The sequence below is a fragment of the Python bivittatus genome, unplaced genomic scaffold (assembly GCF_059951505.1).
Source record: "Python bivittatus isolate LINGU-HERP-01145 unplaced genomic scaffold, Pbiv_v1 ctg000390_np1212, whole genome shotgun sequence".
Lineage (NCBI taxonomy): Eukaryota > Metazoa > Chordata > Lepidosauria > Squamata > Pythonidae > Python > Python bivittatus.
The window spans coordinates 48,713-192,044 of record NW_028277070.1 but is presented as its reverse complement, the minus strand read 5'-3'; the positions used below and the strand labels follow the sequence as shown (position 1 = coordinate 192,044).

At 45.3% G+C, this 143,332-nt stretch overlaps 4 protein-coding genes across 9 annotated transcripts in view; all 4 read right to left on the bottom strand.

Moving 5' to 3' along the window:
* Nucleotides 1-2,746, bottom strand: part of LOC112542403 (solute carrier family 2, facilitated glucose transporter member 5-like) — a 22,753-nt gene extending 20,007 nt beyond the window's left edge. Inside the window, exons 1-4 of the mRNA XM_025175163.2 lie at nt 2,592-2,746; nt 1,776-1,900; nt 1,235-1,364; nt 999-1,147 (exon numbers count right to left, since the gene is read on the bottom strand). Coding sequence (XP_025030931.2) covers nt 999-1,147; nt 1,235-1,364; nt 1,776-1,848 — 352 coding nt within the window. The 5' untranslated portion in view covers nt 1,849-1,900; nt 2,592-2,746. The remainder of the gene's footprint in view (nt 1-998; nt 1,148-1,234; nt 1,365-1,775; nt 1,901-2,591) is intronic.
* A 16,547-nt stretch (nt 2,747-19,293) lies between these two features.
* On the bottom strand, nt 19,294-59,748 carry LOC112542404 (solute carrier family 2, facilitated glucose transporter member 11-like). Its single transcript, XM_088143705.1, has 11 exons — nt 59,669-59,748; nt 45,086-45,246; nt 44,725-44,849; nt 44,460-44,589; nt 43,940-44,088; nt 41,407-41,591; nt 34,407-34,517; nt 34,043-34,144; nt 31,065-31,140; nt 25,254-25,381; nt 19,294-20,744 (listed from the first exon to the last, which is right to left on the bottom strand). Exons 1-11 carry the CDS (start codon nt 59,741-59,743, stop codon nt 20,535-20,537), a joined length of 1,452 nt encoding a protein of 483 aa, XP_087999831.1. The 5' UTR covers nt 59,744-59,748; the 3' UTR covers nt 19,294-20,534.
* Nucleotides 59,749-78,374: 18,626 nt separating this feature from the next.
* On the bottom strand, nt 78,375-98,586 carry LOC103066716 (solute carrier family 2, facilitated glucose transporter member 11). 3 transcript variants are annotated; one of them, XM_025174692.2, is made up of 12 exons: nt 98,511-98,586; nt 89,306-89,404; nt 88,563-88,723; nt 87,446-87,570; nt 84,719-84,848; nt 84,211-84,359; nt 83,513-83,700; nt 82,966-83,076; nt 81,361-81,462; nt 81,164-81,239; nt 80,525-80,652; nt 78,375-79,114 (listed from the first exon to the last, which is right to left on the bottom strand). In XM_025174692.2, exons 1-12 carry the CDS (start codon nt 98,529-98,531, stop codon nt 78,914-78,916), a joined length of 1,491 nt encoding a protein of 496 aa, XP_025030460.2. In that variant the 5' UTR covers nt 98,532-98,586; the 3' UTR covers nt 78,375-78,913. The 3 variants fall into 3 exon arrangements, with proteins under 3 accessions (XP_025030460.2, XP_087999829.1, XP_087999830.1); XM_088143703.1 differs by lacking the exon at nt 98,511-98,586 and having other exon boundaries at nt 89,306-89,966; XM_088143704.1 differs by lacking the exons at nt 78,375-79,114; nt 98,511-98,586 and having other exon boundaries at nt 80,468-80,652; nt 89,306-89,966.
* A 4,049-nt stretch (nt 98,587-102,635) lies between these two features.
* On the bottom strand, nt 102,636-126,228 carry SMARCB1 (SWI/SNF related BAF chromatin remodeling complex subunit B1). Of its 4 annotated transcripts, XM_088143699.1 has the most exons (11): nt 126,073-126,228; nt 125,792-125,903; nt 125,675-125,704; nt 113,010-113,139; nt 112,649-112,786; nt 107,887-108,014; nt 107,088-107,254; nt 104,467-104,657; nt 104,162-104,197; nt 103,930-104,061; nt 102,636-102,901 (listed from the first exon to the last, which is right to left on the bottom strand). In XM_088143699.1, the coding sequence occupies exons 1-11, from the start codon at nt 126,163-126,165 to the stop codon at nt 102,862-102,864; spliced, it is 1,197 nt and encodes a 398-aa protein (XP_087999825.1). In that variant the 5' UTR covers nt 126,166-126,228; the 3' UTR covers nt 102,636-102,861. The 4 variants fall into 4 exon arrangements, 3 of the variants coding, with proteins under 3 accessions (XP_087999825.1, XP_087999826.1, XP_087999828.1); XM_088143700.1 differs by lacking the exon at nt 104,162-104,197; XR_015796661.1 differs by having other exon boundaries at nt 102,885-102,901; nt 103,930-104,363.
* Between the last annotated feature and the right edge of the window lie 17,104 nt (nt 126,229-143,332).

The window sequence follows — 143,332 nt, the reverse complement described above, 5'->3', positions numbered from 1 at the left end:
GGAACAGAGAGAGTACTGAACCCTGCAGCACCTCACAAAGGGGCCATGGGCTGGACCTCTCTCTCCCTATCAACACCGATTGGGACCGTTCTTGAAGGAAAGAGGTGAATCAGTGCAAAACTGTGCTGCCATCCCGAACTCCCCAAGCTGACCCAAAAGGATACCATAGTTGATGGTATCGAAAGCCACTGAGAGGTCAAGAAGAGCAAGGATGGATGTACTACCTGCATCCTGCTCCCACCAGAGATCATCCAAGATTGCAACCAATGCTGTTTCCATCCCCTATCCGGGCCTGAAACCCCACTGAAAAGGGTCCAGATAATCCGTTTCCTCCAGGATCTTCTGGAGCTGCATCGCCACCACCTTCTCAACCACCTTCCCTAAAAAGGGGAGGTGTGAGACTGGATGAAAATTGTCCAATATGGTGGGATCCAGTGATGGCTTCTTGAGGACAGGATGCACCAGCGCCTCTTTAAAGGCAGCTGGGAACACTCCCTCCCTTAAGGATGAATTCACCATCGCCTGGACCCATCCACATGTCACCTCCTGAGTAGCCTTAACCAGCCAGGAGGGACATGGATCTACTTGGCAAGTGGTGGCATTGACCATTTGGAGGGTCCACTTCCTCGGGTTCAACAGGATCAAACTGTTCCCAGATAACAGGGTAAGTCCGTACCCTGGGCATCTCTATATACCATGCCCCACGCTTGGTATCCAACTGGGACTGGATGTGAGCGTTTTTATCCTCCAGATGCCCAGAAAACTCCTCTGTGCAGCTCTGCAAATGGGCCACTGGACCCCCCTTTCCAAAAGGAATCAGGTGATCTTAAACAGGGCTTGAAGATGATGATGAAGAGATTGGCAGGGGAGCTGAAGTCCCTGCCATCTCCAGCTCCTCCTTAGTCCTGGGCAGTCTAAACTTTGGACTACACATTTGCCAAGATCAGGTCCACCTTTGCCAGTCCAAGGTGAGACCAATTTTTTCAAGGACAACTTACCTTTCAAGCAGCCTTCCTCATTTCCCTCCTGGATTAAGAGATAAGAAGGAGACTCAGGGAAGAATGGCAAGAGGAGCAGCTGGAGGAACGCCACCATGCCAGGGAAGGCCAGCAGCAGAGGCCAGGATGAATCCGTTCCCAGCAGTTCCCTGGAAAGCAGGAGGGTAGAGGTTGGGGATGGGCAAGCAGCTTTCCAGACATGGCCCCCTCCCTCTTTCCTTGTCCTCCTCGTGTACCTGAGTCCTAAGATTTGGCCCAAGCATTTCCCCAGAGACCAAAAGAATCCCGAGGTAGCATTTGCAAATCCTCTCCATTTCTTGGGAGAAATTTCTCCAGCATACTGAGAATGGATGGCCAGGCAGAAGCCTGGAAGGAAGGGAAGGAGAAAGGAAGGAGAGACAAGAAACAATAGAAAATTGAAAGAGCAACACACAGCCACTGGAGCAGAGTTGTTCGCTGGCTCAGGCAGGCAGCATGAGCTGCATTGAATCATCGGGATGCTGACCCCTCACCCTCTGCCCTGAGGCCTTTCAACTAAGAGTCCAGTGGGTCCCCATGCTCATGTCACAAGCCAGCCTGCTTTTGAAGGGCAGGAGAGCCCTGGTGGATCATGGCCCTCTTCTTCCAAAGGCCAACCAGTTGTCCCCAGTGAGGACTTGGGTGCAGCCATGGTCGCTTTCTGTCTTGGGGTTCCCTGGCAGCCTGGCATCTGGCCTTTGGTCCTGCTGGCTTTCCCCAGAGAATATTTAAAAGCCACATCAAAGCCCACCTTCTTACCAGCACTTATCCCGTAAGCGAATCGTCCAACCAGAACCATTTCAAAGGACTTGGCTCTCTTACTGCAGCCCATGACTATGGCAGTCAGGATGACCAGGAGGTCTGTGCTCAACTGGCTTTTCTTTCTGCATCCATGGGCCAAGAGGGAATCGGGATGGGAAAGAAAATAGCCATATTAGCTGCTTGACTTCCTTGGGCACCTCTGCATGTGCTGCCTTGCCTAGAAGCCTGTTTCCCTGGTGTGGAGACTGGCTGCAATCCACTGCTCCCTTGGAGCCCTGGGGCCTCCAGACACCACCCTCCATGCCCGCAGCTGCATCTGGGAAGTGCTACTGGCAGCATGTCAGGAAAGATGCATGTCCTGCCCATCTAAAAGCTATAGGTAGTAAAATCACAAGTGTGGCAGAACAACATTTCAGTGCATAGAGCGAATGAGTGTGACTTTCTAAAACAGAGGCAGCCATCCTGGTCCCTCCCAGAAGCCAGCAGGGCCAATGGTCCTAGAGAAACAAATACTTCAGCTTAAGCGAATCCAGAACGGAAACATCCCATTTTTGTTTTGTTTTGTTTTGGATTTTGCTTTTGCCTTTTGAATAAACCTATTCATTTCCTATATTTATTAGGCCAAAAGAAAGTTTATAAAATGACTGCAAGCTTCTGAGTTTGCAGCTGTTTTGCGACCTTCCTGGTGGATTTTGGCTCTCCTTTTTTCTCTTGACCATCAGCACCCTGATTTCTTTTGCAACTGGGAGATGCGTTTGTTTCTCAGGCACACTCAAGGGCTGCAAGATTTCTTGAGTTCACGAGGCCACATACTTCCCATATCTCACGGTCAGGTATCCACTGCAGAGACATCCCAGCAGACCTCCTATGCCATAGATTGACACAACAAATGACCACAGGAAGAGGAGCGTCTTCTCCTTGACAGGGACTCCAAAGCGCTCCAACCAGGTTTCGTTCACAAAGCTCTTAATGTACTGGGAACAGAGGGCACAGGAGACTTCAGCCAAAAGCATCACTATTATTCTCCAGACTAAATTACTGTTTAACTCTTCGACAACGGTATGTGCAATGCCTCCCAAAAGCTGTGGCTGGCTGCATTTCCCACTGAGCCCGCAAGTGGGTCATGAGAGGCGACAGAGTGATGAAGCCGTGTGGCTTTGTCTGAGCAAGCCTTTGTTTTACCACTTGAAAATAAAGTGAACCTAATTCCAACAATGGCAGGAGGGGCTATGTAGAAATGGCACATGTAGTACTTTTAAACAACACACATCCATGTTAACAGATACTATTCTTTATTTTAAAAAATAATGAAAGAAACCACCATCTGCCATAATAAACGATCCCTTTGAAAAAGAATTTGTAGCATTTCAGTCTGAGCCCAAAAACCCAATAAAATGTCAGCTTAATTTGCCTTCCAAACTTGAGGCTGGAGAGTTGGCCTGACTACTGAGCTATTATGAAGCCCTGGACCAGCCTGCCTCCTGGAGCTGTGGGTGGTTTTCAGATGAAGGTCGGACAGCCATTTGTCTGGGAAGGGGGTTGGACTAGAAGATCTCCAGGGTCCCTTCCCACCTATGATTCTATGACTTTGTTCCAGGATCAGCTGTCCCTTACAGCAGGGTGGTTTCCCTGTGAGGTGCTTATGAATCTTTCCTCATAATTTGCTTCAGTTCCAACTGCTGCTAGTCCTGAGGCTCCAGGTTGGTGCTTTGGGTTAAGGTCTTGGCCAAGTCTCTCTAGCTACATCTAGCATCTCTCTGTGCCAAGCCTCCCTGGCACTGGGCATCTTCTGATAAGAGAGGGACTCCAGGGTCCCTGTTCCTCTGCCAAAGAAGGTGCTGGGGGTGTTTCCAGAGGAACCTATGAATGCTTCCAAGCAAGTTTTTTCTTTGCAGCTGTGTTGTTTCAGATTGTGGGTCAGGTGTGGTCACCTTTTATTTACTCTCTTCCTATGTTTTCTCCTGCTTCTCTTTTACTTACCACCAACAAAATACCATAGAACAGAAAGGAAAGGTGGAATGGGTGCACCATTATGACTGGCAACAGGTAAAGGCCTCATTCTTACATCCAGCTTTCTGTGGCACAAAGATACCATCTAACTACTACCATGAGGGACACATTCTCATGATATGGCCTCTGTCTCATCCAGGTAGAGAGAAGTCACCTTTGGTTCTTCTACTAAAACAGTCTTCTCCTGACACAAGTCTTGCCGTATGATGAACAAACTACAAGGCATCAGTGACAAGGCTGGTGATGGTGTGGGTGATGAAGTCTAGCTGCTTAAGTCTGTCTAGTTGCTGGACAATGCTTTCTAAGGCTATTTTGACTTGCTTGGGAGAGAGATGGGACACTTAGCTTGTGAAGCCTATATTGCTGTTGTTGTTGCCTTTAACCAGGAATATCTCAACTCTCAGGTTGTTGGTTAGGAAGTGCACTGAGTGAAGTGGGAGCATGTCTGTGAGCTCCACCCTCATGGACAGGTGGGCCTTTCAGTCTCCTTCCTTTTGATGGGCACTGATCCCTGTGTCCATTATGGCTTGGGTTGCAAGAGAGACAGGGCATTTGGCTTGCACAGAGCAGGCTTATTAGCCCAGAATGTATACATTTATTTAGCAAGAGGACTATTGCTATTTGATTACCCTTTATTCATACAGCAAATAAATGAATAAAATTCTGGCTGACCAGCTGAAGGGAGTGGGATGAAGCACGATCCATTTCCATGCAAGTTCTGACACATATCACTTGCAAAAGAAAAGTTGCAAAGAAAAAATTCTGGCTGACTAGTCAGTGGAACTTATCGGAGGAGCTGAATGAAGTGGGAGGGAGCTATTGATCTGCATTGTATTGGCAGAGGAGATTTTGTTCATTTGTTTCAGCAAAACAGTCTCATGGCAAAAAACAAAAATTAAAAAACATCTGACTGACTTAGATATGGGATGAAGCTAAGAGGGGGTTCCCAGAGTTTCCTAACCCAGGCCCACCGCACATTCTGGGGAGCAGGGAAGCTCAAATGGGTGGGGGCAGTATAGCCTGTGTCTGCATGTCTTCCTGCCAAATCAAGGCCTAGAAGAATGTACGTTACCCAGCCATGAAGAAGAGCCCCAAGAAACTCTGCTTGAAGCACCTGGGGCATCTTTGCATCTGGCTGAGGACCAGTTCCATCCAAGAGTTAAGGAAATGGAAGAGGCAGGCTGTGGAAGCAAACTCAAAAGAAAGGATCCTGCCCCATTATATAATGACCATTTACTTGTCTGTGCACTCTTCTGACTGGGGGTGGCACAGCACTTTAGCTATGACTTATCAGGATAAGCTGCTAATTCAAAGTTATCCTGGCCTTAGAATTCAGTTTGTCCTAACAGCCAAATATGTTGATCAATATGGACAGGAACAGAGACGGGCCTGCAATCCACTTTCACCTGCTTTCGGTCTTCATCTGAATCAGTTTCAGAATTATACCATTCAACACACAGAAAGGGAGCTGTCTTCGTTCACTGCAGGGGGGTTGGGGGCATGCATATGGCAGTCTTCTGGGTCCAGAAAAGACAGGAGGCAGCCTCGGAGTAGCCTTGGAGTAGCCCTAACCCTAACCCTGATGGGTGCTACCTGGCAGAGGAGTCTCTGTCTCCCAACCTACCAACCTAAGGTGCTTCTTACCACAGAGGGGTAGTTGATCACAGAAATCTGGTAGCCAACGAGAAGGTTCCCACCGATCCCTAGGACAAGGATCATTTGAAAGAATTTCTGGTAATGACTCTGTAGGCAAAGCACAAATGAGAACCAAAACAAAAGTTGCCTCCAGTCAGGCTCTTTCAGAAGGTCCTTTGACTTTGGGAAACATGGAGTAGAGGGATGGGGAGAGAACATGGGTGCTCTGTGCTAGAAAATCCCAAGTCCTGCAATTAGAATGAATCATGCTCGAAGGTAAAGTTGCTTAAAATTGTTTTCCATGGCAGGAAGCATGTTGGGTTTTGATGGTTATGATTATGGCTTATAATTAGAATTATGAAGGCCTTGGTGTTGTCTGAGCTTGGTTGTTTTCTTGCAGAGGTCTCCTCTCAAACCTAACCCTAACCCTAACCAAGGAGAAAATAACATCCCCACCAACAGTGACAAGGCAAGCTACTGTATATAAGCAGGGAGCAAACCCCACTCCCTTCAAGCACTGAAGATGTTATCTAGTTGGGTAAGAAAACTTCTGCAAGAAAACAACCAAGCTCGGAGACCACCAAGGACTCCACAGTTCACCCCTGAGCTACATATGTTCTCTTCTATTGGTAATTACAATTATTTTTGAGGTAAATGATTGAGCAGCAGGAAGGGCCTGTAAGAGAAAAGCTGAGTGACAACTGTGCCAAACTATAGTTGGGACCACAGGATAAGAAAACCAAATAAGATGGGAAGATGGCCAGCCAGGCTTTCTTAGAGCAACCAAAAGTCAAATGGATGAGGCTGCCCATGAGGCAGTCCACAGCATGCTGGGCAGAGTTTTACAGGAACTTGCCATCTTGGCCCTGGGGCTAGCAGATGACACCGTGGGGCTACGCAGAGGGGGCAGAGGGAGCTCTCTGCAGCCAAGCAGGTAAGACCTGGGGCAACAAGCGCACGCCCCCCGTGAGTTCTTGTGCTCCAAGGGGAGGCATTTGTCACATTTATTGCGCACCTACTCACCAGGTTGGAGTAGATCCCCTGCATCATCCTGTGACTTCTCTTCACCAAGGAGCTTCGAGTGGTGAGGAAGGCCAGTTAGCTTTTGTTCTGCTGAGGCACAGAAACCAGGGCACCGGAGTGAACATTAACCCTGCTTGCTTCTGTCCTTCCTGTCCATTGGGCAAGACAGATTGTTGGATAACTCATCCATTAATATGTGCAGAGTAAAAGAGTGGAACGCTTGATGATGAAAAGCTGAAACTCATTTAGACATGAAACCCAAACATACCAGCCAACTCTCATGCTTGTAGGGCTAGTACTCCTGCTGTGCTTTTTGGTTCTAGTCTGTTGGAGGTCCAAATCCAGTGGCACTGATTCTTTAGCGCCTCATGCCCTACTAACCACTAGGGGGCAGATGAAGAGAGGATTTCCACTGTGCCCCCTCTGTGTCTTTCAAGGTCACATTCTTCTGCCTTCCTTCCCAAGCACATGCATGGACATGTACTCTTGGACTCTCCTCCTGGGAGGATGGGGCTGGTTGGTGCTCAGTTTTACCAATTCCCATAAACCTCCTTTCTGTTCCAGCTATAAAACTTGCTCACTAATCCTTGCTCAGGCTGGATCCCCACCCTCAGGGAGGCTCACAGCCTCCAACTTATTCTCCTGCCTGAACATAGTATATTAATTCCAGTTCACGAGAACACAGAGAATGCCAGTCCTGTCCTGAATAATAGTCACAGAAATGTTGAGTTGAAACTTATCACAAGGATCACCTAGTCCAACCCTCTGCAATGTGCAGGAAAACCATTTAAGCCATCCATGAGAGGTGGCTGTCCAGCTTCTTCTTAAATATTTCCAGAGATGGAAAACTCATAACCTCCCAAGGAAGACTGTTTCACTGTTGTATACCTATCTGTTGTATATTATCAGGATTTTTTCTCTTATATTTAAATTAAATTTAAGTAACTGCAACTGGCCAGGGAAAATACTTTTTTGGCCATCTTCCCTGTAGTTTCTCTTTATCTACCTGAACACGGCTATTGTGTCTCCCCTTGGCCTTGTTTCTCCAGACTGAACAGACCAAGTGCCTTCAACTTGTCCTTGCTCTGTATATAAAAACACCCAGTGCTCCCTGCATGTCTGAAAGTTCCCTACCATTCTTTGTCTAGAGATGCAGCCTAATACCAAATGGTTCCCACCTCAGCCACAATTTCCTTTCCTTTCTTTTTTTCCAACAGTAACTTGGATGAAGAGTTCTTGACACTTGAAAGCTTGGAGTAATTTTGTCAGTTTAGTTGACCTAATAAAAGTATCACCCCTCCATATTTTGGATGGTTCTCTCAGGATGTTAGCCCTTCAGGACAGGTCAGATTAGGAAACAGATTCCATAAGGACTACTAGAACTCTATGTTAAAAGTATAATACAGAGTCTTGAAAGTCTGACAGAGATTCTTTATCCCCCCCCTCCCCCCAATATCAAAGAACATCAAGGCAGGGCAATCTTGAGGTCCCCCCCCCTTCCCTTCCAGGGCTAACCTGGGGTTAGTTGAATTCCTTCTTCAAGGCCATCTCCATACTCCTCTACACCTGGTTGGCATGACTTGCTGCTTTTAAAGCAAGTTTCTAGACACTTGGTTGCATCAGCTATACTGTACATGGAAGAAAACTAGAATTGGCCCACCAGCATAACCAGCCGAAAGACAGATATTGTGCAGTTAATCCTGCTTCATGCATTTTTTATGTTAGCAAGAAGACGAACAAGAGAAAAGCTGTGGGGGAACATAAAATTCTGTGCAAGCCATTTCACGTTAAAAGCTTAATCTGCTGTCTTCTTTGTTGGTAGCAAAGAAAAGGGCCCAATTCATGATGTCCAGGGCTTCTTCAGCTCTGCAGAACCTATGTCAGTAATGCGCAAAAATAATAAATACATGTTGAGGAAGAGATTGGAGATCTGTTTGTGGGGAAGCCTCAAGCACCAGTTCACCACCTTTCCTACCTTTCTTTGGGATTAGTTTGCAAGGCTGCTAACTGCATTGAAGTGGCTTCTCTGTAAGATGTAGGTAAGATAATTCATATGAAAGTGTTCTCTAGTGGATTTTGCTATAAAATGTATGCATTTGCTGCTTACCATCATATGTTGTCTATTTTATATTTATTTCTTAGAGTTTATTCCCTTTGGGCTCTTTTATTTTCATATGTTGCCTTAAGTATACTTCAACAGAAACAAGAATCCTGGTAACAATCAGGAGTAAATTAAATTTTCTTCTGTGGCAAAAGATCAATTTCAAGTCAAAACTCATCATTTTGTCCAAGTCCTGGTGGGTTGTAGTGGTGAAAGTGCTGGTTGGACGTCCAGTGAGGCATGGCAAACTGAAGATGTCCCTGAAAAATGGGAACATTGTGGCTGAAACTCACGGCTGGCAGTAGGGTCCAGGCCAGCAAAATCTCTCTGGAGAAAGGAGAGATCTTGAGATTGCCCACATGCACTCCAGACATCTATTCCTCATGAGTAAACCACAGGAACTGATGTTTTTGCGGTTGGCTGGTGAGTGGAGCAGCTGGGAGTTGAGAGAAAATTCCATCTAAACTCATAGTTATAATGTAGCCTTTTTGGACTCAGTTTTGCTGATTCTCATTTTTTAATCACCTTGGAATTGATTTTTTTTTTATTGCTTTTTAAATATTGAGAACCTCCAGAATGGCAAATTTTATGGCTTTCACTGGGTGCGTTTCCTTCAATCCTTTACAAAATAAGTTTTCAGTACAAGTTTAAGGATTTATAAAAATTTGCTTTTTGTTTTTGTTTTGGAATTAACAGCAAAAGTGTGATTGGAGTGTTGTTTTTAGAAAGTTATAAATGGACTAAGGATCCAGATGGATTTAATAAAAATAGATTTAAATTAAATATAAGAATCCTTCCCATAGGGAACTAGATGTTTTTGCATTTGGAATAAAAATAACAAGATCAGATGGGACTTTGAAGGTTGGACACTAGACGGCACCAGATGCAAGTAAAACAATGGATGTATTGAGAGATATGTATTAACAAATAACTCAGAAGTTACTTTCAAAGATTTCTGCCATTATTGATGAAATAGATGATGCTATGGAAGAGGAACAAGTTTTACTGGATAAAAAGGAAATTGATTCAAATCTAGACTTTAAAATGACAGATTACAAGAAGGATATGGAACAAGATGAAACATTGAATTTACAGATGAAATCAGCTGATTTTAATAACTAAAAAGGACATATACATAAGACATGTTTTTCTATATTTTCTATTTTTACATTTTATAGCTTGTATTAGTTTTATCTGTATAATGTAATCTCTAATAAAATTATTTTTTTTAAAAAAATAAGAACCACAGTACTCAGTTCCCAATGAAAGCAACTCTCACTGAAACCAATATAGGTTCAAAGGAAAGTTCATTTATTGGAAAGTAGTGAACAGCTCTAGAAACATAGCTGGAACTGAGTCCCACGCATACCAAAACTTAGTTTTACGTCACCCCCATTTCACCCCTCCCTTCTGTCTATGAATCTCTCTTGTGCATGTTGAAGATGTTCTCAGGTTCCCACATTGGTATGACCTTGGGCATTCCTAAGAGCCAGATAATGGCCCATTTGTGCCTAATGATTAACATTCCAACCTTCCCTCCCTCCCTTCCTCTCTACTGTAATGGCAGAAACAAAGCAAGTGAACTAGCAGTGCAAGTGATTGATTGTGAGGATTCTGACATGCCACCCCTCTGGAAAAAAGAAAAAAAAGATCAGTTGTGGTCTTCATGGAAGGAGACCTCTAGAGGGACTAGAGAGAGAGAAGTAAAACATATGCACATTTTTGCAACATGAATGAATTCATTATTTTGGCTTGTCAGGGTATTTCTTGTAGAAGTCCTTAATCAACTATGGTGCTTGCACATGTTTCTTTGCTACCCACTCACATTGCAACTTGGGAAAATGCTTCCATTGAATAAGGAATTGTACTTCTCCTCTGTGTTTTCTGGCATCTAAAATCTCTTTTACTTCAAAGTGCTGTTTGCCTTCAATCATTATAGGGTCAGGTGGTGGTTGTGCCATGTGCCACTCTGGTGATTCTTTGTAAGGTTTTAAGAGGCTACAATGGAATACTGGGTGAACTCGCTTAAGATTCTTAGGCAACTGTAGTTGAACTCTAATAGGGTTAATGACTCTATTGTAAAAGGCCCCACGCACTTGCGTCCCAATTTCTTTGATGGTTGTAGTTGTCAGGATCTGCACAAGCTACCAATTAAAGGCTATTAGAAAGTATGCTTAAAATGTAGAATTGTGATGAATAACTAATAGGTTAGAATGTTAGTTAAGACAAGAACTGTGATTGGTATACCTGCTTGCTGGTTCCTGCCATAAAAGTCGGAGGGAGGGAGAATAATAAAACAAGTGCCAGGTGCAACCGTTATCTTGACTAGAGGCTCCAGCAAGGTCGAACGGCTGTGAAACCTGGGAAGAGGTGCAAAGAATTCAAGCGGGAAAAGTAGAATAGAGGGGGGTTAAAAAGAGAGCTCTGGCTGGGGAAGGTCAGTCTCAGCAATTTTTCTATGGATGCTGTATGCTGCTTCTCAATAAAGAAATCTTTGCTGGAAACAAATAGAATCCAGAGGATTTACTGGTCTTGGCAATTGAGCGTGCAGACTCTGACAGCAGTGTTCTGAGGTACTTAGTTAATAAATACACTTTGTCTCCCACTTTCCATTCCTTTTCAGGGGACTGCCTGTGATCTGCATGTTTTGTAATCCTCCCTGGCATCTTGCAATGATGCTTTAATTATTGGCCAAGTATCTGTCATTTGTTTGATCCATTTGTCTACTGAGGCCATTTGAGTGGATTCCTGGGGAAGTTCTGGGATAGCCACAAAATCCTGCCCAATAGCCACTTTGAATTGGGTAAACCCAGTGCTCTGATGCACAGTGTTGTTATAAGCCACTTCAGCAAATGGCAGGAGTTCTTCCCAATTGTCCTGCTGATAATTTACAAGACATCTTAAATACTGCTCTAATACAGAGTTCAAACGTTCAGAAGCACTGTCTGTCTGGAGGTGGTTACTCAAACTCAGGGCTTGACCTGACCCAATTAGCTTCATGAATGCCTTCCAGAACCTTGAAGTGAATTGGACTCCACGATCGCTAATGATCCGGTCAGGGGACCCATGCAGTCTATAGATATGCTGTATAAACATCTTAGCCAACTTCCCTGGAGGTGGAATAGTTGCACATGCCACAAAATGGGCTTGTTTTGAAAACAGGTCAGTTACTACCCAAAACGCTGTTTTTTTCTCATTTCAAGTAGCTCAACAATAAAATCCATAGCAATTTGTTTCCAAGGTTTCTCAGGGCTCACTACTGGTTGTAAAAGGCCTATTGGTTTCTCTCCTTGTCTTTTTGCCAGAGTGCATGTTGGGCAACTGGCTATGTATTCTGCTATGTCTTTCCTCATAGATGGCCACCAGAATTGCCTTCATAGGAGGTGTAAAGTCTTCACAAACCCAAAATGGCCTGCTGTTTTATTGTCATGACCTCGTTCTAGGACCATTTTCCTGGACTCAGTTGGGACATACAGCTTTCAACCTACCCACCACACTCTATCTTTATTTGTCAAAGACTCTTTATTATTCTGAAAGCACTCATCCATTTGTAACTTGCAGTTTAACTCATTCAGCAAATCTCCCTCTGGTTTGCACTCTCATTGTTTACCTTGAGCTCTAGTACCAGCTACCATTCCCATATGGGGACATGGAACAACTGCAGCGACTACCTCTTCTCTCTGGCTGTTGTGCTGCAGTAACCTGGAAAGTGTGTCAGCCAGGAAGTTCTGGTATACATTTCAAAGTAAAATTGAACCGACTGAAAAACTGAGCCCATCTGACTTGCTTTGGTGATAATTTCCTTGGAGACTTTAAAGCCTCTAAGATTTTATGATCAGTCCAGCTTCAAAAGGATGAGATGATCCTTCTAACAAATGTCTACAAGTCATTAATGCCCACTGCACTGCAAAAGCTTCCTTTTCTCACACTAACCATCATCTCTCAGTCTCAGTAAACTTTCGAGAAATGTAGGCACAAGGATGCAACACCCCATTTTCGGGCTTTTGTAGTAAAACAGCCCCTATAGCCATATCTGATGCATCCGCTTGGATTATAAAAGGTTTCTCAGGATCAGGGTGTTTTAAGATTGGTTCTGTAGTAAACAGTCTCTTTAATTGATCAAATGCTGACTGGCACTCTTCTGTCCAATTTAAAGGTGCCCCTGGTCTTTGGGATTTCACTTTCACTTTCACTTTCATTTCATTATTTTTCCCTTTTGTTTTTAACAGGTAGTTAAATAAGTGCTGGGTAAGGGGTAGAAGGACCCAGGTTCAGGTCTCTCCTCAACCACAGAAGCTCCCTGAGGGACTTTGGGCCAGTCCTTTGAGTGGGGAGGCCCAGGTTTTGGTCCACTTTCACCCTCCCTCAGCCAAAGAAGTATCCTTGGTGACTTTGGGCCAGTCAATCTCTGTCTGCCTAGTCAGTTGGATTTGGAGTAGGACACCCAGCTGTAGTCTACCCTCAGCCATGGAAACTCCCTGAGGGACTTGGGGCCAGTCATTGTCTCATGGCTCAACCTTGCAGAGTTGTTGTAGTACTGTGCTTAGATATAATTTTGTCTAAAATGTAGATTAGACGGAGGTCCTTGCCTCTTCCTCCTCCAGGGCAAGTTCAGAGTAGTACTTGGCAATTGTATTTATAGCTCTGTCAAGAAAAGAGATGGTGGCAGCCCTGGAGCTGTGACAACTGTTTTCAGGGATTTACTGGCTTGGAGGAAGAGACTCCATTTGGCCTGCAAGATATTGGAGGGCACCTCTGGCTCTTTTTAGAAGTGATCAGGTAGTTATTTTGTTCAAATAAGAAATATACAAAGAGATCCACATTTGGAAGAAGTGCCAAGTTCTTTATTGCAGATTGTTAGTACAGATCACAGATGTCTTTGACTTTTTACCTAGCGTGTTGATCATACCTGTGTGAGACTAGGCTGAAGCTGCCAAAACCTAAAGGTAAAGCAGGCACATAAGCAGAGAGGACAAAAGCCAGGAATCTTGTCTATGCGATTATCTACCTTTGGGGAGGTAGATAAGGAGGAAGCAAATCATTAAGGAAACAAAGGACCTGAACCAGGCAAAAGAAGTTGGGCCTGAGGGTTGGGAAACCCTCACCCCAATCCCATCAACTTGTCAATCAACCAAGCAAGGACTTTTGGGGATAAAAGGGGTCCCAAAGCCTGCCCACTCTGAGTTATCTGAGTCATCTGATCTGAGTCATCTTTGGATCCAGACTTGGCGGCTTCCATCCCTTTAGCTAGTGCCTGGCAGCCTAGTTGGGAAGGACACAGGTAAGTGTGGATGAGCGTGTGTGGATGAGAAAGAGCAAATGTACCTTGCAACCAGTAAAGTTTTGCTGTTACTTTAAGTTCACCGGGTCTCCATATATTACAAAGAACCTCTTGTGCCTCAATGTTCGGTTGGAAGTGATTTGTGTGTGTGTCCCTAATTATTTCCCAGCTGTTGACCAGGGCTGTGTGTCTTGTCTGCTCCAGCTGCACTGATCTGCAAAACCCAGGTAGAAAGCAAGGGGGGCTTGCAAGATCCACATGCCTCAACAGGCTGTGAGTGTGTGAGTGAGTGAGTGAGTGGTTCCTATTTCCAGGCTCTGGATTTATTTGTCCAGCATACTAGCTATTATCTGGATTTATTACAGTTGAAGAGCAAATAGTGGAAAACCTGGGAGCAGCATGTGTAACACCTGACTGTTCAGACCCATTCAGTCTCGAAGACCTGTGGTGGCTGAGAGAACTTCATCCTGAGCAGCATTTATGGAGAGGCTGAAGCAGTGTCTGAAAGCTGGGGGTTCAAGAACCTTGCAATGGCACTCTGCCTATCTTTTCAAGATGGGAAGAGACTGGAGAGGTCTATGCTAGTCTTCCCCAGGCATTGTGACAGTGCTGAGCACAGACACATTTTTTTCTTCCTTTCATTCAAAGAACATGACTCCTAAAAACCAGGATGGAAGATCTTCAAAAGAGAAGAGGGATCCTTCCCTGGTTCCTATTTCCAGGCTCTGGATTTATTTGTCCAGCATACTAGCTATTATCTGGATTTATTACAGTTGAAGAGCAAATAGTGGAAAACTTTGGAACATGAGCAGGAACATGGCAGCCAAACATTCACATCTGATGCTTCATCTCCATGCCACCTAGGCATATTTGTCTTTGGTGGCCCTCAGTGCAGGACTAATCTGGATGCTTAGAGTATTCTTTGGACCTATATTCTTAAGTTTATTGAAACTATTGATTTGTTGTCTGACCATATTAAAAAAATATAAAATACAGAGAAAACAGTAGGACATATTCATAACAAATCGTCACCCTACTGTTCACCCCAATCTGTTCTAGGTAGTTGGTCCTCTTCAAAATGACCTTTGATATAAAAATTGCAGTCTTACTAGCGATATGAAGGTTTGTTCCCGGTAAGAAGCAGGTCAGTTTCTCCTGGGTGTCCCAATATTTTTTAATTTTTAAATAAGGATCTAAGTAAATGGTCCTTTCTGCAGAATGTAGTTTGCAATCAAACAGAATATGTGCAATGTCTTCAACAGTTGGTGCACCACAGATACACAGTCTTTCTTCAAATGGAACTCAGTGGAACCTCCCATATCTTACCATAGAATCTAATTGTTCAAAACATGCTCTAGAGAAAGCTCTTCTAAGATGTTGGGGTAAGTAAGTTGGTAAATACTTTTCTATCTGGGAGGCTGATTTGTGTTGAGCCAACCACTTCAAGGGCTTAGCACATTTAAGGGATGTGATATCACCTTGGGCAGCCACACCCAAGACCCTTTGTTTCAAGCTTTTCTTGGCCTTCAGATCTGATTAGACTGGGAATTGGATGGAGAATTCATATTGTTAGATGGCAGCCCAAGTGCAAGGAGGCATATTAAGCATCTGCTGTTCGAACACAGCTTGGGTAATCTATCTGGGTCCATAAATAAGATTGTCAGCCAATAGCTGAATACTTTAATAACTAGATGACTTTGTATAGGGAGTATACCCAACTCTGCCCTTATAGCTGGAGCTGGTGGAGAATTGTCCACTCTCAAGATGCATTTCAAAAAAGTGGACTGTATCTGTTCCAGTAAGGGAGCATTTATATATCCCCACAGTTCTGCACCGTATGTAATCATTGGAAGTATTTTGCTATTGTATATCTTTATGATTAGAATTAGGGAACCTGGGTAGCTATGATGGGTGAACTGCCTTATGGCATTGGCACAAGCTGTAGCCTTTAAAGAACTCCTGTTGAAATGTGGGAGCCAGGAGCCTGTTTCTGTAAAATGATTCCTAAGTATAGATAGGACTTAGCATGATCTATATGTTCCCTGTCCAGGCTCCAGTTATACCGATCCTCTTCCTGAAAACAACTACAGTGGTACCTCGGGATACGAATGCCTCTACTAACGAACTTTTCGGGTTACGACCAGCTCCGGCCGCAAAAATTTACCTCGATGTGCAAACTCCGCCTCGGGGTACGGTCATTTTTCCGCCCTGACATGTGGTCCGCGGCCATTTTTCTGCCTCTGACACGTGGTCCGTGGCCATTTTTCTGCCGTGCCGCGCGGCACCTGGCCGTTTTTGCGCCGCACCCCGCCGCGCCCGGCCGTTTTTGCGCCACGCCACGCCCGGCCATTGCTGCGCTGTGCCATGCCGTGCCTGGCCGTTTTTGCGCTGCGCCGCACCCGGCCATTTTCGCGCCATACCACGCTGTGCCCGGCCATTTTCCTGCCCCTGATGCATGGTCCGCGGACGCCAGAACGGATTAACGGTAATTACATTGAACCTTATGGGAAAATTTGCTTTGGGGTGCGACCAAATTCGGAGGGCGGAACGGATTAACCAGATTTACATTGAACCCTATGGGGAAATTTCCTTCAGGTTACGACCAACTCGGGATACGCCCAGAGTCACAGAACAGATTAAGTTCGTATCCCGAGGTACCACTGTACCTTGGTCTTGGACTTATTAATGTTCAGACAGTTGAGTACACAGTATGAACTGAACCTGTGCAGCAATCTTCTCATCCTTACCTGGGTGTACGACATCAATGCCATGTCATCTGCATAAAGCAGAATGTTTACAAGTTTATTTTTAACTTTAGGTATATGCATGTCAATTGATTGAAGGAACTTTGGGATATCATTAATGTACAGACTGAACAAAATGGGATCCAGTATATATTGTCTGACCCCTTTATTGTGTTAATTATCCCTGTTAGGGAATCATGCGCTCCTGTATGTACCCTTAAGTATGAGTTTGAATAAAATGTCTTAGTTAAAGAGAGGAGTCTGGGTTCTATGTTTATAAGTTTCTTCTGAAGAAATGTCTTCAGCTGAATGCTGCACTGAGGTCTATTAAAGTTGTGAACAATTTGCTCCCTTTAGCTGTATATTTTTCTACTACGTGACATAAAATGAAACAGTTATCTATAGTAGAGAGGCCAGGTCTAAATCCAGATTGCTCTTTGGTTAACAAGCCCTTTTCTTTTTTTTTAATATATAATTTTTACTGAAGATTTTAATTACAATAATAAAAACTAATACAAATTAAACTCAGAGAAAGAAAGGAAAGTAAAAAAAAGAGAAAAGTGCAAAGAAAGAAAAAGGAAACAAAAGGAAAAAGGGAAAAAAGGAAAAAAAGGAAAAAAAGGAAAAAAAGGAAATGTGAGATAAAGACAAAGAAAAGAAATATATAAAGAAGTTACTTCCAATCTTCATCACAAGTATAAACAAGTTGGTAGTTCTTCACCCCCTATACAAATACATACAGTACACCCCCTATTTACAAATAGATACAGTATATCTTCTTCCCATAACCCATCCCTTATCTGTAATCAAATCCATAAGACTTCAGCTTTTCAATCTTGGGGTCAGCAAAAAGTCTGTAAAGGGTTGCCAGAACTTTATAAAAAGATGTCTTATTTTAACGTTGATCAAATAAACCTATTTTATATTCCTTCCTTTTACTTCTGACAACCTTGATCTTTATTTCATTCAGATGTTTTCATAGGATTTGGTCTCTCTTTTTCCCATCCCAAAGGCTTCTTCGAGGCTTTAGCAAACCTCTTTTGTAAATCCAGTAAAAAGTCATTATCCAGGTCATTCTCTTGGCCCATCACTTGTATTTCCACTTTAAATACCTTCTCTGTCTTGTAATCCACACTTTTTGAAAACCCAATATTTCTGATTCTACTATTTCTGCATCAAGCAAGATTTGTTCCACATCTGTCATTCCTTCATTAATATCTTTTGAACATAGCCCATCCATAGAACCAGACATCATTACTGATATTGCTGATATTGTAGCTACTAATTTCTGGCCCCATTCTTTGAAGATCTCCTTTAATATTTCAAATGGCATAGTATTTTGTGTCATTTTATAAATCCTAATACTGATCAAATCCAAAAGCAGGTTTACACTTTTTTGCCCCTTTTTGCCTGGAATCTTCAGTCCCCTGTAGTGTCCAATTTAAATCATAAAGTTTCTAATCTCTGTTATGATTTACAACAGACAGAATAATTTTGCTTCCCACAGAAAGCTGTTTATTTTATATAGTCAGTTCCAAAATCTTACAGTAAAAGTTTCAGTGTTCCAAATTTATCTGGACCCTTAATTCCAATATAATTAACCCTTAATTATAACTTTCTTAGTTCAAAATCTTAGTTAGCTTTTTGCCATTTATTTCAAATTATTTTTCTTAAACTAACAATTAATTTTTCTTTTGTTCAGAAATGAAGATAGACTCCCAGGTGGCTTTTCTGAAGAACGCTAATAGCTTTAAGATGGTTAGATAAGCAATTTCCTACAGTGATTAGAAAGCAAGGTTAGTGAACCTAGTTGTGATGGAGTGGCATGGGACTGGAAGGGGGGTAAAGAACGTGATCTTGTCTCCAGAGCAACGCACTGGAGATAAGAGGCGAAAGCTGACGCACCCCTAACATTCCAGGAGATAGTGAATTCCTGGTCCTGGGAACTAGCCGGCAGTCTGAGAAGATTCTGTAAACAAACACTAGCTAATAAACCTTGCTGATTGAACCTGCACGGTCTCCAGGAGTTCCTTGGGCTAGGCCTGACATTAGTGGCCTTTAAACAATTCCACTGCAGCCACCTTTAAAAGATTCAAACCCACAGGAGATTGCTGTCCTGTGGTCTCCTCCTGAGCAGCAGCCATCTGCAGCACACATAGGTGATCTCCTGTCCTCTCCTGGTCCAGAGAAGTTTTGAAGAACCAATCTCCTCACTGGTTCTTTGCATCTCCTCTCTCCTGGAGACATGTTTAACTCACCATGCCTCCCCCAGAAGTCTCAGCTAACAAGCCCTTTTCAATAACCCAATCCTCAATCTTGTATAAAGGATATTTGGCATACAATTTTGCTACAATGTCAATTGCACTAATCGGTATATAATTTGAAGGATCACCCTTATCATTTTTTTTGTAAATGGGGACCATAATAGAAGCTCTCAACTAGCTGGATTTTGACAGGAATTATTTACATGAGTAAATAAACCTGCAAGTAAAAGAGCCCACCAGCTGATGTGACATTTGAAAAATTCAGCGGGTAGAAGATCTTCCCCAGGAGCCTTATTGGACTTCAGAGTTCAGACTCATTCTGTTTGCTAATCTCCAACTCAGGAGGCAGGGGTGGTGAGGGACTACAGGCCTTTTGTAGATCATTTTGTGAGTCCTCAGGTACAGGGAGGCAGTGAATAACTGGCTGAAATATTCCTCCCACATGAAGGCAGGGCTAGGGATGTCCAGGGAGAGCCTACATTCCTGCAAAACTGCTGCAACTGAATGCCAAAAAAAAAAAAAAAAGTCTGGGTTTGGGTTTTTTGCCTGCTAACTCTAAATTTAACCAGAGAGAAGAAAAATGATGAGATGCTTGATGACTCTTATACTCTTGAATGGTAGCATGGTTATTGCCTGATGGGTGGTTTCGTGCTAGATGCGTAGCTAGCCTTAATTGTTTTCTTGGGGAATGACATTCTGAATCAGTCAGTGAGGGTCTATTACCTGATACCTTCTGGGGAGGGCCTTTTCAGTTAAAAATTTTCTTGTCCTAAGACTCTGAAATACCCAGAATGCAGGAATGGCTGGTGAAGATGACAGAATGAGCAGAGATGGCAAAATTGACTTGTTTGATTAAAGAAAGGACAATAACTACATTTATTGGAAACTCCTTATGGAGTTTTGCTGAAACAAGAAAAAAATGAACTTGTGATTTATGGGTCTGATGATTGGAAAGAAGGAAATTATGTTGTAACCTTAGAGAGAGAGGGTAAAATATAAACGTACTTGTAACTGCTGCTAAGAAGATCAGAAGCCACTTCTTTATAACTTTTTCTTTTCTTTTCTTTCTTTCTCTTCTCTATTTTTCTTTGCACTTTTTTTCACTTATTACTTTTATTTACTTTCCTTACTTTTTTCTTTCAAAATTAGTATTGTTTTTATTCTCTTAAAAAATTATTTAATAAAAATTATATATCTAATTTTTTTTTCTTATTCTTATTACCTGTATTCAGGTTTTTGTAGGCTATAAGGACAGAATTGACATCTGTGCAAGGTGAAGTAACTATGCCTACAGGGTCTGGGCTTGATCAGAATTCATAGATTCAGTTGGAGTCATCACATCCATTCTGGCCCATTGCAGCAGTTATAAATATAATCAAATGGTAATAACATCTTAAATATATTTGATTTTAGGATACACAAATGTTGATGTTACAGGCTTTTTTTAGCTTAAAGCTTTTTTGTAGATGCCAGAAGTTTCATAGGCCCCAGGGACTGTGCCTGTGGTGGCTGAGGGGTAATATAGGCTTTCTAGCTTCAGCAGAAGGAGGAAAGAGTCAGATGCCTTCTCCACGGCTGCCTTGATCCCATCATGAGTACCTTCTCTGCCCCTCTCCTCCCTCGCCTGGTGATTTTCATAGTAAAATCCCTGCATTTGGTTTAGTCCTCAAAGCCTGCATTTTCCCAGCAGGGCTGTTGTCATAACTTGGTACAGATGCTGTGGCTTCCAGGAGAATTATTTTCCAGAGCAGTTAATGTGACCTTCTTCCCTAGAGGAATCCTGTTGAGGTCTTCTGTTATGTCTAGGATTGACCTCCCCTTTGTCTCTGGAAGGAAGAGGTAGATGAAAATTCCCATTCCAACAAGCACACCGAAGAAGATGAGGAAGCAGTAGTAACTAAGGGCCTCCTAAGGAAAGAAAATTAGAGGAAAGAATGAGTTTCTTGGCCAAGGCTTAAAGAAGAAACTGAACCACCCATGAGGCCCTGCTGGACTCTGGGAAGGGTTGCAACTGGCTGTGAGAGGGTTTCCCATGGGTAGAAGTAGGAGATTCACTGTGTTTTTCTTCCTGTTCTAGACCAGCTCACTCTGGACTTTCTGAATGCAGGCAAGTTCCCCATAAAGGTTCCCTTTCCAGAACTGTTGTCTCCCCTGCATAGATGTTTGGGACTGGAGCTGGAAAGCACTGGCGAGTTTAAAACTTGGTGAAATCCAAGCCACCAAGTGAACCTGATGGGCAACGGGTGCAGTTGGACAATAAGAAAGTCCTTTTTACCCATCACATGGTCTCCAAGAAGGAATGGACAAAGCGCTCAGTGGCTCAAACTTAAAAGAGGTCAGACAAAACTCAAAAAGGCCTGTACATGAGTGGATGTGCAGCTGAAGGTTAGGTGTTTGGGATTAGCACATGCCCTTTTTGGAGACAGGAGCCTAAAGAGCTGGCAGAAAACAATGGTGACTTAAGGAAGTGTTGACATTTCAACCTTCCCTCAGCAACAGAGCAGAACAGGACTTCTGTGTATACCTGAGAAGCAGGTAGAGGTAGGGTGGGAAAGTGAAGTTCTTCTGGAGCTCTTCTGCTGTCACTTCTTCAATCCAGAAAAGTGATTACTCCTGGGGTGTTAGTATCCCCCCTGCTTTCACTTCCTCGTCTCTTAGGGAAGTAGGTTTTTTAGTACCAGTTCTTCCACCACCAAAAAGACTTGCTTCTCCCCACAGAGTGGTGGTTGAAGAGCCACTTGCAGTAGTTGAAGTGGGGTGGAAGAGGCCCTCCCTGTGGCAAAGCTGCCCATGGGTCCAGCAGATGATGAAGGTGATAATTAGATTTTTATCCTGCCTTTTTTATATGTAACTCAAGGTGTGAACATACCTAATACTCCTTCCTCCTCCTATTTTCTCGACAACAACAACCCTGTGAGCTGGGTTGGGCTGAGTACAAGGGACTGGCCCCAAGTCACCCAGCTGACTTTCATGCTTTAGGTGGGACCAGGACTTACCGTCTCCTGGTTGCTAGGCTGGTACCTTCACCACTACATGAAACTGGCTCTCTTGAACAGCTTCACTAGGGCAGTTTCACTGCAGGGATGCTGGTAGCTCTTCTACTGTTAGCTCTGTGGGTGAAATTGTCTGTGGCTTTCTCACAGGGCTGCTGCGGGACTACAGGACCTATGGTATCTTGTTCACATCAGCTGTATATTAATGTACCTCTAACACACGTCAGAATAATTCCCTCTTGACATGGGTGAGTGATCTCCTGGCACACCACTGCATACACTAATGTGATATGTGTTCATCAGTCTATCACTTGACCACTGGACAATGCATGAAAAGCCCTCTGACCATGAAAGAATCTGTGGAGACTATGAGGCCTTGGGCAGGGAGGAAGAGGAACTGGGAGCATGGATGTGCTTTTCTCAGCTGGGTCATGGCACAAAAGAAGAAAGAGGATTCTGGAGGTCAAGAAGCAGCTATGGCAATGGTGTCACCAAAAGGGTTTGGATTCCGCAATAGTATCCTATGTTCCATCTTATAAAATGTGGAAAGTAAGGATCTGGAAGGTGTCTTGCCAGTCTCATCAGAAGTGGGAAAAAAAGAGAGGGGTGGCAAAGACTAGAGCTGCATGTGCCAGCAAGGACTGGAGCCAAGAAAGCAGAATTTCTCAGGACACCAGACAAAGAGACCAGGAGGTGGTACCACTCAGATGTTTCTCCATCAATGCCAGAGGAGGAACTAAAGACCCTAACTCAGAAAACAAATATGATGTGATTTTATTACTGAAAATGTGTGGGCTGATGCTCATAATGGGCACATAACCTTGGAAGACTGCAACGTATTCAGATGGAGCAGACCTAACTGCAATGGTAGAAGTGGCGCATTGTAGAGCATCTCTCTCTGTCTCTCCCGTATTGCACAGAAACTCAGGAATGGGAGCATGGAAATCCTGTTCAAAGTATTTGGGTAAGAATAAAAGGAGAAAGAAACAAAGAGATATCACTGTGGGAATTTTTTATAGACCTTCCGAGCTGGCAGAAGATGTGTATATGGCCTGTCTGAGTCAGGTAAACAGTTTTTCACAGAGACCTGTAATAATGATAATGGGGGAATTTCCTCACATCCACTGGGAATCTAACTCTGCCAAGAGTCAGAGATCCAATGAATTCTTGTCAGAAGGTGGAAAAAAGAACACGGTGGCCTGCTGTCCTAGATCTAATCCTCACCAACAGGGAGGAATTGCTTGAACGAAGTTGAGTAGGATCTTTGGGGCAAGTGATAATGTTATCTATGAATCTGTAATATCCAGAGGAGGAGGCATTGAGAAGAGACAGACCTGCATCCTGGACTTCAGGAGAGAGGATTTTGGTGAATTCAGATGTGAAGTTGGTTGGATTCAACAGCTGGCACTTGAAGGAAGAAACATTTCCAGGAAGAATAGAAAATTCTACAAAATAAGATACTGAAGGCACAATTGCAAACTGTCCTCAAAAGAAGGAAAAATCTAAAGAGGCCAGCATGAATACATGCAGGCCTCTAAAATAGTGAAGAGAAAAAGGGCTAGGAACAAGAAATGGAAAAATAGAGGAACATAACTGAAGAAGAATACAAGGCAGTTGCCTGAAGTTGTAGAAGTTGTGTCAGACTGAGCTGAAGCTTGTGAAAGATACCCAAAAGGGCAGGGGTAGCGGGGAAGGCTGTTTGGGTAATGGGTGATTGAAGGAAGGCAGAACCATGTGGGGTCTCTCTTCCCTCAGAACAGAAACAGAGCTGTAGCTGGTCATTGCAAGGCCACTGGGGGAATAAGGGAACTGCAGCTTCAGACAGACAAAAGAGGAAAAGCAAGAACTTCACTGATTTGAATGACAACAAAACTCCAGGGCTGGATGGATTACAAAAGGCAAAGCTATCTTGGGTCATTAGCAGGATCATAGAATTCAGATCATGGGAAGCAATTCTTCCAGTCTGTCCTGGCCTGGTCAGACGTCACTTACATGCTGGGTCCAGTTCTGGGCACCACAGTTCAAAAAAGACAGTGACACATAAGAATGGCTTTCAGAGTAGGGCTACTAAGTCTCTGGAAAGCAAGCCCTATGAAGAATGGTTCAATATTTTAGTCTGTTTGATGACTGAGGGGCAATATGATAGCAGTCTTCAAACATCTGAAGGAGAGCTTATTATCTATTGTCCCCCTGGGCAGGGCTAGAACCAAAGGACTACAATTACAAAGAAGGAGGTTCTGGTTAGACATCAGGAGGAAACTTCTGACCATGGGAGTTGTCAGCCAGAGGAACAGGTTGTCACATGAACTAGTGAGTTCTTCACTGGCGGTCCAAATAGAGGCTGTCTGGTCATCTATTAGAGATGCTTTAGTGGATCCTGAATTGAGTAAAAAGGCTTCTGTTACCATGCACAGATGGGCAAGAGAAGTCAGGAGATGGTTTTTGGACACAGTGAGGGAGCCCTGACTTGCTCACTGCCAAAAGGCCAATGATCCTGAAACCAGTGGCCAGGGACTGGGGGCCAGACCCTCGCCCCTTGGAATGATTCGCCAGCAGATGTAGAATAATCCCACTTTTGCAGTGGAGCAAAAATGATGGGAAGAGGACAAGCTGTGTGTTCCTGTCCTCAACAAATAGGGGATATCTTTGTGCCAGAGCAAGAGGATGGTGGTTGAGTCAGAGTTTTAAAACTGGGAGTTTAATTTTATTTTTAAACTTTGCATGCTATCTTCAGATCCAAGATTTGTGATTTAAAATCACACCACAGCTTGATAAAAATGCATGTGCAGAGTTCAGAGCTCACAACTCTGACTTTCCAACATCAAGCTACTTTGGGTCTCAGAATCTTATGTTCCCCTTATTGATTAATTGATTTTAACAGATTTATATCTTGCCCTTTCTCTAGGAGCCCCAAGCAGCTTCCATAGGGATTGCCCTTCCCTTTATTTCCACAGCGACACCCTGTGAAGAAAGTTGGGCTGAGGGAGTTCAGCCGGCTCAAATGCTGGTCAGTGAGCTCCCTTTTGAATCCTCTCAGCATTCTTTTCCTAGAGCCCCTTGAAGCTTGTGATTGACAAAGGAAAAAACCAAAGGAAGACCAGAGTCTTTGTCGGGACAAATACGAGTTGTGGGTAGGGAATCCTCTTTGGAAATGATTGGGGGGGAAAAAAACAGTAAAAAATGCCATGTTGAAAGTCTCATTTTAAGATAGTTGAAGAACAGCAGAAGAAAGCCCAAATGTACTCTTTGAAACAAACATCTTTCTCTGAAATTAAACACGGTAAGAATGTTTTGAAACTGTTAATTGGCAATCAGCTCTAAAATCAGTTCAAAGTACCAGGATTGTTGTAACATACATGATTTATGTTATTATTTTAATTTATTTCTCCTTCCATGTGGAATCATGAACTTCAGTCCAACTTACCACCACAAAGGGGAAACCTAAGCCAATGATAAAGAGGCCCACCCAGCTGACCGAGCCAGCAAGGGCAAGGGCAGACGGTCTTGCAGCAGGACTGAAAATCTCCACCATGACAGAGAAGATGGCACCAGCTGAAAGAAAGACACCCACAGAAAGTCAAGGCTGTCCCTCCCTTGCAGAATTCATGTTCCATGCTCATGAGGAGCCCTGTGTCCCTTGTGCCCCTCCCTGTCAGAGCTCACCATGGCAAGAACCCTTTTGGCAAGATGCAGCAAGTGCCAGGCCTTCAATCATGAATATAGCTGGCAGAGCATGCTCCTGGTGTCCTCTAATCATTGAATGGTTCACTTAATTTAAAACATGTCATAGTTCATAGTCAGGGATTCTGGTCCCCACACCGCTGTGTGTACATGTTCAAGTGCATCCTATTTCACAGGACTTCTTCCCCCTCCCCAAGATGAGCTGGGAAAGGGGGAAGTCCCCCTATCCCTTGAGAAAATAATCATCCACTGTACACTCCCTGGGATGGATGGGAGCAAAGCTGGTTTTCCAAGATTGGTGACAGGGGCATGAATAGCAGTGGAAGCCAGGAAAAGGCATGTGTGGTAAAAGTTGCAGCTGGATCCCATTGTCATCTACACCAGTATCTAACATCAAGCAGAATGATGTGTTACAGAAAAAGATTGAAAAAGAACCAAATCATATTTACCAGAACAAAGAGCAAAGTTTTTGTTGTTGTTGCTGTTTAGGAAACAGAAATGTACAGGTATTTACAATTACTTGGCAACTGTACATATGAAAAGAATCTTGGAAATTGAAGATGAGGCAAATTCAGCTTTAGGCTGCTGCATAATTTCCAAATCATGGACATGAATGGTTCCATTCAGTTTCACTCTGGAATGCAGTTTTGTGTTCTGTTCTTGCTCATAAATTTTAAGGTTTCAGACAAACTGGAACAGGTTCAGAGAAGGACAGCAACAATGATTAGGGAACTAGAAACTCAGCCCCAGTAAAGAGAGATGGGTGGAAATAGCCATCTGAGAAGAAAAGATTGAAGGGAGATATGACCATGCTCTTCAAATATTGGAAAGGCTATCACACAGAAGACCGAGATCTCGGAATAAAAGTATAAGTTACAGGAAAGTAGGTTCTGGCTGGATGTTAGGAAAAAAACCTTTTGAGGTGAGGCAGGAGAACCCATTACCAAGGAAGATGGAATCTTCCCTTTATTCACGTACTGAAGAGTCATGGGTTCTCTCATTTGGAAGTTGCGGCCTCGTGGTCTCAGTGTCCCCCCCTCAGTGCCAGCATTCTGTCATTTTACTGGTCCAGAAGGACCTAGCCAGAAACTGTTCCCCTCATTTCCATCTGGTCTCTCCTTGCCCCCGAGGGAAGTTTTTCCCTATGTAAATTATTGGAGAAACGATTTTACTTGATTAGAGAAGAAAAAGGTTGTAGTGGTTAAGGCATGAGAATAGAAACTGGGAGACCATGAGTTCCAGTCCCACCTTAGGCACAAAACCAGATGGGTGACTTTGTGCCAATTGCTCTCTCTCAGCTGTAGGAAAAAGAAGGCGAGAGCAAACCCCTTCTAAAGATCTTGCAAAGAAAACTGCAGACAATCTAAGCAGTTGCCAGGAGAAGAGTGACTCAAAGGTACACACACACACACACACACACACACACACAAAGAAGAATAAGCTGTCTTGGTAAAAATTAAGTGGAAGAGAGAGAGACACCCTGCAAAGAGAGGTGTTTTCCAAAAGTTCAAATGCAAAACAGAACTCTTTCTGGAGAGCATGGAGCATCTAGGTCTGTGGATTTTTGCTTCATTTAACTGGCCACTCTGGAGTAAACAAAGAGGGAGAACAGATGACCATTTGCTTGTAGAATTCAACAGGAAAATGGCCATCTGCTCTCCTTCTTTGTTTACTCCAGAAGCAGCCAGATTCAACAGGAAGTAAACATAAGCAAGGAAGAGAGTGACTAGAAAAGCTGACCTTCCAGGGGATTGTGTGCTTAACTATGAAGGGTGAAAATGGGGTGTGTCCTGCAAGCTGATCATTGCCTATTGTAGGTGGCTGGGTGACTGAACAAACAGGGAGAGTTAATGCGAGTTTCCCTGGGGAGTTTCAAGAAGGCATCTAAGAGGGAATTCCTAGCAAATATTCTCTCCTAAATCAAGAGTTTGTGGTTGATCAGCATGAGAGCCTGAGAAAGGAATGAGAAGAAATAGTAATGATCTGAGTAGAATGAATAAAGGTAAATAGATAGAAATCTGCAGTTGCGACTCACAGTATTTATGATATGCTTGTCTTCCTATCTGAAAACAACCTGGGATATACGTATTTGCAGCAAATGCACCCTTGTATTATCCTTAAAGAAAATGTCAAAAGATTGAAAAAATTGATGAAAAAGGACAAGGATTGATCAATACAAGGAAAATAGAAGCAACCCTCCATAAGGAAGATAAGAGCAAGCATAGTGGGTGAGTGTAACAATCAGAAGCAAAATATGTAGAAGATATTCTGCACCACTAGAAATCAAACCAGTTTTCAGGCCTTCACAGATGAAACATCTCTGAGTGTGTCAGGAAAGAGGCACTGCAGAATGGGAGATAGACAACAAATCCCTAAAAGACAAAAAGGATACAACTGTGCCCTATAAGAAGATAAAGAGTCATAGTAGTTGGTGATTCACTGCAATGAGCTGCTCATTGATCACTGTTGGTAATTGAGTGACTGCTTTATTGAGCAAGCAGAGGCTGTAGGAGGAATATAAGGTAGCCAGATTTCAGACAGCATGATCATAGAGTAACAGGGTGAGCAAACAGGAGAGCCTAACAAATTTTCTCTCTAAGTCAAAAGTCAATAAAAGTTTTCTACATAGGTGCTTTAAGAAGCAAACATATATAAGAAAGGACTAGACTCTGAAATTGTGATCTGCAATGATTCTGGCATTCTAAAGCAATCTAGCATATACCTAGTATATACCTATATATATATAGGTATATACCTATATACCTATATATATAGGTATAGGTATAGGTATATATATATATATATAGGTATAGGTATACCTATATATAGGTATATATATACCTATATACCTATACCTATATATATAGTATATACCTAGGAACTAGTATAGACTTGTACCAATGCTTGAAGAGCATTGAAAAGATGTACTCAAGAGAATTGGAGTAATGAGTGGCCATATTTCAGTTATTGAGAGAAGATACTGTATTATCAGATAAATAATGGAGGTATTACAACAGGCCTAACAAAGCAGACAACTTTTCCTTTTTTTTAGTAATGTTTTTAAAATTTTGATGTTTTATGTATTTATATGTATTTATGGTTTTAATGTTTTGTGTGAGTCGCCCATTGGGGGGAGATGGGCAGGGGAGAAATTTAATAAATAAATAAATATAAATAAATAAATAAACTTTCAATTAGAAATACAGTCAAAGAAAGGATCATACTCAGCTGATAAGATTGATTCCAAAAGCAAAAGAAACAGGAAATAATTGACATTGCAGTAATTTAAGCACTGTACCATTTCTATTTTATATTTTTGTACCTCTCTTTGTACCTTTCTTTGTTTTTTCTTTCTCTTCATTGAAGTGTGATGATATTATTTGTTTTAAATCATACTGTGGATATTTTAATTGTTATATTCTGTAAGCTGCTAGGAGTTGCTAGGTTGCAGCATGGTACAAGTTAATAAATAAATAACAAATGAACTCAGAAAAAGAACTGAGGTCCTCCCAGAAGAAACATTCAAGCCTTCAGTGGGAAAAAAAAAGACAGGGTGATAGATCCCTGAAGAACACATGACATGTAGTTGTACCTTGCAAGAAAACAAAAAGAACTGGAGGATTTTTTTAGTAATTAGAAACTGACAAGAAGCCAAGAAACATGATTTAAATGGACCTACTGAATTCTGAAGCATGCTGTTTGTTGGGAGCTAATTGTGAGGCAAAGATGGCCACTAGATAAACTTACAGCTGCTTGGCTTAAAGACTGCACCATGATGCTGCTGCTGCTGCTGCTGCTGATGTTATGGTCGCCCACTCTAGGAAATTTTGGGCAGCTTACAAAATTCAAAAACAAACAATTAAAACAGCTAAAGACATAAAAGAACACAGATGGCCTGGACTAAAACAACAATGACCATAACAAGAAACCATAACAGGGGTCTCACAAACACATTAACACTAGGCCTGGGACCAGGTCTTAAGGGCTTTCTGGAACAGGAAAGAGGGTGCTTTCTGTATTTCTGGGGGGGATGCTGTTCCAGAGGGTGGGGGAGAGGGCGATAGATAGGGCATCTTCCTCAGTCCTGCAAGATGACAACATTTAGTACATACCAGGTGGGAAGAAACAATTAGAGACAGGTGGTCCCTCAGATATCCAGGCCCTATGCCATGAAGGGCTTTATAGGTGACAACCAGCATCCTGAGTTGGACCCAGAAGCCAACAGGCAACCAATGCAGCTCACATAGCAGTGATGACATATGGCATAATGAAAAGCACTTGTTACTGCTCCCACCACTGCATTTTGAATCATCTGTAGCTTCTGGATGGTCTTCAAGGGCAGCCCCATGTAGACTGTATTGCAATAATCCAGTTGTGAAGTGGCCAGGACATGATAACTGTCTGAAGGGCCTCCCCATCAATGAAAGGGTACAACTGGAGCACAAGATGAACCTGTGCAAAAGCCCTCCTGACCACAGCTGCCCCTACTCTTGGGCAGTAGTTGTGAGTCTAGGAGGACTCCCAAGTTGCACACTGGTCTCGAATGGGGAAGTGCTACCCTATCCAAGACCAATGATGAAAATGTCCCTGACTCAGGGGGGCCAAACAGTTACAGCCACTCAGTGTTGTCAGGAATGAACTGAAGTCTGTTCTGCCCCATCGAACCTGAACCACCACCAGATGCTTGGTGATTCTAATCAGAAAATCAGGAAGATGAAACCTGAAGTTTAAATCCCTCAGAGTCCAAAAGTTTTTTATACTGATTATTATGCTGCATATTATGCAATGGGCAATATATGTTTTGAATAATCCATCCTTGTGTGCAGTGAAGATTCTATTCTATCTGAGCTACATCTGAGAATATTCAGCTAAGTCGCACTAAGGAGCTCAGCTAAGCCATGAAGAGTCAGAAGATCTGTGAATTTACTCCCAAGCCCAGGTTGAAAAACCTGTCACAAGGGACATGACTACTGACAATTATTGATTCCTGCCAATTCTTATGGGGACAAGAAGAACAGGTGCAACTACCTCACCAGGAACTTTGAAAAATCTAGAAAAGAAGCACAAAATCTTGAGGCCTTGTCCAAGGAGGAAGACTGTAAATGGAAAGAGAAATACAACTGGAAGAAAGAAGAATGATTGGCTCCATGAATGCTCCTGATAGAACAGTTTTGGTTTTGAGGACCAAGGATGATGGACTCTGGTAGAGGATGATTGCACATCAAGGACTGGTCAATATGTCTTTGGTCAAAGCATGGTGAACTTGACTGAAAGATTTAACTGAATTCTGTGGAGGTTAGAGACAGAACCCTGAATGACCCCAGATAAAGACTGGAGAAAAGAGAAAAGAGCAAGGGTGTTGCTGTAATGGATGCTTGTTAAACCACTCAATAAAACATGAGAAGGAGCAATGCTGATGAAGTTCATGGCATTTGTTGTTGATATATTAATGCTCAGCACATGGGAAATAAGCAAGATGAAATTGAATTTTTAGTACAGAATGACAAGCATGTACAGATTATGAAGGACACAGACTTTATTTCAGTTTACTCACATGGACCAATTCCATAGAAAATTATGAAGAGGAAGATGAGGGCAATGCTGCTGTAAGAAATCCAGGGAGACTGATCCTAAAAGGGAAGTACAAGAGAAGATGGAATTAAAATAATAGTCCACTGGAAGTTTAGATAATACATCGTTCCCTCATTGTACTATATTTTTTGCAGCCTATGTGTATGGATGTGTCCATGGGCTATTGAAATAGATAACCTGAAATTATTCAGCTTACAATGGATTTGGCTGCTGCTGTGATAATGGCACTTCCAGCAGGTGCAAGTTATGATGACCATAGAAAATCTTAATAACTCCTATGGAGTAATAGCAGTGGACATTTCTGTGAGTTAGCAGACGTACATGCATCCCCATCATCTGATTCTCTTTCAGTGTAAGCAACTTTATGTGACCCACAGAAAAGAAATTAGAAATATTAAGCCAGAGAAATTGAAGACAAGATAAGAAGGCAGCATAGTTGAAACTATTTTATAGTAACACTACAGTGTTCAATATATGTTCCCATGCCTTTCTAATCTTGCTTCCACCCTGTCCAGACACCTCTTCATTCATTGTCTTGTCTAACCTTCTTTCTTCTCTCTTTCTCAGAATCTCATCAACTCCATCCTGTCAGGTTCAGCTGGGCTCAGCGCACGCCAGACAAGCCAGCCGCCATTCCGCCCAGCTAGGTTCAAGCACGCCTGGTCAGCTTCCTTGCCTCAGGTGCAGGCGAGGGAAAGAGGAAGCGCTCACCGCAGGTTAACTGCTGGCAGGTGGCGGTAATTAGCCCGCAGGAAGGATCCAATTACCTTGTAACAAGTGGGATTTCCCCAGCCGCTGCAGGCAGGCCGCCGACAACAGCAACAAAGAGCCCCACAGTTCAAGCCGCGATCAGCCGCCCATCAAGCACAATCATGAGTCAGCCGCACGGGACCTGCCTCACAAGCAAGAAACAAAGCACCCTGGCTGAACCTGCCATTGAACTGAGGGGGGGAGAGCTGGGGGCGAGAGGTGGTCAGGGGCAGTCTCAGGCGGGACTTGCAAAGCACGGGAATGGGTTGCCTATAAAATGCTATGCAATCTGTGCCAAGCCAACCCTGGCTTTGTTTGTAACCACTTGCATTACACCCGAGTAAACTTCTTTGACTGAACCTGTGTTTCGCGAGAGTTTCATTCGGCACTGAATGTGGCAACTCTTACACATCCAAACAATGATTTTTTTCAATCTTCCTTTTGATCCATTCACTTTTCCTTCATATCTTAGTGTTGCAATCCATCCTGTGTAACCAAACTATCTTAACACACATTCTTTTGTATTCAATTGGCATTCATTCTGTACCCATTCATGCTTGGCTGTATTTCTTCTTGCATTTCCATACATTCTATTATCACTGCATTGAACTTTTTTAGAAGTTTCTCCTAATATACCCAATTCTTTCCTCCTTTTAATAATATGGTCAGAAGCATGCTCTTATCACATTCATCAACCAACTCTGTATTTGTGGAAAACATACCAAAATATAAGCCTAAGTCACTTTATCATACACTTTCTCTAAGGTACAATAACCTTTCTTTCTCACTGTAGAAGAACAGCTGTATTAGTCTATGGTAGCCAAATATCACATTTTCAGACTGGCAAATTTGATTGAAAGGCATAAGTTTTTGTGAGCTTTCTTTCTCACAGTCATACATTTTTCAGTGACCTGCTGAATAGCAAAAATGGGGTCTGTGTACCCCACTCTCTAGTATTAAGCTGCACCCATTCCCCAGATTTGTTTCCGGTTACCTCTGGTACTCTCCTGATCAGAAATCTGACAGAGATCTTTCCAAGGACACTTAACAGTGTAATCCCCTTGTAGTGTCTACATTCACTCTTCTATTTTTCTCTTTGTGCCAGAGAAAGAGAGCAGCCTTCTTCAGACACAGATGCAGTCTTCCTGTGTACAAGTTGCACAAGCTATTCTATAAGTAAACCATAACCATATTTTATCTTTTCTCCAATTACAGCCTATGTCTGCAGCCTTACCATTTTTTCAGCATTCTCATTACATTGATGACTTCTTCATCTATTTTTCCTTGAACATTAATCTTTACAGCATTTATTTCAATTCCACCCTTCAATATATCTCCAACATTCCCAGACAGATCTTTAAAATATGCCTTCCATGTTTCTTTGATTTCAGTTTCATCCCAAATCAGTTTTTTGACTTTATTTACTCAATTCACTCTGCTGGAGGCTCCTTGTTTAGCAATGAAGAGATGTATCTTATTAATTAATTAAGAAATGATACTTATTAATTCACTGATATACCAAAACAGAGGGAAATTGCAAGTTAAGGTAGCCTCTAAACATTATACTTGAAGTTTATGCTACTAAGCCCCTAGGCACAAAAGCACATCATGCAGGCCTGTGAAAGCATGTTTGTGGTCTGTATCTATGAATATGAATCTGGAGCCATATGAATATGAAACATGTCTTTGGTCACAGAGAGCCATCAAAATGAAAGTCAGGGAGGAGGGCTTCATACATCTGAAAAGCATATTTATTTCCACAGAAAAAATAACCCTTTCCTGTTATAGATTCCAGTGATGGCCTGAAAAGACATGACAGTTTTAGGTCATTGTGTGAATTTCAGTGCAACCTTAACCTCTGGCACAAGTCTTTTACCTCACCTTTTAAATTATTAATGGACGTTTACCTTTTTAGCTATCTATTTGATAATCAAGACAGCTGACAAGACTAAAAAAAAAGACAGATACAAAATGTATATTGTGACAGTATTAGTACAATTAAAATTTAGATAACAATCAAATATTAAAATGAAGAAATTAATATCTGTAAGTAAGAACCTTTGTGGCTGTTTGTGGCAAGTGGGACAACAAACAGAAACCTTCTAATATAAAAATACTGTGGTCAGAGAAATGTGAATAAAAAAGAATTGTCCAAAATGTGTTGATCCATAGAGCCATGAACTTGCTTACCTGGAGAGACAGAGTGAGGATGAGGAGGGCCAAAGTGAGGGCCATCATCCCAAAACCACCCCACAGCAGAATTCTCCGGCCCAGGTGGTCAATGATGAAGCTCTGAGGGCAAAAGAGATGGTCAGTCCAAACAGAAGCCCTCCCCAGAGGACCCTGACATGCCACATTGCTCAGGACAAGTGAAGCAGGTTGCCACCCTGACTTGAGTTCTGACGAACGGGACTTCCCTGTGGAGGAGAGGATGCCCACCAACCAGGGGATCAATCAATCCAACCTGACATGTGGCCACTGCTTGTTCTGACCTTTTTCTTTGCAGCTGGTCATACAGAATGAGTGAGGCTGCCTGCAGCTCAACTGTACTTACACACAGGATCACAGAGACAAATTCACAGAGGCCAATGCCCAGTGTGACATAAGGGATGATCGCCTCTTCAAGCCTGGCAGTGCGGAAAACTTCAAAAGCATAGAAGTAGATCTGAAAGGCAGAGCAAGGGAATACAAAATGAAGGTATTTTGTGCTTGCTTTTAGCTTATTTTTTAAAAAATCGTGTTATTTATAAATTGGCTTTGTAAACAGGAGGCTATCCATTGTCATCATCATCGTCATCACCATCAAGACTTGTCTTTATAGTTGCAGTTGCCTCATGCTGCTGAGTGGCAAAGCATTTCCTCTGGACTGGTTTTCTTTTTCTGTCAACTGTTCATTGCAATATATAAGTTGAGCATTCATGAACCCAGAACTTAGACAGTAGTGGCCTTGTAGCTTCCCGTCAGTGCTGTAGAGAACCAACTAGCACCCTAAGAAGCCCAAATTAAGTCCTCTCTTCCCCCCGCCTCCCCCCCTCAAGTAGCTACCTATTTTTATCTCCTTCATCACTGAAGTGTGTGCGGGTTTTTTTTGCCAAATTGGTTGTTCTCCCCAGAGCTATTTTTCCTGGTTCCCTAGCCTCTTGGGGCCTTTTGCTCTGAGGCTGCTTGGTAAGAGACACTTGGCAGAATTGCCAAGGAGGTGACACAGTGCTCTGGGACCATTTGCCAAATTTCCAATCTTAAAACAACCCTCCAAAGGTTATAAGCACCTATTGGGTGGATGGCAAAGTCCTGGTCATGACTACCCATAATAACAGATGAAGGAGCTCTGAACATCCCATTAGTCAGTGAAGGAAGAGTCACGGAGATCACAGCTAGTGGGCCAGCAATGTTCTTGGCGCCTTTGGCCTTGGTTTTTGCCTGGTTAGAGAACATTTGTGTGTGTGTGTGTGTGTGTGTGTGTAATGCTGTTGAGCTCCTGCTGGATAGCATTTTGTAAAGTGATGCTATGGTCTTTCTATGTATGAGTGTATTTTATGTGGCTTTTATATTGTCTTGTTACTTAATACCTTTTGTAAGTTGCCTCCTGAATCCTCCAGATCAAAAAGAAGCATCTCGTGAAGCACTGGAGTGAGTGGAAGAGTGGAAATTGCAAGTCCTTTCATCTGAACTTTCTTATGGGGACATGATCCAGGCAAATCAGTAAGGAAGGGCATGCCATTTTAAAATAAAAACACAAATCTTTTAAAACCATTTTTACATTTCTGCTAAAGCGGTTTTCTAAATTAAATTGCAATTATGAAATTGAAGTGGCACAGGAGCAATAAAATATTTTAAGCTGTTCAGTGTTTTAGTATAATTCTAAAGAACAGACACAGGACTTCCGGGGTGGAAATATGGTGGGCTAGCACGTCTCCGCGCACTGGGGACAATGCAGAGGCAAAGGCTGGCAGGCGGGTGGTGCGCTTGAGCTAACAGAGCTTCTCTGGACAAGAAGAAAGTCGCGAGATCACCTACTCAGGCTCTGGAGGACAGCTCCCTGTGAGGAAACCAGCAGGTGCCAGAGGGGCTGTGCGGGTGACTTGTGAATAAAGAGCACCAGGAGCCATGGGAGAAAACAGCATGCTCACAGCCTCAAGCAAAGCCTGTTTAAAGGACACTGGGTTCACCCAATCCACTTTCTAAAGCACTTTTGGATGGAGAAAATTTAAAGTGTAAAGAAACCTTCAGAGCAGCAGAATATCAAAGCCACCTTTGACCTGCAGGAAGATGAGGAAGACGCCACAATGCTGGGCACCATTGATATAGACTTTTCCAAGCTTATAAAATAACATGGATTTTAGATGCCTAATGTGGAATATAAATGGGGCAAATGCCCCTCAAAAAAGAAAGAACGTATCTCATTATTTGACAAAATTAAAACAAGATGTAATTTGATTATACTGTAGGAAACTCATATAAGAAAAAAAAGATAAAAAACATTTGATTTATAAAAATTTGGGACAAGAATTTATATTGGCAGGGACTGCCAAGAAAAATAGAGCTGTTTCATATATTAACACAGTTACAGTCAAAACTGATAATGAATGATGACCATGACAGAAATGTAGAGGTTAAAATCAACTGGAATGAAACTAAAATTATGATATTGGGAATATATGTGCCAAATGACAATAAAGCCATATTTTTAAGGGATTTATGAAAAAACGAACAGAATTATCCTATGAAAAGTGGTGTTTTTTAGGAGATTGGAATGGAGTGGTTTGCCCGCAAAAAGATAGAACCTCTATGAAAGGAATTAAATCAACACAAGGTAAATTGCTGAAAATAGTTTTTGAAATGATGGACAACTTTGAGCTTATAGATATATGGAGACACAAAAATGGCAATTCCAAAGAATATACATACTTTTCTGAAAGACACAGATCTTTCTCAAGAGTAGATATGTTTTGGATTTCTAAGAAACTCACTACATGTACCAATAAAGTGGAGATATTACCAAAATCTTTTTCAGATCATATTCCAGTGACTTTAATATATAAGAGGAAAGGTAGAACTTACAGATGGAGGCTAAATGAAACTTTGCTACAAAAATAATTAATAATTGAGAACTGTAAAACGAAGCTAAAAGAATTCTTTTAGATTAAATAAAGGCATGGACAGTATGAGATGCAAGTAAAGCCTTTATGAGAGGACAATTTATACAGCAAAATGGTAAATTGAAAAGACAAAGAGAAGAGAAGATGCAAAAGATTTTAATGGTGATAAAAATGAAAGAGGAGGAATTAAAGAGGTCTCCAGGAAGAAAAAAATTCTCACAAATTAAACTTCTACAAACTTTCTATGTTAACAATTAAAGAAATGGAAATAAACATGAATTTTGCAAAACAGAAGAATTTTGAGTTGGCAAATAAGCCAGGGAAATGGCTAGCTTATAAACTGAGAAAAGAAAGTGAGAAGAAAATGACATTAAAATTACAAAATGGGAATGCTATGGTAACAGATAATGTAAATATGCAAAGAATATTCCATCAGTATTATACAAAACTTTATAAAGGAGAAGAAATTTCCCAGACAAAAGTGGTTAAATATTTTTTTTTAATTATTTATTTTTTTACCAAAGATAATGGATAAAGAAAAGCAGATGATGAATGAACCTATAACAATAAGGGGAATCTGTGAGGCTATAGAAAAAACTAAAATAGGGAAAACTCCTGGCCCAGATGGATTGCCAGCTTCCTATTATAAATGTTTTGAAGACAAACTATTACAACCTCTTTAAAAAATGATGAATTCCATTCTGGATAGTGGGAGGATATCAGAAAGTTGGACAGGTACAAATATAGTACTAATTCCTAAAAGAGGCCAAGATCTGACTTCATCAGAAAATTACTGACCAATATCTTTATTGAACTATTATAAAATATTTACTATAATGCTAGCTGAAAGGTTGTAAAATGTCTTGCAAGATTTTACACATGAAGATCAATGTGGCTTCTTGCCTAAAAGACAATTAAGAGACAATATTAGAAATATTCTTAATATATTAGAATATTTGGAACACCATAATGAAAAACAAGCCATGCTGATATTTCTTGACATGGAGAAAGCATTTGACAACGTGAACTGGATTCTCCTATAAAAAACAATTGGAAAATATAAAATGAATTAATGTTTTTTTGGTCAATGACCAGCAAAATTTGAAAAAATGTAACACCAAAGTAAAATTAGATAAATAAGATAAAATACTAGCATAACAAAGATAAAATAACAGATAAAAATGTGACATACCCTACTGTAATGGTATGTCAGTTACATATTTTGGAAAATAGGAAATTTGGAAAAAAAAATTCTTAAATGAGTGAAATCAATATATACTTTACAAACAGCACAAATTATAGTTAATGGTGATTTGGCAAAACCCCGTGAAATAATGAAGGGACAAGACAAGGATGCCCACTTTCACCATTGCTCTTCATTCTGGCTCTTGAAGTTTTGAATAGGTGTAAGACAAGATGAGAGAACAGCTGGGGTAAAGGTAAAAAAAGAAGTATATAAATTAAGAGCATTTGTGGGCAATTTGGTTTTAATTTTGGAAAATCCTATGGAAGGAATAGATATATTAATGAAAAAAATTAAAGGAATTTGGTGCATTAGTTGGATTTAAAATTAATAAGGAGAAGACAGAGTTGTTAACAAAAAACATGAGAATGGAAGATCAAAAAGAATTGATTGCAAAAACTAGTTTTCAGATTGAGAAAAAAGTAAAATTCTTTGGCATTATGACTAATATGAGTTGTATGTTATTTCAAAATAATTATGTCGAGGTATGGAGTGAAATTAAGAAAGATTTATAAAGATTAGAAAAGTTACAATTATCATTATATGGAAGAATTTCTGTAGTAAAAATGAATGTGTTATGTAGAATGATGTTTTTAATTCAAACAATATCTGTTTTGAAAAATGATGTGTCTTTTAAGCAATGGCAAAAAGACATATCCAGATTTATATGGCAGGGTAAGAAACCAAGGGTTAAATATAAAATTCTTCACGTTGCAAAAGAAAGAGGAAGACTAGGATTGCCTGGTTTTAAATTGTATTTTGCAGCCTGCTATTTGGTTTGGATGAAAGAGTGGGTGTTGCTGAGAAATAAAAGAATGTTAGAATTAGAAGCACATAACCTGAGGTTTGGTTGGCATGGGCTTTTATGGTATGATAAAGTTAAAGTTAATGTAGATTTCAAAAATCATTATGTGAGAAGTGCCATATTAAAGATATGGAATAAATATAAACCCAGGTTGTGCCTGAAAATATCTTTACTGGTCTCAGCACAGAAAGCATTTTATAGAAATGAAACAGCAGGCAAAAAGAAATGGTTAACATATCAAGACTTATTAATACAGGAAGATGGACAACTGAAGATGAAGTCAAGAGAACAATTAACTGCAGAGGGATTTCATTTTAAATGGTTTTGATACGCACAATTAAGAGAAAGATTTAATATGAATAAAAAGGTAATGGGGATTGAACAACATAAGACAGAATGTGAAAATGAATTGTATATAAATGATGAACATGTGATTGCAAAAATGTATAAACTTGTCTTGTGATTTGAAACAGAAGAGGAACAAGTTAAAGACTGCATGATAAAATGGGCTAAGAAGTTTGGTTACAATATATAGATGGATCAATGGGAGAGAATGTGGATAAAAGGACTGAAATTCACACTGTGTTATAATTTAAGAGATAATTTTTATAAAATGATGTACTGTTGGTATATGTCAGGTTCAGCCCAAGAACCACAGTGAGACAGTCCAGGAACAGCTCAGTTACTTTATTAGCTTACACTTAATAGACAGAATCTCACCAGACTAACTCTAACCCCCAATGACAGCAACTATAACCCTGAATCCCTTAGGGAGGGGCCAGTCTCCTCTTCACTTTCACAGGCTCCGGCTGGGGGCTGAGGAGATGTTTGGAAGGTCTCTCCCCCTCCCTGTAACGTTAAAGCTCCATTCCAGGATCCTACACGCTGATGCTTTCCATCACAGTATATGACACCAGAGAAATTATCTAATACGTATAAAAACATGAAGGGACCATGCATGAAACAAATACATATGATAATACAAAAAAATTTGAAGATAAATATTGAGATGAAATCAGAACTTTTTTTATTGGGACCTATGGATAGTCAGAGAAGATTTATGGAAGACTGGTATATGGTATATATACCAGTCTTATATATGGTAACTGCAGCAAGATTACTATATGCACAAAGATGGAAAAATATTGAAATACCACAACAGAGGAATGGATTGTAAAGATGGCAGAATTAGCAGAAATGGCAAAACTGACCTGTTTGGTCAGGGATAAACAATAACCACTTTTATAAAAGACTGGAAACCTTTTATGAACTTTTTGCTGGAAATGGAAAAAATTGAAATGGTGATTTCTGGATCTGATGATTGAAAAAGACTGAATAAAGGGCTAAAGAGCCTATTGCAATGTTAAAGAGTGAGGAGGGATAATGAGTTTGTAACTACTGTAAAGAAGGGTGGAAGTAGCTTCTTTAATTATCTTTTTTTCCCTTTAACTGTATTGTTCTCTGAACTTTTTCTTTTTTCTTTTTCTTTTTTTCTGTCTTTTCTTTATTTCTGTACTTGTCTTTTATCTATGTTAAAAACTCTAAAAAAAAAAAAAAGCACTGAAACAGAAGAAATAATAGCAATTAATATGTGAGGGAGAGGCAGTTTGGTATAGTGGTTAAGACACCAGGCAAGAAACTGGGAGACAGTGAATTCCAGTCCTGCCTTAGGCACAAAGCCAGCTGGGAGGCCTTGGGCCAGTCACTCTCCCTCAGCCCTAGGAAGGAGGCAATGGCAAACCACTTCTGAAGTCTTGCCAAGCAAGGGGCTAGTCCAGGCAGCCGCCAGGAGTCAAAAACTGATTGGAAGGCAAAGAAAGAAAGAAAGAAAGAAAGAAAGAAAGAGAGAGAGAGAGAGAGAGAGAGAGAGAGAGAGAAAGAAAGAAAGAAAGAAAGAAAGAAAGAAAGAAAGAAAGAAAGAAAGAAAGAAAAAGAAAGAAAATTAAAGGGAAAAAAGGGCTTTTAAAGTAATACTTCTTTACATGATGCTACTACTTTTTCAACTAAACAATGTTGTACAAATACTTTATTAAATATGGCTATAAAATAAGTTAGGTACAAAAACTAAATTGAAAAAGAGGTGTGAAAATGTGTTGATCTGAAATAAGCCTTGGGTCCCTCGGGTAGAAATGGAAATATAAGAAAATTAATGACTGTCACTCATCCTGTTGAATGCTTTGGGGCAAAGAAAGAAAGAAAGAAAGAAACGAAGACCAGAAGTTCTGGTGCAAACCACACAATTATTCTCCTCCTTTCCAGCCCCTCTGCCTCTATGTGGAGTGCAAAGAGGAAGACATGATCTTGCGCCAGATTGCAGTGAGGGCAACGGGATTGGCCTGGTCTACAAATAACAAAGGGGAGGAAAGGTCACTTTCTTAGCTGTTTCTAAAGTTTTGTTCCACTCAACTGCACTCAGGCCAGAGAGCTGCAAACCCATGATCAGCAGAATGACAATAAGCAACGGCCATCGCAAGCTGGGCTGCTTCACCACTTCCCAGATACTCAGGTTCTTGGAGCCTGGTAGGGCCATCTCTTTCAACATGTCCTCTATTTCAGTTTGCTGATGTCCTTCACCCCAGAGGTCTTTCATGGCTTTGGAGGAGAATGAAGAGAATGACAATTCAAGTGTTTGTCCAAAAGAATTACTGACATTTAGCTGAGCAAACAAAGGGAATTTCTGTACTCATTTATCACCCAACTGGGCACTGATGCCCCTCCCCTCCTCAGGGGAATTTAGAGACAGATTAGAAATTGATTGGTGGAACAGCATCATATGCATTATATATATGCATTATATATGCATGTCTTTTTTTTTTTTTTTAACCACAGTTTATATGCTGTTACATTTCTGGAGGCTCTGAACAGCCTACAGTATTAATGTAATCAGATTTTTTAAAAAAATCAATACAAGTATAAACAACCAATCTGCTGTGAACCATGATAACATTTTAAAATTTGATACTGTGCCAACATGGGCTTCAGATGTACCATGTTATTCATGATAGACTTATTGTTTCCAGCAGATTCACTTGCTTATGTTAAGCAATTTTGGCAAACCCTGGACTGGCAAGGTCCCAAAAGACTAGAAGAGAGCAAATGTCACTTCAATTTTAAAAATGGGACGAAGGAAGATCCAGGAAACTACAGACCTGTCAGCTTGAAGACTATGCTGGCTAATATCTTTGGACAAATTATCAAGCTGTACGTTTGTAAGCCCTTGGATGGTCATGCTACATACATACAATAGGAACCAACATGGGTTTGTGACAAACATAACGTGCTACACTAAGTTTATCTCTATCTTTGATGGGGTGACCAGCTTCATTGATCAGGGGAAAGCCACATATGATACCAGATATGCTGGTAAGCCAGGTGACTCTAAGAGAGAAAAATCATCTCTCACCACAAACGGAGCATCAGTTTCAAAGACTTTTAACACCTAGGTAAACAAGTTTTAAGAGCCAGTTCGGTGTAGTGATTAAGGCACCAGGCTAGAAACTGAGACCGTGAGTTCTAGTCCTGACATATGCATGAAGCCATTTGGGTGGCCTTGGGCTAGTCCTGGGAAGCAGGCAATGGCAAACCACTTCTGAAATCTTACCAAGAAAACTGCAGAGACCTGTCCAGGCAATCGCCAGGAGTCAACACTGACTTGAAGGCACCAAAAAACAAACAAACAAACAAACAAACAAAAAACCCCACCAAGTTTTAGTAAGGCCACTGTATCCCAATTGCAAACGTCTCTGTGACCATTGGATGGCAGCAAAGAGTTGGGGTTTTGCTCTCTGCTGCCATTTAGTAGTCATCTGGATTTTTGTAACCCCAAAACGGTAGGTCTAGTTCTAGCTGAAAGGAAGCCTTTGGGATACCAGTTACCAGGTCTTGACTTTCTTCTGCATGGCATTCATTCCAAGACCTGAAGAATGCTGTTATCACCCCTTTCAAGGTGATGTTGAACTAGGACTTGGGAGATCCAGGTTCAAATCTACCCTCAGCCATGTAAGCTCACAAGATGTCTTTAAGCCAGTCTCACAGATAACTTTCGAAGCTGTTAGAAAGAAATTAAGGTAGATCCTCCACATAAGCTGCATGCAGCCCCTGGAGGAAAAGTAGGTTAGCGAACTGACTAATCATCATAATTCTCAACATCATCAACATCCCAGTTCCTTCCATCTCTCCTCAAAGCACTTAGTTTTAGGCCCCTGATCATCCTTGTCGCCCTTCTTTAAACCTCTTCCAGTTTCTCTGAATTCTTCTTAAAATATGTGCCCAGAACCGAACACAGAAGATGGGCTCTCAGTAGTGCAGAATAAAGTGGAACAGTTACTTCTCTTCTTCAAAACAATTACTTTTTTGATACAACCTACAATTTTATTTGCCTTTTTCACAGCATCATCACAGTGCTGATTCTTCATAATTTGTAACCAACAACTATTGATTGTAGTCCTCAGTATTTTTCATCAACATTATTACCAACCCAGACAACCCCCAAGTCTGTATATGTGATTTCTGTTTCCTAAGTAAAACATATTTGTCTGCACTCAGTTTCACTGATATTTTGTTGATTTCTATGATTAGGAAAAAGTTCAAGATAATGTATTGAAAGTACATCAATAAGCACTTCAAGTGAGAAGAAAACAAATATAAAGAAAGTAGGGTTGCATAAGAGTCTTTCCAGCCAGCTCACATGTGACTGCTGAAGGGGTTTTTCAGGGCCTCCAACATTCATGGTCTGCACTGAAAGATTTATAACTGGCCTGCCTGTATATGGTTCATCAATGAACATTGTAAAGGTTGTTTTTTAAATATCTGTTTTCTGGCCTTATTTAATTCCTACTTAGCCACTTCCATGTAATGATTAAATGGCCACAATTAGCTAAGCAAAAATATATTGTTTCCCACAATGGAAGAAATGAAGAAGGTCATCTTGCTGATGTTACCTTTTAGGCAGGCCTGGGTGTCCTTCTTTTGCCTCAAGAGGTATGGAGGGGATTCTGGGAAGAACGGCAACAGGAGCAGCTGCAGCAGTGCTGGGAAGCCACACAGAGCAAGCAGGAGGGGCCACAGAACCTCCGTGCCTAAAAGATCTCTGATGAGAACAGGGTAGAAAGAGACACCATTTTTCTTCCTGGAGTAGTTGTGTGACCGGAGGGAGAGAGAGGAGCAGGAGCAAAAGAGAAGAAGCCACCTCTTTAATCAGAGAAAAGCCAAATGGCTGGAACCGAGTTTCTCACAATTACAGCCTGAACTGATGACAGCCCCAAAAGGAAAGGAAGAGCAGATTATTCCCCAAAGGATCACGGTGGGTAGAGAAGGAAAGCAGGCGACTGGCAGAGCAGGGGGAAGAATCTCAGCGACAGGACAACTAAACCCATTCAATCCATTTGCCTTCCATGGGAATGGAAAGGTGGAAGGCGAGAGTTTGTCCAGCCTGGAAGCGCTTATGCTCGGTGAGCTTACCTTAAGCCCATGATTTGCCCCAAGGCTTTTCCTAGGGAAAAAAACACTGCAGCACTGGTAGTAGCCACGCCTCGGAACTTCTTTGGGGAAATTTCACCAAGATACGGCCCATGGACATTCAGGCACAGTCCTTCAAGGGAAGAATTATAGTTGCAAAAAGACCTCTCTCCACGCCTCCCCCTGACTGCCACACGAGCATTAGGATGCTTCAGGTGCCTCAGCCTCCCCTGAGAGGGAAAAGTCACGTCCTCCTCCTTGATCCTACCTGCGCTGATGCCATAAAGGAAGCGGCCCACCAGAATCATTTCAAAAGACTTGGCCATCTTACTCGAACCAATAAGCAGGGCACCCGTGATTATGATAAAATTGCTGCATATTAAACTTTTCTTTCTGAAATAAACCACAATCTGATGTTAATTAGAGACTCCAGTCACACATGTATTTCCCCCTATTGATTGATTTCTCGGTGACTTAAATTAATTTCAAGGTTTTCAATTCTATTTTAGGATGAAGAGGGAGGGGAAAATGTGAATTCTTAAAATTATATAGTCGCTGAAATGACATCAATGTATGTGATAAAATCTCACAACTGTAAGAAAAGGGGCCATCATGAGAAAAAGCCATACTTTCCATATCTCATGGCCAGAGGTCCACTCCATAAGCAGCCCAGAAGACCACCCAGGCAGTAGATTGAGACGATGAAGGACCACATCAAAGCCAGTGTTTCTTGAGGGAGACCAGCACCGTGTCGCTTTAGCCACGTCTCATTGATGAATCTCTTGACATCCTGGGCAAAACAGTTGAGACTGTGTTCAATACCAGGCCGGTTACAAACCTCAGAGTACAACATGTTTAGCCTTGGTTAGTTTTTTAATGTCTTGGTTTATTATATGAATCCAGATCATCTGGTTAGTTTATGAGTAAGCATATTGTGTGAATACAAAAAATGGCTTAATTCAGTAAATAGGGTTTTTTTTATTTTATTTTTTTATTGGTGATGTACAACAGCTCCAACAATTGTGTCAGGTTCGGTCAGCACGAGGTTTCAGGGAAGCACGGGGCTGCAGGGAAGCTCGCAACCAGACCACGCGGAATCCACCGGCGGTAGCTAGCGGGGAAAAGAGGAACCGAAAGCGCCGCTAATTAACGAGCCACCTGCGGCCAGCTAAACAGGAAAACCGCAGCGGAAGCTTTTAATTACGAACTGATAACGGCGCGAGCAAGCAAGGAACGGGGCCGCAGGGCAGCGAAACAAGATCGCAACGCAGCACAGAACCCGCGGTCTGCACGTAGCAGGGAGGGGCCAACCCAGCCGGAGGGGGACTGGCAATCAAGGACAATGGACTCTGACCGACCCTGCCATCATGAACGATCAGGGGGGACATTGGGGGGCCTAATAGCCCACAGCCGCAACGCGATCACGAGGCGGGACACCGCGCGGGAAGGGGGGAATATAACAAGTGATGCAATTGTACCAAGCCAGTCCTGGCTCTGCTTGTGACTACTACGTTACGCATGAGTAAACCTTCTTTGTGAACCACACGTGTCACGAGAGTTTCTCTGTCGAACGGGGCAAATCTCACATAAAGCCAGGACTCACCGTCAGCGCTACCCGGTACCACCGAGGAGCGTTTTCTTTCTCAATACAGGCATGACCAGCGACGAGGAATCCGTGGGTCAGCTGGAGCGCGAGGGATCCAGGCTCGCGGAAGGGCGGTCGGAGCCGCCCGGGAGCGACGGGGCAGCGGCCAGGGCCGGGCGCACTCCATCCGAGCGGTGGTCGATGGGCGTGAATCAAGGACCAGACGATTCGGGCGTTACGATGACCCGGGGTTCGGGGTTCCGGGACCGTGAGTGGAGCGAGAAATTCGCCCGACTAGAGGAGAGAGTCGAGCGACGCCTAGACGCCGTGGAGGCGATGCTCCAGACCCTACTGCAGAGAGTGGGGCCACCGGCGGTGAACGAGGAGGCGAGCGACAGGGGGCGGTCCGACACCCCCGCCGGCACCACCCACGGCGCCCCGGTCGGAGGACCAACGGGCGGCAGACGCCCTGAGACTTCGAGGTATCACTGGGAAGTTCTCAGGGGACCCCGAACAGCTGCCGCACTTTCTGACGCACGTCAGGGGGTTCATGCAGAGGGGTGGTCACCTATTCGCTAGAGACGAGGACAGGGTATCCTACGTGGCCGAGCTGCTAGATGGCCAAGCCGCCAGCTGGGTGATCGGGCTGTACGATGCCAACGCGGCGGAACTACGGAGTTTCCCGGACTTCATGCAGGCGCTCCGGGACAGATTCGAGGACACATTGAGCGCCAAGCGGGCGGAGGACGACATCCTACAATTCAGGCAGCGGGGCAAATCGGTATCGGAATATGCCCTGGAGTTCCGGAGGTTGGCCGAGAAGCTCGCGGACTGGCCGGAGTCCCTGAAGGTGAAGTATTTTAAGAGGGGACTCAACCCAGAGATCCTGGAACGGGCACTGGGGCGGGACGACCCGGCCACAGTGAAGGATTGGATCTGGCTGGCCGGAACGGCGGAATCGGCGTGGCGGCAGATCCAACAGAGCACAAGACGACGGGACCAGACGAGGGACCGGCCGAGGGAGAGGACCCCCGAGGAGAGACGGAGCGGTCGACGGCAGTCCACCGGGAGGCGAGAGGCGACCAGAGCCCCGAATCTGTGTTTCCGATGCGGAGGCAGAGGCCACCGAGCGGCGCAGTGCCCGACGGAGCGGGAAGGCGCCCCACCACGGCCCGAAGTCAAAACCCCGCGTGCGAACGGGAAAAGGACCGGTGACCGACCGCGGAAGGGGGCAGTGGCGGCGGTGACCGAGAAAGGACGCGGGGGGTGGTCGACCCCGGAGACAGCATCCTCCGGAGAGGACTCGGAGCCGGCGGGAAACGAGGCGCGCTCGCACTGAACGGCGTCCCAGTGCGAGCAGGGGAGTCGAGGCGCGCGGACCCAATAGGAGACGAGGACTGCCCACCGTTCCGGGTGAGGATACACGTCCGGGGGTGAGATCCGGAGGGAGGCGCAGCTACGGGCGCTACTGGACTCGGGCTGCACCCACTGCTTGATGCACCCAGCGGTGGTCTCGGGGCTCGGGCTACAGCTGAGGCGCCTCCGGGAGCCCATTTCATTCAGCCAGTTAGATGGCACGCTGGCAGGTGCGGGGCCAGCTCAGTATTACACCGAGCCGGTCCAGATGACGATCGGGAGTCACCGGGAAGAACTGAGGTTCGTGGTGGTCCCGGTGGCCGACTACGCGGTGGTACTCGGCTTGGCGTGGCTGCGGCGGCGGAACCCACGAGTCGACTGGACGGCGGAGGCAGTGCGGTTCGGGGTCGACAGACCGGCGAGGGGCGAGAGCAGAGGGGACCGAGCCGTGGAGACGGAGGCAGCCGCAACCACCGGCGGACAAGCGGAGGGTCCGGGACACCGGGAGACGGGGCGAGAGCAGATGGGGCCCGAGACCCGGGCGGCAACAGCAACAGCAGCAGCAGCAGCAGCAGCGCCGGGACCCCGGAGACCCGCCACGATCCCGAGGCGCGGGGAGGCAGCGGCGACTGGCGAGGCAACCGCAAAGCGAGGGGCCGGACCCGGGGAACCCCCGACGGGCGGCGGAATCCCGAGGCAGTATCGAGACCTGGCGGCAGCGTTCGGGGAGAAGGAGTCTGACCAGCTCCCACCACACCGGCCCAGTGATTGCGCCATCGAGCTAGAGCCAGGAGCGACCCTGCCTAAGCCAAAAATGTACTCCCTGTCGAGGAGGGAGATGGGAGCCCTGCGTGAGTTCATAGACAAGAACCTAGCACGGGGATTCATCCAACCCGCGAAGTCACCATTAGCGGCCCCGGTGTTATTCCGGGAGAAGAAGGACGGCTCGCTCCGTATGTGCGTAGACTACCGGGGGCTGAACGCAATCAGCACGGAGTACAAATACCCCCTCCCCCTGATGAAGGACTTGATGTCGCATCTGTCGAAGGGGAGGGTGTTCACAAAACTGGACTTGCGCGAAGCCTACTTCAGAGTTAGGATCCGCGCAAAAGATGAGTGGAAGACGGCGTTCAACACCCCGCTCGGAAGCTACCAGTTTTCCGTGATGCCGTTCGGATTAAAAGGGGCCCCAGGGGTATTTATGCAGCTAATTAATGAGGTGCTGCACGACCTACTCTACCGGGGCGTCCTGGTCTACCTGGACGACATCCTCATCTACACCGAGAACCTGGCGGAGCACGTGAGCCTGGTGCGCACGGTGCTCCAGAGACTGCTGAAGGCACAGCTGTACGCAAAGCTCTCGAAATGCGAGTTCCATCGAGAGCAACTAGACTACCTCGGCTACCGAATATCCAGCCGGGGAATTGAGATGGACCCGGCGAAAGTAAGGGATGTCCTGGGCTGGGAAGCGCCGCGAACCCGGAGGCAACTCCAAAGCTTCCTAGGGTTTGCGAACTTCTATCGTCAGTTCATCCCGAACTTCGCCCAAATCGCCCTTCCCCTAACCGACCTGCTAAAAACCAAGGGCACTGGGAAACCCCCAAGCCCAGCATGGCACTCGCGTGGACTGCAGAATGCCAGGGGGCGTTTGAGGAACTAAAACAGCGGTTCACCGCGGAGCCGATCCTGCGCCATCCCGACCCAGACCGGCGGTTTATAATCCAAGTGGATGCATCAGACGTGGCAACGGGAGCAGTCCTGCTCCAACCCAGCCCGGAGGGGACCATCCACCCGTGCGCCTACGCCTCCCGCAAATTCACCGAGACGGAGAGGAGGTGGATGGTGTGGGAGAAAGAGGCGTACGCGGTCAAGTGGGCGCTGGCCACGTGGAGGCATCTACTGGAGGGGGCAACTGAACCGTTCGAGGTGTGGACGGACCATAAGAACCTCGAGGCCCTGAAGACCCCGCGTAAGCTATCCCCCAAACAGGCACGGTGGTCCCAATACTTCGGGAGGTTCAGGTTCACACTGAAACACATCCCCGGGAAGCGCAACTTCTTAGCGGATGGACTGTCTCGCATGCCCCAACACGCCAGCCTACGGGAGGAGATCGTGGACTCCGTCATCCCCGCCAGCAGGCTGGCTGCAAAGGCGGTGACCCGAAGCCAGACCAAGGGGGAGCGACGGGACGCGGCGTCTGAAGTAAGGCAAGGGTTCGCGGAGGCAGCGGAGCGGGACGGTTGGCTCAAGCAGAACCGAGAGGCGCTAACCGGCCAAGAGGGGTTGTGGTGGCACGAAGGAAAGCTGTACGTGCCCGAGGGTTGCCGACGGGAGGTCATGGAGAGAGCCCACGACAGCCGGAGCGCGGGGCATTACGGCTTCGTAAAGACACTCCACTTAATCCGGCGGCAGTTTTGGTGGCCCACGCTCCGGAAGGACGTGGAGGCGTACTCGGGGGTTGCCCGGTGTGCGCAACGGCGAAAGGAGCCAAAGGCAAACCTAGAGGCCTACTCCAGCCGGTAGCGGAACCCGACGGCCCTTGGCAAGAGGTCGCCATGGACTTCATAGTGGAGCTCCCGGAGAGTAAGGGGAAGACCGCCATTTGGGTGGTCACGGACTTATTCTCCAAACAAGCGCACTTTGTAGCGTGCCGGCGAGTCCCCACGGCCGAGGGGCTGGCGAAACTGTTCGTGCAACATGTCTACCGACTCCACGGCGCACCTCGACGTATCGTCAGCGATCGGGGCGGCAACTTCATCGCGCGGTTCTGGCGGGAGTTCCTGAAGCGGGTGGGGACGAAACAAGCCCTATCCTCCGCGGCGCACCCGCAGACGGACGGAGCCACGGAACGCCTGAACGGTGGGCTCGAACAGTACCTGCGCTGCTACGTGGGGCACCAACAGGACGATTGGGCGGAGCTACTACCATTCGCGGAGGTGGCATACAACAACGCCGTCCACAAGAGCACCGGGTTCTCTCCGTTCAAAGTAGCCACCGGGAGAGAATTCGTCCCCATGCCGGAGCTGCCTCAGCCGGAATCCCAGATCAACTCCCTGGACGCCTGGTTCGCCCAAATCGACGAGACCCGGCGAGCGGCGCACGCGGCATTGCAAAGAGCCAAAGCCGACTACAAGAAGCACGCGGACCGCAAGAGGCTCCCCGAGGAAAAGTGGAAAGTGGGGGACCAGGTGTATCTGTCAACCAAAAACCTAAAGACGCACCAGGCATCGAAAAAACTCAGCCCGAGGTTTGTGGGGCCGTTCCCCATTTCGGAGATCATCAATCCGGTGACCGTCAGGCTGACGCTCCCGAAAAGCCTCGGGAAGATCCACCCGGTGTTCCATTGCAGCCTGCTAAAGTTGCACCAGCCGGGGAACGCCTGGCACAAGGCGGAGGGAGTACCACCACCCATCATGGTCGCGGGGGAGCAGCATTTCGAAATCAACCGGATACTGGACGCCCGGAGGCACAAGGGGCAGACCCAGCTCCTAGTGCAATGGAAACATTTCCCCAAGTCCCACAGCGAATGGGTGAGTAAAACCCACATAAGGGCGCCGGACCTAGTGCGGGACTTTTACAGTAAATACCCCGGGAAGCCGAAATAGGACCGAGGGGGAGTTGTCGTCAGGGGGGCGGCATGTCAGGTTCGGTCAGCACGAGGTTTCAGGGAAGCACGGGGCTGCAGGGAAGCTCGCAACCAGACCACGCGGAATCCACCGGCGGTAGCTAGCGGGGAAAAGAGGAACCGAAAGCGCCGCTAATTAACGAGCCACCTGCGGCCAGCTAAACAGGAAAACCGCAGCGGAAGCTTTTAATTACGAACTGATAACGGCGCGAGCAAGCAAGGAACGGGGCCGCAGGGCAGCGAAACAAGATCGCAACGCAGCACAGAACCCGCGGTCTGCACGTAGCAGGGAGGGGCCAACCCAGCCGGAGGGGGACTGGCAATCAAGGACAATGGACTCTGACCGACCCTGCCATCATGAACGATCAGGGGGGACATTGGGGGGCCTAATAGCCCACAGCCGCAACGCGATCACGAGGCGGGAAAAAGCGCGGGAAGGGGGGAATATAACAAGTGATGCAATTGTACCAAGCCAGTCCTGGCTCTGCTTGTGACTACTACGTTACGCATGAGTAAACCTTCTTTGTGAACCACACGTGTCACGAGAGTTTCTCTGTCGAACGGGGCAAATCTCACAAATTGTAGGATAGACTTGAGATCATACAATGTAAAAAACTTACATAGATTATTGTCAGAGTCTGCAAGGCTCAATTCCCAATCACAGTAAATCCTCTGGAGACCGGTTCATTCCAGTAAAGATTTCTTTATTGAGAAGAAGTATATAGCAATACATCGATTGCTGAAACTGAAAACCCTGCGCTCGGAGGCTTCCTTTTTAACCCCCCTCTCTGCTTTCAAATTTCAGTCCTTTTCGTGCCTTCCTTCGGATCTCTTCTTGGTCTCACGCTTGCTTGACCTTGCAAATTCCTGAGAGCTTGATAACATGCCATCTGTCTCCACTGTCTACTTAACTCTCCCCACCCCCCACCCCCCGCTTTGTTTTATGGCAGGAACAAGCAAGCAGTTTGTATAAACCAACAATTCTAATAAAATAACACTTCTACTTTATGGCTGGAATAAGTAAACATTCTACCTAGGTTAACAGCTCTAATAACTGTGCTAGTTAGATCCATTTGACAATTGATTGATTGCAAGGATCCTGACATGCCGCCCTCCAAAAAGAAAATTATCTTCGCATTGAGAATATGATCTGCAAAACTAAAGAAAAATAGAAGTATATACAGCAACAACCCTATTTGTAAATTGTACACATTCATTGAGGCTTATGAGGATACTTTGTATAAAAATCTTCTACAAGTTTAGGTGCTTTAACATGTTTTTCATCTACCCACTCATAATATGACTTAGGAAAATATTTCCATTGTACTAAGAATTGGAGTTTGCCCCTGTGTTTTCTAGCGTCCAATATCTCTTTTACTTCAAAATGGCTTTCCCCTTCAATCATAATTGGGTTGGGAGGTGGGGGGGAAGAATGCCACCTTATTGATTCTTTGAAAGGTTTTAGTAAACTACAGTCGAATACTAGATGAACCTGTTGGTAATTTTTGGTAAAGTCAGTTTGAATGAAAGTGGGCCACCAATTTTTTTGATGGGGAAAGGACCCACATATTTAGCCCCAAGTTTTTTCATGGCTGGGTAGTTTTTAGATATTTGGTTGATAACCATACTTTGTCTCCTACTTTCCAAGGTGGTTGTGTAGCACATTTGCGATCAGCATATTTTTTGTCTGCCTTCCTGCAAAGCTTGGTCGATTAGTGGCCATAAGTTTGTCATTTGTTTAATCCATTCATCTGCAGATAGCTCTGGGGAATTTTTTTAGAGGCAATTCAGGGATTGGTACAAAGTCTTGTCCTGTAGCAATTTTAAAAGGGGTGAATCCAGTACTTTGGTGTACTGAGTTGTTGTAAGCTACCTCAGCAAAAGGTAGGAGCTCTGCCCAGTTGTCTTGTTGGTAGTTAGTGAAGCACCTCAAGTATTGTTCCAGTACAGAATTCAATCGTTCCAAAGATCCATCTATCTGGGGATGAAAACTGGAACTCAGGGCTTGGGTGGAGCCAATCATTTTATAAATTCACACCAAAATTTTGAGGTGAACTGTGTTCCACGATCTGAGATCACCCTTGGGGGGGGGGGGGGCGCCGTGGAGGCGGTATATATCTTTGCCAACTTTTTTGCTGTTGGGATTGAGACACATGGTATAAAGTGTGCTTGTTTGGAGAATAGGTCTATAACCACCCAAATCACCATGTGGTGGTTGCTTTCGGGTAAGTCTACAATAAAGCCCATGGTTATTTGTTTCCAGGGTTGGTGGGGGGTGGCTACCAGTTGTAGTAACCCTAAGGGTTTCCCTCCCCGTTTTTTGGCCATGGCACATGTGGGGCAGGTGTTTACATATTCTGCCATGTCTTTCCTCATAAAAGGCCACCAGAATCATCTGCGCAACAAGTGCAAGGTTTTTACAAACCCAAAATGTCCTGAGGTTTTATTATTGTGGCTTCTTCCCAATATTTCTTTGTGCAGCTGGATGGGAATGTATAACTTGTCTCCCATCCATGATGCCTTGTGTTCCTCTATTAAGGAATTTTTATTTTCCTTAAACCGTTCATCTTTCTCCAGTGCTTTGTTTAGTTTTAGTAGCAGCTCATTTTCAGGAGTGCTTTTTGTTTTCTTAGTTTGGGCTCTGGTAAGCGCCACCAATGCTTCCTGAGGTTTGGGGATTACTGACGCCACAACTTGCTCCTGTTCGCTGTTATGTTGGGGCAATCTAGATAAGGCATCAGCCAGGAAGTTTTTCCCTCCTGGGATGTATTTTAGAATGAATTTGAAGTGGCTAAAAAATTGAGCCCAGCGAACCTGTTTAGGAGACAATTTCCTGGGAGCTGTGAGTGCTTCTAGGTTCTTGTGGTCAGTCCACACTTCAAAGGGGTGCAGCAATCCTTCTAACAGGTGCCACCAAGTTAGGAGTGGCCAACGAACTACAAAAGCTTCCTTTTCCCAAACCAACCAGCGCCTCCCTGTTTCTGTGAACTTCTGAGAGATGTAAGCGCAAGGCTTTAGCAGTCCTTCTTCCGAGTTCTGAAGCAGTACCACCCCTATTGTTACGTCTGAGGCATCTGCTTGGATTACAAAGGGTTGGTCCAGATCTGGGTGCTTAAGCACCGGCTCGGCCATGAAAAGGGCTTTTAATGCCTCGAATGCAGTTTAACATTCGGCAGTCCATTTCAATGGTGCTCCCAGCTTTTGGGCTTTAGTCTTGTCCTTGCCCTTGGTTTTTAATAAGTGTATTAGGGGTAGGGCTACTTGTGTAAAGTTGGGGATAAATTGGTGATAAAAGTTAGTGAAGCCCAAGAAACTTTATAATTGTCACCTGGTTTTGGGAGCTTCCCAGCCAATTACGTCCCATACCTTGGCTGGGTCCATTTCAATTCCCTGATGTGAGATTCAATACCCTAAATAGTCTACTTGGGTTTTGTTAAATTCACATTTTGACAGCTTGGCATATACTGTAACTGGGCATTGAGTAGTTTCTTTAAGACTTTCCTCACCAATTCTATGTGCTCTTTTAGGTTTGTAGAATAATTCAAAATGTCATCCAGGTAGACCAGTACCCCCTGGCACAGAAATTCAGAGCACCTCATTTATTAATTGTATAAACACCCTGGGGACCCAGACAACCCAAATGGCATGACCCAGTATTGAAAACACCCTAGAGGACAGCTGAAAGCTGTTTTCCATTCATCCCCCTCTTTGATGCGCACATGAAAGTAAGCATCTCTTAGATCCAGTTTTATAAATATTTTCCCTTCTGATAACTGCGCCAACAAGTCTTTCATGGGAGGCAGTGGGTATTTCTTCTCCTTGCAAATAGCATTGAGACCCCGATAGTCAGTCTTAGGCTGCCATCCTTCTTTTCTCGGAAAAGCACAGGCACAGCCATTTGAGGCTTTGCCAGTTGGATGAAGCCTCTGGCTAAGTTTTTGTCAATGAACTCTCTTGGGGCAGTTAGCTCCTTTTGGGTCATGGAATATGTTTTTCTTTTAGGGAATTTCACCCCCAGTTCAATTTCTATTGTGCAGTCTGTGTCTTTATGGAGGGGTGGTAGTTGGTCTGATTCTGTTTGGCTAAATACAGCTTCCAAATCTTGGTAGGGTTCCAGGATCGAGCTGGCTAGGGGGTTTGGGGGTGGATGCTGGCCGCTGCCACCAAGTTTCCCCTCCCTTTGGGTTTCTCCATCCCAGATAAGTCCCATCCTTAAATTCCACTTTCCCTCTTTCCCAATACACCATGGGTGCCCATCGTTTTATCCATGCTGTCCCCAAAATCAGCGGGTGGGTGGCAAGAAAAGCCACTAAGCATTTAAGTCTCTCCCGGTGCGTCCCTATTTCCAGTTCGAATTCCTCCATGCAGTATTGCACGGCTCCCCCTCCCGCCGGGGACCCATCCAGCTGGTTGAACACCATGGGGGTTTTAAGTCTTTTCAGTCCTAGCCCATTCACCAACACCAGGCTGATTAAGCAGCGTGAACAGCCGGTGTCCATTAGGGCAGTCAACTAGGCGTTGCGCCCCGTCCCAAGAGCCCTTATCTTCACTTCCACAGTTATAACACTCACCCTGTCCTCCTCGTCCTCTGTCACATCTTCATCAACACGGCAGGTTTTCCCCACCTGCCCGGCTGTGCGCTTTGGATTCCAGGTGTGAGAGGTTTTCCCCAGTGGTGCCTCTTTTCCCAAGGATCCTTCCTTGAAGATCACTGGATCCGTGAACTGTGTTTCAGCCCCCGCAGTGGTGGTGCCTCTTTTCCCTTGACTTGGTGGTTTGGCAGTTTTTTCCGGGGGGGTTCTTCACCAGGGCTGGGTGCGAGGGGCTGGGCTTAGGGCAGCTGGCTGCAAAATGCCCCATCTATCCACAGCGGAAACAGGCACGTTGTCTTGGGTGGGCTGGGTAGGCATCCTCTCCGGGTTTTGTGATCGGTCTGCAGGGCGCTGGCGCTGGGGTGCCCAGATGTCTTTTGAAGGAGGGGTCTATCGACATCCAGTCAGCTTCCACCTGCGCGGCATGAGCTACCCACTCTTTGATGGTCCACGGGTTACCTCGTGAGTAGGCTAGTTGCCAAAGGTCCTGCCTCAGCCCCTTTTGGAAACAGGAGGCTTTAAACTGCTTGGGCCAGTCGCGGAGTTTTCCCACGAGGCTCTGGAATTCCAGGGCGTATTCAGCCATGTGCAACTTCCTGGCTTCAGGCTTTGCAGGGTGGACCGGGCCTTCGTCACTGCCCCAGAGTCCTCAAATCTCCTTCTCAGCACCCACATGAACCAGGCGAGGTTGGTGAGTTTGGGTGCTTGGGCCTCACACATCTCAATTAGCCACTCTGCAGCTTGCCCCACCAGTGCCCGTGACACATAAGTGACTCGTTGGGTGTCACTGTTGAACAGGTGGCCACATTCCTCCATGCAGATGGTTACGTGGGCCAAGAAGCTTGCCAGCTCCTTTGGGTTTCCTCTGTATTTCACCATCAAACCCCATCGCTTCAGGAGGTCCTCTTGATGTAGCACCAGCTGTGTGGGTTGAGGCTGAGCTGCCGGCATAGCTGGGGCTGGTGGGGCTGGTTGGCCAGGTGGAGTGGGTTGGGCTACGGCTCCTGCTGGGGTAGGGGGGATGCCCACCCCCATGCCTCCCGGCATCTTGTCACCATCGGGTGCCGCTGCTACCCCCGGCTCCTGGTCTCGGGGCCCCACTGATCTGTGGAGCAGGTCGCTTATCCACTGCAACTCTCCCCTTATGGTGGTGACATCTGCTTGCAGCAAATTCATGGATCCTTCCCCCATCTCACCCAGAAGAAGGAATCAAGATACTCACACACACACTCACACAACGTAGCATTCCCAGGACCCCTCCCTTGCTGTTCCCACCAGCTGAAAGAGGGTTCCCTTCATATTCACCCAACCAATTTCTCCTCTGGCTCTCACCCAGAGGAAGAAGGCAGTCCAAAGTGGGAAACCCACAGTCCAGCACTCAGGCACAGTCGTCAGATGGAAGCTGAGCCTTTCTTCTAGCTAAGGCTACCAGGAGGGAAGGCAAAAGGCCCCTCTGAGGGAGGGGGTTGACAACAGCCTGCTACTCCCCCCCTGCCCAGCCACCATCCACACCTCCAAACCCTGACATCCAGCACAGAACAGATGATGCAGAAAGGGAGAAAATGCCACTGAGTCTCAAACATGGTGACAGAAGAATAGGAGTATCCTCAGGAATGGCCATCCTCCGGCCCATCCTCCAGCCTGCTCCTCAGCCCATTGAACAAGAAACTCAAGTGGTCCTCTGAAGCAGCCTGAACAGTCCTCCAAAAGCAACCTGAGCTGCAGCCAAATTAAAAAAAAAAAAAAGACTCCAAGTCCATAGATGCAACAAGCATGCTCAGTGGGTGTGGCCAGCAAGCGCAACCATCCTTCTGCACAGCTCGTCCTCCAGTTCGCTCCTGTTCGCTCCTCCAGCCCGAACAGCCTGAACAGTCCAAACGTAGCCTGGGCAGTTCGCTCTGTGCATGGACATTTTCTCTCCTCTCTCTCTCCAATAAAAATTGACTAAAAATGTCAGACTGGCAGCATGTCCCACAGCAATTGAGGAGGTGGTGTCCCCCAAGGGCTGTAGTCCCCAACACCTACATTCCAGGCTGGGCCAATGGGACTGTTGTGTCACAATCTTGCCACCACAGCCCTGGCTAGCAGCCAGGCCAGTCAGAACTTGTGACAGCACAGCTGCCTTTCAAGGCCAAAACTGAGCTTCTTCTCTCCTTCTCCACACTCCAATGGCTGGCACACACTAGCAGAACAGCAGCCAGGCCAAGCCACTAAAATCCATATGCCACACCCTGATAGCCGAAATGCAAAGGATATCCAAGCCTTAGTAACAAAAGTCAAGGAGCATAGTGAAAAAATGTGACTAAAATTAAATATAAAGAAGACCAAACTAATGACAGCAGGCAGAAGAACCAGCCTTAGAATTCACAGTGAAGATATTGAAGTGGTGGAGAGCTTCTGCCTTTTAGGATCAACAGTAGTAGTAAAGGAATTAAGCAGTCAAGAAATATGCCACAGACTAGTACTTGGTAAAGCAGACATGAAGATCTTGGAAAAGATATTCAAATGCCGTGATGTGTCTGTATCTACAAAAATCAGAATCACACAAGCCATGGTATTCCCTGTATGGAAGTGAAAGTTGGACTTGAAGAAGCAAGATAAGAAGAGTATTGACACTTTTGAACTTCAGTGTTGGAGAAGACTCCTGGGAATACCATGGACAGACAGCAAAGCAAACAAATGGAGCATCAAACAAATCAACCCAGAGTTCTCATTTGAGGCACAAATGACCAGCTCAAATTATCTTACTTCGCATTATGTAAAGGCCTAGTTCTCTGGAAAGCCTCCAATTCTGGGAAAGGTGGAAGGAAGGAGGACAACCAACAGCAAGGTGGATGGGCAGACTCAGTTACAGTGGTGAGGAGTGCACTGTTGGAAGAGCTGGACCAGGTTAGAGACAGATCATCGTGGGGAAAATCTATCATGTAGTTGCTAACAGTTGATAAAGACTTGATGGCATGTAAGCAATCAATTAACTTTCATTAATTTTAACTGTTGTTAGTGAGTGCAGAGGGGCTGGGGGAGGGTGCACAGGTGGGGGAGGAGACTCGCCCCAGTGACCTGCAACCTTCCCTGCTGGCTGCCCCATTCACTTTCTGGGGAAGGCAGCAGGGAAGGTTGCAAATGACGATCACATGATCTTGGGGTGCTTGGCAATCAGTTGTAAGTGTGAACGGGTTGCCAAGCACCCAGATCATTATTGCGTGACTGCAGGGGTGCTGGGATGGCTGGAACTCTGAGGACCAGTCATAACTACCATACATTTAGCACTGTCGTAACTTGGAATGGTTGCTGATGGAACGGTCATAGGTTGAGGACCTGTGGATACCAGGGGCAAAGATAGGAAAATAAATGTTAGCTCCTTCATCTCAGAATCTGTTGTTTTATTGATCTGTGACCAAATGTATTGTCTTGAAGATGCTATCTATATAATCCAAACTGAGCCTATGGTGCTTCCTGTCACCAACCCCTCACCATTTCTGAACTCACCTGGTGCCCATGAAGGGGGAAGACGCCAGCAACATTTCAGGCACATTGACCACCAGAAAGGCATCCTGTGACCAGTTGCACCCTTATTGGGACTCCTCAGCAGTGGGTAGCCACGTGTTATTCTATGGGTTCAAAATCTCTACCACACAGGATATTCACTGTATGAAAAACAGAATTTCTCCCCCATCCAAGGTGAGTGGGTAGAAGTCACGTTAAACCTTGTGCATCGGGGCATGACATAATGTAACCTCTGTGCCTCTCTGCACTGATTGCTGAAGGGAAGGTGGACGGCATATATCATTCTGACAAAGCCAGCCACAAGAGCTGATCTTTGGTCCCAGCAGAGGCAACAGTTGAATGAGTCTGGCAACAGAGTTCAGCTGGAGTAAGATACAAAGAGGAGAGAAGAGAGGCCAGAAAACTGTGTGTTCTGGGGTTTGTGTGTTCAGCTGTGTAGGTTGAAAACCTTATCTCCTAATAGAGGCCTTCCAAGCTCTCTCAAAGCCATTTCCATATTGTGCTTTGTGACTGCAGGCATTGAGCTGCAAAAACTTCTGTGGCTTACCTGGGATGGATAGGTGATCACAGAGACCTGGAAGCCAATAAGAAGGGTTCCGCCCATTCCTAACACAATCACCATTTGGATCAGCCGCTGGTACTGCACCTGGAAAGACAAAACCCTGCTTAGGTCACCTAGAAGTCTCCCTTTCTCACTTAGTTGTTGAAGCAGCAGGCGAACAACCTCTGCAGGTACAAAGTTGCAATGCAGGTGCAGGCTGGATCACGTGAAAGCAAGAGAGCCGAGCACAAGTCTTCAGATCACCACCTGCTATCTTGTGAAGAAAACAGGGTGGTCTGCCAATTATTCCAGGCTCACCAAAGAGGGGAGCCAGGATGTCCTCCAACTAAAATGTCTGTTCATGGCCTAGGCAGAGTCATTTGCAGAGAACTCAGGATCTGTGTTACAAACTCAATAGCCACGCACACATGGAGTGCAGCAGGAAATCCACACCAATCTGCAAGGCCTCTCCTTCTGATCTCCACCCTCCCACACTATCTGTTGCAAGTAGGGGTGATTGTAGGATATGGTCAAAAAAGGCAAGATGGTGGCCACAATGTTACAATCAAGGCTCTGGCCATTTCTGAATGTGTGCCACATGTGTGGAGCTTCAATTGCATCATCATAGCCACCATCTTGACTTTTTTGACCATGCCCTGTAGTCACCCAAAACATATACAATACAATGTCAGAGCATAAGCAGCAAAGGACAATCAATAGTTTTCTATTCTATAAGCACACCCACCCACAACCATTGACATGCACCCAAGATACTTTCCAGAAAGGCAGGAAGGAAGAGAGAATGAAAGGGCACCACTCTACCTGAGTGTCAGAGTGTCTGGATGGGACCATTCCTCCAGGCAGGTAGCTTTGCTGCCACAACTGCTTCTTGAATGGGGAGGAAATGCCTCCCACAACTGGAATATGAACAGGACAATTCCCAAGAATATGTTTTTAAATAAATAGCTCCAATTTTCTCCTTTTAAGCAGGGTTATTTGGCCCAGGTGACTTTGCAGTATGTGTTGCTAGCTTACAAACCCTGGAGCAATTAAGCAAAAGAGGCCAGTGTGGACAGACATGGAGCTTACTAAAATGCTAAAGGGAAAAAGGAACATGCGTAGGAAGTAGATGGAGGGAAACAAATCCCAAGAAGAATACAAGGTCATCTGCAGAAGCCCTGGGCATTTGGTTAGAAAGGCTCAGAAAGAGAGGTACCAGAGAAACAGCAAAAAAGGATTGGTTGTGTAGATTAGAAACCAAAGAAAAATCAAAGCAGGTGCGGGTCCACCATCACGAGAAAGTGGGGAAGAAGTAGTGGGTGAGGATCTCCTGTTCTGCATCAGTCATCTCTCAGAAGGGGATGGGGCCCTAGCTGGTCATGGTTATGCCCCTGGGAGAAGGAGGGAACTGCTATGTTGGATAGGCAAGGAGGGGGTAAGAGAGAACTTAGAGAATTAAAATGAATGCAGGCCCTGGGGGCCAGATGAATTATACCCCAGGGCACCAAAGAAACTACAGAGCCACTCTCTGGAATCTCTCAGAACTCCTGGAAAGTCCCAGACAGCAAATCTCCATCTTTCACAAAGGGAGGGAAAAGGAGCCAGGAAACTACAGACCTGTCAGCTTGACGTCTATGCTGGGTAATGTCCTGGGACAAATTATTATGCAGTATGTTTATGAGCACTTGAACAGGAGCATGGGTTTGTGGCCAACATATTGTGCTACACTAAGCTTATCTCCATCTTTGATGGAGTGACTAGCTTGGTTGATCAGGGGAATGCCACATAGATTGTCTCCTGAGACCCCAGCAAAGAGATCCCAACACAGTGCCTCATGGTATTCTCCTTCAAAAAATGGTAAAACATGGGCTAGTTGATGTTAGATGGACTCACAGTGGGCTGAACAACCACGTCCAAAGAGTGCTCCTTCATGGCTCATCTTCATCTTGGAGGGGAGTACTGAGTGGAGGGCCTGTCCTGGGCCCTGTGCAGTTCAACATTTTTATCAAGGATTTGGATGAGGAAGTTGAGGGGACACGTAGAAAGAGTTAACGTAAAGCTGACACTTGAGAAAAGAAAGAAAATTCAGAAAAATGTAGACAGGCTTGAATAGGATGAAATTTAACAAACAGAAGGATAGTCTTGCACCTGAGAAAAAAAGGACAGAAATATATAATGTGGGAGTAGCATATGAGAAAAGGATCTGGGAGTTCTAATATACTCCAAATTAAAGATGAGCCATCAGTGTGAGGCAGCTACTAAAAAAGCAAACTGTGAGCAAGACGTTCATAGGAGCGCAGAGTTCAGATTATATGAAATTACTATCCTACTCTTCTGTCCTAGTCAGATCCCATCTGGTGTTGCGTGTCCAGTTCTGGATGCCACATTCCAAAAGGACAATGAGTTCAGAGGAAGGATACTGCAATGGTGAAGTATCTGGGAACCAAGCCCTAGGAGGAATGGTTCGTGGCACTTGGGCTGCTTAGCCTATAGAAAAGACAACTGTGGGGTGATAGGATGGCCTTCTTCAAATGGCTGAAAGTTCGTTGGATAGAGGAGGGAATGGATTTCGTCTCTATTGCCCCAGAGGCAGGATCAGTTACAAAGAAGCAGGTCCAAGGCAAACATCAGTAGGAGTTTCCTGACTGAACAAGTGAAGTGCCCTTGAAGTGGTGGGTTCTCCCCTGCTGGAAATCTTCAAACAGAAACTGGAGAGCCATCCATTGGATACACTTTAGTAAATTCTGCACCGAGCAGGGGTTGGGCTAAATGATTTTTAAGATCCCTTCCAACTCTATGATTGTCAGTCCCATTACACAGACCAGACCATGAAATCAGCTCCAATTACCTTGGTTGAGCCTGGCTATTATAACAGCATCTTGCTACTCTGATCGTGTTCTACCTCTCCTCCCCAGGGAGTCAGGGAGGTGTCTGCCTGAGCCACTTCTGAATAGTATCTTGTTTTTCAGGACTTAAAAAATGTTTCAGCCCAATTGCCTAGTTCTTGCATATTTCCATCAAGGGTAAGGGTTAGGGTCAGCTTTCAAAGATGGCCAGACGGAGTGGGGAGCCGAGGGATAGCCCCCAACATGCAGGATACTCACAAAGTCCGAGAGGAAACTGGCTGTCATTTTCTGGAGGGGATCCTGCTGATCTCTAGCTGGCAGTTGTCAGGGTGATCAAAGGTTTCATTAACTGAATCCTGATATTTAGGAGCACGATGACCCTGAGTTCAATGATTTTTACTCTCATTGGCTATTGGAGGAGGGCATGTTCTCTTGAGTTAACAATTTCAAGAAGCAGCTGACACTGCTTGAGGTCACCATTTCCCCTCCTCCTCTTCCACCTCCTCAGCATACCACCAGCAGCTGATCTGAAGTCAGGAGATAGATGAATTCCTCCTTTGAACTTTAGCCAGTCCCTTGGACTGATGAGTAACAGGGACCTGCTGATTCTGCTCAGGGGAGAAAGGTAGAAAAGGGCAGGAATCCAGCACTCAGATTGTGTCCTTCTATAGTGTGAGGGAATTCTCTGGAAGACCTGAAAATCAGGTAGTGATCATGGTTGCACCATTTCGGATTGAATGTTCACCTAGAAGCCACTAAATCCCACTAATGGGAAGGGGAAATGGCTGATTCTGAGTGATTGGGAACAAGCTGTGCGCATCCCCTCAGAGATACACATGGCACCCACTCTCCTGGGGTTCTGGAAGGCCTTTAAGACCTGGCCTGGGTTCTAGGCCTGGGGGTCATGTGCCTGTAGAGTCTCTGTCATGTTTTTATTGGTATGGTTATTTTTAGTCTGGGCTGCCATGTCTTGTTTCATGTTTTTTAAACTGTTTTTAATTATATGTTTGGATATGGTAAGCCACACAGAGTCTTCTGGAGTGGGAGGCCATAATATATTTAATAAAATAAGTAAATCTCTGGTATGAACAATGGATGGCCATCACAAAATTTGCATTGACAGGTAATCATGTCTGGTAAATAGTGACTGTGAGCAAGACATGTAATTTTGGGTCACATTCATTTAGCATGATTGACTATGAAATCTTACCCACATGTATGAGATGCTGCTACACTAGATCCAAGCAGCTCCCTTCACATGATAACCCAGGGTCCTCCCTTGGAAAACGAGGGGTAAGATGTCATCAATAAAAGCTCCTTTATTCTCTTTTAAGTGTGACTGTAGCCAGAATCTCTCAAACTGAGTGGGAATCTTCTTTCAAAGTACAATGCATGCCAAACACTCTTTTGTTTGTGAAGTGACAGCCGAGAGTGCATTTCGTGTGATTGTGTTGACTGTGTCCTTCCCCTGACCTGATCCTTCTTATCTGTGTCCTTTACAACTCTAGAGCTAGAAGGGGCCATCAAGTCTCTTATTAGGGCAGGAAGCTACATTACAGCATCCAAGACCGATGGCTGCTCAGCTTCTGTTGAAACACACCCAGTGAAGGAGAGGCACAACGTCTCGGGGCTGTTGCTTCACCACCCAACCGTTCTTATGGTTCTTGTGGTGAGGAATGTTTATGGCAGAAACTGCCTTCCTCTAACAAATCTGTTATTCTATGTGCTTTTCTCTGGAATGAGAGGCCTGGATCTTCTTCTGGTGCACTGCTGACAGCCAAGTAGACTAAGCACAGTGACTGGCCTTTCCTTGGAGAAAGCCGCTCATCTTGCATTGCTTTGGCCTTGTCCGTGTTGTCAATGCTGTTTCCAAGGGCTGCGTGGCCTTGACTCCAATTCCAGTTCCAAATCCTTGATAGCTAGATTGGGGATGATAATGCCTGAACCAATTTCCCCAGTTGTACCTGTAACTGGTTGCTGGTTCCTTCCTTTAAATCTTTAAAGGTCCCCCCCCCACACACACACTGACTCATCTTCTAAAACTTATGTAACCCACTGGGGCCAGCAGCAAAAATGGATAGAAGGCTGGAGAAGTAAAAAGGAATACTGTTATAGGATATCCCTTTCCTGTTGGATCGGTCTTTGGTGGCTGGGAATGGTAGCTGGAGATTCTAGCCCCCTGTCCACCTTTTTTCCCTGAAACTGTTCCAATTTGCCTGAAAATTCTTTAAACTATCATATCCAGAACTGGACATGGTACTTGAGATGGGGACTTTCCAAAGCAGATTTAAATAGAGCAATAATTTCCTGTGATTTAGAAATCAGTTTTAATTTAGAAATTAAAAGTCATATTACCAACCCAGGAATCTCTTATGCTATAGGTGCACATTTGATTGTTTTTCCTTGTTTTAGCTGAACTCACTGACCTTTTTAATGCCTCTAGAATAATGGAGAAAGAATTGGAAAAACAATATGGAACTCTGCTCCTGTATATGATCACAGGTGCAAGATTACTATATGCTCAAAGATGGAAAGATCCACAAATACCTACAGTGGAGGAATGGATTGTTAAATTGATGGATTTTGCTCAAATGGAGAAGTTAACAGCTTTAATAAGAGATAACACCATTTCTAAATTTGTCTCCTTATGGCACCCTTTTTTAGATTATGTGCAGGGAAAAAAAATGAGGTTTTGATTGTGGGTTTTAATGATTAGATGGATTGTGTTGATAGAAATAATGTGAACTTGGATTAATTAGCGGTAAGAAATTTTTTTTTCCCAATCTGTATTTGTATCTGTATTGGAGATAGTCAGAAGTCGCTTTCTGTTTCAATTTTCTATCTACTTTCACTATTACAGTTTTTGTCTTTTTTCTTTTAGTTCTATTTTCTATCTTTGCTGTACTCTTTGTTTTGCATTTTAACTGTACTTTGAAATATAAGAAAGTTCTTACTAAAAAAAAAAAAGACTTTAATGCCTCTAGAATGAAAAAATCATACACTGATCATAAGTACTAGGATAGGCCCTCAGTTATTTGAAACTATAACATGCTCGTTACTAATATTCAGAATCATGCCACCAAGCAGATGGAAAAGCTTCAATTAAGAAAAAAGCACAGATTGAAATAATGGTTTGACCAGGCATGTGTGGCTGCTAAAAGAGCTCCAACCACTGCCTATAAATTCTATCAACAAGCCCCTGCCCAAGTATCATTTTCTCAACTACTGGAACTAAAAAAGCAATATAAATCACTTCCAAAAACTAAAACTCAAAAAGGGAGGCTGTAAGGAAACAGCAGCCACAGTGATCGTTGTAGCCCAAGGCAAAACCCCCTCCCTCTTCTGGCATAGGGTAGCAGGCTGGGTGAATGACTCCTTAAACCATATATCTAGTCAGATCTCTCTAGCAGCCCAGGAAGCCCATTTCAGAACATTGCATGGTTCTCAGCCAGAGGAATTCCCCATCTCACAATCAAGTAATGACAAGCTTCCAGGCTGGCCACCTGTCTCCAAATCTGATGTGAAAAAACTTATTAATACTCTGAAGCCAGGAAAGGCTTCTGGCTATGAACATATCCCACCCAAACTTCTGAGATCTCAAGCTGACTGGTGGCTCCTGTTTTCATCTCACTTTCCACATATATCAATTAATCTGGAAATATACCACCTGACTGGGGAGAGGCCATAAGTGTTCCAATCTTTACAAAGGTGACAGGAGTGCTCCTGCCGTTTATTGCCCCATAAACCTGATGAGTATTATCAGCAAGCTTTATGCATGCCACTTGGCTTGGAAACTCCAAGTATGGTGGTGAATTAACTATTTTAGGCCATGAACAGGCAGGATTTAATGACCTGGCCACTCAGCACTAGATCATATCCTTGTACTACGACATCTAATTGAGAAATACAGTAGAAGATCTTGATTTTCTCTGTAGCTTCTGCTGATTCAAGTCAGCTTTTGACTTGATCTCAAGACTCCTTCTATGGGAAAAATTAAAGGGATTGGACATTGACCTAAGGCTATTGTTTCTAATCCAAAAATTATATCAGGACTCTAGGATCAGAGTAAGATTTGATCCACATGGTCTAATTCCAGACCCAATCTCTGTACACAGAGGCGTCAGGCAGAGATGCCTTCTAGCTCCCGCTCTGTTCAATTTATATATCAACTAATTACAAAAAACTCTTGGACTTCAACATCCATCTGCCTAGAATAGCAGATATGGATATTCCACCATAAAGCAGATGGTGCAGCCATTCTCTCAAGGATCCCAATGGTCTTCAACATGCATTCAAAAGCCTAGTGTGCTACTGCAGTGAAAATCACCGTATCCTAACCTTCCAGAAGACCAAAATAATGATCTTCACTAAAAAATTCAGGGAACTTTGTTGGGTAATAGAAGGGCAAGAAATTGAGCAGGTGAGGGTCTTCAAATGTTTAGGTGTGTCTTTCAAAACTCAGGGTCATGGAACACACACATCAATGTGGTGGTTGCACAAGTTCAAAAAGCTCATTGGTCATCCTAAGAGTCTTTTGTGCAAAAGGTGGAGAATGTATACCTGCAGCTCTCAAGTTGTTCAAAGCAAAATCCCTGACTGTGGGATTTTGGGATCCAGGGCACCCAGCTAGGCCCCTATCTAAATTACACACAGATGAAAATTGTACAAACCAAGTTTATAAAAACAGCGTTCCAAATGTGTATCTAATGCAATTCTGGGACTAGAATCTGGTTAGATGAGAATTGAAGTTAGAGCATTGTTATTAATCTTTAATTAATATCTGAAGGACCACCTCTCCCCGATCAGGTCTGGCAGAGAAGGTGTGCTGTGGGTCCCGTCTGCCAGGGAATTACATTTGGCAGGTCCCAGGAGGCGGGCCTTCTCTGCTGTGATGCCCGCTTTGTGGAATCTTCTCCCCCCAGAAGTGAGATTAGCTCCATCCCCTTTAACATTAAGAGTTAAAGAGTTAAAGAATGTTAAAGAGGGGGACACGGTGGCACAGTGGCTTAATGATGCTGAAAGTTGCCAGCCAGAAATAGCTGACGCTTCGGCGGTTCAAGTCCAGCCTTCACGTTAAACAGGGTGAGCTCCTGTTTCCTTCCCAGTTCCTGTCAACCCAACAGGTTGAAAATTCACGTGAGTAGATAAATGGGTACTCTCACTCCAGTGGGAGGAAAAATGCTGGCGGCGCTTGCTTTCATGGGAGTTGGGAGCAGTTGCCGGTAAGCGCGAAACCACGCTCGCCCGAAAAGGGCACGAAGCAACAGAAACCCCGCCTCCTGAGCTCGCCAGCTGGGCTCTGCTCTAGGAAGGAGGCTCTGGCAAACCACTTCCGAAACAATTGCCTTGAAAACTGCAAGGACTCATCCAAGCAGTCACTGCAGGGTCGGTAATGACTGAGCGCAGACAAAAAAAAAAGTTCCTCAAGACCTGGCTATGTGATCAGGCCTGGGGCTCCCGGTGGACCAGGGAGATTTTATGATAGCTCCCTTATTAATTTTGTCCCATCCTGTTTTGTGTGCTTTTATAGTTATTTTTACATGTGATTGTTTTTTATGTATTTATTCTTTTTAATTGTTGTATGATGTCCAGAGTCACTTTTATGTGAGATGGCCAGCTATATAACTATGATAGATAGATAGATAGATAGATAGATAGATAGATAGATAGATAGATAGATAGATAGATAGATAGATAGATAGATGTAGATATCTATAGGTTAAATGACATTATTTCCCAGCTGGACTGATTTGATCCCTTCTTTTAGATGAATTTAAGTCTTCTTGGACTCAACAATACATAAAAAACATTCTATCATGTGGCCTCTGTCAGATTCAGCTGGCATGGCACAGCTAGGGACTTGCCCAGCCGCACTTAGTGCCAGCAGAGAAAAAGGGGAAGTGAGAAACTGCAAACTGATTAATGGGCTAGCTGGCACCGCTTAACTAAACCACAAGCGGATATTTTATGTCAACGCCAATTTGCCTCAGGCGCTGCAGACAAAGGGGAGAGCAGCAGCTCAGATGGAAAGCAATCAGCGCGTGATTGAGAACTCCCGGCTTTGCGCACAACAGAAAGACCCAACAAAGACAACAACCACGCCATTGATAAAAAGCAATCAAGAATACAAAAGAACTGGACTGAATCTGCAATGTGAGTGGGGGGGGGATTACTGCGGGTAATCTATAACCAAGCAACAGGGGCTAAGCACGGGAACGGGGGGGCTATAAATTGTGCTGTAAGATGTGCCAAGGCAATCCTGGCTTTGTCTATACTTACTTACATTACACTTGAGTAAACTTCTTTGCTGAACACACGTATCATGAGAGTTTTCTCTGAGACGAATGGGGTAAACCTTACATAAAGACAGGATTCACCTTTGAACGCTACACACCAAGGAGTGCTCACCTTTTTCCCTGCAGCCGGAACTGGAGAGGAACCGATTGACGGCACCAGGAGATGACCAGCAATGGGGAAGGTGCTAGCCAGCGGGGCAACAAGGAGCCCAGACCCGAAGGCGCGATGGCGGGACCAGCCCAGAGCAAGGGGCACAGGGATACAGCCGAGAGGGTGCCAGAGGACACCAGGTGGTTGTTTGGCATGGGCCCCAACGGGTCAGCAGGATGGGGGGTCACAACAAGTCGTGGCTTGGGATCCAAGAACCGGGAGCTGGAGGAACGTCTAACCCGGCTGGAGGCCAAATTCGAGCAGCGAATGGACGCCATCCAGATGATGCTGTAGGCCATACTTCGGGGGGCAAGGCCCCTACAGCAGAGACGCAGGTGGAGGAGGAATCAGGTGATGCCACCGGTGGTCCGGTGGCCCAGCCAACTCCGGGGACGCACCTCAGAGCAGGAGATCGACGGGCGGCAGACGCACTGAGGCTCTGGGGTCTAACCGGCAAATTCTCAGGGGTCCCCGAACAACTACCCTGCTTCCTGATGCAAGTGCAGAATTTCATGAAGTGGAGTGGCCACCTGTTCGCCGATGACGAGGGGCAAGTCGCCTATATGGCGGAATTGTTGGAAGGTCAAGCCACTGGTTGGGTCGTCCCCCTGTACGATACCGACGTGGCAGAGCTAAAGAGTTTCCCAGAGTTCATGCAGGCACTCGGGGATAGGTTTGAGGACACGCTGAGCACCAGGTGGGCCAGAGACGACATCCAACACCTGAGGCAGAGGGAGAAGTTGGTGGCCGAGTACGCCTTAGAGTTCCGGCGCCTCGCTGAAAAACTTACCGATTGGCCGGAGTCTCTGAGAGTGGACTACTTCAAAAACTGCCTCAATTCTGAGGTTCTCGAGACGGCGCTCAGTTGGGATGACCCGACCACACTAAAAGAGTGGATCTGGCTGGCCGGGATGGCAGAGGTGGCATGGCAGCAGATCAAGTGGAGGATGAGGAACCTGAAGCCGAGTAAAGATGAGTCAGGTGAGGCGGCTGTGGAAGAGAAGCGGAGCAGCCGACGGCAACCAGTGGGAGGATGGGAGGCTCCAAAGAAATCTACCCTCTGCTTCCAGTGCAGGGGGTGAGGCCATCAGGCAGCGCAATGCCCGATGGAGCGGGACGAGATCCCACCCCAGGCAGACGCCGGGGCCCCGAAGGCCCCGGGATGGCGTGCCCCTGACCAACCACAGAAAGGGGTCAGGGCAGCGGCAGCAGAGCACAGCGGGACCTGGTGGTCCACTCCTGAGATGGCGTCATCAGGGGAAGAGGCAGTGCCAGCGGGAAACAAGTGGCATCCCAGTGCGGGCAAAGGAGCTGAGATGTGCAGATCCAATAGCGGACGAGGACTGCCCTCCCATGCAGGTGAGAGTACATATCCTTGGGGTGAGTTTGAGGGCTGACACACGATTGCAGGTGCTACTAGACTCCAGGTGCACCCACTGCCTGATACACCCAGCACTAGTATCGGGGCTAGGTCTCCAGGTGTGGAGACTCAGGGAGCCCATTGTTTTCAGTCAGCTTGATGGCTCACTTGCGGGGGGGGCCGGCTCAGTACTATACCAAGCCAGTCCGAATGATGATCGGGGACCATCAAGAAGAGCTGCCGTTCGTGGTGGTCCCGATAGCCGACTACGCGGTGGTGCTCGGCCTGGCGTGGCTGAGACAACGGAACCCCCTCGTTGACTGGGCATCGGAGGCACTGCAATTCGGAGACGCAGAGGAGCAGGAGCAAGAGTGCTGGAAGCGACGATGGGTGATGACGAGGGGAGTAGTCACAGAGGAGGAGTCGGCGGAGCCAGAGCATCCAGCACAGGGAGGCGAGCAAACCACAGCAGGAGCCACAGCAGCAGCAGCAGCGATTCCAGGGCCCCATGAGGCGGCAGCGACATCGGACCCGAGGGGCCCTAACACAGTGGCAACCCACAAGGCGGCTGCAGCAGTCAATTCCATGACGGGGAAGACGGCAGAGCCGGAGGGCGTCAAGAGCATCCCTCACCAGTACCGGGACTTGACAGCAGCGTTCAGCGAGGAGGAGTCAGATCAACTCCCGCCCCACAGACCCAGTGACTGTACCATCGAGCTAGAGCCGGGGGCCAAGTTAACCAAGCTGAAGATGTACTCAGGGAGTACAGGGAAGGAGATGGGCGCCCTTTGGGAGTTTGTGGACAAGAATTTAGCGCGGGGTTTCATCCAGCCCGCAAAGTCCCCACTGGCGGCTCTGGTGTTGTTCCGGGAAAAGAAGGACGGCTCGCTCCGAATGTGCATAGATTATCGGGGGCTGAATGCCATAAGTACAGAATACAATTACCCTGTCCCCTTGATGAAAGACTTGTTATCCCACCTATCCAAGGGGAAGGTATTCACGAAACTGGACTTGCGTGAGGTGTACTTCAGGGTCAGGATCCGCGCAGGAGATTGCCCGCTTGGAAGTTTCCAATTCCGCGTAATGCCATTCAGGTTAAAAGGGGCCCCAGGGATGTTCATGCAATTAATAAACGAGGTGCTGCATGACCTACTTTACCGGGGCATCCTGGTCTACCTGGATGACATCCTGATATATTCTGAGACCCTGACCGAGCATGTGAAATTAGTACACATGGTGCTCCAGAGACTACTAAAATCACAGCTGTACTCCAAGCTCTTGAAGTGCGAGTTCCATCGAGAGCAATTGGACTATCTTGGCTATCGAATATCCAGCCGAGGCATCGAGATGGACCCAGAGAAAGTGAAGGATGTACTGGGGTTGGGAAGCACTGCGGACTCGGAGGCAACTCCAAAGCTTCTTGGGGTTCGCGAATTTCTACAGGCAGTTCATCTTGAACTTCGCCCAGGTCGCCCTCCCGCTAATAGACCTGCTCAAGACTCAGGGCAATGGGAAGCCCCCCAAACCTAGCATGCCTCTTGTGTGGACCCTGGAGTGCCAAGAGGCATTTGGGGATCTGAAGCGCAGGTTCACAGTTGAGCCCATCCTACGCCACCCTGACCCGGACTGGCAGTTCGTGATTTAGGTGGATGCTTCCGACGTGGCGGCGGGAGCAGTCCTGCTGCAATCCGGACATGAGGGGCCCCTCCACCTGTGCGCCTATGCCTCCTGCAAGTTCACCGAAATGGAGAGGAGGTGGATGGTGTGGGAGAAGGAGGCGTTTGTGGTCAAGTGGGCCCTATCCACCTGGAGAAATCTGTTGGAGGGAGCAGCCCAGCCGTTTGAGGTGTGGACTGACCACAAGAACCTTGAAGCACTGAAAGCCCCGCGGAAGCTTTTGCCCAAGCAGGCATGCTGGTCCCAGTACTTCGGGAGGTTTGATTTCACCCTCAAACACATCCCAGGGAAGAGGAATTTCTTGGCGGATGGGCTGTCCCGTATGCCCCAGCATGCCAGCCAGTGGGAGGAGATTATGGATTCAATCATCCCCGTGAACCGACTGGTCGCAAAAGCAGTCACCCGGAGCCAAACAAAGAAGAGGGTAAGGGACACAGAACCGGGGCTCAAATGGACTTTCCTAGACACCGGGGAGCAGGACACTTGGCTCGCGATGAACCAAGACTCATTGACGGGCCAGGGGGGCTTGTGGTGGCACAAGGACAAACTGTATGTGCCTGAAAGGTGCTGGAGGGAGGTGATGGAGAGAGCTCATGATAACAAGAACGCGGGACATTATGGATTTGTAAAAACTCTCCATCTGATCCGGAGGCAGTTTTGGTGGCCGATGTTCCGAAAAGACATGAAGGCATACATGGGAGGCTGCCCAACCTGCGCAACGGCAAAAGGGAGCAAAGGCAAGCCCCAGGGACTACTCCAGCCGGTTGCGACACCCGACGGTCCGTGGCAAGAAATCGCCATGGATTTCATTGTGGAGCTGCCCGAAAGCAAGGGGAAAATAGCTATTTGGGTCATGACAGACTTGTTCTCCAAACAAGCACATTTCGTAGCTTGTCGGCAAGTCCCCTCGGTGGAGAGGATGGCACGGCTGTTTGTGCAGCACATCTACTGTTTGCACGGCGCACCCCAACGAGTCGTCAGTGATCGGGGCGGGAACTTCATAGCCCGCTTCTGGCGAGAGTTCTTAAAAAGGGTGGGAACTCAGCAAGCCGTCTCTTCAGCGGCGTATCCACAAACATATGGGGCCACAGAACGCCTTAACGGGGGCGTGGAGCAGTACTTGCGGTGCTATGTGGGATACCAGCAAGACGACTGGGCAGAGCTGCTACCGTTTGCGGAGGTAGCATATAACAACACAGTCCATAAAAGCACCGGCTTCACCCCGTTTAAGGTGGCTACTGGATGAGACTTTGTCCACATGCCGGAGCTACCCCAACCGGCATCCCGGATAGACTCGTTGGATGCTTGGTTTGCCCGGATAGATGCCACAAGGCAGGCAGTATGGACGGCGCTGCAAGGGGCCAGAGCAGACTACAAGAAATATGCCAATCGCAAGTGGCTCCCCGAGTGGCAGTGGAAGGTAGGAGACCAAGTGTACCTCTCAAAGAAAAACCTAAAGACCCACCAAGCCTCAAAGAAACTCAGCCCATGGTTCGTGGGGCTGTTCCCCATTGCAGAGATAATCAATCTGGTGACTGTCAGGTTGATGCTCCCCAAGGCACTAAGGAAGATCCATCCAGTCTTCCATTGCAGCTTGTTGAAGCTGCATCAACCGGACAACAATTGGCACAGGGAAGAGCCGGTCTCGGCCCCAGTTATGGTCGACAGGGAGCGGCACTTTGAAGTGAAACAAATACTGGACGCTAGAAAACACAAGGGACAAGTCCAATTGTTGGTGCAATGGAAGCATTTTCCAAAATCACACAGCAAATGGGTGGACAGAGCCTACGTTATGGCGCCCAAACTGGTCCAGGACTTTTACAGAGAGCACCCTGGAAAGCCAAGGTAAAAGGAGGGGAATTTGTTTTCAGGGGGGCGGTATGTCAGATTCAGCCGGTGTGGCACGGCTAGGGACTTGCCCAGCCATGCTTAATCAGTTTCACCGCCCGAGAGCCAGCAGAGAAAAAGGGGAAGTGAGAAACCGTGAACTAATTAATGGGCCAGCTGGTGCCGCTTAACTAAACCACAAGTGGATATTTTGTGTCAACGCCAATTTGCCTCGGGCATTGCAGACAAAGGGGAGAGCAGCGGCTCGGATGGAAAGCAATCAGCGCGTGATTGAGAACTCCCGGCTTTGCGCACAACAGAAAGACCCAGTGAAGACAACAACCACGACATCGATAAAAAGCAATCAAGAATACAAAAGAACTGAACTGAATCTGCCATGTGAGGGGGGGGATTACTGTGGGTAATCTGTAACCAAGCAACAGGGGCTAAGCACAGGAATGGGGGCGCTATAAATTGTGCTGTAAGATGTGCCAAGGCAATCCTGGCTTTGTCTGTACTTACTTATGTTATGCTTGAGTAAACTTCTTTGCTGAACACACGTGTCACGAGAGTTTCTCTGAGACGAATGGGGTAAACCTTACAGCCTCTTCCTTGACTTCCTATATTCTTAATTTCATTCAGGCTAGGAGATTTATTAAAGAAATGCTTTTAGACATTGAAGCCCAGAATTAAAGAGGACTCATCCCAAATTCTTCCAAACTCAGTTTAACCATGTTAGGTGGAAACTAGCCAACTACGTCAACTCACTCATCTCTACAGTCCAACAAAGGCTCTTCTTCAGAACCAGATATAATAGTCTACCCTCAACATTTTTATATGGGAGCTCAGTGAAAACCCCATGATTAACCGAACCTGCCCCTGTGGTGATGGTGGTTCAGATGAATCTACTCTCCACATGCTGCTGCACCCTTACCCTAAGCCTAAGCCTAACCCTTTTACAATGATATCCGAAGCAGACTCATCTTCCCTCTCTTGCTACATTGCACCAAATTATCCTGAGGAACTTTATATCAACTTCCTCTTATCGGAGAAGAAAAGTGCTATCACCCATAATATAGCAAAATTCTGTATAGCTGCTGTGATGCTGTGATTAAAACAAAAGACTATTGAATACAACTGACATCCTTATACCTGGTTCACTTATCTTATGGTATGTGAATGGCTTGTTTGTTTTCTCCTCTCCCTTTGCTGCATTTAGTTTATATATGTTTATTTGATCACTGGCCAAAATAATTATTACCTATAACTGCTGGGCAAGATCATTTGCTGGCACAAGATGAAACATCCTCAGAATGTGGTGATACTCAGCTATACATTTCCACCACTGGCCGTACAAGAAACATCAATGAGGTTCTTACCCAGTACCTGGAGGAGGTGAGGGTGTCAATAGGAAAGAACAGACTGCAACTGAATCTTACCAAGAATGAGCGGCTCTGGGTTTTGGGGCCTCCTGGATCTGATGATTTTTCACCTTTAATTCTTAATGGGGTGCACCAAGGTTCACCTGTGCGACACTTGTTACATGAGCTCCCAGCATGCTTGCAATGTAGTTCAAGTTGCTAGTTATCAACTTTAAATCCCTGCACAGCACAGGGCTAGGCTACACCTGGGACCACCTGTGTCCAACTGGCTCTGCCGTCCCACCAGATCCAACAGGATGGGCAATCTCCAGGTCCCATCTGTTAGGATTTTCTCATGGGAAGAAATTCAGCTCGTTATCTTCACAGCAATGTTGTGTCTAGAGAAATCGTGTGACTTGTGTGTTAGCACGTATACTGCTATTTACTGCTACCTATTGGCGTGGTATGTTAGTTATTCAAGGAGTGGCAATATAATGGGAGGACTATATGCCCAGCCTCTCAGTATAGTTTTAGCCACCATGTAGTTGTTTTTATGGGTTATGTAGTTGTAACTAATAACCAAGTAGTGTACCTCTTCTCTGAGAGTTTTTGGCTAGAGACCTTGTTAAGCTTGTGTTGTTGATAAGTCTTGGATGCTAAAATACATGAGAAGACGTGTTTTTTCCTATATTTTGTATGATATTTGCATTTTATGGAGTTTTGCATTTTTTATCAATAAACACCAGTTAGTATATATTTTCTGGCTGAATTTCTTTGGGGAACAAGATATGGACATTGCATTTTATAAATCTTTCATGATGATGTGTATTTTTCCTGGGCACACTTTCCTGGAAGTATTGCTGCACTCTCCACAACAGGAGTATTGCTGCACTCTGCTCAACACCATTCCTGAAGGCACATCACCTAGTCCAACCCATGAGATATAACTTCTCTGTTGTGGCCCTATGGAAGAAACTTCCCCCTGAGATTCCAAGGACCCTGATCCTTTTGGCTTTCCAGAAGGTGGTGAAGACCTGGCTTTTCTTCCAGTCATTAGAGCCAGGTGCTGGAGGAGCTGTATATGTATATGTATATATATATATGCATGTGTGTGTGTGTGCATGCGTGTATGTTTTTGTATTGTGAATTTGTGTCTTGGTTATTGTATTGTAATTATTTTATTGTTTTTTCTTTATGGTTTTTTTCCTTGTGAATTGGTTGTTAGCAGCCCAGAATTATTTATTTAAGATGGGCTGCATTTATATTTCTGAACAAAAGAAATCCAGATACCCACAGAGATGAACCCAGCTAATCTGCATCATCTAGGATACTGACTCCCTACCATTTTCTCCAAAATCTTCTCTAAAAAGGGAAATTTGGAGATTGTCTGCATTTAGAGATACCCTCTTTAGGAGCACTCTCTCTTCCTCAAGAATCATTAACCCCCTTTCACCCTGATGGCAGCCTGAAGAAACAAGTTTGAGTGATTTTCCACAAATCACAATGTCCTGTAGGGAAATCCTCCCACCTGTTCTTCTCCACAAGGTGCCTGAGCTGGGCCGCTGGACCCCTTTCCTCCCATGCATTCAGAGCAGAGAAGCACTGACACCCCGCTGCTCTCGCTGCCATGGCGTAGGCCCAGACATGACTTCATTCCTGTGTTTGGTCTTACTCAGTCCTTGTCTTCTGTCACCAATGCTCTTGGTGTCCTCAGTGAAGCAAGGGGTTCCCCAGAATCAGCACACAGAGAGAAGCTGCTTGGGCATTCACATCCAGTGCACTCGTTTCTGTATTTCAGTGCTTCTTCAGGAGCATAATATAACTGTCTGTCAGATCACCAGGAAAATCCCTGATAAAATCAGCGGGTGAAATCATCTGTTGGCATGCTGATGATACTTTCAGGCAACCCCCTGTTAAGGCCTAGCTTTTCTCCCCAGTGTTAGGAAGCTAGGGGAGTCCGCTACATACGTCTGCTGTGTGCATTTGCGATATAGGTCGTGCTCGGGTTCAGTGGCCATTGGGATCAGAATTTCCATTGCTAAGTGATGTGGTCATAAAACAGGAAGCAACAGCAATGGCAGTCCTGGTTGCTGTTGTAACCCCAGGGCTGCACCAGCCATTACCCAAGGACCTCACACGATCATGACAGGGGAAGAGGCAATCCCAGGCAATCAGGCCGGTGGGAGAGAGCTGCAGGTAAGAGCTACATACGGGTGGGTGGCTGTGCAGGTGCCATGGATAGGTGGGTGCTGCAGACAAGTGCTACAGAGTGCAGGCAGGTGGGCGGGTGCTATAGGCAGGCTGGTGAAAAAGTGGTGGGAGCAGGAACAACTTGTGACCTCCTGCTGGCTTTCCCATTGACTTTGCTTGTGGGAAGCTGGCAGGGAAGGATACAAATGGCAATCATGTGACTGTGGGATGCTGCAACTGTCATAATTGCATGCTGGTTGTCAAGCACCTGAATCCTGATCATGTGACTGCGGGGACGCTGCAACAGCTGCAACTTTGCAGAACAGCCACAAATCCCCCTTGTTCAGCACTGAATGAGTAGGTAAATGAGTGGTCATAACCTGAGGACTACCTGTATGGTGCCTTAGTTTTCTTTTGTATTGGATTATTTTAACCTTTTTTTGGTTTGGTTTGGGGGTTCTTTTATATTGTTTTTCTTATAAATTCATTAACTGCCCAGAATTATCTATTTAAGGTGGGCAGTATATACATTTTCTAAATAAATATATAATGCTAAAACATTTCCTCATCTTGCAGAGATCAGAGGTGCCAGCAAGCTGCATATTGACCAGAGAGTAATCTGACCATGTGTGTGCCTTTGAGTCAGTGTTGACTCCTGGTGACTGCCTGGCCCAGTCCTTGCAGTTTTCTTGACAAGATTTTGGAAGTTGGTTTGCTGTTGCCTGTTTCCTACGGCTGAGAGTGACTTGCCCTAAGTCACCCAACTGGCTTTGTACCTAAGGCAGGACTAGAACTCATGGTCTCCCAGTTTCTTGTCTGATGTCTTAACCACTACACCAAACTGGCTCATCCCTAAATCTGACTATGGCAAAAAAACTAATCACAATTTTCTCCACTTACAGATCACAAGCCATCTGCTCTGAGGTAAGACTAGATCCAGCATGGATCACTGGAAAAAAAAAGTGCATAAGCTGCCCAGGGTGGACAAACCTAATGGGTCTTTCCTCCCTATGGAAGTTGGTGGCACCATAAAGCTCCATAGGTTGTCTTCTGCCCTTGACCCAAGGGCTGTGATCATTTAATTTACTGTGACTTTCTCTTGCTGAGTTTCAGTTCTTTGGAATAGATTTCCACCAAGATTACTCATTATGCAGCTTATTTTTTATAGGTCCCTGTGAAATTGCTTTAGAGTAAGTAAATAAATTATTATCTGTTAGTTTGACTATTTAGAGGGTACATGTTTATAATTATCAACTGATCTCCAACCTTTCTTTTCTTGGGATGGTTGTTGAAAAGGTGGTGGGACTGTAGCTGCATAGTGCCTCAGGATGGCACTGACATTGGTCACACTTGTGGATGACCTCTGGCACTTCAGCTGAGCCTTGGGAGGCCACTTTTCATACCTATGTTTGATAAAGGAATGAGGAAGCAAGGATTTTTACACACAGCATAGTGAAGAAGAAGAGGAATCCCATGTTATCTGCATGAGAAAAGGAATGCCATCGTTATGTCTTCCTTGTGAGCCGTTCTCTCTCTTCTGAGGCTACAGCATGGTGGATTTAATTTCTTCTGAATTCACCCAAGCATTTTCACATCCCTGGGCTCTGAAGTTACGCTTAATGAACTCTTCTGAGATTTCTAGGAAGCTCTTTCCTTTTGTCTCAGGGAGGAAAAAACAGGCATAGAGAGCAGTACAAACACAGACTGTGAAGAATGGGAGATAGCAGTAATGCCCAAGGCTTTCCTGAGAGGAGGAGAGAGAAGAAAACAACATCAGCAGATAAAGCACACACAGATGGGTGCACATGAGCAGGCCAAAGTTTTGCTGCCAAGTGGCCCTCTGGGTCACCTGCTTTTTCTCCCAGTTGCCAGATAGAGCAGCTCCTCCCCAAGCAGTGTGTGGGCTTTTTATGGGAAGATCTAGCACTTTCCATGATGACTTACTGGTCCATAAAGGCAAGAGATGGAGGTTCTTGTACCATAGGATAGTCATTCCCTTCTTTGACTCCTTCACCTGCTGTCTTTGACATGACCCAGTGTGCCTCTAATAGCTTAGGCTGATAGAACTGCTTTCACTTCCAGTTCCTGCTCCTTGTCCCCACAATCCTGCTGCCCCACTTGGCCTTTATTCTGATCGGGTAGACTCAGCCCATAGATGAAGATGGCTGACCAATACAGCTGTCTTCTGCAGTTCAGGGGTTGATTGCACTGGGCAGCTGCCCCAGATCCCTATTCTTAGGTCAAAATTATATCTGCAAAAGTCTGGGTGATCACTTGATTTTTTGCAGTCAGGTACTGATGATAGTCAAGATTTGACCTAGTCAAAATGGTGTCTCTGGACAAAATATTTTTGTGGAAAGTGGGATGAGGAATGAAGGGGTCATTATCCAGGCAAATATGAGACTAAATTATCTTGCAAGTGAAGGTAGGGGACAAATTGAGAAATCAGCTTGGGCAAAGGAAAAGCCAATGAGAAGCCTAGGCAGCCAATATAGGACCATTTGGCCTCCCTCCCCTCCCTGTTCCAAGGTGGCACAGTCACTGCAGGTAGAAGACATGCTGTCCTGCAGAGGTCTGAACATTAGAATTTGCAAAGAATCTTCCAAAGATCTATGCCAAGTCTGAGGACTGGCATGCTGAAGTTGTTCACTTCAGTTGATTTATGCATCCAGGAGCTTTCCTGCTGACCAGAAATAAAAAAGATGACAAGCAGTGGAGGGAAACCTTTGGCACAGCAATGGTCATAGTCCAAAAAGTGGGATTCTAACACTGGACCCTGCCAGATCTGTTCCATTTTCCCACCCAACTGGAGAGAATGGCCCAATATAGGACTCCAGAGATTCATGAACTAGGCCTCTGTAGCCTGTCCACATGGAGGAGAAAGCAGGGCCAACTTGCTGGGAGGGGAGAACCTTAGTCACATGACTGCCTAGCAATCAGGAGGAGTTACAACTGGATCTAAAACAGGAGGAAAATGTATGCTTGGGAGCAAACCCATTGGGTGCTCACTCTGCTTGACACCCACACATGAGACAATGAACTTCATTGTTGGACAGAAAGGAGACGTGCCTAAAAACCACTCCCTCCCACTTCCCCCATTGCCCCACACGAACTATTTGATGCTTTCAGAGATATAAATATAGAGACAGCCTACCACAACAAAAGGAAATGCCAGGCCCACCAGAAATAAGTTGATCCAGAGTAGAGAACCGTTGATCGTGTAAGCAGCTGGACGGGTGACCTGATCAAAAATCTCCGTGGGTATAATTCCTGTCACACCAGCTAGAGAAATCATGCAAATTAAATACTGTTTTCTAAGAAGAAAGATAAAATATGGGGCAAGTATCAACCCAATTTCTGGCCATTCCTAGGTTGGGGGTGTACAGTGTGTTTTGCCCAGGCATGCCAGAATGGCAAGTAACCTCAAGGTTTGCTAGTCAGTCATGGGGAGCAGCTAAGCCACTTGTGTCTGGAAGCAGCCTCAGAGCCCGAAGCTTGGCTGTGGATAAATTTACACATTTATTCTGCTGAGCAGCCAGAGTTAGGATGTTCTGCTCACAGACTTTTTCTCTGCTTGCTGCCGCTTCACTGCATATTATCCTTGGCATCTTGAAATAATGTAGAAGGACTGGAAAGGTTCAAAGAAGCAGACACTAAAATGCTGGCATGCCCATCCTATGCCATGCAAGCCCCCAAAGATCACCAATCCCTAAGTCACCTGGAAATGAATGAATGTGTGGTGGCACCTTTTTCATGCAACTGTTCAGAGACCCTCAGTTCTGTTGTAACTAACCTGGTCCGATGCCAAAGCTCAGGATGTAGGCAAAGATGCTGGCCATGCTGAGATAAGGCATCCAGCTGAGTTGATCCTGCAAGGCCAAAAGACCAGTGGGGCAGGGGGAGGGAAACGGGTAACTCAGGAAGTGTCTAGCATTTGAAATTTGAAGTCATGGGGTCATTCAACAAAAAGGAACAAAGAGAGACTCTTACCTGTAGAGATAATGCTACCATGAAAAGGATGGCCCACACAGCCATCAGGCTGTAGCCCCCTATCAGCAGCACCCGTCGTCCAACGTACTCAATGAGGAGGTTCTGGAAGACAGCATCCCAGGGAAGACACTTCATAGTTGCACACCGTGAAACACTTAGGCAGTCCACAGAGGCATATCCTGAAACACTTAGGTAGTCCCATGCTCCCTCTGCCCCCCCCAAACTGGATAGATGCAAAAGAAATTTGGGAAAGTCGATATGCTAGCACTTTCTAGAGGCTGGCTAATTGATCATCTCCTCTTGATTTCTGTCTATACTTTTTAGAATTATAACAGCTTCAAGAAGTGTCATTTATTGAGAGCAATTCATTTTTTTGTGTCATATGGATGATGTGATACTTTGCTAAGGTAAAAAAAGACTAACACACTCTGCCAACTTTTGCAATGCTTTAAGAGGACAATATTACAGTCATGTGAATTTATTTTCTAAAGAGTACAGTTTGGGGGACATGACATCACACATGCTGATCCAGAGACATTTCAGACAGATGAGAAGCTTCTTATCTCTTGGATTGTACTATTGGGCACACTGTAAAGAAATTGCCATACTGGAAGGTACTATTTTCTTATACTGAAAAATGTAAAAAACTTTACAGCAGCTTCCACTCATTCAGTACTTTGAGGATCCTGGAACCCAGCTGTTCAGAATTTTCCACAAATGATTGGGAGTCTGAAGTCCTAATAGAAATTGTTGCCCACTGAATCTTCTATACAACAGTGACAGTAGGGTTAGGGGTCACTTCACCAATTTAGGGGTCACTTCACCAATTTAGTTGGAAATCTCCTCCACTCTCTGAACAGAAGGATACAAAGGCGCTTGTAGCTAGAAACTTCAGGGCATAGATGTAGAGGCCTCATTCCCTACCAGCCCAGAAGCTGGACAGCTGTTGTTGGGAATGCAGTTTGCCCTACCTTGCCACCCCATCCTGATCAGACACATCTACCCTAATCACTCATGACAAGTATGCTTGGTCAAGGGCCTCATCATGAGACAGATTACATGGATCCCCCACTAACCAGGAGACTTGCCTATGTGGTGAAATGTATGCAGAGAAAGTTGGGATGACAGAAGGTCTCTAAATACTGAGAGGAACTAAGGTTGCCATAGCTGATGTCAGTGACAAGCAAAGGATATGACCAATGCGGTAGAGGCCATGGGATTATAAACTGTTGGGCCTTATCCACTAACTGGCAAAAACAGAGCTAGAATGTTCCAGTCCACTGGTGTGAAAGACTCCCCAGATCTAGCATCAAGACAACAACTATGCACATAACCCTCGGGGCAGACATGATGGATCTCCTTACTTCAGGAAACAGCAGCTGAATGAGAGAATCACTGGAAGGAGGTGGGAAATTATAGCTCACACAACAGAAAGGAGGAAAACGTGACCTGCTGCCCAAAGCAGACCCGTGACCTCCTTGCTGTGACAGAGGTATGCTGGCTATGACTTAGAAATGGGGTGCAGCTATGCCAAGGTGCAAGGGCTCCTTGTAATTGTCTAGAGGACTGCAGTGGGATACAAGCGGAGGGAGATCAAATTCTCACACAAGTCATGGACATGATTAGCTCACAACTCCCGGTGCCAATAACACTGTACTGGATCTTGTCATATGGAATCCCTGCCTCTTGGAAAACATAAGAAGCGTAAAAGTACATCTGCAGGAATAAAGAAAGAGCCAATATTAATGTATCATTTCTATATTAATCCCCTATTTTTCATTACCTCTGTTCTAAATCGGAGGGGGGGAGGTTAATCTGCTAATCTGAGAAATGAAACTCATGAAGATGGTAATGTAAGGCATAAAAAAGACATACTGCAATTTAAGCAACAAAGAAAAATCTCCCAATTCCCTCCAAAACTCCAAAAAGGGATTAAAGATTAAAGATGATTTAATAATCCCTGACCCTAACCCTAACCCCCCACCCCCACATTTTAGTATTGCACTTGGATTGTGCCAGGACAGTCTCCTGCTTCTTCTAAGGAGAAAAAGCTTTTTCTGATGACAATCCTTACCCACTTCCCAGAACTTGGACTTCCCAGGGCTTGCATGGTATCAGCAGCCAGTCCCCCTGGCCAGGCTGCTGGACTTACTGAATCATTGCCACAGAGCTGCATGGCGCTGCTGAGCACCACAATGGTGATAAGCTGCCACCTCACTGCAGGGTTCCCAAAGAGCTCCCAGGGTGCCTTGGCCACCTGTCCCTGGAGGGCTGCCTGCTCCGCCAGTATTTCTTTCATCTCGCTGCTCAGGTCCCTGTTGCCCCTCAGTTGCTGCAAGGCTACAAGAACCAAAAGAAGAGCTTGATGGCCCAGAGGGTAACACCCTTCTATGAAGATGTGGAGGCATCCAATTCAAGGGTGTCCGATGTTGGGTTAGAACTTCCCAACATATTCCAAACACTTTGTCTCCTTCAAGAAAAGCAGAAGAGGCACAACAATGGTGCAGCGTCTCATGGCAGAAGTATCAGCAGTTAGGTAGGGTGACTGGGCCACAGAGTCCATTGTTAACCCGAGATGGGAAACAAAGAAAAGATTCTTACACCACTTTGCTTCAGGGAGGAAACATTACTCCTGCAGGGTACAAGGATTGCTTTAATCCCCATAGGTCATAAAAAAGTTAACGGCCCCATTACACAAGCCTGATTTTCTCCCTAGGTGTGCTCCCATGTGCCTGTAACACACAGTGACTTGCTCTCTGGGCTGGTAGCTGCCACTCTGGAGAAATCTGAGTTGCACAAAAGTATCTCAGGACTGCTCACCAGGATGCTGGTCTGAAAGCACGCACTTACCACAGATGCATAACTCTTTATCTCCTTGGTCAATCAATAGATAGCGGGGGCTTTCTGGAGCCCACGGCAGAAGCACCAACTGGACCAGCCCAGGCACTATGTTGCTGGCTAGAAGAACAGGCCAGCTCTCTTCTGCTCCCAATATTTCCCTGCATTAAAATCCAGAATCACTTACGCAAACAGAATCCAGGAAACTTTAGAAATGGGTCTTAGGGACTTATTTAACAGATTGCATTTGTTTAACTTACTTGCAAATTGTCACCACAGCAATGCCTCTTTATAAATGCATACAAAATAGACATGACAGGCCCTTTCAGCGTATGCTACCTCGAACTCTTAGGGTAGGATTTCTGTCCACACAATGGCTTTCAGTTTCTAGAGTTTAGCTTCAACTACAACGCAGACCATATCCCAGCCTCGTTTGCCCTACAGCAGGCCTCTATCGAAGGGAATGGGGGAGTTGGAACTGTGCCTTTTAGATCACATACCCTCCCAACTTGTACCTCACCTGAGTCCAGCCACCTGGCCGAGCACCAGGCCAAGTGCTGTGAAGGATGCAGAAGTCAAGGCCACAGCTCCCCGGAGCTCCTTGGGCGCGCTTTCCCCCAAGTACATAGGCTGGATGTTCATGGCCACTCCTGTGCAGAAGAGGCAGGCAAATCCTCAGCCTCAAAATGAAATGTGTTTGTTTGTTTTATTACATTTATTATGGCCGCCCACTCAAAGAGAAACATGGCTTCTGGCCAGAGCTGCCTCTTCTCTCTCAAGTTCCAGAACAGTTCTGAGTGGTCAGCCACAGTTTTTCACAATGATATGCTAAATAAATGAACTTTCCAACTGATGTTTTATTCTGTGCATACTCTCACATTTCCTTTCTCTGTCCCTGAACTATGCATTCCGTTTGATCTTCAGCTCAGGGGTAGCTATAGCAACACTTCCCTTAGCCTCTATAAAATGGAAGAGGCCCCCTGGGGCCCTCACTTCCTCCTGCTTCGGTGAATGCCCTCCTCCAGACACAGCCTTCCTTGGGCCTTGGGCTGGCCTTATTTTCAGGATGCCAACGTGCAGGCTTGCCATGCTGCTTCGCTGAGCCACAACAGGCTTTCCAACACTCCTACCCTCTGCTCTCCCCCTAAGCGCATCATGTTTCTTGGCAGGTGAGAGCAACACCATAAGGAAATCCAGGCCCCGGGGAGGCTCCTCTATAGGGTCACAGGCTGTCCCAAGAAAAAGGAAATTAATTCAATACTTCATTGCATTAAAAAAATTAAACCAACAATCCTATATAACTGTCACTGCCGGCCTTTTCATCCTGGCTTCTGTTGTTTCCTCCATTGCTCCTCTCATATCTGAGCCAAGAATCTAGGCTCTTCCTTGCGGAGGAGGGGACCTGTTGTGGGCAACGTATGCAGATGCCCAGTTTCCAATGAAGGGTAGCAACCTGCCTCTTCTCTTCTCTGGCCTTGGCTCCCTTCAGGCAGGAAAGTCCACAGAAGCTGCCTTGTGGGCAAAGTTATTTATTTATTTAGCTTGGTGCTGTCAGACTCAGCCTGGAAAGCACACACTGCAGTGCAGAGCCATTGGTCAGTGTCACCGAGCCGTTAGTCAGCTACACGCCTCAGGCAATAGGGCAAGGGAGCAATGTAACCGCAAGTTGACTACCAACACGGGGTGGGCAGTTAACTCGCAGCAGGGACCCGATTAGAAGTGGCAACACTGTACCACAGCTGGTGCCCCAGGTGCCCTGGGCAACTCTGGCTTACCATACACCGGGAGCGCAGCAATCCAGAGGCAATCGGCAGGTAACTCAGAACCAGATTAAAACAGCCACACCAACTCAACATGAGAAAGGCTCAAGGAATGCAAGGGCAAGACAGACAAAGGACAAAGATCATAACACAATCGAAACTGGCTGAATCTGCCATCAAGGCGAGGGGAAGGAAGATCGCAATGGACAGATGGGTAGTCCAGGGCAAGGGCAAGGGCAAGGGGCGGAACCGAGGGGTAACTACAGATCAAGGGGAGAACCCTATAGAACTGCTGTAAGAAAATGCACCAAGCCAATCCTGGCTTTGTCTGTAACCGCTACGCATTATGCCTGAATAAACTAGCTTTCATCCGAGCCTGTGCCTCGTGAGGTTTCTGGTCAGCGCTGAATGCAGTGAACCTTACAGATGCTGCCTGACTCCAAATGACTCTGGGTGGCTGACAATACACCGGAGGATATAAAACCAATATAAAAGGAAACAACCAACAACAAAACCAAACTAAAGCAAAAGCAGGAAGAACAAGATGGCGAACCCAGCAAACAAGCCAAAACAGCCCACCAACATCTAATAACCAGTGAGGGGGCTCCAGCTATTCTAGCCCAAGGCCTGGAAGAACAGCTAGAATGGCCCTTCAGAACATCAACAGGGTGGGAGCCGTCCAGATCTTAGGTGGAACCTCATTCCAGAAGGTAGGCACTGCAAGAGAGAAGGTGTGCTTCAGGGTCCTGACAGATGGCATAGTTTAATCAAAGGAACCCAGAACACCTCAATCCTGTCAGCTTGAATCAGCCAGGGAGGTATCACAGGAAATAGGCAGTCCCTTAAATAACCAGATCCTATGCCATGTAGGGCTTCCTAGCACCTTGAATTGCATCTGGAAGCAAATGGCAACCAGCACAGCTCATGGATCAGAGGAGTCACATGGGCATACCAAGGCATGCCCATCACTGCCCATGCCATTGCACTCTTGGCATCATCAGCATATTGATGATACTGAACCCCAAACTGGCAGATGACTTCATCCAGCAGTTTCATGTAGTTGTTGAATAGGAGAGGGGAGAGAATTGAACCCCGTGGCACCCCACAGAGGAGGAAATGGTCTCTCTCCCCAGCCAACACTGCCTGAAACCAGCCCCAAAGGAAGAGAACCACCAAAAAATGGTGGCTTCCCATTCCCAACCCCCAGAGCCAGTCCAGAAGGATATCATGGCCAATAGCATTGAAAGCAACTGAGAGATCAAGGAAAACCAGGATGGATGCACCACCTCCATCCCAGCTCTGCCAAGCAGCTGGAAGGCAGACAGAGGAAGAAAAGCAGATTTTGACAGATACTTGGCTCCAGGTTGCAGCCCATATTGTGGTTAGGGTGGCTGATCTATCTTCAAGGAACAAACCCTGGGTCAGATAGTCTACACACTTTCCCAAATGCTGCAGCTGCCATGTATCAGCTCATGTCTTTGACCTACCGGAATTGATTCCAGCAAAAAATCTGCTCAGCAGGATCATTTCAAAGGATTTTGCCACCCGGCTGAATCCCGCCAGCAATGCAGCAAGGGCAACAAACATGTTGTTCAGCAGTAAAGATTTCTTCCTTCAGGGAACAAAGGGAGAAAAGCTTCAAAGGCCATGTTTCGCTCTGGGCATCTGCCTTTCCTGGACCTCACTTGGCCATTGCCAAGCCTCTGCTTCATTCACGGCTAGTCCTGCTGGCTCCTGGCATGGGCAGAGCGGCAGACAGCCTGGGTTCCAATGCCAGACCTTCGGCAGAAGGAGTGGCATGATGGTGGCCCTTTTCCCCAAAAGGTGAGAGGCCAAACCCTGAGAGAACAGCTGAACAAGGGAATCTGGGCATGGGAGTGGGGGATGCAGACTGGAAAGCCTAAATGCACGCATGAGTACAAACGAACAGCTCCAGCAGTCTCTGCCTGCAGGAGCTGCCTGCTGAGGCCCTGGCTTGCCCCCACGATCCCTGCATTCCTTGGGCTGCTTGGCTGAGCAGGAGGAAAAGCAGCCTCCAAGCCGTGTGTGACCCATGCTGTTTCTAAAGGAGGAGGGAAGAGCCAGTTGTTCCCACGCAGCAGCAGTGTGCAAACTGCAGCGCTCAGGCGGCCCCAGTACCCCCTTAGTTTGCAGCCCTCTGAAAAAAGCTTCAAGAGGTATTCAAGAGTGGAACATCTGTTGCTGGACTACAGCTCCCAGCTTCCATCTCCATTAACCATCTGGCAGGAACTGCTGAGGGCAATAATTCAGTGTCTGGAGGGCCCCAGGTTTCCTGCCCTCCATTCAAGTCCTAGTGACCAGGATCATCCATCTGGAGCCTGTCAACATGGAGAAAATAGCAGGTTACCAGGAATTAATCAGGTAGATTTAAGCTGAAAAAAGTAGCCTTAATTGCATTCCATTTGGTTTCATTACATACAGCTGATAAAGAGAGGTTCTGTGGTACACAGGCCAATATCCAAATCCCCCTGGTTGAATCTAGTTCAAGAAGGCACCTATATATTCCTACAAAGAGGCTCCTCCTTCAATGGTTTTATTGCAGATACCTGGCCCAGTCCAACAGCAAACCGCCAAACCCCTCACCTGCCCATCTTTACAGCCATGGGACCAGCAATTATTGCTCCAATCAGGCCCCCCAAAGGATACACGGAGACAATGAAGGACCAGACCAGGGTGATCATCTTTCTCTCCAGGGCAGTTCCAGTGCGATCCAGCCAGGTTTTATTGATAAATGTCTGGATGAACTAAAGGGTGGAGAAAGAAATATTGCTTGGGAGAAATCAGAGCTGGATCTTTCTTTAGGCGTAGCTCATGTGGAGCCCTCACCCACTGCAAACCTACTGCTCTGGGGATCTCCCAGTGTGGCAGCAGGAAGGAGCCATGACACCCACTAGAGAAGATCTGAGGTCAGTTACTCCATAGGCTAGGTCTCCTCACTAGATCTGGAAACCATACAGAGAGCATGCTCCTTACAAAATAGGGCAAACATCCCCACTGCCATTTTCAAAAAGGGGGCTTCTGAACCCTGCAACAGCAAAGGTTTCTCCACCCAAGAGGACAACTGCTACAAGTCTGAGGAGTTTGGGGATATTGATGTGCCCCATTTATGTTAAGTTTGTCCTGATGGAGACCTGAGGCTGACCTGTCCTGTCCCTCACCCTGAGAGTTAAATTCACCACCGGGAGCTGGAGAGGGTGGCACCTGCCAAGGCACTCATGTGATAAGCTGAGCCCAAAACATGGGGAAGCAAGTGGCTGTCTCTCCCTTGGGGGCACCCTTCCAATGAGAGTGGGGCAAGGAGCATGGTAAGAAAAGGATGGCCTTACTGTGGTGGGGGCGTTGATGATGGTGAGGTTGTAGCCATACTGGAAAGTGCCTCCGATCCCAGCTGCACAGACTGTCAGGATGAGGATCTTGCCTTGAAGCTGAGGAAGAATCACAGGCAGATGCTGTGGCACCTGCAGACTCCCAGGGTGGAAAGCTGCTGGGTGGTGGTGGGCAGTGACTGGAGCAGCTGTGAAGACCCAGGAAGTGCCCCCGTCCCCCGCTGGGCTGGGCTGGGCTAGGCTGGGCTGCGCTCCTCCAAGGCAGGAGAGGAAAGCAGCTGTCCCTGCCCTGCTCGCTTCCACACAGCTTTGTGGACACACCCTGGCCTGCACCTGCCCAGCGTCCGCATTTGGGGCTTTGCCACAGATGCCTCTGTCAGGACCTGCCCAGCAAAGCAAGACTGGGCCTCTTCTAGACGGATCTTTTTCAGGGTTCTGGGGCAAGTCAGGAGAATTTAATTGAGCATCAAAGTTCATCCATTAGGCACCTGTCCATCTTAATCCTTCTAGGCAGAAAGACCCAGGAAAGCAATGCCAATTTCTCAGCCCTTCACTCTCACAAATTCTGGGGCAGGTATTGTCCCTGTGTGCCTGAATTGTTCTCAGGTTTTGGTGCATCCTCGCATACCACTTTTGTTTGTTCAAAGAATGTCAAACTAGTTTTTTCATCTTTTACTTTCTGAGTAACAACTTATCTCAGTATGTCCAGAAAAAATAACAGCTTCTTTCACTATTATAAAGTGCAGGGAAATTGCAAAATTGTTGAAGTTCAGGAATTCCAGTGTAAAAAAATAAACACAGAATAACAGTTCCATTCAGGAGTGTGAAGAGAGGCTGGCATGAGAGGGCTTAATTCATCCTTTCGAGTTCTGCCCCCTCCCTCCATCCCGTGTATACATGGGTGGTGGGCTGGTGGGAGGGTCTTGCAGGCTTCCTTGCAAGAAAACCCTTAACACAAGTAATCTGTATACATGCTGTTGCAATTGCAGAAGCTTCAAAAAATGGGAAACCCACACCATCATACAACTGACAACTCAAGTCTGGACTCAGTCCCAGCCCTGTCCCCCCCCCCCCAGTTCCAGTCCCCCAGCTACAAGTCTGTGCAAAGAAAAGGGAGCAATGATGGAGGGTCCAACTGCAGCCAAGCTTCATCCCCTCCCTTGACACACCACAGGCTGGTCTGGATAGTGGGTCTTCCAGTTGCAGCCATATCCAAGGAAACTGCTTTAGAGCCTTTGAGAGATTCGGCCCCAAGAAGAGGCAAGCCAAGGACCTTTAAATATATGAAAAGTTTGTGTTGAAATGTTCATATTAATCCCTACCTATGCAAACATAGTTTTTCCTGACTGAGTTTGTTTTCCTGTGCCTTCGAGTCTGTTTCTGACTCCTAGTGACTTCCTGGACAAGTCCCTGCAGTTTTCTTGGTAAGTTTTTCTTGGAAGTGGTTTGCTCTTGTCTTCTTCTTCTAGAGCTGAGAGAGAGAGACTGGCCCAAGGTCACCCAGCTGGCTTTGATCCCTCAGTTTCTAGCCTGGTGCCTTAATCATGACACCAAACTGGTGCTTCACTGAAACTTATGTCTTTGTAACCTTTTATCCACTTCTTTTGGTCCACCAAAATAATTGTTGCCCAGGAGCTGTGAGGTTACCCCCTTGTAATGCTACTGTGAAAAGTCTTGGCCCCATCTGCTCCCTTCATATACTGAAGAGTATTCTGAATGGGGCCCTTCCATATGTGGGATGCGGGCAACTGCCCCATCCTCAACCAAAGGCCCTGACTGCAGTCCTCAGAAGGTGGCTTAGGAGAAACCTGGCATCATGAAAGAGACACCAGTGCACCAGCCCGAAAAAGAGGAGGAAAGCAGCTCTGAAGGTGGCCAGAGAGAAAGGGCCCGGTGGGCTTCTGTGCACTGGCAGCATCATCCCCCAGACCAAGCACACCCAGGTTGGTGATGGCAGTCACAGCACCAGCCCCTCTTGCAGGATTGCCTGCCAGGCTGCTGACTCCCAAGCATGGCAAGTGACAACTGCTGTCTCAGTTGTGCCTTGTGCGCAGCAAGGCTCCTGTGGGCAAAGCCAGTCCTGGGCCCAAGATGGGTACCCCATGATCTGCAGGGCTGCCAGAGAACAAACTCTATTCTGAGTGCGGCAGGCCAGCCAGGCCGAACTCACGCAACCACAAGGGTTGTTGCTTGGCACGCCAAATGTACTCTTTCCTTGGGGACGAATGGTGGTGCAGTGAAACAGACTTCTTAGCCACGACAGGCATTTTCTGGGGATCTAGCCTGGAAGGCTAGGCTTTGCTGAAAAAGACCATAAGGGTCTTTCCCCATGACTAAGTTAAACTGCACCCACCCATCCTTGAGCTGTCATAAAACGATGCTGTTGCAGTAGGGAAACGTCTCTCAATGCAGAGGGTCAGGAGGATGACTTTGACAGAGATACAGTGGGGCAAAAAAGTATTTAGTCAGCCACCAATTGTGCAAGTTCTCCCACTTAAAAAGATGAGAGAGGCCTGTAATTTTCATCATAGGTATACCTCAACTATGAGAGACAAAATGGGGGAAAAAATCCAGAAAATCACATTGTCTGATTTTTAAAGAATGTATTTGCAAATCATGGTGGAAAATAAGTATTTGGTCAATATCAAAAGTTCATCTCAATACTTTGTTATATATCCTTTGTTGGCAATGACAGAGGTCAAACGTTTTCTGTAAGTCTTCACAAGGTTTTCACGCACTGTTGCTGGTATTTTGGCCCATTCCTCCATGCAGATCTCCTCTAGAGCAGTGATGTTTTGGGGCTGTCGCTGGGCAACACGGACTCTCAACTCCCTCCAAAGGTTTTCCATGGGTTTGAGATCTGGAGACTGGCTAGGCCACTCCAGGACCTTGAAATGCTTCTTACGAAGCCACTCCTTCGTTGCCCGGGCGGTGCGTTTGGGATCATGTCATGCTGAAAGACCCAGCCACGTTTCATCTTCAATGCCCTTGCTGATGGAAGGAGGTGTTCACTCAAAATCTCACAATACATGGCCCCATTCATTCTTTCCTTTACACGGATCAGTCGTCCTGGTCCCTTTGCAGAAAAACAGCCCCAAAGCATGATGTTTCCACCCCCATGCTTCACAGTAGGTATGGTGTTCTTGGATGCAACTCAGCATTCTCTCTCCTCCAAACACGACGAGTTTTGTTTAGACCAAAACATTCTACTTTGGTTTCATCTGACCATATGACATTCTCCCAATCCTCTTCTGGATCATCCAAATGCTCTCTAGCAAACTTCAGACAGGCCCAGACATGTACTGGCTTAAGCAGGGGGACATGTCTGGCACTGCAGGATTTGAGTCCCTGGCGGCGTAGTGTGTTACTGATGGTAGCCTTTGTTACTTTGGTCCCAGCTCTCTGCAGGTCATTCACTAGGTCCCCCCATGTGATTCTGGGATTTTTGCTCACCGTTCTTGTGATCATTTTGATCCCACAGGGTGAGATCTTGCGTGGAGCCCCAGATCAAGGGAGATTATCAGTGGTCTTGTATGTCTTCCATTTTCTAATTATTGCTCCCACAGTTGATTTCTTCACACCAAGCTGCTTGCCTATTGCAGATTCAGTCTTCCCAGCTTGGTGCAGGTCTACAATTTTGTTTCTGGTGTCCTTCGACAGCTCTTTGGTCTTGGCCATAGTGGAGTTTGGAGTGTGACTGTTTGAGGTTGTGGACAGGTGTCTTTTATACTGATAACAAGGTCAAACAGGTGCCATTACTACAGGTAACAAGTGGAGGACAGAGGAGCCTCTTAAAGAAGTAGTTACAGGTCTGTGAGAGCCAGACATCTTGCTTGTTTGTAGGTGACCAAATACTTATTTTCCATCATGATTTGCAAATAAATTCTTTAAAAATCAGACAATGTGATTTTCTGGATTTTTTTTCTCATTTTGTCTCTCATAGTTGAAGTATACCTATGATGAAAATTACAGGCCTCTCTCATCTTTTTAAGTGGGAGAACTTGCACAATTGGTGGCTGACTAAATACTTTTTTGCCCCACTGTATGTAGGAACCGTTGCTTTGCAGAAGGGGATGAAGCATTTCTTAAGTTCAGAACAACGAGATAACATTATGGAAGTAGCCCAGGCAGATGCCTCCCTAATTAATTGAACTGTAAGGAGGAGGAGGAGGTACAGCGCAGCCTGACTTGCAAAATTCTGCTGTTATAGCAAATCACAATAAAAGTAGTTTTAGCTTCCTGTGGAGTTGATTTCCTGATCTGATCTACCTAGTGGGGCTGACAATCAGGGCACTGCAGAATTCATGGGGAAAGTCTGGCTTTGGGACTTGGGCTGAGTTTCTGTAGGGTGGGTTGTCTGCCACTTCTCCCATGCCCCATTTTGGCATCTCCCAAGTTTAAATAATGTGAAGGAAAGAAATCAGGGAAGACATAGTTCCAAAGAGGAAAGAGGCAGACCCTGCCATGGGTCTTACACAGCAGGACAACAGAAATCGAGTAGCATCTGGACAGCTAGGTTGGTTAAGTATGTGAAAGAAACGAATACAGGGAAACTGGCAAATATGCAAACACAGCCCTCCCTCAATTCTCTAGACACTGCAACAAGGAAAAGCAAGTCTGCTGAAACTGAAGCCAAAGTTACGTTTCAGAACATTGTAGAAAGGAATTCACAAAAACATGGCCCCTCTTCTGTATTTGGCTTGTTATTTTGTGCCATTTTTCTGCACTCTGCATAAAATTGCTTACCCTGAAAGGGATTAGGATGGTGGGGGTACATTTATGTATGTGTGGTTAACATACATACAAAGCTCTCTCAGGCTGAAAACTAGTCAAGTTCTTGGGACCAAAGGGGAAATTGTCTGGTCAGGCCATGATTGTAGTATGGTCAAACACAAGAGGAGAGAGACTAAGAGACATTGGCAGGACTGGAAGCTTCACCCACAGCTCAGCTACCCTTGATCAGTCTGAGTTCTCCTTGAAGGAAAGGTCCTGGCCATCAGCCTACCCAGTTCCTCTTGACTTCTCTTCCTTTGAGGAAGCAAAAAGATGGGAAAGGGAAGTAGGAAAATACTGCAGGGGTTGCAGATAGAAAATAACAGTCCAGTGTGATACTGTATAGCTAAAGTTTTTCAGAGATTGAAAGATTCCCTTTCTTTTGGAATATAATTTAAATCTTTAACCCGTAACTGTCAATGAAATACCTGGTTCGACATACCACTAATGTCTAACCAATAAGTAAATTACAAGTAGCCCACAGTAAATAAGATATTGGGACCATGTTATCTGAGGACTGTCTCTCCCTGGTTTTTTCTACCTGTCCAATCTTGGTCCAGCAGGAGGGGCACACTTTAGGTCCCGTCAGCTAAGGAATGTAGGTTGGGGGGGCCCAGAAGGCATGCCTTTTCTGCTGCTGCGTCCACCCTATGGAATATTCTCCCTTCAGAGATCAGGATGGCCCCAACCTTGCTGGCCTTTTGTAAGGCCCTAAAGACCTGGCTCTGTGCCCAGACCTGGGGCCCCGAGTGCGTGAAGTGATCCGTCTCCTGGCTGTATTGGCATTTGTTGACTGTGATATTTTCCTTGGCCATGTATTTTAATGTTCTTATGGTTGGAATTGTTTTTATTTTTATTTAATATTGTTCTCTGGCCAGAGTCACTTGTTGAGATGGGCAGCTATACAAATTGATTGAATGAATGAATGAATGAATATTAAATTTATATGCTGCCTGACTCCCAGAGACTCTGGGTGTGGCAGGTTGAAGTGCCTGGCTGAAGGAAAGTGGTTGGTCTGTGCCAAGGTTGTGGGCTTTTTAGGGAAGGCAGGTGACTCAGCACAAGAGCACAAGCACACAGGCAAAAAGGGGAGAAATGCTGGACGTACCTGTACAGTGGCATAAACTGACCTGGATATGAGATATAAAAAGAGGCAGGAAAAGCAGGGAAGGGGGGGTTGTATTGCAGATGCTGCAGGACGTGCTGCTGGGGCGGACGTCACCTGGGAAGTGTGGAGTGAAGCAGAGGCTGCAAGTCCAGAGATTCCGGCCCTGAGAAGAGGAAGACCGCGAAGAGAATCCTGGAGCGGCTTGTGAAGAGACCAGAACGGGCTGTGTTGTGTTCAGGGAGTTTCAGGTACTTCAAGTTTAAGGCTTTGTCTGGCAACAAGAGAGCCAGGGCCGCTCGCAGGCGTTCCATTATTAGCCATTGAGACGAGGAGGGAGAAAAGAAGCCGAAATTCAGCACAAGCAAAAGTGAGGGAAAGGGAGTTGAGAGGCTGGAATTAAGGAATACATACCTACATACGCACACATATATAGTTATGTACCTACTAGGTTTTGTAAATTGTGTTTCACTTGTATACAGTAGCTCACACTATTATATTTGTATAAGTATCTTAGTGTTTAGAATAAACCCCCTCATTTGTTTAAGTGCTGTCCATGTGCGTATTTGTATCATCTCCTATCTTGACCCACCCTCTGACATTGGATGGCTTACAAATTGTTTAAAACATTAAACACAAACAAAAAGAATTCAACAAAAGACAAAAATAAAGAGGAAAGATGGCAAGGATGACAAAATCGCATGGGAACAAAGGGAAACAACCCACATGGTCTAAAGGGGTGTTGGAAAGTACATAGTTATGAGAAAGCTGAACTAATGCCATTTTAAAAGGGAAGTTAATGTTTCATCATTATAGAGGAGCGAGTGGGTCATGTAGATAGATAAGAAAGGAATGAGAAGAAACTTTTACGCTTCCAGTGACAGAGATAAGGTGTGCCAACTAGAGAGTGAGAAATCAGGCCATTCCTTTTTTTGGAAAGTCAAACTTGAGAATTTTAGAATTAGGCATGCGCAAACTAGTTGCTTGTACCTGACTTTAAAAGGATGTTGCACCCCTGGCTGGGGGCCTACTGCACTCAATGCTCAGTGCTCTTGCCTTGTGCGCTAAATAATTCTTTTTGAACTCTGAACCATGGCGTCTGGTGTTTGACCTGAGCAAGGAACAAACCACAGGGAAAAAACAATGGGTTTCACTCCCCCTCTCCAAAGGCCTGGATGAAGAGCCAGGTCTTCACGGCTCTTCAAAATACCAGTAGGGTGGGAGTTGTTTGGATATCGGGGGAACCACATTTCAGAGGGCAGGCGCTGCCACAGAGAAGGGACACTTCTTGGGTCCCGATGGCACTGTTTAATCAAAGGAAGCTGGAGCACATCAACTCTGCCAGATCAGGTCTGTTGGGCATATTCTATGGGAGACAGGCAATCCCTCAAGTACCAGGCCCTATGCCATGTACAGCTTTATAGGTAGTGGCCAGCGCCTTGAGTTGAAGCAAACTGGCAACCGGTGCAGCTCATGAGGGAGAGGTGCTACATGGGCATGCCTGTGCTGCTGCATTCTGGACCAGCTGAAGATTTTGGGTGATCTTCAAAGGCAGCCCCGTGTAAAGCGCGTTGTAGTAGTTAAGCCATGAAGTGACCAGGGCATGGCTGTCCGTCTGAAGGGCCTCCTGATCTAGGAAAGGGCACAACTGGCACACTAGATGACTGTGCAAAGTCTTCTTGGCCACAGCTGGCACTCGCTTATCAAGCAGGAGCTGTGAGTCCAGAAAGACCCCCAAGTTGCACACCACCCTTCAATAGGGAAGTGCCACCCTGTCCAAGGTCAGAGATGGAATATACCCAGATCTGGGCAGCCCAAAACCCCACAGCCACTTGGCCTTCCTAGGATTGAATTGGAGATGGTTCCTCCCCACCCAAACCTGCACAGCTTCCGGGCACCAGGACAGAACCTTGACAGCCTCCCTTGGCTGGCCCAGGCTCAGAAGATACAACTATTATTAGCATACTACTGATACCGAACCCCAAACCAGTGGATGACCTCACCCAGTGGTTTCATGTAGATGTTCAAGGTTACTACATCTCCAGCACAGATGGTGAAAAAGGTGCCCAGGTACTCATGCAAGTATTGTGTAGCTCCAACTCTACATGATACTTCTGTAGGGTTTAGGTGCAATTCATTGTTTAAAAATTAAATCAGAACATTGAAATAATGGAAGAATACTAGATAATTAATAATCTGATATCTACCTTTCTTTAAATGGATGTGTGTGTGTAGACAGGGATATGGAATAGGTATTCTGATTTTTAACGACTTTAGTTTGTGTTTCCTTTTTAAACTTTTCCTTCTATTTCTTAGTTTTTTTCTTTTGTTTGCTAGGTAGTTTAGTATAGATTCTTTTCCCTTCACCTTCGTGTGTGTGTGTGTATACACACATACAAACATACATAAACACAGAGGTTTTCTAACTATGTAAACTAAATTTATATTTAGTTATATATAATACGACACACTGTTAATGGTTTAAACCAATGCTAATTGTAATGCTTTTAATTTTATTAAACTTTATTAAGTTTAATAGGGAAAGAAATAAAAAATGCCCCCCTCCTCCCCAACTCCAAGAATGAAGCAGCAAAAGCCCTCCTAAAACCACTGCCCTGATTCCATTCCTCTGTGGTTGCGGCAGCTTTACCTCGAAGGGCTGGGAGCTGATCTGCAAAATTTTAATGGGCCAAAGGAAAATCTGGCTCTGCTGGGGGACTAGCAGCTTTCTACTAACAATGGCCTGCAGGGGCTTCCTTTAATATGACCTTGATTGTCAAGAGATTTTGCTATTTTATCTCTTCCCTTAAAAGCAGCATTTCAGGGGCGCAGAATCGGTTAAATACCTGGACCTGCCCATAGACTTCCGAGCCTTGCTACAAGGACCATTTCTTAACATCTTCTTCCCTTGGAAGAGGGAACTGCCAGAAGAAAACTGCCAGTCACCATTTTCTGTAATTTAGGGACTTCTGGCTTTCTCTCCCTCATCACCTCTGCTTTTTTTTGCCTTGGAGCAATCAGCACCAGCATTACCGCAGCAACACAGATGCCTAGGCAACTTTTAAAAATCACGACCGTCGGAGTTACTCCCCTCGATGAGTGTTTAGCCCTCCCCGGCAAACTGTAGCCAACCGGACGCTTTGGGAAGCAGCTCCCATCACTCATGGTGGTCAGCACCTAGAAGCGTGAGGTTTCCCATGCACTCCGCAGAGCAACCCCTGGGCTTCCCCAGAAGAGGGAGGACCCGCCACCCCACTATATCCCATGGACTCCTGGAAGAACAGCTAAGCCAACCATCTGATCACAAAAATAAATTTAAAACTGTACCACTTGCTGAAGTGTGCTCATCCTGCTTTAGATTTGCGCCTGACCACGACGTGTTGAATGCTTGGGAAGAATGTCGGAGCACTGTCTGAGCCTCTAAGTCAGGAATGTGTGCTTAGTCACCCGTTACACCATGATGCAAACATTTAGTTTAGCAGGTGGGAAGCCGCTCTGAAAGTTTCCACTCAAACAGGAGCAACAGGCAAGGAACATGTGGAGTAAGTACCTACAGACTGGGGGACAACTTTATTCTGAAGTCCCTTTCACTTTTGAAGGGCTCACTGAATAACCAGCATTGCAGGTTGGCCAAACAGCAAGCATGGTCTGTTTGCGATCTCAGGATCTACTGGAGTTAATTCCTGAGTAGTTCTTAGTGGGTACAATGCCCTTGGCTGGCCCTGCCCTTGTTTCTGTGGCTTTTCGCTGCTCACATGCTGTCTGTGTGTGACCAGAACAAACTTCAAAACCAAGAAACAAAGGCAGAGGGTCTTTGGGGGCTACCTGCTACAGTGTGGGCCTTGTCCTCAGTCTTGTCCTCAGGTCTGTAATTCATAACCTGATACCCTGCCTTTCATTCAGGGCAAAAGGGGGACACACAGCGTTCCCTCCTCCCACAACCCTGTAAGGTAGGTTGGGCTGAGAGAAAGTCACCCAGGGAGCTTTCACAGCTGAAGGTGAACGTGGGTCTCCACAGCCCTATACCAACTGGTTCCCAGGTCTGTTGCTCCCTATGAAAAAATGGCTCCAACATTACTTACTGGAGGTTTGCAACTGAAGTACGTTGCAATTCAGATAATACATGAGAAACTGAAATTGGGGAGAAAGCTAGTGCTGAACATTAACCTCTCTACCATGCTGGCTCTCAGTTTGGGACAGAGTAAGACCATCGCCCTGCAGGAACTGGAACTCACAGTTCTTAAGTGGATCTTTTATTGCCCTGTTGACCTTTCTGCATTTTAAGCTGTAAATTTTACACTCCAGTTTCCTGTCCTGTGAGTTATACTTCATTAACCATACACCTTTGCCTAGAGGACTATTTTCCTTGGCTAGAGGGAGGAGATATTATGAACATGCGCAGTAACTCATGTTTTTAAGTAAGTTTAAATGCAGGGTATTTTTCATGCTCATATCAAATATTCTGGTATAAAATAAAAAGGGTGAAAATAACGACTTTAACAGATAGAAACTGAGAAACAAATATTCTTCCTGGGGGGGGGGAGGATTCTGGTTCAAGCATCACACACTCCCACAGTTGGTTTTGTCTGTAAACTACTCCCACTTTTAATTCAGAAACAGAAACAAATAGACATGGATCCTTGCCCACTTTTTTCTGCCTTCTATTAGGCGGAAACAGGAAAGCAGATCGCTATTTTGTAAACTTTCAGTTGGTCTACATTACCTTGTAGATTTCACACCCACCAAACCTAGATTGGTTACTCCTTAGAGAAAAAGACATGTATTTTCTGCTCTTCCCTACTGCATCAGTGCAGCTACCTACAGTGCACAGTGCCTGCCAATAACTTTGCTTTTCAACAAGCAACTGGCTGGGTTCACATATAATAGGACGCTACAGTCCTTGGTTTACCAATGATAACACCCTGAGACAAAATCAAGCAAAATCACATTATGGCTCTGTGGGATAAATGAACCCAGCCAGCATCAGAAGCAACAGTAGTTACATAAGTGGAAGAGAAATGCAATTTATCCATGTTCTATACACCAAAACTCCTCAAAGTCTCAAAAAACAGCAAACATAGCATATGTGACAACCCTTTCCCAGCAAATGATCACGCCATATGGACAATGGGAGAAGTGACAGTTGGAATCCAATGCTTTAATTATCACAAGGGATAATTAAACTCAATCTGTATTAAACAAAGTGAAATATGAATGAAATCCGGAGACTCTGCTGCAGATATCAAAATACAACAAACATAAAATAAATGAGCTTGCATAGAGAAAATAACCAGAGACAATAAATTAGATACAATCAGGTAGGGCATAACTTCCTAATGTCTAACCAAACTTGTTGAGATGGCACCAAACATTGATAAGAAGATCAACAAAAGATCTTACTAAACAGACTTCTTTATGAAAACAAATTTTCCTCTATTCCTATTTCTTACCTTAGAAGCCATTTCACTGATTTAATCTCCAATTTCTAGTTCCTCTCGTAGCTTGAACTCTGAACTGTTTTTCTGTCGTTTTCTTGTGATTCATGTACCACTCTATAATCTCAGATCCTGTATTTTATAATCCATAATTCTATGTCTTAAAGTCTTTTATTCTACAATCTCCCATCTCTTTTAAAAGCTGGTTCCTTGTCCTTAATCTGACCTTTCTGTTCTGAACTGGGGGGGCCTTGCTGTCCCCCCCCTCCCCAGTCCATGCTGCCTCTCAGTCACCTATATGGCCTCTTAGTGACTGGGTGCTTGAAAGATGGTTGAGGCGACTTTGTCTGGTCAGCTCTCGTTGCCTGCTTCCTGAAAACCAACCCTCCTTCTTCAAGCACTGGTTAGCACCCTAGGCTTCACCTCCCTGTGCCAGTGCTCAATGGAGGCCGCTTGGAAAAGCCTGCTAGTGCCTGTGGGCCACTCAAGGGAAGCTTCCAGCAGCCAGGTCATGTGGAGGACCTTGGCCAATGTCTTCTTGGCCCCTCTGCCTCTGTTGCATGTGTCCTAGTTGGTTGCCACTAAGGCTTGCCTGTTCTGCTCATGGCCAGCAGGATTTTGGCCACCCTGTCTTCACACCTTCTTCCTTCCATGCTTTACCTGCTGGAGTGGAACCCTGTGGAAAGGGCTACTTTGTCAAGTACTAAGTTTAAGCACTACAAAGGGTGCTTAAAAGAGACGAAGAGAAGGATCGGCATGGATCCTTCCTTCATCGTTATTTAGCGACAGCTGAGTTGGCTTGATCAGAATATTTTCAAATCCTGAACAACAGCAAAACACATTTTCAGGCAGATAATAACTAGACCACTGAAACTGACATTCAATGACTGAAGATGTTGGAGTAAAACTCCTCTCAACTTGCATACACTCTTTCCCACTTCTTGTCTGCTGTAAGAGCTGCTTAAGGAATTGGTGCAGGACCTAAAGGCTCTACTATGACTTCTGTTTTTTTGCTAATGTTTATTCATTGCACATAAACCCAACCTGAGATTTCAAGAGGCATACATGAGAATTGTCCCTAACTGTATTCCCTGAACTACCACTCATATGAACTCTATCCCTCGGCAAAAAGCCTGGGTAGCATTATTGGGGGGGGGGGGGGAGGACAGAGGGAGTCTCTCTCATTTATACAAAATCAAGAATAAGTGAGATTCCACTGTGCTCATTTTTTATGAGAGAGAGAGGGGGGTAAAGATTCCCTCAAGTCAGACTTGACTCCTACTACAGACACAGATATGTAGTTTTTGTGACAGCAGTATGGAAGTGGCTTGTTCCTGCCTTCAAACCAAATGTTTTTTGAACGTACATATTTTAGCCTCGGGTCCTGGGGCTTCCTAGTGCACTCTCACCTGATCCCTTTTAACCTTTGAGGGAGCTCACAACTACTCAGCTTCTATATTACATGGGCAAAAAGCATAACCTTTATAATTTCCAGCAAAGTATTTCAATATCTGCTATGTCAAGCTGGAAATTTTTAGTAGAATATAATCTGGAGCAGTCTATGGCAATTGCAGAACTGGGCTAAATTCCAAACCAGATCAACCAGCTGTTGCTTAAAAGAGACTCATGTTCAACTAAAACAGAAACATCACCAAGCTCACTTTGTTAACTTAAGCCCTTCGGAGTGACTTTCATATGGGGAGGCAGCAGCGCAAGACACATACCTCTGAAACAAGCCATCAACTGGGTTCCTAGATCATAGTGAGGAATGGGTTGCTTAACCACAGTTTACTAAAGAAATAGCCTGGGATCATACAACAAACTACACCAAAACCAAACGTACCACATTATGGCTTAGAATAATGTGTAAACCCAGCCAGTGACTTCCTCCCTTCCCCAAATAGCGCAGTGAAAAAGAGATCCCAACTGCTATGCACATGGATAGAGAAAAGAGAAAAAGTAATTAGTATACTTTTGAGGGCAAAGAAAAGGAAGCTGGAAGTACATACCAAGTATCTTGATGGAAATCAAAAGATTTATTTATTCATTTATTTAAAAAGTTGCTTGGGCAGGGGGAAAGAAGGGTTGGACAGCTGCCACAATGTGTCTTTACTGGACCCCCAGAAGGGACCCCTGGCTTCCCAAGCCAGTCCAGGGATTGCCGCAGGCCCCAAGGGCCCACAGTAGGAGGTCAGTCCCCACTTCGGGGAGACGGTCTGATGGCGGAAGGTCCTCTCCACAGGTTACCAGGCTGGAGCTGTGTTGGCTAAACGCCTCATGCGCCTGCAGGGAAGGCAACAAACAGTCATCATCAGGAGTGCAGATTCTTGGCACAGTTTCAGCTTAAACTGGGAAACAGGCCGGAACAAGCTCCTGCGTATGGAGAGTTGACCATCGTTCCAGTTTCAGTGCATGAAATTCAGCACAATCCACCTAAAGAACATTCTTAAGGAAACCTCCCTGCAAACCGCAGTGGCAGAATTGGCTGCTCTGACTAGTTCTGATGGTCAGAAGAAGGGTTAAGACAGCTGAAGTTTCAGATGGTTCATCGACCTCCAAACATTCATTATATGAAAATAATTTAAGAAATACTACTTTAACTAATAGTTCTACAAATCACCACCACCACCACCACTGCAATAATGGATAGCCCCATCAGCCCTTAGGGGTTGATACTGACCACTTTGGGGAACCCTGAGTTAAGGGGACACAAGAAACATTGTGGCTATGCAATACACTGTGGAGAAAGTCCACTGGGACCAAACTGCTGTCTAAGGACGGAGGCCAGGTCTAACTTCCAATGACAAGTCAAACAATCAGCAGTGGAAAAAGCACTTTCCTGTTGTAAACAGCCTTGAATGGGAAGGTGTGTGTACAATACTCAAAAACCTGCATCTGATGCACATATGCTGCACATCTGCAGCCCCTGTAAAAGTTTTAATAGGTATGATTCTTTTTTTATCAGTATGCTTCGTTTATCATACTAATAAAAGAAATGAACATGGCCCTAAATTTCAATCCCTCTGGACAGTTGGCTTCAGAACTGATGCTAATGAGATGTGCCATAAAGGCACCAAAAGGGTGCAAGAGGCAAGAGCTGCATGGATTGTTCAAAATACATGTCTCTGAAGCCTGGAGTTCTGCTTCAGGAAAGTCTGCTTGCATAGAAAAACTTGGGAGCAAGGAAAATGGCTCCTCACTCTCCTAGTGAGCAATTTTGAAATCTGTGAAACAAATGGGAACTTGGAAAATTTTTCATTTGTATTTGACAGCGTGCAGGGGGGAAAATCTAGGAGGACAGGCAGCAGTACCTTGTGTTTCGGTCTTGGTCTCGGATCTTCTTCTCCATCTCTGCATCAGTGAGGGTTTCAAGTAGAGGGCACCACTGGTCAGCATCCCCAGTGTTACGAATGGCGATCTCAACTGTTGGCAGGGGGTTCTCACTAACAGGCCAGGGTGACATGAGAGAGAATAATCAGAGCTAACAAAATCCTGAGCTCCAAACCTTGGAGTACAGGGTCACATCCTTTTATTCTCACTCACATCCTATATGGACTGCCACATCCAGCAGAATTGGATCTGAAGTTAAGCAGACAAGTTGGCTTCAGATTGTGGAAGACACTTGGACTCCCAGGTGCAAGGAAGCAGAGGTGCTGCATTACAGCATCTTGCAGTCAGAACAGCTGAACTCCACGTGGTAGGAGTGGGAAAGCTGTGGCTCTCAGAACTTCTATTCCCAACAGTCCTGAGCAGCACAGCCAAAGGAAATATTCAGCAATACCTGGTGGTCCACAAATTGGCCATCCCTCAAATCCCCTCATTTGGGGACAGGATCAAAGCATAAATACCTGAATGCATATGTCTTCTGATGCCAGCTCAGCTGCCCCCGGATGCTGTAAGCGATAGTGGTGACGAACTCACCACCCAGTCCAAGCTCTGAGCACAGCTTCAGGGCAAACTTCTCAGGGGAATTCTCCTTCTCAGACATATCCCACTCAAATTGGTCCACCAAGGAGATGTTCCCCACATGAATGTTGAGCTAGAAGCACAAAACACAGGTGAGTTCTTCATTTTTTATATGCCAAGCAACTTAAATCTAACCATCCATCTCCTACAGAATACTGAAGACCAAAGAAATCAATTTAGAATGCTATAGCCTGAACCCCAACACAAATTCCACAGGTGCTGATATACCTGCTGGGACTTCCTTTGGAGATCACCAAATTCCATGCCCTACCTGTTTCAGGACATATCAGGGATGGGAAGTAAAGAAGGTCTCCAGCAATGAAACAGAACAGTGCAAAGATATCCAGATGTGTAATGCAAGGTACTGACTCTTGTTCTATGTCCCATCAGAACCCTCTTTCTGTATCTTACTTATTCCTATAAAATGCACATTCCACCCTTCTAATGTATCCCCATCTTTCAGGATAGCTTACAATTACAATCAAAAGAAAACTCAATCTAAAGTCTTTTAGCCATTTAGTCATTTATAATTAGTCTGTCAGAACCCTTGCAATCAATCACTTGTACTGCTAGTTTGCTTCCTTCTTTCTGCCATTACAGAGAGAGGGAGAAGTGGGGGAAGGGGGGGAAGAATGAAGGGGGGGAAGAATGGGAATGTGAATCATTAGGCACAGATGAGCTGTTATCTCGCTCCCGGGAATGCCCAAGGCCATACCAATGTGAGAACTTGAGGTCATCTTCGACATGTGCAAGAGAGATTCCAAGACTGAAGGGGGGGGGGTGAAATGGGGGTGAGGTAAAACTAAGTTTTGGCATGCACAGGACTCAGTTCCAGCAATGCTCTAGAGCTGTACACTACTTTTCAATAAATGAACTTTTCTTTGAACCTGCATTCACTTTCTTGGAGGTTTCTTGTGTCCTTTAAAGGCTGCAAGTGTCCTTACCTATTAAAGAACTGCCCTTGTTATTCCCTTATACAAAAGGAAAGGGTAACAGCAGTGAATGCAACACCTACAGGGGGATTAGGTTGTTAGGTGTGCCTGAGAAGGTGCCTGGCAGAATTCTGGGTGAAGGGTGATAATGAGCCAAACTTGGGAAGTGCACTGCAGCTTTAGGCAGGTAGGCAGAGTTGATTTTTGCTCTTCAGTAAGTCACTGAGAAATGTACGAACATGAGAAAGAAAGGTTTATTGCACATCTGTTGACTTATATAAAGTGTATCATAAAGTGAATAGGCTTGAATTTTGAAACATTTTATGTGAATATGGAGCAAAAGGCTGGTTCCTAAATGCAGTAAGAGATGTAGACAATGAAAACAAAGCAAAGATGAAAATAAATGGAATTTATTTTAGTTTAGCGAATGACTCAAGATTTAGCAGAGAGTTTAGACAAGGTGTGTGATGTCCCCTTGGTCATATTTATGGACAAATGGATAAGGAATGCTTGTGGTGATGTTATAGGTCTATTTTTGGGAAAGTGAATTTTTTTTTTTACAGATGATGCTGTGTTGTTGGCTAAGAACTCAAAAGAGTACGATTCAACAAGTATAGGCCTGAAAATTAATGTACTGAAGACCAAGTAATTGATGTATTAAAGACTATGGTATAATGGAAGACACTTGGAAATGGACAATTTATACATAAACAGGAAGAGTTAGGGCAAATAGATGTTTCCCTATACCTCCAAAGAAAGATGGGAAAATCAATGGAAGAAGTTAGTAGATGTGACAATGTTAGTAGCACTGTAGTGGAGTAGTATGTGGTTTGTAGCATGCTGGAAGATGGGAAAGTGGCTGTTTATAAAAGTGTGCTTCTGCCCACTTTGTTATATATAAGTGAGGGCTGGGTGTGTCAGGAGAAGCATAAAAATAGGGAACAGGCTTCTTAAGAGTGTGGTACTCTTCAAAGCAAAACAGAATAACAGAGTAGGTAAGATCTAACAAGTGATGATGAATGAATGCGAATGCAGAAAGAAATATGCTGAGATCAATGGAAGAAGTTAGTAGACGTGACAATGTTAGTAGCACTTAGTAGAGTAGTATGTTAGTAGTAGGGTAGTTAGTAGAGTAGTATGTGGTCTGTAGCATGCTGAAAGATGGGAAAGTGGTGGTTTCATCATACAGAGAAAACAAATGAGGAGTGGAACACAAAACAAGTATACAACAAATGACTAAATAGTTGAGAGAAATGGGAAGACAGAGACAGTTGCATTTGTACAAAGCTGATGAGACCCTCAAAAAGAGAGAAGTGAGAAGAATTGGTGTATGAATATGGTGGAAGCAAGAATGATTTTCAAAGACAGAAAATTATAGAGAGATGTAACAAATGGTGTGGATGCAGAATAAATCTGTTGGATTTCCTTTCCTCTTATCTCCTGACTGTCCTTTCCTTTGCTTTTTCTGTGCTCAGCATCACATTGTTTATCCCAAAGGAAGGGATAAACAATGTGATGCACACTAAAGAGAGCCTTGCAGGACCTTCTCAACTCCATTCCCCTTTCCTTGCCTTAATGATGACACGTTGATCCGACTGGTCCTCCAGGATGCTGTCTGTAGGGTAAGACTCAATTTGCTGTCGTATTGCGGATGCAATAGCAGGAACAAAAGTGAGGGGATTCAAATCCAAGTCATCACAGAGAATCTCTGAAAACATTTCTGGAGTCATCAGTTTTTCTGATGGAGACAAAAAGTCCATGTTATTAGGTAAACTCTACAACAATACTTGCCTCTGAACTCCAGTATTCTAAAACACTTTTGTCAGGCTACAAGAAAAACTGTTTTAATCAGTTCTAGAATGGCTTAAAATACAGTATACACAATATATTGGCAAACATACTTTCAAAACACGGTTCTATGAAATTGCCTTTTGTTTTTGACGCTAACAAAAATCAAATTTTATATTAATATACAGGAGTCTAAAAAGATGTTATCTAGGTGTGGTGAGTTCAAGCACATGCTGCATAGTTGCCTTATTGGGGGCCCTAACATGAATCTCTTCTCAAGTGCACAGAATTGGATGTGGCCACTTTACAGTAATGGCTTGATTCCAAAGTCTTTCCAGAGGGTATCCATTTGTGCACTGTTGAAAAGAAAAACTTTTCTAGCATAATGATTTGCCTTGAAAACACCAAAAACCCTTACAAAACTGCCGTGTTTTCTATTCAGTCAAAAAAACTCAAGTGTGTGCACCTATTTTAAATTAATAGGTAAAATGTATCTTTGGGGAAAGGCCGTATTTGCTCATAAAGGTTTCCAATGTTTAGGATCAGGGTGGTTAGATTGTTTGCATCCCCTTCTTTACAAACCATTCATATTCCAGGTAAAAGCATCTCTCAGTTTCTGCCCATCGATTTCCATGTCCAGTCGGATTGGGACCAGCACCTCTGGCTGTGAGGCGTTTTCATGGATCACTGCTGGGTCATGGTCATCAAAGCTGGAAAAAAGTGGCAGGACATCGCCACTGAATTAGGCAAGGAAGATACCAGGGCAGGGGACGGGGAAATAGGAGGAACCCAGATTCAAAGGGACCAGGAATCAGGAGGGGCAGATTATTTTAATGACTCCTGAGAAGTTTCTAACCTGGCAGTAGAAGGAAGCTGGTTGCCTGATGTAACCTTAATGCACACTCATCATTTCTAAGGGAGAGGTTACTTCTTTGGAATACCCTTTAAATTAATTTTCTTAGGACCTATTTAGGACCACAACCACTATATATTTGTGAAACCACTGGAGGTAAAACAGTAGTAGTTCAGTTAATCATGTATGATTAAGAATATTTTTCACTAGATATATTAGAACCCTCACCAAATAGGCTGTTAAACTCTATGAATAAACTTGTCCACTCTGGTAAATTTTTCTTCAATAATTGGCCAACCACTTGTGCTTTCAATGCTGTTGACTGGATTAAAATGTGACATTCTAAACAGTTAGAAAGGGTTATCACAAAAGAATTATTTCTTCTGTTACGATGCCATGAGGAGCTTGCTAAAAATGTCCACTCTTTTTTTTTATTTGACTTCAGAACCATTGGCCAAGGGAAGAATATTTTGAGTATGAAAATAGCCTGACCATAAATTATTGTTATATACTGACAACATTCTGTGCCTTACTGACAAGTATCGGGGTTTTTTTAACCAACATTTATGGATGGGGTATGACCCGTCAGTAATAACAGGTTATTCTATTAATTAGAATGACTAACATACTTCCTGTTGGTTCTAAAGTTGCTGTGGATGTGTGGGCCTAACATTTTGCTTCATCCCATTTAAATATATTGAAGTACTTATCCTTAGGAAGATTTCTTTGTTGGTAGCATTAATAATTCCAATTCTCTCTCTCTCTCTCTCTCTCTCTCTCATAACAATATCAATATGATGATTTAAAATCCCTGAAAGTTTATAAAGATAGAATGCATGTGATTCCAAGATTTATATATATTTTTAGAGGTATTTCTGTGTTAGTACTTGCTAAATACTTCAAACTGACTGTGAAAAAAAACCTTAGGGATGGTCAAACCCCTTAGCCTTTATCTAAATTAGAACTTTCATATGAGGAAGGGGATTCAAGTTTCCCTATTTCAAGACTTACCATTTTGATCTCTATGGTTAGGTGAATTTAAGCAATTTATTTACAAAATGAATATGGGCACAGTTAGAAAGTTTGGAGCCCTAAAAAATTTGGCTTCCTACCAAAGTTATATCAGTTGTTTTTCCTGCATTAAAAGCTGCAAGACATACAGAGACAGTGTTGGAAAGGAATTAACTCAGCCCTGATTCTCAGGAGAAACTGATATTATGAGATTATCATAATCTGAAAATTGCTAGTAAATCTGGATTAAAAATTTTGGAGTTCATGGGTAAAAATGGCATCAATACTTCAGATAAATTCATTGTTAATGGTCTTCTAAAACAGATGATGTTTTACAAAAGAATTTCAATTGCTTAACATTGATCAATGGGATTTGGTTCTCTTTTGATTTTACAATTTGGGCTGACAAATTGGCAGCACCCAAAACTTCTAAGTTTTTAATATTACTGGAAAATTTTAATTACTGGAAAATTTTAATTTTAGATGCATTAAGTATTTTATGTATATTTATGGTTTTAATGTTTTTGTAAGTCGCCCAGAGTCCCCCATTGGGGGGAGATGGGCGAGGGAGAAATTTGATAAAATAAAATAAATAAAAATATTTTGAAGGTTCCCAAATCCAGTTAAATTTGTACATAGAGTGATGCTTAAAAGTTTGTGAACCCTTTTGAATTTTCAATGTTTCTGCATAAATATGACCTAAAACACAATCTGCTCTCCATACAAGTTCTAAAACCAGATAAAGAGAACCCAATTAAACAAATGAGTTAAAAACATTATACTTGTTCATTTATTTATTCAAGAAAATGATCCAAAGCTACATATTTGTGTGAGACAAAGGTAGGTGAACCTTTGCTTTCAGTAACTGTCGTGGCCTCCTTGGGCAGCAATAACTGCAGCTAAAAGTTTCTGATAACTGTTGATCAGTCCTGCACATCCTGTGGAGGAATTTTAGCCCATTCCTCCTTACAGAACAGCTTCAGCTCAGGGCTGTTGGTGAGCTTCCTTGCATGAACTGCCCACTACAGGTCCTCCCACAATATTTCTGTAGGATTAAGGTTGGGACTGACTTGGCCATTCCAAAACATTAACTTTCTTCTGCTTTAACCATTCTTTAGTCATATGATTTGTGTGTTTTGGGTCCTTGTCTTACTGCCTGACCCACTTTCTCTTCAGCATTAGTTCATAGACAGATACCCTGACATTTTTCTGTAAAATCTGCTGGTATAGAGATTTTGGTACAGAATTCATAGTTCCATCAATGATCTGTTCCATCAATGATTCACAGTTTCATCAATGATCATGGCCCAAACCATGATATTGCCACCACCACGTTTCACAGATGGGGTAAAGTTCTTATGCTGGAATGCAGTGTTTGCCTTTTGCCCAACGAAACACTTCATTCAAGCCAAAAAGTTCTATTTTGGCCTCATCCATCCACAGAACATTCTCCCAATTGCCTTCTGGCTATCCATGTGGTCTTTCACAAACTGCAGATGGGCAGCAGTGTTCTTTTTGGAGAGCAGTCGCTGTCTCCTTGCAACCCTGCCATGCACACCACTGTTCTTCAGTGTTCTCCTGATGGTAGTCTCATGAATACTGACATTCGCCAATGCAAGAGAGACCTTTAGTTCCTTAGACATTACCCTGGGGTTCCTGGAGACCTTCCAGAGTATTACATCCTTGTTCTTGGTGTGATCTTGGTTGGTCAACCACTCCTGGGCAGGGTAACAATGATGCTGAATTGCCTCCATTTGTACATGATCTGCCTGACAGCAGACTGTTGGAGTCCAAACTCTTTGGAAATAGTTTTGTAACCTTTTCCAGCCTGGTGAGCGTAACAACTTTTTTTGAAGGTCCTCAGAAATCTCTTTTGTTCAAGCCATGACACACTTCCACATCCCTGAATTGTGAAGATCAGACTTTCTGTTCTTTAAATAAGGCAGGACCTCCCACACTCACACCTGATTATCACCCATTGACTGAAATACCTGACTCTAATTTCCCCTTCAAATGAACTGATAATCCTAGAGGTTCACATTCTTTTGCCACACACAAATATGTAGCTTTGGATCATTTTCCCCAATAAATGAACAAGTATGTTTTTGCCTCATTTGTTTAACTGGGTTCTCTTTATCTAGTTTTAGGAAGTGTGGAGTAGAGATCACATCATAGGTCATAATTACGCATAAATATTGAAAATTCAAAAGGGTTCATAAACTTTTAAGCACCACTGTATAACTAAAGAAATAATAAGATAGATATGGGAAACATGTACATAACTAGAGAACAAAGAATTAGAATATCGCATTTTAAAAAGCCAATGAGCTGGAGTGTTTTAAAATGTTAGATTTATTTATTCAATTTATATGGTTGCCCCATGTGCAGAATAGAACTCTGGGCAGCTAACATCAGATTAAGACTAACAATTAAAAAAAACTTCCAAAAGCAACAGTTATAAAAACAGTGCATCTGAGGGAAATGAATCCTAAAGGAGGGCTCATCTAGCACCCTGGCCCAATAACCAACAGAAAAACCAAGTTTTCAGCACCTTATGAAAGGCTAACAGGAGTGGGCCATCCTAAACTTGGGTGGTATGCTGTTCCACAGGGCAAGCAGATCTCCTGGGTCCCATCAGATGACATTGCTTAATAGAATGGACCTGGAGCATGTCTGTTTTGTTAGATCTTGTGGGACAGGCAGAAATATTGGAGATGGACGATCCCACAAATAACCCAGCCCAACTCCATGCAGGGATTCATAGCTAATAACCAGCACCTTAAATTGCACCCAAAGTCTACTGAGAGCCAGTGCACTTTGTGAAGAAGTGGTGTTGCAGGGCTATATTGTAGTGTGTTGCTGCATTCTGGACCAGCTATAAGTTCCAAGTGGTCTTCAAGGACAGCCCCATGTAAAGTGTATTGCAATAGTCCAAATGAGAGGTGACCAAGGCATATGGGACCATGAGCAGAGCTTCTCAGTCTATGAACGGGTGCAACTGGAGAACCAAGTAGATTTGCACAAAGGCCCTCTTGATCACACTGCCACCTGCTCTTCAGTCTTTTCTGCAGATTATGTAGCCTTAATTCTTTCAGAACCTTTGCAAGCAGTACCAATAATTCAGGAAATCTTACTATCTTTTAAGAAGACATTTTAACATTTATACAAAATCCGAGTTATTGTGTGTTAATATGGGTTTGAAAGCTAGAGAGAGATAATTGGTGTATTTCAAAAAGCTTAGTCTCCAGCTAATGCAAAAAATTTGGACTCCAATTAAATTTGGAGCCACTACTACCAGACAGTGAGAAAATGAGAGTTATCTGGTATAGTTTGTGTACCAATGCCTCTTTTTCTGCATAACTACACTTCTTTTGCATTCCTGGGATGCTGAAATGGGCACTCAGGCCTCCACAGTCCACATATTTTATAGGACTCCACATCTAATAACTCTCAATTTGCCCCAGACAATGCTACACTCACCAGAGCGGAAAAGTTCTCTTCTTGTCTCGGCCCATGCGGTTTCTGTTAATGGTTGTTGAGCATGGTACAGCATCAAGATGGTGGGAACTATTTGGAAGGGTTGGAACCCACTGGCTGTTCCTTTTTGCCTTCTGTTCCCTTGAAGAGGAAAAAGTGCAAATTCTTTAAAATATTGTATCCTTCTTTCCTGTGTGAAAGAATTTAAATACAACCTTTATTATCTGCAATAAATATTATCTGGCATATTGCTGCAAATATGCAACGAAGCAGGATTCGCTAGGAAGATAGTTACACTAAAGAATCAAGAATATGCATTTGACTTTTCCTTTCCCAGTAAGAGGGAAATAAACTGTCTGGTTACCTAAGGTAGGTGGGAGGTTCAGTGCTGATAGAGACTGCTTTGTACTTCTCATCATTTCCATCCAGGATTTCTTCTACTTCGGAAGCTTTTAAGAGAGTCACACTTGTGGCTAGGGTGGTATATCCATGATCTGGAACAGGAAAGGATGGGGGGTGAGAGAGACACAGAAACTGAATTGTACTGGATTGTGGAACCTCAGCAGCACACTGCTCCCCTCAGACAATTAAAAGATCAAAAATAAATACTGGCACCCATTTCATTTTTATTTCATAGGGCTTGGACTATCCAGAAAGGCAATATTACCAAAGAGTAGGCACCCCTTCCCTCTTCTCAAGTTCTAACCAACACTCTTCACAAAAGAGAGCCAGGAACACTCTCCACTGATGCTCAGTTCATGCAAGCCACTGTTTGAGCAGGAGAGAGAGTTATTAGACAATTTGATAGACTGTCCATTTCTATGGAACCTATAACAAAAACATTAACAATTCCATTAAACCAGGAGCAATTAACTGGCAGCCCACAAACTATCTGCACCCAAATGCTCTGCAGAACAGCCAAGTCTTATGTTAAGTAATTTTCCAAAAGATAGGAGGTTGAAGGCATTATATACCTTAGAAGACAAGGTGAGCTTCCACAACATGGGGGCAGCTGCAGATGGTCCAGGATGTAGCAGTGTGAGTAGTCATTGGTGCAACTATGCCCATGTAACACCTCTACTTTGTGTGCTGTACTGGCTCCCAGGTACAATTATCAGCACAAAGGTGCTGATTATCACTTATAAAGCCCTACACAGTGTAAGGTTAGGGTTAGAGTTGTCTCTCCTGGTTTCAGCCTGTCCCATACACTCCAACAGAACGGGCATGCTCCAGGTCCCTTCCCTAAAACAATGTCATCTGATGGGACCTAGGAAGATTCAATTTGCCCTGACTCTGTTAGCCATCAGGAATACTTTGAAGACCTGGATGATCCCTTGGATATTGGGACTAGGATGTTATAGAAGCTTCTCCCATGAGCTGGAATATATGTCGGTGGTATCCTGCCTCTGTATTGGGTTATGCGTGTCCTACTATTATATTGCCTCCGAATCCTACAACTGTCTATGTGTATGGGGAGCAAAGGAGAAAATAAGGTAAAAGAGCTGAAGAATACAGATTGAAGCATCAACTGGTACCTTTGGGAAACATCTATCTGTCACAATTGCATGTCTGATACTAATAAACAAGTATTTCCTTGAAAAAGGAACTAACACATCAAAATAAAGGTACAAAGCCAGAACAAAATGTGAAAGCCTATTGTGAGAATCAGCAGAGATACTATAACCCGTGTATGGTAAAAAGATGGAAGCAACAGCATTGGAAAGGCTGAGATATTTCCAGACTTCCGGTGAATAATGGCTGCACGCTAGGCTGTCCTTTTCAAGTGGAGAGCCGTCTTAGCAGACTTTTTTATGCTCAGGCCGGCTCCTGGAGCCTGAAGAATTCTCTGGATCCAAGGAGAATCCTAGAAATTGTCCCATACAACCTCCAGACAGCCTTTCACAGCCAGAAGACCTCAAAATGGAGACTTTCAGGATTGACTGGTGAGTGATCAGTTGGGAGGTGGGGTTACCAGCAAGTTCCAAGCTGTGAAGAAGCCCCCCCCAAAAAAGACACTTGTGCTGACCACCTCATTTCCAAAATCAACTTTTTTGGTTTTTTGTTTTTAACTTCTATAGGGCTGAACAGAGCCTTTCTTTAGTTACAGTGCATTTTTTCCTTTTGGCTACTATAGGTGCTTTGTGGAAAGATTTACATTTTTTTTTAATTAGGATAAATAGTTTTGTATATTCAGCAAAAAAGGCAAAGGCTTGGGCTTTTTATTAATTTTTAAGAGAAATTAAGAGAAAATTAAGAAAAAAAATTAATAAAAAGCCCAAGAGAAAAGGAATTCTTTTAATTTTTTTTTTCTGGCGAATCTGAGCTTGGTTTCTTGATATTGGAATGTGGATATGGGAACTACGTGAACTCTGCTTTGTTTTCTTGCTTAATTGGCTCTGATTGGAGAAGAATTTTAAACAAGATAAAGAGACTCTCCCTTTCACTATTTACTTTGGAGAGAACGTAATTTGTATTTCTGACACTAGAGAGTGCTATTGACCATGGCAATCAAGAGAGCAAACTGCAGGGATGAGTGTTTCAAGATTATGTTTCAAAACTGTAGAAAAAATAATTCAGTCACTGGAGGATAAATTTGATAATTTGAACAAGAAGCTTGATGCTAAATTAAATGAGCCTGCTATTGATGTGAGGCAAGTTGAACACAAGTTGGATATTTTGGAGAATAATATGGATAATAAAGATGTGGAAGAAGAAAGAGAGATGAATATCTTACTGAATCTTAAAGAAAAAGAATCTTATTCTGGACTTACAGTTACTTTGGATCAGCTTAATGATGATATTGTTTTGGATTTACAAAAAGAATGTTTTAAATCACTGGGAGACAAAGAGAACTTATTGAAATGGTTCCAGAAAGACGACAAGGAGAAAATAATAAAGATTCAACTTGTGGGGCACTGTTTGCTAGGTTTAAAGGATGAACTCTCTAAAAGTAAACAGAACTTGGATCAGTCTAATGGTAACACTATTTTGGATCTACAAAAAGAAGATCTTAAACTACTAAAAGATAAAGAAAATGTATTGAAGTTGCTCCTGAAAGAAGACAAGGAGAAAATAATAAAGACTCAATATGTGAAGTACTATCTGTTAGGACTAAAGAATGAGCCTCTTAAAAGTAAACAGAAAGTGTATAAATTAAATCTGTTGGATTATGGTTAAAACATAGGCTGTGGTTTCTGATAGATTAATAGTAATTTTTTGGGACCAGAACTGTATGACGAAGTTATTAAGATTATTGTTGCTTAACAGTAGTAAAAATGAATATAGGTTGTGACTCCTGATAGTTATTAGAGGGGTTTCTTGTTGATTAGGACTGAATGGGGAAGTTACTAGGACTACACAAGGGAATGTTGGGAAATATGAGTAATATGAAAGTGCTTTCTATTATCTTTGGGAAGGGATGATGGTATATGATAATACTAGTGAGATTTTTATATGCACATAGATGACAAAAACAAACAGATATTTAGGATTAGACATTAATGGTAGTGGCGGAGATGGTGGCAAAATGCATTGAAATTTAAAAGGCGGGGTTAGCCTTGCTTCTGTTTGGAAATTGCTTGTTTTTTTCTTTTTTTGTTTGGGATTGTAAAATGCCATGTTGACTTGGGGTTTTGATAATTATTAGATTTTAGGGTTAGAGAAGTATTTTGCATTAGTTATATCTTTAGAGTAAAAGATGAACAGTATGTATTCTATATTTGTATCTGCAACAAAGAAAGTTGCAAGTCACCTATTCCTTCTTTCTCTTTTCTTTTTCTTTTCTGCACTTTCAACTTTTTTTCCTCTTTGCCTTTTCTATTTTCTTATATTTTATTCTTTATTGAAAATTAACAAAGTTTCTTTAAAAAAATTAAAAGGCTGAGATATTTCCACAAAGAGCTCTTCGGATTCCCCCAGAGTGGGCCACATATGAAGAGCACTCCCTCTTTCTTCTTTTCTTCCTTTGGGGCATGCGTTCTGCACGCGTCTGTGTACACCTGCAGGATGTCGTCAGAACCTCCAGCAATCAATCTGTCAGCTCATTAGTTGCTTGCTTCATTTCTGCCATTTTTCACTGGGGGGAGGGAGGAACAAGGAAGGCGAAACCATTAACACAGATGGACTGTTATCCGGGGCCAGGAATGTCCAAGGTCATACCAACATGAGAACCAAGAACTGGTTGAGGAGGAGGGGGGTTAAGAAGTGAAGGTAAAAGTAGATTGGGTATGCGCAGGCTTTTCAGTCCCAGCAATGCTTTGAAGATACATGTATCTCTCAATAAATGAATTTCTTTTTGAACCTGACTCGGGTTTCAAGAGATTTTTCTTAACTGGGATTTGAACATGGCAGATCTGACAGATATGCTCCAATGGAGCGGCTAGAAAATGACTGCCCTGGTGTGAGAGACTAAGAGAAGTGGGGAACGATGATATGGATTTATCCTAGGCTTTATCCCACTTAAAGTGGGAAGAAAGCATTTCAGAGAGACACCACTTAATTCACTCGTTATAACTGTGACTATGAATTTATTCTTCCTTTTTTCAGGAATGTTTTTACCCAGATGAGCATTAAAGCTGCCTAGAGTCACTTGTACAGTGAGATGGGCAGCATACAATTTTGACTGATAAATAAAAAATGACCTTTCTGAAATCCATGTTGGTTTTACTTTGTTGGTTTTGCCAGCTATATGGGACTTCACATCCTGGCTTGTTTGGTGGGAATTTTGCTGTTCATGCTCTGACACAGCATATAAGATCCTATATATTTTATAACACATGGGTTGATGCTCAGGCAGTGCTACCAGACATGATAGCTTGAGCGGCTCTCTAGGTAAATGATAAAGAACCAGAGAGAGATATATACACTGGACCACTGGTGACAAGGTGCTTATAGATGGGGGAATGCTGGGGATCTTATCGTGATGGCTTGACAGAAGATGTGTGGAAGCACTGAAGGACCTGCATGAGTAGCTGACTAGAGCGCTGACCTCCAATTTAGGGTACTTAGTATTACTGGGTGGAGTTTGGGGTGTGTGTGGTATTTTAGGTTGTTGTTAACTGTTGACCTATGTCAGAGGACATAGTAGGCATACTGAAACCCTAACATTTGAAAGAGCTGTAGTTGAACTTCCCAAGAGGCCCACCCTGGATCCAGCTGTCTTCACTTTTGGAGGAAGACTGTTAAGAGTGACAAGAGATCAGCTACCGAGAGGAAAGAGATTTTATTTTATTCAATGTGATGCCACCTGACTCCAAACAACCCTGGATTATCTGGACCTTTTCCAGATAGGATTCAGATCTGAGCACTAGACAGAAATTGCATGCTAAGGGATGACCTTTATTGGACCTTTCAGTGGCCTTCAATTCTGTCTACCATGGTATCCTTCTGGGTGCTCTACAAGGGTTGGGGACTGGAGGGAATATTTTATAGTGCTTCTGCTCTCCTTTACTTGGTGGTGATGCAGAGGAGAGGCTGGCCTTGTGGTGACTCACTTGAGATATGCTGGAGGGATTGATTCTCTCTTCCTGCAGTTCAACATCTACATTAAGTCACTGGGAACTCATCTGATGATTCAAGGTACAGGTAGTCCTCACTCATCGACCACAACTGGGATCGGCAATTCCGTCATTAAGGACTGGGGTCGCTAAGTGGAAAATCATGTGACCGTGACAGGATGACACCATTCCCCATTTAGTTGTTAAGCGAAACAATATGTAACCACAATCTGTGATTTTACTTCCATATTCTCCAGTAACTCTGCCTGTTGCAAGCTGATTGGGGAGCATACAAATGGTGACTACATGACTGCAGGACACTGCGATGGTCATAAATGTGAGGATTGGTCGCAAGACTGTTTTTTTTTTACACTGTCGTAACTTTGAACAGTCCCTAAATGAGGCAGTCAGTATACAAGCACTACCTGATCATACAAGCATGCTGATCATAACCAACTGTACATTTCTACCTTTGGCTGTTTGCAATTCAGTGGAACCAACAGAAGAGAATATATGTAGCTCAGCGTTGAATTGTGGAGTCCTTGGGGTTCTCTGAGCTTGGTTGTTTTCTTGCAACATTGCAAGAAAACAACCAAGCTCAGAGAACCCCAAGGACTCCACAATACTGTGGAAGTCTTTAACCTGTGATGTGGAGATTGTAGAGGTTGAGTCAAAACAGTCTGACCCAAGCAGACTGAACTGCTGTTTGTTCATTAAGATCGACACAGGTCCTGGCCCCTGTGTTCTCTCTTAAAGGGGAGGCATTACTCTAACCCTCCTGGATTACAACTTGGTGGTCCTCTTGAACTCATGGCTACTGTTAGATGGGCAGGTAAATGATCAGCTCTGCCTGGAGCTGAAAGATCTTGCAACAGTAATAATAGTAACGTATACCCTCATCACTGCTTGCCTAAAATACTGTGCAAAAGACAGCCTGTGAAGATCACTAGGAAACTGCTACTGAATGTTGCAGCCTGATTATTGAGTGGAACTGGTACATTATCCCTGTACTGTGGATCCTGCGCTTACTTGCCAATAGCTTTCTGACAACAATCCAAAGTGTTGGTTTTGCCTAATAAAGTTGAACATGACCTGGTGCCTAGACCTGGACCATCTTCCCCAGCTGGAATCAACCCATCCAATATGTGCATCCCAGGTGGATGTTCTGTTTCCCACCTTCACAAAATACAGGGAGCTAAGGCTGCTTCTCTGTTAAGCCCCAGTTTCATAGAACAGCCTTCTGGAATCTAGGCTTGCCTCATCTGTTTTAAGTTTCCAAAAGTTACTCTCTTCCAAAAAGTGTTTGGTGGTGCATGTTGTTTAGTAATACCTGAGGAATCTCTTATATTGTTTACATGTTGTTGTTGTTGGTACTGTTATGAGGTTTGTTGTTATTATGTTGTGTATGCTCCATGGATATTTTAGTTGCATACAAATGCAATAAATAATGTCCTGCCCACAAGTTCAACGACAGAGTATGTTCTCAGAAAGCAGATAAACTCTTTACTGGCAAAGGCACTAATCACTGTACTGTAATTTCTTAGGAGCATTTCTAGCTTGCAGAATCACTGTCCTGGATGCAGGCAATAGTAGTAATCACTGTACATTTCCAAGGTTTAAGCAACTGCAACACACCAAGGTGACACAGCTGATAATTTCCTTTCATTTCTTCACACGTAGATCATCATTCACTGCTCTAGATAAGCCTCTGCTGTCGCAAATAGAGGATTTATCCCAAAATCCATGGAGGTCCACCTCATAATCAGCAGTATTGACCATGACACTTCTATGCCTGAGATGATAAACTGATGATGAACATATATTGCTTACAGATAAAATCTCTTAACTACTCTAGTTTCAAAAAACATGTTTTGTTAGACCGATGACAATGGCAGGATTACTTGGATTGTACCGGTGTATCTCAACAACCATAGCACTTACTTAAAAACAAGGTTTCCTCGGTTCTTGCCTTGAGAAATTTCTTCTTTACCTGAGACTCATGGACCTAGGAAGCTATAGACAGGTCAGTTTGACATCAGTACCTGGGAAAATCCTAGAAAATATAATCAAGCACTTGGATCTGCAAGCACTTGGAAAGTAACAAGATGATTACAAGAAGCTAGCCAGAGTTTGTTAAAAACAGATTGTGTCAGACAAATCTTATTGCTTTCTGTAACAAACTGATTAGATTAGTAGACTAAGGAAATGCTGTGGATGTAGTGTACTGTAGACTTCAGCAATGTGTTTGATAAAGTTAACCACAGTGTCCTTCTTAATAAATACAACTTAGGTAGGAAAAAACAGATGTACAGGTAGAAGATAGGCAGTACTTGGCAGAATAATACTTCTGAGACGGATCTGGTGTCCTGGTAAATCACAAATTAAGCGTGAGCCAGCAGTGTGCTGTAGCTACCAAAAGAGCTAATGCAATTTTGGGCTCCATCAACCAAACTATAGTGTTGAGGTCACAGAAAGTGATCATTCTATTCCATGGTGCACTGAGCATGTTGCACCTGGAATACCGTGTCCAGTTCTGGTCGCCATTATATAAGAGATGGAGAGAGTGCAGAGAAGAAAGACAATGATAGCGAGGGGCTTGGAGGTGAAATTCCATGAAGAACGATCAAAGGAAATAGGTATCCAACAGAAGAGAACCACAACACATGGACAGACGCAATCACAATTTTAACTGGGATACTATTAGCATCTTAGATCAAGTGAAATCCAAAAATACTAGGGAATTTCTGGGAGCTTGGCATTCAGACAAATTAACCATCAACAAACAATATAGAGTTAAGATTAGTCTGGATTACTGCAATGCACTCTAAGGGGGGGCTACCCTTGAAAAGCATTTGGAAGCTTCAGCTGTGCAGAACGTAGCTGCATGGTAGTAAATGGTGTCGGTTATTCAGCACATGTAACATCACTACTCTGTGAGCTGCACTGGTTGCCAAGTGTGCTTCTGGGTGCAATTCAAGGTGCTGGTTGTCATCTTTAAAGCCCTTCATGACCTGGAACTGGGTTACTTGAGGGACTGCCTTTTCCCAGTGGTTTCTACCCATCCAATCCAGTCCAGCAGGATGGGCATGCTCTGGGTCCCATTGGCATGCCTTTTCTGTTGTAGCACCCACCCTATGGAGCATTCTCCCTCCAAAGATTAGGATGGCCACGACCCTACTAGCCTTTCACAAGGCACTGAAGACCTGGTTCTGTGTCCAGCCCTGGGCCTCTGTGAGTGTGAAAGGTCCCATCTCCTGGTTGTGCTAACAACCAGCAATAGTGATATCTTCCTTGGCTGCTCTGTATTTTAATTTTTGTATTTCTGATGAGAATTTGTTTTTCATATGCTGAGATGGGCAGCCATACAAATTGGATGAATGAATGAATGAATGAATGAATAATCCACATTTATACATCGTTCAAAAGAGATAGCAAAAAAACTAGGAAGGAAACAAAAAGGCTAGAACATATCTCTTCTAGCAGCCAACATTGAGATAAGCAGGGATCAACACTAGACAATCAGGCAGAAAACAATAATCAAGGAGCCACCAAGGAGGAAGCCACACTCCCACCAAAACTGGCAGGGCAAGCTACTATATATAAAGAGGCAGCAAACCCCACACTCATTCACACTGATGTTACCTAGTTAGGCAATGAAACATCTGCAAGCAAACAACCGAGCTCAGAGAGCACCAAGAACTCCATGGAATAGGAATGTTCAGCTTAAAGAAGAGAAGGCTAATGGGAGACACGATAGCAGTCTTCCAGTACTTCAAGTTCTTGTCATGGGAAATAGGTTATGGATTTATTTTCTGTAATGGGCAAAACTGTAATAAGACAAAAACCAATGATTGGAAGCTTTATAGAAGGGGATCCAAACTCAAAATAAAGAGGAATTTCCTGACTGAGAGCAATTAAGCAGTGGACCAGTCTATTTCCTGGAATGATAGGAACTCCATCATTGGAGGCTTTTAAGCAAAGGTTGGGCGGCCAACTGCCTATGATAGTATGAGGATCCTGCTCTGGGCAGGGAGTTGGACTAGACCTCCAAAGTATCTTCCAACCCTATGATTTTATTAAATGAAATTACAACACCCATTGAACTAAAAATAGCTAGGTCAATTGGCTCACACTGTTTCCCAAATACACTAAAAGACAGTCCTAGCAGGAATGAAGCTCAAGCTCAGATACTTTGGTCACCTAATGTGAAGAGAGGACTCTTTGGAAAAGACCCTGATGCTGGGAAAGATTGAAGGCAAAAGGAGAAGAGGACAGCAGAGGATGAGATGGTTAGATAGCATCACTGAAGCAATGAGCATGAAACTGAGCAAACTCAGGGAGGCAGTGAAGGACAGGAAGGCCTGGCGCGATATGGTTCATGGGGTCATGAAGAATCGGACACGACTGAACGATTGAACAACAACAACAAAATCACCAACAACTCCTGGTTAATATTACTCAAACAGATCACTACTCTTCAGTGGTGACATTTCATTTTCAAAGGGACAGTAGACTCATATTTACTTATATACAATTACTAACAGCAAAGACTATATCATAGTAATACAACTGCGGAATCAAACCCTGCAGCATATCTATAGTAGCAACATTACTACAGAATCTAACAACATCTGGAGAAGACACTTAAAAGTATCAGGAGGAAGACTCTGGGATGGTATATGCCTTCAGCTCTGAGCAAACCTATGGTACATTTCTCCCTCCCTTGGGACGCAAATCTCTGTGCAGTATGATGAATCTCACAGAAAAAATTACAATATCCAAAACGCAGCTGGAATTTACTTCAATTTTCCAGGAGTGCAGTCTTGGTCATAATTGCTGAAATTCTTGAACGACAGAATGATACAATTACGATCTGAAACAGTTCCATTACGTGTTATCCATTGCTGTTGGATTAAATCAAGGTTTCTTATCAAATGGCAGGGTAATCATTTATGTCTTTCACTTCTCACCTCTCCTTTCATCATTCCTCCTTCCCGTCCCGTTTTTCCTCCTCTGATAGCTAAGCAATAGCTATGTGTGTTTATGTGTATTCTCAATACATACACATAAATACATATGCTTATACTCAATTTGCTTGAAGTACACTGCAACTCACTCAGACTTAGAAGATAATAAAATTATTATTTAATATGCAAGATTATTTTCAATAAACAACAAGTAGTAAACAATATTCAAGAATGAATGGCTTCTCAGCAGCTCTCTATCAAGGGTACAAAAACATAGCCCCTTCTACTAGCCTGACTTGTTCGTAACAAGTTGTACAATCTAATAACGTTAGTGTAGAATAAGATAACCTTGACAGAAATATGCAAGACTCATTACCTAGACAGAAGGAGCTGAAACCTTTTTAAGTCCAGAGCAAAGAGATAAAATTCAGAAGCAGCTCACGCAGAAACTTCCCCAATTAACTGGACTATAAGGAGGGGAAAAAGCTATGGCACAGTCAGACTTGCAAGACTCTGTTATTATAGCCAATCTCAAGAAATGTAGTTTCAGCCTTCCTGTGGAGTGGATTTCTTGGTCTGCTCTACCTAGTGGAGTTGACAGAATTTAAGACAATACTTGCCAAAGAGACCTTGGGATACTAACTGAGTGCAAACTAAGTATCAGCCAGCAGTATGATGTAGCTACCCTGGGAGATAGTGAAATCCTCAGCACTGGATGCTCAAGGAGACTGGACAGTCATCTAAGATGCTTCCACTCTGACTCCTGAAAAGAGCAGGAAGCTAGGCCTGATGGCTTAAATGACCCTTCCCATCCCTTTAATGGGGAACGGCATCCACTGCCTACTCGCTCATTTCCTAAAGTTGAAGGCTATGGCCAAGGGCCTCATGCGCCCATAGATTCCTCCTGCAGTTCACGGTATCCTGAGACATGAGCCCAATCCCATCTGCTTTGTGGTGCATTTGAGCCTTGGATGTGACCTCCTGTTTGTAGTGGAGTCTGTATGGCAGCTGTACCATATACTTTCCACTGACTATAGAAGAATCTCATTAACAATCTCGTTGATGATTCCTGTGTTTTACATTCCAATCCATTCCTTTCCTTGCTTAGGAAACAGCCCCCCATGCCTAAATTGCTGTCACAAGGAGAACACTGCAGCCTTGGGGACCTCCTGCTAAGAAAACTATCAAGATGCTCTCTAGTGTGGCCTCAGCCTCCTTGTATGCCCTTTGTGCACTGAGATAAATTCTGCTTGCCACATTATGAGCTACAGGAAAACTGTTGTCCACAGGAAATTCTGATATTTTTATGTGTAAGCTGCCAAGAGTCACTTGTATAGTGAGATGGCCAGTGTACAAATTTGATAAATAAATAAATACATAAATATCATAGAAAATGAAGATTTGGAACAATGGAAGTAAAATCTAATACAAAATCTTTTTCCATTTTTTTCCTATGGGGAAAATTCTCACTTCTGTAAAGAATAAAATACTTAAGCCACTTTTTAAGAATTTTAGGTAAAGCAACACACTATAAGAAAACAATAATCACATATAGACACTAAGAACCTGTGTATATTTCCAGCCATACATAGCAAAGAAAGATATTCTACAAACAGAAGAGGAACAAAAAGGATCAAAAAGGGTCAAAAGCAACTTCCCTACAATGAAAGATTCCAGTTGAAGTGTTTGGCTAATTTAAAAAGGTGGCATGCAGAGTGGTGGATACCATGAATGATGACTAATTAGGACAGCTTCATATTAGTTGTAGCACTAGGAGCAATAAGCTGAGAAACATGAATAGGAAAGAACTACTGTTTGTGGGTCCCAGAGGTGGCTACCGCGGAAACAAAATGAAGAATTAGGAGAGCTTTCTGGATGACCCAACACAATTTCTATATTCTTAATCTACAAACTTTACGTTCCCAGAGCTGCTCACTCCCCCTTCTCAAGCACCTGGGCAATGGGAAACAGACTGAGGTGGCACCCGTCTTGTGGGGAAATAGATCAGCTTTACTGGGGAGGAGGACTGGGCTAGTATCACTTCACATTTGCTTCCAAGTTAGTCTTATTAAAGTGGTGCAACTTCTGAAGCTTTCATGGGGGTCAAATCACACTCAAGGCTGCTTTGTAAGCTAAAAATAACAGCAATCAGTGCCAGGTTCACGAAAGCCAGCTATGAGCCTCGGCTATTTATTGCCCATCCTTTGGTCGCTGGCATCCCGTGTACCGCCTACCATTCTCCCATGCCCATCTTACGGCCAACCTTTGGATGCATTTTTGTGGCCCCTTTAAAGCAGAGCATCCCAACGGAGGGGGCTTTTAAAGAGGAGGGTGGGATTCTTTTCTTTTCTGCTTGGCAGCTTCCCATGCGCTACAGCCCCCTAACCTCGCAGCCCCCGGAGGGCTGGGTGGGAGCACAGCGGCGGGGCTCCTGGCCCCCCAGCAGCTCCCTCCCCCGCGCCGATCCCTCCCCGAGAGCGCTCGAGGGCAAGAGGCTCTCCGGGGCGACGGAGCTCCGCGGAACGCTGCCCATCCCGCCTCCCGCCCCGCGGCCGCGGGAGACTCACATCTTCTCGGGCTGTGGCTCCGCTGAGACTCTGCAAGGAAGAAAGGAAAGAGAAGGCCGTCAAGCCGGGCCCCCCGCGCCGCCGCCGCGCCGCCGCCCCCCCCCCCGTGGGGCTCACCGTGGGACGAGGCGACGATCTTCTTGCGCTCCTCCACCGTAGCCAGGCGCCTCCAGAGCGACGGGTAGCGCTTGTAGAGGGAGCCGCGGAACATCCGCAGGTAGTTGCCCACCTGCAGGACACACAAGAGGCGCCGCCGAGGTGAGCCGCCGGCCGGGTGGGGCGGGGACGGGCGGGGGTGAGCGGGCTCGGCCGAGGCGGCGCCTGCGGTGGAGGAGGCGGCGGAACTCCCCGCCACAAGGCCGCGGAGCCCGGGGGGCTGGCCCGGTCCGCCCACCCACCTCGGAGCCGATCATGTAGAACTCGCCGTCCTCCTCCAGCTGGAACTTGACGGGCTTCTGCCCGAAGGTCTTGCTCAGCGCCATCATCATCATGGCTGGGCACGGCCGAGGCGACGGGCGGCGGCCGCGGCCTAGCGCAAGACGGCAACGCGCACGCGCGCGCCCCGCCCCTCGGGACCCGGATGAGGCGGCCCCGCCCCCCACGTCGGTCGCCTCGGAGACCGGGGCGGGCAGTCTCCGCTGGGACTCGGGAGAGCTGCAGAGCAGCCCTGCGAGGCGCTCTGCCGACCGGCTGCCGGCCAGCTGAGAGGATGCCTTCGAGGCGGACGAGTCTTCGCGGCTGTGGGGCCTCAGGGCCGCGGAGCTTCATCGGAAGCGTGTCTCGAGCGGCGTCTCTGCGGCGAGGGCGGAGCAGAGGGGCGGGCTGCTGACAAGCGGCCGTGCGAAGGAACGCGGCGGAGCGAGACCCGCGGGTGTGGGTGGCGGCCGGCGCAGAAGTGCTGCTGGGCGGAGGGTGGAAGCGAGGGCCGCCGCTGCGCGTGGGGCCTCAGCGGTTGCCCGGAGGAGGAGGACCACCGCCTTGCCTGGCCCCGGAGCCTTTCTGGGGGAAGCGAAGAGACGGCTCCAGGCGAACTCAAGGCCGGAAGAACTCCGCCTGTACCGAAAAAGCCCCTCCGGCCAGAAATCTATCAGGTGGAGCAGCTGCAAGACGGTTCTGAATCGTCAGAGTAGATCAATTGGTCTGAACGATTTTTACTAAGAAAATCTTAGTAAAATCTTAGCAAATCGCCTAAGAAAGACGATTAAATAAATAAAATAAATATAAATAAATAAATAAATAAAAAAGTCCTCCTCACTTTTAACCAGCCAGACTTAAAATGACCAGACTCCTATGGTCAGAGTCTTCAAGGATGAATGACTTTGAAAACTGCTCACTGGGAGAGTGGCAAATGGCCAGGACTGTAGATAAAAGTCATTCGGTTATACGCTCCAGCTGCAATAAACTTGACAGCTGTGCCAAGAGCCAACAGCTTAAACTCACAAAGCGTGAGGAACTGAAACCTATACTTACTGATTTGGGGGAAAAAAAAGATATCAAAATGACCATGTTGACACAGACCTTCCAAGTGCTCAAAGTCCTGTACCCATTTAATATACCTGCCTCACTGAGCCACACACCTTTCAAACCATCTCATGCCATTGCTTCTCTTGTAACTTGGACTATGTAAGCCCTATGAGGCAGACCAGACCAAGAAATAGACTCCACAGAAGAGTAAAAATTACTTTTATTTAGTCAATCCAAACCTTCATTGGCATTAAAAGAGCAAACAGAAATTCAAAAACAGTCATTGACGTATCATAAGATTAATCAAAGAGAAAGCCATACTCAGAGATTTGTTTACATTTGCTTCTGAGTGCTTCGTCCAAGAATTTAGCCACAATTCTGGTAATTTCAGGCACAGCGTCGCTCAATGGATATTGGCAGGCTAATGCAGTATTTGACAGATATTTGCCCTGTAAAGGTTTTAAAAGCAGTCCATAACGGAGAGTCTCAGCTAGGTGGCAATCAAAAATTATGTGGTGAATTGTATCAGGGTGCCACAAGAACAAAGCCTTCCGTGGTTGGGAATGCATTTGTACCTTCCGAGAAGTACCTCAGAAGGAAAAGAATTTAGCCCAAAAAAAGACTCTACGCTGAGATGGAACCTCAAGATCATACAAATCATGCACCATCTTACCCAAATGAGTTTCTATACCTAGTATAGAAGGCGAACAAACATGGGGTCGAGCAGGTCTAAGTTTGTGATATTCTAAATCTAAAAATCTTTGTTTAATAATTCTAAATACACAAGTTTCATCCAATAAATATAAATCAATCACTATCCCAATTTGCTTAAGTTTAGACATAATATGCGAAGGCCAGTGCAAAATATATCCATATTAAGGTGTGATAACAGGCTACAAGGAGCAGCTCTGAATAAAATCCTAAGCCAGTATTTGTTATTAACCAGGCTTTGGTTTCCATCAGATGTTGACCAGTTTCTAAGCAAATTGTGAGATAGAAGACACAATTGGGAGCCCCCAAAAGCTGCCTCAAGAAGGTTGCTTGGATGCCCTCTACTTTACGGTTAAGAGCTCCCAGCCAAATGGGCATACTATATAAAATTTGAGAAAGAGGTTTAGTGTTGAATATTCTAATCGCTGCAGGTACATATTGCTTTCCTCTTGTAAAATAAGTTGTTTGAACTGAGCAGCCAAACAGCCAAGTGGATTGTCTTGTTGCAATGGGTGACCCAAGAGAGATTATAACTAAATGTAATACCCAGATACTTGAAACTTTTAACTTGTTCAATTTTTTTTATTTAGTTTGGCTACAGTAACATAATCTTGCAAATCTGATTGTGCTTTCCATCCTCCCACTTTTATATTTATGTGAATTAAGGGGGTGTTTGTCTGAAATATTTTCATAATCCTCCCCTATTGTTTGGACTCAAGCAATATTTTCATTTTTGCTGCTTTGATAATGGATCTTTCTTCTCTCCATCAAGATCTTTCTTTTTTACTTTCTACAGACATGCAGAAAGTTGTCCTCACATTGTTCTCTACAAATTCCAGAGATTCTGGCCTTGGGATGAGAAGGAGAATGAAGAGAAAAATCCTGAAATGGCTTGTGAAAACATGGAAGGACCAGAAGGACAGTCTGTATAAGGACAGTCAGATGCTGGACAGTGGAAGTTTGTGAGATAAAGGCTTCGATTGGCAGCAAGGTAGCTGGGAAAAAACTCAGACATTCCAGTATCGGTAATTGCGATAAGGAGGGGAAGAAGGAAGTGGAAAATGAGGAAAAGTCTATACGGACTGGTTTTGTAAATAATATTTTGGCTTGTGTATAATAGATCTCATGGAGAAAATCTATGTTTGTGGTTGATGACAATAATATATCACACTATTAGCATAAGTATTTATTTATTTAAACAATTTATATGGCCTCCCAACCAAATTCATCCCTTGTAAATTCTGCACTGCTACAAAATGGTAATATTTGTCAGGTAATGAGCTTAATAGAAAAGCCATTTTTAGTCTTTCATTCGTGAGATTTTGAATTGTGCTTAGCCTTTCAAAGATAGACTGCATTCTCAATAAATGCTCGTTAATATCCTCATCTTCCAAAAAACCAGATGGAATCAGTTCCCTCAGTAACAAAATAATCTTCTGATCATCATTTTCTAAATATAATGTTCTCAGGTTCTCAGTCATTTCTTTGGCAGTGGGAAGATCTTTTATTTCTGCCAGTCTGTGATCAGGTAGTGAACTAGAAATTAAAATCATGGCCCTTTTGTTTTTCTGTTCCCATAATCTCTTGGTTTCCTCAGAATCCCCTGGTTGTGGTTGAGGGGAATTTAAACAATCTAGGCTGTCCCGAAAGTCCAATCATAGCCTTAGTCTGTATAGCCAAGCTGAAAAATTATCTTCATTCAACTTTGGGATGGGGGGAAGCCCCTCCTCCCTCTCCATTGTTAAAAGGAGAGAAAAAGAAAAAATCTGAACTGAGCCTTTTTTTAAAATGTGCAAGCAGTTTCTTGGCTGTTAGGCCAAAGAAACCTGGGTGTCAGGTTCAGCCGACGCGGCACTGCTAGGAAACCCGGCCAGCCGCGCCGAGCCAATTCTTCTGCCCGCTCACAAGCCGGGGAAAAAGAAGAAGTGAGAGCCGCGGCTGATTAATGGGCCACCTGCGCCCACTTAACAAGGAAACCACAGAGTGGATGTATTGTATCCACTCTGATGAGCGGCATGCGCCGAGACAAAGGGCAAAGCCACAAGCCGCAGAAAGGCGATCACTGCGCAATTGAGAAAACCCTGGCTTTGCACGCAGCTGAAAGGACCCCGAGGAAACAAGCCCATGCCGGAGGGGCAGACAATCAAGGGACAATGGGATACTGGTTGAACCTGCCATTCGGACCATTAAGGGGGATTATTGGGGCACCGACAACCCACAACATGTAACTTGACGAAGGGGCGAAGCGCAGGAAGGGGAGAGCTATATATTGTAACAAGAAATGTGCCAAGCCAATCCTGGCTTTATAACTGTTGCGTTATGCTTGAGTAAACCTCTTTGTGCTATACACGTGTCACGGGAGTTTCTCTTGACGAACGGGGCATTCCTTACACTGGGTTGATACACTGGGCCCATAACCCAATGTTGGGGTTGTGAAATGTTAGTACAAAAACCATGAGGAGGAGAGGATTCATTCCTACCTCATGGAGAACCATGAGGAGAAGAGAAAGAAAATGAGGGAAACAGGAAAAAGGTGGGATCCAAGCCTCTCCCACACAAAACAGCAAAGCTAGGCCACAGCGGAGCCACCCCTCCCTTTGTGCTCGTGTGAGACAGGCTTGGTTGAAACCCCATATTATCCAACAGGTAAGCCCTGTCAGGTTCGGTCAGCACGGGGCTTCAGGGAAGCTTGCAGCCAGATCACGCGAACTCCACCGGCGGTAGCTAGCGAGGAAAAGAGGAATTGAAAGCGCCGCTAATTAATGGGCCACCTGCGCCCAGCCAAACAGGAAAACCGCAGCGGAAGCTTTAACTATACACTGATAACAGCGCGACCCAACAATGAACGGGGCTGCAGGCAGCGAAAAAAGATCGCCGCGCAGCACAGAACCCTCGAGCTTGCACGTAACGGGGAGGGAACAACCCAAGCCGGAGGGGACTGCCAATCAAGGACAATGGACCCTGACCGAACCTGCCATCATGGACAATCAAGAGGGATTATTGGGGGGCCGATAATCCGCAGCGGTAACGCGATCGCGGGGCAGAAAAAAGCGCGGGAAGGGGGGAATATAACGAGTGATGCAATTGTACCAAGCCAGTCCTGGCTTTGCTTGTGACTGCTACGTTACACATGAGTAAACCTCTTTTGTGAACCACACGTGTCACGAGAGTTTCTCTGTCGAACAGGGCAAACCTTACATAAAGCCAGGACTCACTGTTAGCGCTACCCGGTACCACCAAGGAGCGTTTCCCTTTCTAATACAGGCATGACCAGCAACGAATCCATGGGTCAGCTGGAGCATGAGGAACCCAGGCTCGAGGAGGGACGGTCAGAGCCACCCGGGAGCGACGGGACAGCAGCCAGGGCCGGGTACCCTCCAACCGAGCGGTGGTCGATGTGCGTGAACCAAGGGCCAGACAGCTCAGGTGTCACGATGACCCGGGGTTCGGGGCCCCGGAACCGCGAGTGGGACGAGAAGCTCACCCGACTAGAGGAGAGGGTCGAGCGGTGCCTAGACGCCGTGGAGGCGATGCTCCAGACCTTGCTACAGAGAGCGGGACCATCGGCGGTGAGCGATGGCATGAGCAACAGGGGTGGCAGTCCGGCACCCCAGCCGGCACCGCCCACGATGCCCCGGTCGGTGGACCGACGGGTGGCGGACGCCCTGAGACTTCGAGGCATCACCGGGAAGTTCTCAGGGGACCCTGAACAGCTGCCGCACTTTTTGACGCACGTCAGGGGTTTTTTGCAGAGGGCTGGTCACCTATTCGCTAGGGACGAGGATAGAGTATCCTATGTGGCCGAGCTGTTAGACGGCCAAGCGGCTAGCTGGGTGATCGGACTATACGACGCCAACGCGGCAGAACTGCGGAGTTTCCTGGACATCATGCAGGCGCTCCGGGACAGATTCGAGGACACATTGAGCGCCAAGCGGGCTGAGGACGACATCCTGCAGTTCAGACAGCTGGACAAGTCGGTATCGGAGTACGCCCTGGAGTTCCGGAGGTTGGTAGAGAAGCTCACGGACTGGCCGGAGTCCCTGAGGGTGAAGTATTTTAAGAGGGGGCTCAATCCAGAGATCCTGGAGCGGGCACTGGGACTGGATGACCCGTCCACAGTGAAAGATTGGATCTGGCTGGCCGGAACGGCGGAATCGGCGTGGCGGCAGATTCAACAAAGCGCGAGGCAACGGGACCAGACGAGGGACCGGCCGAGGGAGAGACCCCCAGAGGAAAGGCGGAGCAGTCGGCGGCAGTCCACCGGGGGGCGAGAGGCGACCAGAACCCCGAACCAGTGCTTCCGGTGTGGAGGCAGAGGCCACCGAGTGGCGCAGTGCCCGACGGAGCGGGAAGGAGCCTCACCACGGCCCGAAGTCAAGCCCCCGCGTCCTGCCGGGAAAAGGGCCGGCGACCGACCGCGGAAGAGTGCAGTGGCGGCGGTGACCGAAAGAGGACGGAGGGGGTGGTCGACCCCAGAGACGGCGTCCTCCAGAGAGGACTCGGAGCCGGCGGAAAACGAGGCACGCTCGCACTGAACAGCGTCCCAGTGCGAGCAGGGGAACTGAGGCGCGCGGACCCAATCGGGGATGAGGACTGCCCTCCGTTCCGGGTGAGGATACACATCCGGGGGGTGAGATCCGGAGGGGAGGCACAGCTGCAGGCGCTGCTGGATTCAGGCTGCACCCACTGCTTGATGCACCCAGCTGTGGTCTCGGGACTCGGACTACAGCTGAGGCGCCTCCGGGAGCCCATTGCATTCAGCCAGCTAGACGGCACGCTGGCAGGGGGGGGCCAGCTCAGTATTACACCGAGCCGGTCCAGATGACAATCGGGAGCCACCGGGAAGAACTAAGATTTGTGGTGGTCCCGGTGGCCGACTACGCGGTGGTGCTCGGCTTGGCGTGGCTGCGGCGACGGAACCCACGGGTCGACTGGATGTCGGAGGCAGTGCGATTCGGGGTCGACAGGCCGGCGGAGTGCGAGAGCAGAGGGGACCGGGCCGTGGCAACGGGCGCAACCGCAACCATAGACGGGCAAGTGGAGGATCCGAGGCACAGGGAGGCGGGGCGAGAGCAGACGGAGCCCGAGACCCGGGCGGCAACAGCAGCAACAGCAGCGCCGGAACCCCGGAGACTCGCAACAATCCCGAGGCGTGGGGAGGCAGCGGCGACTGGCGGAACAACTGCAAAACGAGAGACAGAGTCCGGGGAACCCACGACGAGCGGCGGAATCCCGAGGCAATATCGAGACCTGGTGGCGGCGTTTGGGGAAAAGGAGTCAGACCAGCTCCCTCCACACCGACCCAGTGATTGCGCCATCGAGTTAGAGCCAGGGGCAACGCTGCCCAAACCGAAAATGTACTCCCTGTCAATGAGGGAGATGGGGGCTCTGCGGGAGTTCATAGACAAGAACCTAGCGCGGGGATTCATCCAACCCGCGAAGTCACCATTAGCGGCCCCGGTACTAATCTGGGAGAAGAAGGATGGCTCGCTCCGGATGTGCGTGGACTACCGGGGGCTGAACGCAATCAGCACCGAGTACAAATACCCCCTCCCCCTGATGAAGGACTTAATGTCGCACCTATCTAAGGGGAGGGTGTTCACAAAACTGGACTTGCGCGAAGCTTACTTTAGGGTCAGGATCCGCGCTAAAGATGAGTGGAAAATGGCGTTCAACACGCCGCTCGGAAGCTACCAGTTTTCCATGATGCCGTTTGGATTAAAAGGGGCCCCGGGGGTGTTTATGCAGCTAATAAATGAGGTACTGCACGACCTACTCTACCGGGGTGTCCTGGTCTACCTGGACGACATCCTCATCTACACCGAAACCCTGGCGGAGCACGTGAGCCTGGTGCGCACGGTGCTCCAGAGACTGCTGAAGGCGTAGCTGTACGCGAAGCTATCAAAATGCGAGTTTCGGGGAGGGCGGAGCTGGCGTCGCGGCGATACGGCGGGCGATCCTGGGCTCCCAGGATGGCAGCCGATATCTCCTCCCCCGGACGGTCCCGATGGACCTAAGCCGTCCCGTAGAGATGGCGATCGCAAAGGGCACGTCCCGCGGATCTCAGGGACGCCGCAAGTCCCAGATTGATCCGGGGAGAAGCTCTTGAAGCCGGCGGAGGAGAGCCAGCCAAAATGGCTGCGAAAGCTGGGGCAGCTCCAAAGGAAGAAGGAAGAGAAGGGTGTCAACTGGGTGAGATGGACTTTTACTATTTAACTATTCTTAGAGAACACCTTAAGTAACTTAAAGAGATTTTTAAAAGTGAAGAAAAGTGGATTAAGCGGCGAGATCGAGCCTTATAAAAAAAGGGGGGGAATTTTTTTTTTTCTTTTCAACTTTCCCTTTTTAGTGGATTTGGCAAGATGTTTTTCTCTTTAAAAAAATATATTTTTAACTGGATTGGCTTTTTCTTTTTAATACTCAATAACTTTTTATTTTAAGCCTTTTTTTTGACTAAGATTTCCTTATTGTTGTAAGAAATTTATACTTTTTGATTTTGAAATGGGGAAAGTGGAGTTAAGAGAAAGTAAATGAAAGAAAGTTGCACTGCCATCTAGAGGCTCGACATAGTGCTTTTTTTCTTCTATTGTGACGCATGCTCAAGGACCCTGTGCTTTCTAAAAAGATAGTGGGATGTGCATGTTTATACAGGTGCCATCCGTAACTATAAACAAGAAAGTGGAGTTGAAAGCGATTTTGAAAATATCAAGATGGAAAGTTTGAGCTAGTCACAAGAGCCCTGATTAGTGGCAGTAGCTCTTCTTTCTGCTAGAAGCTCTGCTTTGCTCTCTACTCCCCCCTCAGTTGGATTTTTTTTTAAAGAGACTTAGTCTTTTCCCTCCTCTTCTTTTTTTTTTTTTCTCCTCTTGCTTTTTTTTTTTCTTTCTTATTTTTGGCAAGAACAAAGATAAAGAATCCTTTGATTCAATGAAGGTTTATCAAGATAATAAACTATACGAGAAACACAATGCAGAAAAAGATCTCTAAACTATTGAAGATGACTATAAAAAACTGGAAGAAGAGCTGCAGAAATTTCCGCAAAAAAAGAAAAGAAAAAAAGATACTAAAGCTAAAATGGACTTAATTAAACATAAAACGGGATCAATGGAAAAGGAAGAAATAGTACAAGAAATCAGAAACATTAAATAGAATTATTGTGGTTAATTAACTGATAAATGAAGAGGGACAGACTTGTTCTTGGCACTGAGGGTGAGAAAAAGATTATACAAGATTATAATGGAAAATCGTACTAAAAGAATGCACAAAAAGAAGAAGTAAAACAATATTGAAAAAACTACTTCAGATGTTTAAAGAAAAAACGAGGGGAATACAACAATGATGGAACTGACAGAAGCTTCAAAAAGCAGAATGTTTGAAAGGACATTTATTATTGCTTTCTCTTATCTAATAGTATAGAAAAAGGAATAAACAGCTAGATACTTTGGGATATTGAATGAAAAGGGTGAACTCAAAATTATGCAAGCGCTGGAATAAAGTATAAATCTGAGATATATAGTTAAAAATTGTATTTGATTTTAAAGAGATTAGACATTTACATATGGTTGAATATAGTAACACATAGATTTTAAACTAGAGATATTTTTGTTGAAACATGTAGTGAAGAATCTGGTTAGAACTGTAACCCGGTTAGAACTGTAACTGATATTGTAACTGATACTGGTTAGAACTGTAACTTTTAAGAATTGGAAAAATTAAAAATTACTTATGCAGGAGGAAGTTATTGAAAATTATGAAATGTGCAGAGATGAGTTAAACTGAGATTTGAAATTAGAGTAAGAAGATAAGTAACTTGTTTTTATTAATGATTGGATGAGAAAATATAGTAATGTAATGGATTAGGAAACTTTATAATAGAAATTTGATATTAATTATTATATATATACACTTATAATCGATAGATGGAAATGTATTACTAATCCTATTGAAAGTTAAAATTTCTTGTAATAAATGATTTTATAGATTAGCTATGAATGATTAATAATTGTTAATTGATAAGTATACAAGTATATTTTGAATAGATGAGATGAGAATTTAAGATTATGAAAGGGGCACCAACGAGTTGGTAACTGGTTGACACACGCTATAAAATGGAAGATGCTTTTTTTTAATGCCTTTTTATGGTTTTGTTTGTCCATGTATGTTTTGTGTTTGTTGTAAAAATAAAAAATTTTATAAAAAAAAAAAAAATGCGAGTTTCATCGGGAGCAGCTGAACTACCTCGGCTACCGGATATCCAGTCGGGGAATTGAGATGGACCTGGCGAAAGTAAAGGATGTTCTGGGCTGGGAAGCGCCGCGAACCCGGAGGCAACTTCAAAGCTTCTTGGGGTTTGCGAACTTCTACAGACAGTTTATCCCGAACTTCGCCCAAATCGCCCTTCCCCTAACAGACTTGCTAAAAACCAAGGGCACTGGAAACCCCCCCAAGCCCAGCATGACACTTGCATGGACTGCAGAATGCCAGGGGGCATTTGAGGAGCTAAAACGGCGGTTCACAGCGGAGCCGATCCTGCGCCATCCCGACCCAGATCGGCAGTTTATCATCCAAGTAGATGCATCAGACGTGGCAACGGGGGCGGTCCTGCTCCAGCCCAGTCCGGAGGGGGCCATCCACCCATGCGCCTACGCCTCCCACAAATTCACAGAGACAGAGAAAAGGTGGATGGTGTGGGAGAAAGAGGCGTACGCCGTCAAGTGGGCGCTAGCCACGTGGAGGCATCTATTGGAGGGGGCAGCTGAACCATTCGAGGTGTGGACGGACCACAAGAACCTCGAGGCCCTGAAGGCCCCGCGTAAGCTATCCCCCAAACAGGTGCGGTGGTCCCAATACTTCGGTTCACCCTAAAACACATCCCCGGGAAGTGCAACTTCCTAGCAGACGGGTTGTCTCGCATGCCCCAGCACGCCAGCCTACGAGAGGAGATCGTGGACTCCATCATCCCTGCCAGCAGGCTGGCTGCAAAGGCGGTGACCCGAAGCCAGACCAAGGGGGAGCGACGGGACGCGGCGCCTGAGGTAAAGCAAGGGTTCGCGGAGGTGGCGGAGCGGGACGCTTGGCTCAAGCAAAACCGAGAAGCGCTAACCAACCAAGAGGGTTTGTGGTGGCATGAAGGGAAGTTGTACGTGCCCGATGGGTGCCGACGGGAGGTCATGGAAAGAGCCCACGACAGCCGGAACGCGGGGCATTACGGCTTCGTGAAGACGCTCCACTTAATTCGGCGGCAGTTCTGGTGGCCAACGCTCCGGAAGGACGTGGAGGCATACTCGGGGGGGTTGCCCGGTGTGCGCGACGGCGAAAGGGGCCAAAGGCAAGCCTAGGGGGTTACTCCAGTCGGTAGCGGAGCCCGACGGCCCATGGCAAGAGATCGCCATGGACTTCATAGTAGAGCTCCCGGAGAGTAAGGGGAAGACCGCCATTTGGGTGATTACGGACTTATTCTCCAAACAAGCGCACTTTGTAGCGTGCCGGCGAGTCCCCACGGCAGAGAGGTTGGCGAGGCTGTTCGTGCAACATATTTACCGGCTGCACGGCGCGCCCCGACGGGTCGTCAGCGATCGGGGTGGCAACTTCATCGTGCGGTTCTGGAGGGAGTTCCTGAAGCGGGTGGGGACGAAGCAAGCCCTTTCCTCCGCGGCGCATCCGCAGACGGATGGAGCCACAGAACGCCTGAACGGGGGGCTCGAACAGTACCTGCGCTGCTACGTGGGGCACCAACAGGACGATGGGGCGGAGCTACTGCCATTCACGGAAGTAGCATACAATAACGCCGTCCACAAGAGTACCGGCTTTTCTTCATTCAATGTAGCCACCGGGAGAGACTTCGTCCCCATGCCGGAGTTGCCTCAGCCGGAATCCCAAATTAACTCCCTGGACGCCTGGTTCGCCCAAATCGACGCCACCCGGCGAGCGGCGCACGCGGCATTGCAAAGAGCCAAAGCCGATTACAAAAAACACACGGATCGCAAGAGACTCCCCGAGGGGCAGTGGAAAGTGGGGGACCAGGTGTATTTGTCAACCAAAAACCTAAAGACGCACCAGACATCGAAAAAACTCAGCCCGAGGTTTGTGGGGCCGTTCCCCATTGCAGAGGTCATCAATCCAGTAACCGTCAGACTGACGCTCCCGAAAAGCCTCGGGAAGATCCACCCAGTGTTCCATTGCAGCCTGCTAAAGCTGCACCAGCCGGGGAACGCCTGGCACAAGGCAGAGGGGGTGCCACCACCCATCATGGTCGGTGGGGAGCAGCATTTCAAGACCAACCAGATACTGGACGCCAGGAGGCACAAGGGGCAGGTCCAGCTCCTGGTGTAATGGAAACATTTTCCCAAGTCCCACAGCGAATGGGTAAGCAAAACCCACATAAGAGCGCTGGACCTAGTGCGGGACTTTTACAATAAATACCCCGGGAAACCGAAATAAAGTCGGGGGGGAGTTGTCTTCAGGGGGGCGGTATGTCAGGTTCGGTCAGCACGGGGCTTCGGGGAAGCTCGCAGCCAGACCACGCGAACTGCACCGGCAGTAGCTAGCGAGGAAAAGAGGAACTGAAAGCGCCGCTAATTAATGGGCCACCTGCGCCCAGCCAAACAGGAAAACCGCAGCGGAAGCTTTAACTATACACTGATAAGGGCGCGAGCCAACAATGAACGGGGCCGCAGGCAGCGAAACGATCGCCGCGCAGCACAGAACCCTCGGGCTTGCACGTAATGGGGAGGGACCAACCTAAGCCGGAGGGGACTGCCAATCAAGGACAATGGACCCTGACCGAACCTGCCATCATGGACAATCAAGAGGGATTATTGGGGGGCCGATAATCCGCAGCGGTAACGCGATGGCGGGGCGGAAAAAAGCACGGGAAGGGGGGAATATAACGAGTGATGCAATTATACCAAGCCAGTCCTGGCTTTGCTTGTGACTGCTATGTTACGCATGAGTAAACCTCTTTTGTGAACCACACGTGTCACAAGTTTCTCTGTCGAACGGGGCAAACCTTACAAGCCCTACAATGAAAACAGGCAGGAGGCTGCCCAGAATAATGTGTGACCCTCTCGATCCACGCCCAAGTAAAAATACCACGCTTGAACTTCCCTTTTGCACCATTCCCACCACTTCCTGGCATCTCCCTCCTTACTATAAAGGTTCATCAGAGACACCTGATAGCCAGGTTTGTGGCCCAGGCACTTTGCGAAAAGATTATTGGAAGCCAAATGGTGTTCCATCAGCTGCAACAGCGGTCAAGGAGGAAGACGATTAGTGGGCCCCATGTCTACCACCAGCCATAGCATGGAGTGATCTGACCACGGTATCAACAAGACACCGCAGCTTGTGATCGCAATCGAATCTGAAAGCCATAGCTGGTCCACTCAACTTAGGTTGGTGGACTGATAACACGTATAGGCGTCTCTGCCCATACTACCTTCAACACCCCTACCCTTTGACTCTCTGCTCCTGTGACCTACCTCTGAGAAACGACCATCAACCCATATGGAGTGCACAGGAATGTCAAAGGCGTTTGGGAAGAATTTGATAGAATTCCTTGCTGCCAATGCGGCGTCTTTCAGCCCATGCTACTGTTTCAGGGCCTCAACTTGGCACTCCTCTCCTGTCAATGGGTGGGCACTCCATGCTTGAGTAAGTGATGGTTCTGCTTCCGAACCCAACAAAGCAACTGCCAACATACTGTAGCTCTGCTGCAACAAATCCCCAAACTTCTGCTGCTTGTATTTACTGAGGTCCCCTACTGGAATGTCAGGAACCAGCAGATGCACCATGAGCAAACTCCACAGGTGCGCTGGTAAAAGCGAAGCTAAAGGGCCCTACACTGGCACCACACGCAAAAACTCCTGCAAGGGAAGAGTCATTTGTTGTTGCCATTCATCCTGAGTGTCCCACTCTTGAGACATTGGCCATCCCACTTGGGGACTATGATGCTGATGAGTCTTCTTAGATGACTGGGTCCCATCCCTGCTTCTCAATCGACTGCGACCATGGCTTCACTGAATGTCCCTCCAAGCCTGCAACAACTCCATGCCATGTCTCGGAGACCGCGCCCTACTTGATCCCTCTATGCTACTCCATGAGGATGAACGATGATGGATTGGCACCCACAGCATGGAGCAAAACAAACCATCCCATACCATCCTACCCTCTCCTTTGTGCAACCCCTCTGGGGCCTCCTGTGCCTCATCCCTCATACAAGCTGGTAAGGTCCCCAGTTCTGACAGAGATGGGGAAATGGATAGACTCTATGCCCAACCCCAACCCCAAGTCACGAAGCTCCCAAAATTGGGATGGCCAGCTATGAGGGTGACAAGGCATTTTATTTTTTCATGATGGGTACCAAGCCTTAGCTCAAACTCCAGTGCAGTAACGTACCACCCCTCCACCTGCTGCTGACCCATCTAATTGGTTAAACACTACTGGAACTCTTAACTTCCACACTCGTAGTCCTACTCCATTCACAAGTATGGGACTAATTAAGCTACGGGAACACCCTGAGTCTATTAAAGTAGTCAGATAGGCATTGCATGTCATTCTTAAAGCTCAGATTTTCACCCCCACAGTCAAGACACTCACCCCCTCATCCTTGTCATCGGTTTCCAGTTCCTCCTCTGCATGCTGCTGCTCCCCCACCTGGCCCCTGGTGTGCCTTAGGGCAGGTGGCTGGTGTTTCCCACCGGCTGCTCTTCCTCCTCCAATGAACTGTCATTGAAGATCACTGGATCAGAGAGTTCATCATTCACTCCCATGGCTGCCAAGCCTCTCTTCCTGGACCCATAGTCAACCTTTTAGATGTTTTTGGGGGAGCAGTCGACCACACAGCTCCGGCTTTAGGGCAAGTCGCTGCAAAGTGCCCTGGGTCCCCACACTTGAAACATGTTCTCTGCTTAGGACACCTTTCAGGGACAGCGGATCTCAGCTTGCCCACCTGTTTTCGGGCCCCCAGCAGTGGGGTGCTCGCCACTTTCTTGAACTCCAGATCCACGGCCAGCCAGTCAGCCTCCACTTCAGCAGCTAAGGCAATCCAGCCCTCAAGGGTCAATGGGTTTCCTCGGGAGTAAATCAGTTGCCAGATCTCTCATCTTAAGCCCTTCTGGAAACACGACACCTTGAATTGCTCAGGCTAATCATGAAGCTTACTAACCAAGCTTCAAAATTCCAGAGCGTAGTCAGCCACACTGAGGTCCCCCTGCTGGAGATTATGCAGTGCAGATCGGGCTTTCATTATGGCTCCAGGGTCTTCAACCCTCCTTTGCAGAGCCCTCATAAATCTCAGAAAGTTGTTCAGCTTGGGCACTCGGGCTTTGTGCATCTCTATGAGCCAATCCAATGCATGTCCCACCAGTGCCCGTGATACATAGGACACCCACTGTGTGTCATTGGGGAAGAGGTGGCCACAGTTTTCCATGTAGATATTCACATTAGCCAGGAAACTGGACACCTCCTGTGGATCCCCATCATAGGTCCTCATCAAGCCCCATTCCTTCAATGCTTCTGCCCGGGTGGCAGCCAGCCGTGCCACTACGGGCTGAGCCGGCTGCATTGGCTGCAGTGGCACTGCTTGCAGGGTGGGGGGGTGGCTGAGGGTGTGGTCCAGCCAGGACATGCAAGGTATCGTCAACATCTTCCAGCACGTTTCCCCCCACTAGGTCTGGGTCCCTCACACCCGAGGACCTCTGGACCATCTCTCCGATCCCTCTCAGCTCTCCCTTCATGGTGGTGATATCTGCTTGCAGTATGCCCATGGTCCCTTCCAGGAAGCCGATCCTCGTAGAATCCGCTCACCCCGCTGCCAGGGACCAGCACTCCTTGGGTTCGATGCTCAGGAATGAGGCTTCACCATAGTCTTCAGGCATCCTCCATGCCTGCGCCTTCCACCTTTCCTTATCCCCCCTCAATGTTAGGCCAGACTAGGATCTGGAAAGTCCTTCCAAATCCTCTTCCATGCCACTGACCACTCCGAGTTTGGTAATCTCCTCCTCCATACTGGTAGCGTTCGCCGCCACCAGGTTTGGGGTCTCCACGATGGGAAAATCCCTCAGTGAAAACTCCAGAGATTTTAAGCAGTTTCAGCAAACTGTCAGGCACTGCAGACTTTAATCCCAACAAAACAGAGACATTCTCCAGAGACTCAGCAAGTCCAAAAAAAAGTCAGTTTATTGATGATTAACATACAGTCCTTAAAAGGCAATTGCTGAAACTGAAAAGCCCGTGCAAAGCAATGCTTTCTTAACCCCTCTACTTGCCCTCCTTTTCCCCCTCATATTTTCTGGCGCCTTTCTTTGCTCTCACACCAATACGACCTTGGCATTTCTGTAGACTAGATAAGGCAAAGCCATCTGCACTAACCATTATGCACCTTCTTGGCATTTCCCCCCCCCCCCATACAATTATGGCAGAACTGAGCAAGCTAGCAGTTACAATTAGTCAAGGCACTTAATTGCGAGGTTCTGACATACAGGATGAATCCTTTTAAGGTTTTTTGGTAGCTGTAGCCGAAAGGTGACTGGGTTGATGACTTTTTCTATTGTGAAAGGTCCCGCAAACTTGGGTCCTAACTTCTTCAAAGTCTGTAGTGATTTGAGGTCTTTAATAGATAGATAACATTTTAACCCCCACCTTCCATTCCTTTTCAGGGGATCACTTACAATCAGCGTATTTTTTCTAGTCCTCCCTCGCATCCTACAATGCCCTGTTAATTATTGACTATGTATCTGTCATTTGTTTAATCCATTCATCTGCTGAAGCCACCTGAGTAGGTTTTTGGGGAAGTTTTGGGATTGACACAAAATCCTGCCCAGTAGCTATCTTGAATGGGGTAAACCTAGTGCTTTGATATACGGCGTTGTTATACGCTACTTCAGCAAATGGCAGGAGTTCCGCCCAGTTGTCTTGCTGGTAATTTACAAAGTACCTTAAGTATTGTTCTAATATGGAGTTCAGGCATTCACTGGCCCCATCTGTCTGGGGGTGATGGCTGAAACTCAGCCTGACTTGACCCAATTAATTTCACGAATGTCCTCCAGAACTTTGAAGTAAACTGAACCCCGCGATCGCTAATGATCCAGTCGGGTATCCCATGCGGTCTATAGACGTGCTGTATAAACATTTTAGCCAACTTCCCTGCTGAGGGAATAGACGTGCATGCCACAAAATGCGCTTGTTTTGAAAACAAGTCCGTAACTACTCAAATCACTGTTTTTTTCTTACTCTTGGGTAATTCAATAAAGTCCATAGCAATCTGTTTTTAGGGTCTTTCAGGATTTGCTGCTGGTTGTTACAGACCATTGGTTTGCCCCCTTGCTTTTTGGCCATTACGCATGTGGGGCAAGTGGCTACATATTCTGCTATGTCTTTCCTCATTAGATGGCCACCAAAATTGCCTCCGAATGAGATGCAACATCTTTACAAACCCTGCCCTGCTGTTTTGCTGTCATGGCTATGTTCTAAGATCGCCTTCCGGGA

Bases quoted from the DNA above. Each gene is read 5' to 3' on its own strand.
- SMARCB1 (XM_088143699.1), bottom strand. From the start codon at position 126,165: ATGATGATGATGGCGCTGAGCAAGACCTTCGGGCAGAAGCCCGTCAAG. The intron at 104,658-107,087 runs GCAAGGAAAGGG...TTGTGCTTCTAG, and splicing joins ATCAACGTGTCATCATTAAG to CTCAACATTCATGTGGGGAA. The intron at 104,198-104,466 runs GTATTTATGCTT...GCTTAACTTCAG, and splicing joins CAGAAGACATATGCATTCAG to ATCCAATTCTGCTGGATGTG.
- LOC112542404 (XM_088143705.1), bottom strand. From the start codon at position 59,743: ATGGTGATTGTGTTAGGAATGGGCGGAACCCTTCTTATTGGCTTCCAG. The intron at 45,247-59,668 runs GTAAGCCACAGA...TGTTTTGCCCAG, and splicing joins TGATCACCTATCCATCCCAG to GATGTCAAGAGATTCATCAA. The intron at 44,089-44,459 runs GTAAGCTCACCG...TGTTCTCATCAG, and splicing joins GGGCAAATCATGGGCTTAAG to AGATCTTTTAGGCACGGAGG.
- LOC103066716 (XM_088143703.1), bottom strand. From the start codon at position 89,782: ATGAACTTTGATGCTCAATTAAATTCTCCTGACTTGCCCCAGAACCCT. The intron at 84,360-84,718 runs GTGAGGTACAAG...ATTTTAATGCAG, and splicing joins GGCCAGGTGGCTGGACTCAG to GGAAATATTGGGAGCAGAAG. The intron at 80,653-81,163 runs GTTAGTTACAAC...TGATTTCTCTAG, and splicing joins GAGCTTTGGCATCGGACCAG to CTGGTGTGACAGGAATTATA.